This window comes from Brachycentrus maculatus, unplaced genomic scaffold, assembly GCF_059751285.1.
Source record: "Brachycentrus maculatus isolate JH-2025_06_01 unplaced genomic scaffold, ASM5975128v1 h1tg000139l, whole genome shotgun sequence".
Classification (NCBI taxonomy): domain Eukaryota; kingdom Metazoa; phylum Arthropoda; class Insecta; order Trichoptera; family Brachycentridae; genus Brachycentrus; species Brachycentrus maculatus.
In genome coordinates this window covers 2,137,666-2,240,817 of record NW_028280892.1, presented here as the reverse complement: position 1 = coordinate 2,240,817, position 103,152 = coordinate 2,137,666, and the positions used below count along the sequence as shown (strand labels likewise).

Genomic DNA, 103,152 nt, shown 5'->3' with positions numbered 1-103,152 from the left:
TTTTCAAACACTGGAGATTGAAAATGATGCAGAATGCATTGAAACACGTGTCACAGTAGATTTTAAGAAATAGTGGTATTGACTAAGTAAAACATTAATTAAAATGGATAGATTTTTACCACAAAGTGACTGCCGAATCAATTAATGAAGTTTTTTAATACCTATCTGGGGAAATATTGCTAGCTCAAAAGTAGCTATAAAGTTTTTTTTCGTAATACTTAATATTGAATAAGTAGACTATAAGTCTTACACGAGTACATTGGATTATTACAATTTTCCGAAGCTTTTTTACTCGATGTTACTATTTTTTCTAGCGGACAGAGTTCGATATTATATTATTTAGTATTTCATGTTTCATGATGGTAAGTTTCATCTTTGAGCTATATGGGGTTGGCTCTGATTCGAAAAGGAAGATATGTAAAGCTTATACTCATGGGTCGGCAAATTGTGGCTTCGGAGCCGCCAGCGGCTTTTAGACCTTTGGAAGGAGACCAAATATGAAAGGATCTTCGACTCTACGTATAATTTTTATTATTTTAAGTTAACTTATATTACATAATATTAACTATTTTATACACTTAATTTACTACATATACATTTATATATATATATATATATATATATATATATATATATATATATATATATATATATAAAGATATATATATATATATATATATATATATATATATATATATATATATATATATATATATATATATACATATATATATATATATATATATATATATATATATATATATATATATATATATATATATATATATATATATATATATATATATATATATATATATTTATATATATATATATATATATATATATATATATATATATATATATATATATATATATATATATATATGTATATATATATATATAAATATATATATATATATATATATATATATATATATATATATATATATATATATATATATATATATATATATATATATATATATACATATCCATTTCTTTACAGTAAACAAAACATTTATTTTTAAATTCTTTCATACTCTTTTCATTCTTCATACATTCAGGCATCTCATCATACATTTTCAAACCCTTATACATTAAACACTTTGGCGACTCTGTTTTTTATAATATATATAATATATATATATATATATATATATATATATATATATATATATATATATATATATATATATATATATATATATATATATATATATATATATATATATATATATATATATATATATATATAAATATATATATATATATATATATATATATATATATAAATATATATATATATATATATATATATATATATATATATATATATATATATATATATATAAATATATATATATATATATATATATATATATATATATATATATATATATATATATATATATATATATATATATATATATATATATAAATATATATATATATATATATTATATATATATATATATATATATATATATATATATATATATATATATATATATATATATATATATATATATATATATATATATATATATATATAAATATATATATATATATATATATATATATATATATATATATATATATATATATATATATATATAAATATATATTTATATATATATATATATATATATATATATATATATATATATATATATATATATATATATATATATATATATATATATGTATATATATATATATATATATATATAAATATATATATATATATATATGTATATATATATATATTTTATATATATTTATATATATATATATATATATATATATATATATATATATATATATATATATATATATATATATACATACACATTTCTTTACAGTAAACAAAATATTTATTTTTAAATTCTTTCATACTCTTTTCATTCTTCATACATTCAGGCATCTCATCATACATTTTCAAACCCTTATACATTAAACACTTTGGCGACTCTGTTTTTTTTCATAAATGGCAGTCTTATTTTATCATTTTTTTAGTTAAATGTTCATGATAATTTTTTTAAAACTATTTTATCCTTTAAATATTTTGGTAATTTGTCGAATCTTTTTTAAAGATAACAGTAAACAAAACATTTTTTTAAAATTCTTTCAAAAATATTTGCGTAATTTATCGTTTAAAAAATTATATATTTCATATATATCAACTTATTTAATTTTAGTCTCATTTTTATAGATAACCAGTTTAGTTCTTCTCTCATTTTTTCTACATTATTATATTTATTTTTCTTAAGAACTATTCTCATCGCTTTAATTTGTATAATTTCTAATTTATTATAATTTCCTTCATTTGCTAAATATTATTGAGCAGATATCAACATGTGGAATAACGATACTTTTATAGACAAGTTCTGCTGTATCTTTATTTAATTTATTCCTCAATCTACTAAGGAAAAAAAAATTAAAAAAATGTTCAAAATTTGCACTCAAGGTCAATTTTGAATCCAATATTATACCCAAATTCATTCTTCAAGGCAAACTGAAAAATTGTCTTATTGACGTGAACCTGGAAACGTGTTGAAAATAACGACATACCAACCTGACTTGATCACACTTTCAAAGATGATGAGAGGACATTATTCGCAATAAGTAATGTTCTTATGGATACCTTACTTTCAAAAGATTTTTTTAAACAATGAATAAAATCCTAATTATTTATATTTGAATCACTAACTTTGTGATTTTCCATTGTATAATTGAAATGTTACTTTGTTTTCAAATCACTATAAATATTTTATTATAACTTAATTATAATGTCTACCGGTTGCGAAGCTAACCGTTTGTTAAAGAAGCGGTTATCTGGTCAAATTTTAAGCTTAAATAATAAAAATGAAAATAATATTTTCTGGCGTTTCTCGTGTGTGTGATTATAATCCAGGATTCGGACCTCATATACTAATAAAAGAGTTTCTGCTCAGTAAAAAGCTTATTTTCATCTCACCAAATGATGTCTCTAGTGAAGTTTTACTGATTCAAGAACAATGTTTCAAAATTGGTTCATATAAATAGAACTTCCAAGAATTTGAGTAGTGTGGTTGTCAATAATGGGTAAAATTGGTGAATGTTACACGTGTGTAAAGTGATCACTTAAACCAGCCTATGACGGTTGTCAGCCCCGTAAATGCCCAGACTTCCTTATTCATCTTTGATGAGATGTCAAAAAATAATATTTTTTCGATCGCTGTAATGTATATTTGGAATATAAATATAAATAAATAACAATAAACCCATAATTAACAATATGACAATGACTAAAGCCTCCCCCCTTTTGTCTATGTTCCCTCTGATAAAAATAAAAAAATTAATTAATAAATAAAAATAAGAAACAGCTACTACCCCCTCTTCAACCTTCAACGTCCTAACTTGAATTAGCTTCACATACGGTGTTTGAAAATGATGCGGAATGCATCGAAACATGTGTCACAGTAGATTCTAAGAAATAGTGGTATTTACTGAGTAAAACTATTTATTAAAAATGGATAGATTTTATCACAAAGTGACTGCCGAATCAAAAAATGATATTATATTTGTCTCTTCGGCTAATAAGTTTGCCGACCACTGCAAGCCTTACAGCATCCTTTGATATCCTTTATGGATTTGGGTGTCCTTTATTCATTAGTAATGATTTGGATATAAAGCTGTCGAGAGGTTAAGGGGGCCCATCCGACCGTTTTGTGACCACAATTAGCCATCAGACAACGGTTAAACTAAAGGTAAACCTTTCATGTGACATAACGGAACTCGGGATGTACTCGTTGGCTTTGAATTTTATTAACTTTACCGACCAAATACGAATGTTGTATTTTAGTTTAGGATAAACGCCAAATTTGTCTGTTGTCCAGATTAAGAGGATTGTATTTTTTTTATATATAAAATTAATATTTAAATCATACAAAATAGTTGGTTAAAATACAAAACATTTCAAATATAACGTTTCTACCTCTCTAATAATGTAGATACTTGTGTTTAGAGAGGGAGTTCGTTTTACAATTATTTTTTTTATAAACAAAGCAAATTAAAACAAAATAAGTTAAAAACAAAAAAAAAGTTTATTAAAAACAAACAAAAATATTCCTTGGTATGGAGTTTAGCTAGGGGTGAGTCTTAAACGCTTTTTAAATTTAGTTTTAAAAGTTTGAAAAAAAAATTATAAATTCAGTTCATTAAAGTTTTTTTTACCTACAAACGTATAATGATTTAACGCTGCTGTTATTTTACATCTGTGCAATATTAAATTATTAGAAAATATAGAGTTTCGTGAAGTTTGCACTTCAGTTGTTTTTCCTTCTCAACTGTTACTTCTTAAATAATTAATACAAATTAATTTAAATGAATTTTATTAAAGAATTTCATTTATTTGTTAAGAATTACGTACTCGAATATACAAATTGTAGTCGTACATCAGAAAATGACCAACTTACAAAACGTAAAATGTTCAGGAGGGCCATTTAAGTCACTCTTGCTTGGCAATAAAATAAACATCAATGCAGTTAGTTATTTTTAACAAGTCAATACTTACATTATACTTCCAAGTTTAAAATCCTTTCGGATTTTTTTTTCAGAGCAATATTAAGCTAGTAAGATATCAAATAGTCAATAATCACGTTTTTGTAAAAAAAGTACTTGGTCACTTTTTCCTGTATGACTACGATATTTATTTAAGAATTTCATTTATTTCTTAAGAATTACGTACTCGCATGTACATTTATTTATAAACCCGACGTATCTTGTCGGTTGAGTTATTTTTACGTAATTAATTAATTATCCATTTTAAATTAATAAATAAAATTAAAAATAAAATTATCTATTTTAACAAAATATACACAAAAACCGCTACCGCTATGTTTAACAATACCTCATTGGATATGGATCTGTTCCATGTGTCTGAAGGAGTTTTTTGTCCATATTTTTGATTGACCTCTTACCTCCGCCGGGAACAAATTAAAAATTATTTAAACATCTCGCTCACTCCTTTCAAGAACGTCATAAATCAAAAATCGTCAATTTTCAGTTGTGCTTACTTTCGGAATGCCCAGAAAATGTACTATGTCCCAGCAAAAGAGGCATATTTTTAACTTAAAATTTACCCGCTACAGGGCAGAAAGTGTTGTTTTTGTATTTTAAAGAAATGGTATTGTTTAATTATTTTTTTAAATACACTAAATATTTTTCAAATGGAGAAAAAATATTCAGGTTTTACTTTAAAAGATCTGTTGCACAGTAAAAATTTCAATAAGTGGCTTGATATTTTCAATACATTGTATTATATTTTTTTAAACTTTAAAAACGTTCTTCTGAAAAATCTAATTTTTTGTTTTATGACGTTCTTGAAAGGAGTAAGCGATATATGTTTATTTATATTTTATAGTTATAAAATAATCAGCAATGATAAAACATAAGTCAATTTTTTATAGTTCTTATTACATTATTTTTAAGTTTTTTTGAATTTTTTTGTTTTTATTTTTTTTTTTCTTGCATTGACCGAATAACTAGAATGCGGACCGTTCCAAGTCATAGAAATAAAATTAATTTTAAAAGAAAAATCACTTCACATACATACATGGGTCAAAAAGTACATAAATTAATAAATAAATATTTAACCCGTATATTTTAATTATTATTAAACCCATATCCACTCCCTGGGTGGACCAAGTGGAGTCCACAAACTGTCTCCAGGCTTTTCTGTTGGCTGCCAGCACCTTTGCATCCTGCCATATTTTTGTTAATTTTTATCAAATTACCAAATCAAAATGGAACCAAATACCAACAAACTATTAGGATGACATAATCCCTTTTTATTTTTTTTATATATTTTTTTAAGGTTTGTTTCATGGTTTCAAGGTTTGTTTTAATTCGTTTCCTTTTGTGTTTGCGTTTGCGTTATTTTTTCCTACTTCCTTATCGATTTGACAGGTATAAATAATGTATGAAATAAATAAACCATATTTGCCACCATTCGTCACCATCAGGACTTTTTTACTATTTTAACGCGATCCTACCTGCCGCAATCTTCCCCAACGCTTTAGTCCAGGTGTCTTATATACGGTGTTATAACGTAGCAATAAACTAAATTACAGCGTCTGAGGACATAAACATAGAAATAATGAGAGAATCCCGTCTTCTTTTGTTATAACCGAGATTATAAGAAATGAACAGCTTATATTTTATTACCTCGAAATGGACACTGATAGTAAGTACTCTGAAATGTCACACGATCAAATAACAGGGAGTAATTTCTTTACTTGTTAAAAACAAAAACTTTTATTGAAATATAATACATTTTCTCTTAAAATATTTACTCAAACAATTTTATAACTTATTGTATTGTATGTATTTATTGATAATAACCATCCAATAAAACTTTCTAATTCCCGCCAATGCATTTATTATACTACGATTACTGCCATCTAGTGACAAATGTATAAGCGGAATTATGAAGTTCTTGTGTACGATGCCGTAGATATTATAATTTACTTTCTGTTTTCTTTCCATAATTTTTAAGAATGGTAAAAATTTTCAACGTTTTTGTTCCAAATGCTATCAGTTTTTTGGAACTATCTAGAAATAAGAAATAAATCATTTGCGTACTATCTAGAAATAAAACTATAGTCGAAATTTACTGGTCTAGTCATCCGAAAATCATGCACATGCATTAATATAATTTGAAAAGTCGTGTATTTTTTATACTCTTTAAGCTTTTAAAGCAATAAATAATTCCACGACTTCGATAAATTTGTCGTTTTAACAAATATCGCTAAGTATACGCGTCTCGTAATTGAATAAAACATATGCACGAACAATGACAGATACTTATAAACAGACCATGTACTTTGTACAACAATCTGTTTTACCGACTCAAGTGACGAACATGCCGCCGGAGGGCGCTGCATTACCGACATTAATCTACCCACAATGTTTTCGTACAAATGCTTAGAAAACGGACTTGTCAAAATTTTACAACAGACCTAACATGGCTGCCGATTGATAGTATCGGTTTCGGCTTAGTTTTATCGTCGATAATGTAGATAAAGTGCCCAGTCCTCGAAGAATTATAACGCGTAAAGTGCGCATTATCGACGAGTTAAATCGTACATTTTGTTCGCGAGTTGCAAGCGCCGCACGGCCGATCCGCGTTCGCCGCCTGTGTTTTGAGTTTTACCTGCATAATACTTTCGCTTTCCATCAAAGCGTGAGGATAATATCAAATGTGATATATTTACAAGTGTGTCCAGCAATAGGTAACAATGCTACTATTTTTTAAGGCTTAGAAACTTGATTTCTTTTGTCGCATCCGTATGCGCCTACCATGTTTTCGCGAACGTGTAAATGTCAGTTGGCTAAAGTAATTTATTGATACAACACTCAATTGCCAGATGTTATAGTCCAATTAATGAGCGCATAGTGATGACATACACTCGTTAGCTCGTTTTGCGACAATTCTTTTTGTTTCCCATTCCAATAAACTCTCATTTGGTTTAATCTTATCGCTATTTCGTCAAGTATTGATTGGTCTCGCGAGTCATTTTTTATTTACCTAACATGTAACTTCTATTATATATTAATTTATTAACTGATTTTTTTAAAATAAAACAACCTTGCATTGATTGGGTCGTTTTTATTCCCACTGGCATTTTTTTTTTGCTATAGAAAACCTGTTGGCCTTAATACAAATTCGCACACAACTTTTTACTTTCATATCTAGAAATACGCATACATCTTTTCAATACTTGATTATAGATTATTAAAAGAAATCGGAACAAAACGTTAATCTTTCATTACCTCTCATTTATACTGTAATATAAACAAACTGATTTACCTATTTATAATTTAATGTTAGATAATTTTTAATGTAAACAAACACGTAATTTACAGAATGAAATACCAGCTTTATGGTTTTTTCCACATAATTCTTATTTGACCAGCGACCGGGTTTCGTCGTAACCGACATCATCATTTTATTCTATACAATGCAGTTCCACCAAGAAATGTCAATACAAAATTTAAATATGTACATTTAATTTACGATTAAAATGCTATCTTTTACCAAATTTACTATTACATTGAATCTACAGTTATTTCACCTCTAGTTGTGATCTTGGCTAACTTAACATAAATCAGAGGTAAAATAAATATGAACATAAATAAAATAAAATAAATATAAATATATATAAATCACGATTGAATAAATATGAACGGACAGTAGGCATGGACTCGCTATTTCTGACATATCGCTCACTCCTTTCAAGAACGTCATAAATCAAAAATTGCCAATTTTCAGTTGTGCATGTTTTCGGAATGCCAAGAAAATGTACTATATCCCAGCAAAAGCGGTATATTTTTAACTTATTATTTACCCGCTACAGGGCAAAAAGGGTTGTTTTGCATTTTGATGAAAAGGTATTGTTTAATTTTTTTTTAAAATAAACTAGTTATTTTTCAAATGGAGGAAAAACCTTCAGGTTTAACCTATAAAGATCTGTTGCACAGTAAAAAGTTCAATAAGTGGCTTGATATTTATTTTTAATGCATGGTATTATATTTTTAAACTTTAAAAACGTTCTCCTGAAAAATCAAGTTTTTTGATTTATGACGTTCTTGAAAGGAGTGAGCGATATCTATAATGATTTTGCACAAACTGACCACATATTTTTGTCTTCCAAGACGGGATATATACCAATTTTTAAGTAAAAGTATGTATATTCAAGAAAATACGTATTTTTTCACAGTTTTTTTTTTGTATTTATAAAAAGAAAAGGAATGTTGATAAAGAAAATAAGAGGAAAAAATCATATAAATATGAAAAAAATATGCTGTATTATTATTTATATAAAGAGTCGGCGGTCTTATATTAGTTAGTTAGTTAGTCTTTGCACAGCGAGTGTTTTTGCCTAGAATTTTCACTCATGAATTACATGAAATTATAGTAACTTTTAACACAAAGAGTAAATCCACTCACAAGTAGGCATAGGCTATGAAACTTGAAGTTTGAAGCCTGAGTAGGGACATGATAAACGGTGTTGCATAAGACGTTAGGTAATTTAAAAAAAAAACACATGACTCACCAGCCACCTGCTGTAGCCATATGCACCGAAATCAAGCTAGGATTTGTTCAGCAAAGTTATATGAAACGGCTATACTACAAACTATCGTCGATTTTTTGCACTTTTTTTTCTAAAAATGTTACCGTGTGTTGCTCTTTTTTTGAAAACGGGACATTTTGACGTCCCGAAACTTTACTTGGGGACAACGGAACAGGCTATCTAAAAACGGGACGGTCCCGAGCAAAACGGGAAGTATGGTCACTTTAATTTTGCATAATTTTTTTGTTGGTATTCCAACATAGATGAAGAAGAAATAGAAGTCTTGATATTTACAGGACTTACGATATGTCTTCAACTGGTTTGATTGACCACTTTATACACGTATAACATTAAGAATTCTACCCATGATTGACAACTGCACTTCTCGAATTTATATTTATGCTTCACTTGAAAATTCTTCTAAAACCTCTTCGACGACATCTATGATTAAAATTAGTAAATTTTTTATATGCAAAGACCTGCATGAAATATAATTTAGCATCATATTATCACATTTTCCATGATAGGTAAGACAAATGTGGAAAATACATCGCAACACCCAAACCAATTGAAAATAAACCTTTCTTAAATTTATTTTGCAACTAACTGGAATCGAACCCGTGACGCCAGATTCGTAGCCGAGCGTCTACCCAACTAAAACATTTTTTTTTGTATTTTTTTACACAGTGCAATTACTTATTTTAATAAGATATGGTATGCGATTCTTTGTTATATATGTAAAATCCATAGATGGTTCAAATCTCAAATTGGTATGGATTTTAACAATAATTAATGTTTAACAATCTATACAGTGATCATAATCTAGGATATGACAGATTGTAAACCATGTAAACCCTCATTTGTTAACCATGTAAATGCTCGGTTGTGATCCATGTAAATGCTCGGTTGTGATCCATGTAAATGCTCGGTTGTGATCATGTAAATGCTCGGTTGTGAGCCATGTAAATGCTCAGACTTCCAAATTCTTTATTTAAAAATAATCATATATTTTCACTGTGTGACATTTATAATTAGGTACTCGATTTTTCTAAAGATGTCCAAAACAAATTAACGTTACTTACCGATAATTGTTGTAACGCATTACTTATCATTCAAATACATAAGTTAAATTGATAAGATTGCTGAGTCAAAAGGTGATACATAATATATACATAATATTGCTTGTATGTACATATTACTCAGATTCGAAAAATATGTATTGATCAGTCATCTGTCATATATTCATACATATAAGTACCTATCGCTCACTCCTTTCAACAACGTCATATATCAAAAAAAAAAATTTTCAGGAGATCGCTTTTAAAGTTTAGTATTAAATTATTTCGACTCAACACAGGCCATGCCTAAAGAGCCGTAATACATATAATAAAAAAATGTATGTATATGTGAAATAAATAAATAAACATAAAATAAATAAATAAATGAAATATTACTCTTATATTTGTATGTTAGATCCGAATCCTGGATTGTAATCACATACATGAGAAACGCCAGAAAATACATAACATTTTCATTTTATTATTTTAGCTTCTAATTTGACTAGATAATTTATTAACAACATTTTGAGTGTGTCCAAATACTTCACAAATCCGCATCTTGGATTGGAGATAATCCAGATTTGTGAACAAGTATTTGGACACACTCAAAACGTTGTTAAAAAAATATCTGTTCAAATTATAAGCTAAAATAAAAATAATTAAAATTATATTTTCTGATGTTTCTCATGTATGTGATTATAATCCAGGATTCGGACCTCACATACAAATATAAGAGTAATATTTGTATGTGAGGTCCGAATAATACTGTATCTTGGATTGGAGATGGTCCAGATTTGTGAACAAGTATTTGGACACACTCAAAATGTTGTTAATAAATTATCTAGTCAAATTAGAAGCTGAAATAATAAAATGAAAATGTTATGTATTCTCTGGCGTTTATCATGTATCGCTCACTCCTTTCAAGAACGTCATAAATCAAAAATCGTCAATTTTCAGTTGTGCGTGTTTTCGGAATGCCCAGAAAATGTACTATATCCCAGCAAAAGCGGCATATTTTTAATTTAATATTTACCCGCTACAGGGCAGAAAGTGTTGATTTTGCATTTTGAAGAAAAGGTATTGTTTAATTATTTTTTTTAATACAATAAATATTTTTCAAATGGAGAAAAAACCTTCAAGTTTTACCTAAAAAGATCTGTTGCACAGTAAAAAGTTCAGTAAGTGGCTTGATATCTAAATTAATGCATTATATTTTATTTTCAAACTTAAAAAACGTTCTCCTGAAAAATCAAGTTTTTTGATTTATGACGTTCTTGAAAGGAGTGAGCGGTATGTGATTACAATCCAGGATTCTGATCTCACATACAAATATAAGAGTAATATTTCATTCATTTATTTATTTTATTTTTATTTATTTATTTCATAGATACACACATTTTTTATTATTATATGTATTACGGCTCTTTAGGAAAAATCGCAACTTAAATCAGTTTTAGCAAATAAAAATCTATCAGCGTAAGCTAAACTGGCAGTACACAATGGAGTTCTGGTTCCAACCCTTATGTATGGAAGCGAAGCATGGAGTTGGCAAAAGAAGGATGAAAGCAGACTGAATGCAGTCGAAATGCGATCCCTCAGACGAATGTGTGGCAAAACGATGTTTGATAGATGTTCGAATGATGAAATAAGGAAAGAATGTAAGGCTGAGATAAGCATTATCGATAAAATTAAGAAAGGTGTGTTGAGATGGTTTGGACATGTGGAGCGTATGAGTGAAGAAAGAACGGTTAAACAAATTTATGGAGCGAATGTAGTTGGAAAAAGAAGCAGAGGACGACCGAGGAAAACTTGGCACAATCAGGTATGTCAAATACTTTAAAGCGGCCGGGTCAGGAGTCGTAATAATCGTCGGGTATGTATGAGGAGATGCATGAATGTAGAAGAGGCAAAGAATGTTTGCAAAGACAGAGTGGTGTGGCGTTCGATTCTCTCTGGGGAAGCGGCGTGATGGTTAGTTAGTTAGTTAGTTAGTTTTATCAAATACTGGGCCTTCATCTGTTAATGTCTATGATTCTCACTTCGGAATTTCTTTTTCTCTCCGTACATCTTTACCAATGTGTTCTTATCAATCGAAAACAATAACACAAGCATCTTTCTCATCTCATTGCTGTGCACAATAAAAATATAATAATAGTTGAGAAATGACCTTTAAATTGTCGGTATATCGGGGCGCTGATTGGGCCGCCTCGTTCTCACGGCTACCCCCTCCCCTTTCACTGTAACTGGATCAAGTTGTTACATCCGTCGGCTGCCCATAGGTGGCGGTAGTGTGAACAAATTCACCCTTTTAACCTTTTCATGGCCGCAAATAAATTACGCCGCAGTGCTCAACAGGCCAAGTATTTTTTTGAAAAAAAAAAGTTGTCTAAAGATTTTTTTTTTTGTTGTTTTTATTGAATTATAATTTACTTACCAAATATTATATCCCGCATCGATTGTTAGAGTTTTATTCTTGAAGTTAAACCAGTTTCAAATTTTCAGGGTTGTCACACTAAGTCGCACACGCAAGTTTTTATTAAATTTAATATTAACACACAACTATTATTTATCAATGGAATATTTTAAAATAATAAGAAAAACACAAAAAAATTGAGCAAAATAAAAACCCCTGGCGTTCAAAACAATCGATTAAAATAATCAATATTTCAAGTGGTTTGAGTGGTAGCCCTAATGACATCTGTCAACTGTCAGCTGAAAGTGATGCCGATAAATCACTTAAAAGTATTTAAAAACTTTATAAAATATTTTGTGACAACTTCAACTGATGGCAATGTATGTTCCGTTTTTGACAGATTGTCAATATGAGTTAAAACTGCGGAGTAATACGTCATCAAAAGTACTGACGAGATATCTCGTCTCTGGCCATACGGGCACTCCGCCATTTGCCGAGATATCTCGTCTCTGGCAACCATCGGGTTAAATGTGGTACATATATCGCTCACTCCTTTCAACAACGTCATATAAAAAACTTTATTTTTTAGGAGATCGTTTTTAAAGTTTAAAAATATAATAATATGTATTAAAAATAATTTATCTTTTTACTGTGCAACAGATATTTTTAGGTTTTTTCTCCTTTTGAAAAATATTTAGTATATTTCAAAAAAATAATTGAACAATACCTTTTCTCAAAATGCAAAAACAACACTTTCTGCACTGTAGTGGGTAAATATTAAATTAAAAATATGCCGCTTTTTCTGGGATATAGTACATTTTTTGGGCATTCCGAAAACATGCACAGCTAAAAAATTTACGATTTTCGATTTATGACTTTCTTGAAAGGAGTGAGCGGTATGCCACCTGCCCTTGAAATCGTTATTATTATTTTTTTTAATTATTTACACAAATACTTCAATTTTATACTTTTTCTGTTAGCTTAAGCAGCTCATTATTAGAAATAGGTATCAAATTGTGATAGAGTGGATTCGAACCGAGAAACTCTGACTCAAGAGTCCGCGACACTAACCACGAGACCACAATCCGACACTTCAACCCGAAACTTAAATAATTAATTGAATTTGCTTACCAAAAATAAAAATAAATTACATCAAATTTTGAGTGACTTATTATTTTAAACATCGCAAGGAAGGGGTACTTAGGTAGACCATTTAAAAGAAAATGGTTCCCATAAAGTATGAAAAAATAAAACGAATTAACTCTTCATTTCCCGTTTGAATCTGTCACTTAGTAATATTATTATTGGTAATAGAGTGATTCCTCGCCTAACGAACGCTGCGGACTACGAATTTTCTGTACGTCATCACGCGACTCGTACAAGGAATCTCGCTTACACATATTAAATTATTTTACATGTACATACATATCGATTTTTTAAAAGTATTTACGATTTATTCAAGGATTAAGATGCACTAAAAATGTGAAGAAATAATTAGTCTAGGTAGACTCTAGTAAAACTGAGACTGACTAAATTTTTTTTTAATCCGCCTCCGTACTGTCATGGTCAGCACGCTTGGCTACCGTTCTAGAGGTCCCGGGTTCTTTTTCCAAGGGGGGATCAAATAAATATAAGTGATTTTTTCACTCTAATATTTATTCAATTACCCTGGACTAGTACCTGAAGCGGAGGGCTGATCACCTTTCCATCATGTCTTAAAGATCAAGATAACACTGCGTTTACATGATGCATTGCCTCTTGAATCTTTTTTATGTTATCAGTACGATATTTTGTGCTACAAAACGAATAGAAAATCCTAAGAACGTTTCACCTAACGAACTTGCTCCTGTAACGAATGAAGTACGCTGATGCGAGGCATCACCGTACTCGTTTTCAGCACTGATCCAAGGTTGTTAATTATAATTTATCGTCTTCGCTTCTAATTTGCCAAGAATCAATGATAACGGTCCGCCTAATATATTCACACATCTGTTTGGAGCAAATATTGCACGTATTATATTATTTATGGATAAATGTAATATCAAATATGGCGTCTTATACTCGTCCATTAGTGGTGATAATTCCGCTACTTCGCTCGTACTGTAAAAAATAAATCTTTTGTTTCAACTGACAGTTGGGCAGAGGTGAACAAACTGTGGCGCGCAACACATATAATATTTTTAAACTAACTAACTAACCATCACGCCGCTTCTCCGCAGGGCTAGGCAGAGAGAATAGAACGCCACACCACTCTGTCTTTGCAAACATTCTTCTCCTCTTCCACGTTCTTGCATCTCCTCATACATACCCGCCGATTATTACGACTCCTAACCTGACCACATTCTAGTATTTGGCATACCTAATCGTGTCATGTTTTTCTAGGTCTTCCTCTGCTTCTTTTTCCAATTACATTCGCCTCCTAAATTTGTTTTACTGTTCTTTCCTCACTCATTCGTTCTACATGTCCAAACCATCTCAACACATCTTTCTTAATTTTATCGATATTGCTTATCTCAGCTTTGCATTCCTTCCTTATTTTACTATTCGAACATCTATCATACATCGTTTTGTCGCACATTCTTCTGAGAGATCGCATTTCGACTGCATTCAGTCTACTTTCATCCTTCTTTTGCCAACTCCACGTTTCACTTCCATACATTAGAGTTGGAACCAGAACTCCGTTGTGCACTGCCAGTTTAGCTTCCGCTGATAGGTTTTTATTTGCTATAACTGATTTCATCTAATATTTTTTAAATATGTTAAAAGTATTTTTGCGGTTTTAGTCAGGGCTTTTTTATTATGTAACGCGGTGGAACGGCGTTCCGGCACCTTTTTTCAAAAAGAAAATTAATTTTTATAATCAATTAGACGAAACAATGCTTGCGTTTACGTAATTACAATCTTTATTTATATTATTCATCAAAATGATAGAAAAAGTTGCCTTAAACTTTATTTAAATGATATTGGAATATAATTTGTTTTAGTAAAAAGTTTAACATGAGTTCCGGGGCCCATTTTGTAGCTTCCACCAATAGTCGTTATAAAATATAAAACTCAAGTGGTATAAACCCCTCTAGTAAAAATAAAATAAATAAATATAAATATTATATTTATTTATTTCGCGGTTCTGCAAATAAAGTGTTGCTTTAAAGGTATTTTTTAATGTTTGAGTACTTCTCTTTTTAAATTGAACTTTTTGTCACATACAAAAATATTGTGTCGGGTTGTGGTCCCGTGACTAGTGTCGCGGACTCTGGAGTCAGAGTTTCTCGGTTCGAACCCACTCTACCACAATTTAATACCTATCTCTAATAATGAGCCGCTTAGGCTCACAAAAATAGCATGAAAATAGTATTTTTGTAAATAATAAAAACACAAACGTTGATATTTATTTTTTAAAATCATTATTAGGGTAGACTGGGTACGGTTGAAACAATTTTGCTTATATTGTCCATAGAATTGTTCTTAACAAGTCAAGCGATGATGAAGATGCATTAAATACAAGAGTGTGTTTCTGTCTACTAATGGGAAGTATTATTTCAGTACCCGGTGTGTTATTTTTAGTGGCAGATCAAATTTAAAAAACATATCCGATTTGTTTCAACCGTCCCCATACCAGGGGAAGTTGAAACAGTGATTGGGGTCAGTTGAAACACACGCAAATAAATCAATATTTAATATTGTAAGACGTTTTAATCATTATTTATGTTTGTTTTATAAATAATTATGGCACCGCATGACAATATTAATCAGTCTACAGATATGTAATGAACAAAAACAACTAAAAACAATGGCATTTAAAAAAAAAACAAATCGAAGGAAAATAATCTGTGAATAAACTAAAAGGAAACACTTCTTTCATTTTGATTAGTCATAAATCAAGCGAAAATCTAGCTTTGGGATCATTCCGAGTCGCAATTGTGGCAAACATAGCTAAGACCACCTTTTGTGCAGTCTTCTTGAGTCCACAGTTTACAAGTGGTGCACTGTATCCACTTTTCACCGGATTCGCTCTCTGAATACAGTGACAGACAAACAAGACAATAGCACTCGTCCTCTTCTGATGATGATTCCTGTTGCGTATTATGATTATTTTTCCTTTAACGATCCTTCTACTTTTTCCTCCATCCAATCTTTTCTTGACTTATTTAGTTTTCATCCGTTTCAACCTTATTTCATGTTCCTTTCTTATCTCTTCTTTCTCTGTTTTTTTTTAGTAGCAAGTATTTTGCAAGCTCCTGCTCCTGCTCTTTATTAAAAACTTCGTTGTGGGGTTCATATCCCATTTTCTTCTTCACCAGATGCATCTCGCTTTCGTATATTTATAATGAGCAAACAGTGGTTTAATCCATGCTTCTCCGCCGCTTTTCGCAGTGAATCTCCTGCTTTAACCTCCTCATAAGCGTATGTGTACCTCGACAAGTCGACCTCCCCTCTCGAAGTCTTTCTTGCGCGTACTCTCGGCATCTAGAAAACAGGAAAACTGAAAAAATATGTTGTTTCAACCGTACCCACAAAAAATGTTTCAACCGTCCCCAACCCCTCCTTTAGGTGGAAAACAGAAAATAGTAATGTAAACAATAATGGCACATTAAAACTAATCACTATTTCGTGTTCTACAAGCTTTATTTCAAACATGAAATCATACTCAATAATATCGTTTCAATAGAAACCGTAATAAAAGGAAAATTCTCAGAACAAAAATACTTACTTTTGGTTATCAAAATACAATAAGACCTCCTACAAGCAACTGCACCGTGCGGCGAGCGATGCAACACTGATATTCGTGTTTGAACTTGTTGTCCGCTTTGTTCGTCCCTTGGACCCTTCACCCTACCGCATACGGTTTGCAAGATATTTGCTCTGTTTCAACCGTCCTTTGTTTCAACCGTACCCAGTCTACCCTACTTAAATGTTGAGAACTGCTTTCACTCGCGTTCTGGAAACGCAATTCAACAAGTGAACAACTAGTTGAGCGAAATAGCATTTCAAGTTTTCCTTATGCAGGTCAATCTCCTTTTTTCTTTAGTTTTTTGTTGTTATTATTATTTAAATATGTTCAATGACTAATAATAGAACAAGAAGTCTGGAAACATGATAATATACAATTACGAATACATTATCTTTGCATTATACAACTATTTTTTCCAAAGATGAATAGTAACATAGTCACGTAATATTTTTTGCGTTTTGTTCACTTTTTTTTTCTAAATTCTATTACTCTTTTTTTTTTAGAAAATATTCACATTCTTTCAATTAACTTTTTTTCAGATCTTTAACCCGTTCAACTAGCTGCAAATTACTCGTTAGTTAGGTAAATATTTTCATTAAAAAATATGTATTTTAAATAAATTGTTATAAAATCATATTTACGAAGTAAATTCCAACCCAAATGTATGTAAGTAAAGCGTGGAGTTAGCAATAGAAGTATGGAAGAAGACTAAATGCACTCGAAATGTGACCCCTCAGACGAGTATACGGCAAAACCATGTTCAATGTTCAAATAGGTGTTCGAATGGTGAAATGAGGATGGAACGCAAAGCTGAAATGAGCAATAAAACTAAGAAAGGTGTGTTGACATTGTTTGGACGTACGGAGCGATTGAGTGGGGTAAGAACGGTAAAACAAATTTATGATGCTAATGTAGTAAGAAAAAGCACCAGAAGAAGACCGAGGAAACTTGGGCTGATCACGTATGTCAAATAAATATAATAATATCAAAGCGGTCGGGTCAGGAGTCGAAATAATCGCCGGGTATGTATGAAGAGATGCTTGGATGTGAAAGAGGCGAAGAATATTTGCAAAGTAGACTGGTGTGGCGTTCTATTCTCTCTGACAGAAGAATATTTGCAAAGACAGACTGGTGTGTATTGCATAAACCTTTAGGCTACGGTCTACTGTGTATTCGGTACACGTTGTCGCTTCTAACGTTTAATTTATCGATGCTTTGGTGATAGTTACGACACATCCTTTCGTCGTAATTTCACTTTGTTGAATTACGTGGTAGGAATACCTCCTTACCTTCTGTTATCCGTATTCGATAACGATTTTTTTATTGTTTTACAGTTTTGGGGGTTATCGTAAGAGCTAGCCATATATCGCTCACTCCTTTCAACAACGTCATATATCAAAAATCGTTAATTTTCAGTTGTACCAACATATTTTCGGAATGCCAAGAAAAGGTACTATATTCGAGCAAAAGCGGCATATGTTTATCTTAATATTTACCCGCTACAGGGTAGAAAGTGTTGTTTTTTTTCATTTTGAAGAAATGGCATTGTTTAAATTTTTTTTAACATACTAAATATTTTTGGAATGGAGAAAAAACATTCAGGTTTTACCTAAAAAGATCTGTTGCACAGTAAAAAGTTCAATAAGTAGCTTGATATTTATTTTTAACACATTTTATAATATTCTTAAACTTTAAAATTGATCTCCTAAAAAATCTAGTTTTTTTATATATCGCTCACTCCTTTAAACAACGTCATATATCAAAAATCGTCAATTCACAGTTGTGCAAGTTTTCGGATGCCCAGAAAATGTACTATATCCCAACAAAAGATGCATATTTTTAACTTAATATTTACCCGCTACAGCGCAGAAAGAGTTGTTTTTGTATTTTGAAGAAATGGTATTGTTTTATAATTTTTTTTAAAAATACTAAATATTTTTCGAATGGAGAAAAAACCTTCAGGTTTTACCTAAAAAGATCTGTTGCACAGTAAAAAGTTAAATAAGTGGCTTGATATTTATTTTTATTACATTTTATTTTATTTTTACACTTTAAAAATCTCCTAAAAATCATGTTTTTTGATATACTTATGACGTTATTGAAAGGAGTGAGCGATATGTGAATTGCCAGTTTTGAAACATGACTGACTCTGTATAAGTATATTATTAATATTTTTGAAATACTAGTACATTTTCTATTGAATCGAAACAAACAGACTTCCCAGGTCCTTCGTTTATCGTGAGAATTTTTCGTTATCTTCATATAATATTATATTATTACGATTGTTCTGTGCAACTTTATATTAAGGCTGAGATCTAGTGATCAAATTCAGAAAGCGACCGGCCGCGTTAGGGGCTAGACATCTTTCCACGCACATTTTTTTTAAATACATATTGTAATTTAAATTTTTAATAATATGTATTGACACAATAATTTTATAATTGTTTACTCAAAACCATATATTTATTTCAAATAATAAAAAAAACAATCCAAATACGCTATTTTATGCAAAAAATATAATTACGTCATATGTTATCATATGTTATGAAACCAATTTATGTGGTGAATGTAGTTGGTAATAGAAGCAGAGAATGGCCGAGGAAAACTTGGCACGATCAAATATTTAAAAAAAAACTTGAATGTGGTCAAATCAGGAGTCGGAATAATCGCTGTATATGTGTGAGGAGATGCATGAATGTGAAAGAGGCGAAGATTGCATACTAAGTCAGATCGGTGTGGCGTTCTCGGCGTGATGGACAGAGTTATTAAGTTTTTAGTTTATCTTTCTAAGTACATATTTGAGTAAACTTTATAAAATGAAATAACTTTACATATTTGAGACCTAGATATACCGTATTTATTGATTTTGTAATAACTTTGTGGAATAAATGGCGAAAATACAAACTGTTTGTATTTTTGTATTATTGTATGACTTTGTGCACCATTCGATTATAAAGTTTTGTACTGACATTTCTCGTTAGAACTGCATTTTATGTAATAAAACAACGACTGTGCAATTTTTACTTCCCACTTTTATTATTAAAAGTGAAAAAGCTATAAAGTCGTTTTTTGTTTTCTTTATGTATAATTTAAATATAAAAAGAAAACACTTATGTATGAGATTAGTTTTAGACAGCTACATATATATTTTCTCAGCAACAGGTGAAGAGTTCGTATTTCCACCTGTTGATGGGAACATGTGTAATTTTCGAAACTAGTCGTGTTTTATTTATTTTTTTTATTTAGCTATTTTTTACTTTTTTTTCTTTTCGTCGTCGCGCAAAAAAATCTTCTAAATTATTATTTCTATTTTTTTTCGATATTTAAATGTATCATATTAGTTTGTTATGTCTCTAGCCTTGAATCTTGCATATCGAAGGTTTTTTTGCGCGATGTCGAATGATGTCGGTTATCTCCCTCGATAAGCTGCAGATACAGTAGTAGAGATGACGAGAACCGATACGTACATTTTTTACCGTTCGGGAATAATGAACTTCATTCCGAACTCGAAATATGTTTAATCGGCAGAGGAGCGCGGGGTCATAAACCGTTGTTGTGTGTGCAGGTCGGAGGCAGGCGGGGGGCGAGGCATGGAGGCGGGCGAGGAGGGGGTGCCGCAGTGGAAGAGGGAGCTGCTCCGCAGGAGGCGCGCGGGGCCCGCTCAGTCCGCCGCGCGCCGCGCTCCCGCCGACATGCTGCTGCAGGCGCCCGCGCACTACTGCCTGCCCGAGCCGCCCGACGCGCCCGAGGAGCTCACCTACGGGCCCGGCATCGTGAAGAAGCTCAAGTCGCGCTACCTGTCGCTGACGCTGCGCGAGGCGAGCGCGCGCGCGCGGCCCGCGCTGCCCGGCCTGCGCAGGGCCGCCAGCCTGGAGCACGGCCTGGACGAGCCGCCGCCGCCGCGCCGCCCCGCGCGCTACCGCCAGCCCGCGCGCGCGCCCGACGCCGTCAAGCGCGCGCGCTCCGTGGACGCGCTCGCGCGCCGCGAGGACCCGCCCTCGCCGCCCGCCTCGCCGCCCGCGTCCCCGCCCGCGTCCCCGCCGCCCGCGCCGCCCGCGTCACCGCCGCCCGCGCCACCCGCCACCCCGCCGCCCGCACCGCCCGCGCAGCGCCCCAGGCGCCCGCAGCCGCTGCTCAAGGAGGCGGAGCGCCCGCCGCCGGACCTCGTCAAGCACGCGCTCAAGATCTTCGAGGGCCACCCCGCCAAGCGGACCAAGACGCCCGCTCCGACCGGCCAGGTCGCCGACAAGGTCAAGAACTTCTCGGCCGGGAAGCCTCGCGTGGCTAACGGGGGCCCTCGTCCGGCGATACCCCCGCGGGGCCCGCTGCTGTCGCCCGACCGGCGCCCCGCCACCGCGGCCACGCAGACCACCCCGTCCCTGCTGGCGCGCCCGCCGCCCTCCCCCAAGAAGCTTCCCCTACAGAAGGACGCGGACCCGCGCGACCGGTCCCTGAGCCCGGTGTACGTCAGCCGGCACCCGGTCATCCTAGCTCAGATAAATACCGCGCCCGTCACGAATAAAGAATTCCACTTCATCCGGGAAACCGAGTTGTCCGCCTCTCGGTCTCCGGTCCCGTCTCCGCGCTCCAGTCCGCCGGAGTCCCCCGGCGCGGAGAGGCCCCCCGCCGAGAGGAACGGAGCGGTCGCGCCCTTCGCGCGCTCGTCCACCCCGGACCCCGAAACGGTGCACCCTCCCGCCGCCACCGAGATATCGCTCATAGCGCCCCCCACCCCGTACCGGGGCGCCGCGGTCCCCGCGAATCGACGCTCCGACTCCGAGTCGTCGAGCGCGGACGAACGAAACACGAGCGACTCCTCGTCGGAGGACGAAGCCGCGTTCGAAGTGAACGGAGAGGACCCGGCGCCGGCCGCCAAGGCCGTCGGCAAATCCGCGCTGGAGAACATATCGCGCGCGGGGACAACGACGCAGTACGCGTTCGGCGGCCACAACGGCGACAGCGGCTGCGACAAATCCTATTTGCCCGGCGCCAAATCAACCGAGAAAGTGCGACCCGCGGAGGTCGAGATCGGAGTGCCGGACATTCTTAGTCCTGGCTTCGTGTCACCCACGCCCGCCTTTGTCTCGCGTGCCGAGGCAACCGTGCTGTTCGCGCTGAGCAAGGAGAAGCTGGGCGTGAGCGCGCGCGTGGACCCGGAGAGCAGCCCGGCGCTGGTCCACTACGCGTCCCCGTCGCCGCCGCTGACCAGCCGGGAGATAGAGAAGAACCTGATCAACACGCGCAGGTCCCGGGCGAGCATGCCGGACAAGGAGGACGCGACGCGAGTGCGCGGCGCCATCCCGCCCGGCCGGGACGCGCTAGTGAGTGGTGGTGAAGTGAAGCGGGCGGCGAGCAACGGGCTCGCGGGCCCGCGGGGCGGCGGCGGCCGCAAGCCGCACTGGCAGCAGGAGAACACGATGGTGTTCAACTTCTCCAACAGGAAGGAAGTGCCCGACTACGTGGAGAACGACGGCATCATCCTGCGCAGCAGCAAGAGAGAGAAAACCAAGGTAGATACCGTCATTTCAGATTTTGCATATCTAAAGCACTAACTTTGTGGATCATTGTAATATATTATCTGGAGAAATAAAATAACTTTGTTCTTTGATGCACTCCCTTTTATTATTAAAAACCAATTAGTTTCGGCAACAACCTGTTGCCTTCCTCAGAGTTTGTTTCATAACTTGTTGGTTTTTAGGTATAAAAGTAAGTGGATCAAAAAACCATGTTATTTTATTTCTCCAAATAATATACTATCATTTCTCGACCCAGTAAATATTATTTATAGATTTGGCGTATAATTTGTAGAACTCCGTTTCAATTTATATATGAAATATTAAAATCAAACTCTCATTTTTAAGTAGTATGAAAATTCCATAACAAGGCGAAACAATTGTCATTTTTTATTTGTTTTTAAAATGGTAAATTACAGTTTAATAGACTCTAAACATCAGTGTTCGGTTTAAATATTCAATTTTACCAGTAAATATTATTCAAATCACAATATTCATACCGGAGTGTTGCGATGATGTCACGCGTAATTGCTCGAAACACTAGCGACTCCTTGAAGCAGACCGTCTATTTTTATGCGATAAGATAAGATTTTATAAAATAACACTAAATCAAATCGTAATTCCACGTAAATTCGTCATATTTTCACATTTCACCGTATTTTTTTAATTTCACTATCGTGTCATTGCCCAATATCGGCGAGAAATTGTCGAGATATTGCAACAATTGCCTGCCGGAATCCGTTTTGAATCGATTTGATAACGCGCGATACTTATCGCTTTTATCGCGACCACCTCGCATTCGGCCACATGTACACATTTGCCATCCATTTCTTCTGTCTGTGTCACGACTGTCACTTGAGAGTGATTGTCCTCGTCTTTGGCAGCTCTAAACAGAGCCTCGACGGTCCTGATCCCCGTCCTATCTCGTTTATTCCCGAGCAAGGAGACCTGTCTTCTATCGCCGACCTTCTTTTTTGCCTTTTATGATTATTACTCATTCATCTTCTTCATAAGCCCTCTGTCCTCCACTGCTGGGTATAGGCCTCTTCCGTATCTATCCATTTCTTTCGGTCGGTTGCTGCTTGCAGCCAGTTTCTACCGAGGAGTTTTACGTGGTTTCCTCCCAGCAATGAGCAAATACTAAGAAGTTCACGATTGGCCCACACTAGATTATCACTACTGTTTCCAACACAGATTCAAATAAAAACATATTTATTTACAACATTTTGAGTGTGTCCACTTGTTCACAAATCTGGATTATCTCCAATTAGGTACTTATAGGAGTATTTTTCATATGAAAGATGTCAACAAAAAAAATAATATGACATATTTATTTAGTTAGAAGAAACAAAAATCCACTTAATGATCTTTAAACCTTGTACTAATAAGCTACGAAATATTAAATGCAATTCCCATATAAAATAAAAAACAGTTTCTACTCCCCACAGCGACCATGTCGTCTGACTAACTCTTGGGGTCTTCCGACGCCTCTTTTGTTCTCCCAAGGTCTCTATACTAAAGAAAGTTGGGATCCATCTCGTGGGGTCCTGTCTTGCAATATGTCCTGCCCAGTGCCTTATGAGTCACGCCACGCGATCCACGATATCCTCTGTTTTGCTTCCGTTCCTGGTATCTTCATTTTTTCACATTCATCATCTTGCCAAGTAATAATTTAGCAAATCATTGATTTACCAATTGTGCCGGCGCGATCGCTTCGTACTTGGCTTTGTTTCTTGATATTTGGGTCAGCCGAAAGCGCGGAGGCAGAGAGAGAGACTAGAGAATTGATTGATCAAACAGATCAAGTATTTCGACTAGTCACCTTAGCGGTCAACCTTCGGGTAGCTGTGCCCAAGTGTTAGATTGCCATGAATCTGACGTATACACACTCTGTTGTGTACAGAGTGTTCTCTGTGGATTTGAAAGCCGATTTCCGTTAATAACGACCGTTTAACACTTTTGAACCGTAACCTTTTTTTAAATATAAAATAATGAAACCAACCCGTCGAATTCGCAATCCATTCACTAGATCTCTTTTAGACAATAAATTTTCAAGGAAACATACTGCATGATTTTTTTTATGACATTTTGAGTGTGTCCAAATACTCGGCTCATTACTAGAAATAGCCACACTACTCAAATTCTCGAAACTTCTAAATATATTTATCAAACTCGAAACAGTGTTCGCATGAAACTCGCGTTTTTCGTGACTACGGTTTTCGATCCCATCTTAATATGTGATTTTTAATATCTTTACTTTATACATACTTGAAACCTTCCAATATACCAAAAAACTAAATAATTGTAATTTTCTGTTTTTCAATCTTTTCCAATCAATTCAAAGAATTGATATTTTGTATGAGATTTTTTTATATAATATTTTAATGCGGATAGCAAGGGGTTAATATTTAATGTAGCATTTTATAGCGTACTAATGTTATGCATATCTATATGCCACTATGTAAATATTAGCTTTCCGTACAATCTCTACGCATAAATTGTAGATATCACGTGACACATTTCAGCCCGATCTTGCAGAATGTATTAAACTCATCGCGTTTTTTTTTGCTAAGAGAAGTGACGTAATTTTTTTGCCGAACAGAGTTTTTTTTTTTGAGAATAATATGTATTAAAAAGAAGTTATAAAAAGAGTGATATTCACGAACTCACGAAACCCGTTTTAGCTTTTTACATATACAGCATTAGAAAAATGAGTTGAGTCGAGCCCTAACATCTGTATCCTGCCCGCCCTGAACGGTCAGGACCCGTGTGGCAAAAAACCTAAAGCGAACGCAGCCTCGTTCGTAATGTTTTTTTTTCAATATTTTTTTAATGCACTCAAAACTCAAACTGTCAAGATAGTGTCTGAAACGACTGGAATTGCATTCTTTAATCCTGACGTAAGGGACCCTTTAAAATTCCATTCTCTTCTTCATCTATGTTGAGATGTCAAAATCCTTTATTCATTTTGAAGTGTGGAAAATAATCCAATGTCTACTTTTTTTGGTGAAAATTCTACTACGATCCCACTTTTAAATGTCGGCAGCTAAAATTAATAATAAAATAATAATAAACCGTTATTCGCACCCCAATGGTGAATAGGGCACTGCGTCATATAAAATGAAATGAAACCCTTATCCGCACCCAAATGGTGCATAGGGCACTGCTTCATATAAACACAGTGTTATCTTGATCGTTTACACATGAAGGAAAGGTGATCAGCCCTCCGCTTCAGGTACCAGTCCAGGGTATTATTGAATAAATATCAGAGTGAAAAAATTACTTATATTTGTTTGCCCCCCCCCCTGGGAATCGAACCCGGGACCTCCAGAACGGTAACCGAGCGTGCTGACCATTACACTACGGAGGCGGACAAAGAACTTATAAATGATTGAATTGATATTTTGGATAGATATGCGTCTGAAGATAATCATAAAAAAACGTTTTCTTTGTAGGTGTGTGTCTAAATACCATATTTATTCCAAATCGAAAACAGTTTATTATCATACGGAATGGGGTCCTGACACCATTGTCAAGATTGACAGTGTGTCTTATTCATTGACAGTTTTAATTAAAACGTGATCGCGGAACTTCAGCGATGACACTTCCGCTACCAGCGACACCTGATGATACGAGTCTTTTAAATTTATTATTAGATTAAAACCAATATTTTTAGCTTTTCCACTTTTTTTATTTGACCAGCGACCGGGTTTCGTCGTCACCGACATCATCAGACTGGTGAGAGGCTATACAAATTGTTATGTTATATATAAAAGAAGGCAGGAGTTGATAACCATGATTTGATATAATTTTATTAAGAAATTAATTTAATTTGAGTGAATTTAAGTATTGTATGATATTAAAAATATTTTTTATAAAGGTTTTTTTGTATTGAAAGCACGATTTTATATAAAGATCTTTATATAAAATCGTGCTTACAATACAAAAAAAAAAAAATTTTAATATCATACAATACTTTAATTCACTCAAATTAAATTAATTTCTCAATAAAATTATATCAAATCATGGTTATCAACTCCTGCCTTCTTTTATATATAACATAAGAATTTGTATAGCCTCTCACCAGTCTGATGATGTCGGTAACGACGAAACCCGGTCGCTGGTCAAATAAAAAAAGTGGAAAAGCTAAAAATATTGGTTTTAATCTAATAATAAATTAAAAATGCAATTCCATCACGAAGTGTCAGTGGATAATATAAATCTATTAAAGAGTCTTTTAAATAAATAACTCACGAGTGAAGTTCGTGTTTGCTTTGAAATTTACAAGATTTACACTATATTAATAAAACTAAAATCTTGGGAGTTTATTTTAATCTTTTTTGGAAGTACTAGTCGCCAACAATCGTTGAAGATCGTCAATCAGTAGTCTGTCTGCATGCCCAGACAATGGATATAGACGGATGTATAATACAACTCCTTTGAATAAGAATTTTCCATTGTTTCCATAGTTTATTATCATTACTGCGTTGAATCAGCCGTTCATATTGAGTTGTATTGATAAAACTATACAGTAGGTACATAATCTTGTATTATCCAATTACATAATGCTATGAATTATATTTATTTAATTAACGAAAAAAATATCATAATATTTTTTTTATATTAACGGCCGTAGAAAATTTGTACAAAATATACTACATAGTTTAAGTACTTATACAGTAGATTTATACTATCCACTGACACTTCGTGATGGAATTGCATTTTAATATATTATTAGATTAATAATAATAAATAAATCCCTTACCGCACCCCAATGGTGCATAGGGCACTGCTTCATATAAACGCAGTGTTATCTCGATCGATTACACATGAAGGAAAGGTGATCAGCCCTCCACTTCAGGTACCAGTCCAGTGTAATATTGAATAAATATTAGAGTGAAAAAAAAAACACTTTAATTTATTAAACCCAATTAGATTTAAACCAATATTTTTAGCCTTTCCACTTTATTTTTATTTGACCAGCGACCGGGTTTCGTCGTTACCGACATCATCACCAGTCTGATGATGTCGGTAACGACGAAACCCGGTCACTGGTCAAATAAAAATAAAGTGGAAAAGTTAAAAATATTGGTTTTAATTTAATAATATATACTTAGTATAACTTGTTAAGTTAGGATAGTTAATTAATGTTATTAAACTTTGGATAATAATAATAAACACATTAAATAAACGGAATATAAAGTTAAAACAGTGAATCATTATTAAAATATAATAAAATTATGTATTCATTTTTATAATATTTCAAACAAAGATTTTTTGAGTCTACTGAGTTGTATTTTATTAAAAAAAAACACATAAAAATTCATACTGTGATAATTGTTTCGCCTAGTTATGGCATTTTCAAACGAATGTGATGATTAAATGGACTGGCGGTCCTTATGTAGCATAATGATATAGAACGTACAATGATCACTGAATAATGAATGAACGTGTAATGATAATGTCCGCCTCCGTGGTGTAATGGTTAGCGTGTTTAGCTACCGTGCTGGAGGTCCCGGGTTCGATTCCCCGGGGGGGGGGGTGAAAATAAATATTAGTGATTTTACTTTGTAATATTTATTTAATATTACCCTGAAGCGCAAGAGTGATCACCTTGCCTTCGTGTAAGTAATGATCAAGATAACACTGCGTCAATTCGATGCAGTGCCCTATGCACCACTGGGTGCGGATAAGGGTTATAAGTAAGTAATGATCACTGAAAGAAAGACTTTGTGAGTCGGTTATGTCTCTCACCCTTCCCTGCGGCTGGTTGATTAGTTGACCAATACTCGGTCGATTATTACTCGGTCGAGTATTACCCGGTCGAGTATTACCCGGTCGATTATTACATTACGTATCGCCCGTAATAGCCGTACGGAGACGCCCTGCCGCCGCAGCTAGCAATAATACGGTCAGTTGGGTCTCCTCCTGCGAGCGCATTTCCGCCACACGCTCGTACCTCCCGAAGCGTTCGGAGAAAATGAGGAAATTGAAACTGTTTCCAGCTGCTCAATCAGCCGAGTCCTAACTGCTGCCTGCATACCGAACCGCGCGGGTATACTTCATTCACGCCCGGGCGGCACTGTGACGGCAAACGGCAACACACTCCATTACTAAATCACTAACTTTTTAATTTCACTAATTGATTCGGCAGTCACTTTGTGGTAAAATCTATCCATTTTAAATTAATGTTTTACTTGGTAAGTACCACTATTTCTTAAAATCTACTGTGACACGTGATTCGATGCATTCCGCATCATTTTCATTAGCACAAGGTATTTGAAAATGATGCGGAATGCATCGACACACGTCACAGTAGATTTTTAAGAAATAGTGGTATTTACTAAGTAAAACATTAATTAAAAACTGTCTTTTTAATTTAAACATCCTTCGTTACAGTTACATCGTGCCTTCATAAATTGACCTATAGTTTAAAACATAGTTTTAACATAGTTTGAATATGCCTTCATAAATGCGTTACCCTTAACTAAATCACAAAAAACGTAGTTTCAACGTGCCTTCATAAATGCACTATCCCTTTCTAAATCACGAACTTTTTAACTTAAAAAAAACAGTGTCATCGTGCCTGCATAAATGAATTCACCCTTTTTTATAAAAAAAACATTTTGAATATGCGCCTTCGCAAAGTCTTATTAAATTATAAACTTTTAATTAAAAAAAAACGTTGTTTATACACGCCTTCAAAAATGCATTAATCCTTACTAAATCACGACCTTTTTATTTAAAAAAAAAAACATAGTTTCAACACGCCTTCATACATACATTATACTTAAGTATATAGTTATTTGTATTTTAAAAGCATCGTTAACTTTGTGGTATGATTATATAACACTCTCCGTATCATTCATCGTTCACTTTGTGTAATACCACTTTAAGAATGTAGTTGACGACTGCTGATTTCGGAATAATCATTCCCTCATCAGGTAAACTGTAGACTTAAGTAAAATTTCTGTGGTCGCTTTTTTATGTAACAAAAATTATTATTTCATAAATTTAAACTAAAATTTTGTTTTTAACCATTCTTTTTTGGTACTTTCCTCCAGCCGGGTTTGACTAGAACCTTGTCATCTTTAGAGATGTACTCTATTATTATTACTGATAAATAATAATTACTTTTTCTATTTCTAATACTACTATATTTTCATATTTAAAAAAAAAACTATATCGTAGTTCACTATTGTCGCAGATGTAGAGTATTCTGAATGAAGTACTAAATACTAGTAGGCGAAACCACTATGGTTTAATGGACTTTGAAATAGCGAAAACGTTTATAATTTTCATCATCCCGCCTGACTTTCACGGCGACATCGATGCTCGCATATTTTGCAGAACTTAACTTGAGTATTATCATTTTATATTCATTTTAATTAGTCATTGAATTCATTTTTAGCTAAAAACAATTTATGAATAGGGTATTATCACTCGGGAAGAATATCTAATTTAACATACTCCACCTATAAAGGATTGTGTAAGACTCGTTTCGTGTTTATAACAGCCGATATACTCAATTTTTTCATTCATCATTTTCTTCTGCAAAATTGCCTTCGTAAAAACGTTGTTTTCGTATGTTGGTAACGAATGACATCACAGAGACGTATAGCGGTGTCCGTTTTTCGTTTTATTAAATATTTAAAGTTTAAACCTTAATTTCTTCCTTACTAAAGTAATTTATCTCTTCCGTACTTCCTACAGTTTATATTTTAGTAAAATATCAAATCAACAATATCAAACGCAGGATTCATACACTACGGATGATATGTCAGTATTGTAGGTGTATCAGTATTTGTGGTTTTATTATTTATAAAAATATTTCAATTTCATACTTTTTATGTGGGCCTATGCGGCTCATTATTAGAAATAGGTATCAAATTGTGGTAGAGTGGGTTCGAACCGAGAAACTCTGACTCAAGAGTGCGCGACACTAAACACGGGACCACAACCCGACACAAATAAAAAAAATGTTAAATAACACTTTTTTCTTATATACAAGTACATGTAAATAAATGTATATTGTATTTGTGTTTAAGAAACGGTAAATAAATAAATAAATTAATATTTATAAGATTTTTTTTTGACATCTCATCAAAGATGAAGAAGAATATGGAAGTCTGGGCATTTACGGGGCTGACGACCGTCATAGGCTGGTTTAAGTGATCACTTACACACATGTAACATTCACCAATTCTACCCATTATTGACAACCACACTACTCAAATTCTTGGAAGTTCCATATATATGAACCAATTTAGAAACCTTGTTCTTGAATCACTAAAACTTCACTAGAGACATATATTGGTGAGATGTAAAGAAGCTTTTTTATTAAGCAGAAACTCTTATATTAGTATGTGAGATCCGAATCCTGGATTATAATCACACACATGAGAAACGCCAGAAAATACCATTTTCATATGACGGTCGTCAGCCCCGTAAATGCCCAGACTTCCATATTCTTCTTCATCTTTGATGAGATGTCAAAAAATAATATGAAAATAACTCCTGTAATTGGAGATAATCCAGATTTTGTGAACAAGTATTTGGACACACTCAAAATGTTGTAAATATTTATAAGACCTCAAAAAACCCGATACTTTACTGATACAACTTTGGAAGGTCGTAAGCCCTGGGATTCTCAGATTTCCATTTTATTTCGTATAAAAACAATAGATGTTTCATCTCAAATTAATACATCTACAATGCAATACAAATAAAAAATATTTACCGCTACATTCTAATATAATACATAAAGATTTTTCGATATTTAGGTGATAATTACAGTATTCAATGCCTGTTCATAATTTACTTTGATAGATATCCAATTAAAAATGAATTTTATTAGAAATTTCTTAGATTTATTATGTTAGTAAACAGTTGTAGGCTAAAATATGTATAACAAAATTTGAAAAATTAAAAACGCCATATTTATTGTCTAACCGAGCGTAGAGAGAAGAAAAAGTAAACAATTTCACTCCAATAATATAATACTTATGTAAGAGTTTTTATATAATGCATGACGTCTTTCTTTTCTATTTGGTTTTTTATTGTTTTGCTATGCAAATTGCTAGAAAAATAAACATTTAAAAAAACAGCTCGGCGGTCATGCACGCTCGTACGATGTTGATATACATCACTTTATATACTGATATCTCAGCGTAGATGAATGAGAATATGGAAGTCTGGAAGTTTACAGGGCTAAAGATCTGAATGGGCTGGTTCAAATGATTACTTTATGCATGTGTAACATTCACCAAAAAAATTGGAACCCGTCTATATATCCCTAATCCCTTAGTTATTTCCTCTACCTCCTTCTCTAAATTCCCTTTTTCCTAAGCCTTCCTTCATCAATTTATCTTATATTATCAATTTGTTATTTATGTTTTTTTTAATGTTCATGTACTATCTACCCTCTGATTGCAAAGAGTTATGTATAGTATCAAACGTTTTGACCAATATCACTAGTCTGTTTTTGGTTGATCTTCTTCCTGGCCTTCCATCCCAATTTATCGTCTTTTTAGTCTGTTGGGATCAACTCTCCTCATCCTCAAGTTGTAGGTTCCTCTATCATACACAACGTCACGAAGGCCATACCTTCGACTCACATTATATTTCTGTAGCATCCATGAATTTTTGATCTTCCTCTAGATGTCTTTCTAGGAAAATCCACGACGATCGCCTGGTTCACAATATGTTCAGGTGCTCTGCGTCCTATGTGCCCAAACCATCTCAATTGCCTTTCCTCTGCCTTTCTATTGATGGCTTACACGAATGCGTGAACTCTTTATTTTGTCTCTAAGGAACACTACAGCTGATCATCTAAGCATTCGCATTTCAGCAGTTTCTATTTGCCTAGAGTATGTGTTATACATCGTTCGGCATTCGGAGCCATAGAGGAGTGCGAGTCTGACAGTTGTTTGGTAGACTTTTCTTCTAAGCTTGACTGGCATTTTTGGATCACAAAGGACTGCCTTCGCAGATATTTAAACTCTTTATTTTTTCTCTTCCAGCTGTCCACGTAAGCATTCGCGTTTCAGCCTAATGGAAAGAAAACGAAATTTTAAAAGCTTGACACACATTACAAATTATCAAGCACAAGAGTTACCTCGCGAAAAGCCAACATTCTGAGATCGACTTAATGATATCAAAAGAACACTTAATCGACACGTAGAAAGTTGAGTGCCATATTCTAGATTTTTTGCGAGCCTATGATATGAGAAATTATATACTGACATTCTCTAAATCATGTTTTTTAAATGGGCAAATTTTAATGATCTTTTATTAGCTATAAAACCTACCTCCGTCTTTTTGTGCAGCATGTATATTTCACGTTGTTTATTAACATCTCGACTCTAGTCTAGTCCAGACTTCCATATTCTTCTTCATCTATGTTGAGATGTCAAAAAATAATTAAAAAATAACTCCTAAGTTGAGATAATCCAGACTTATGATTAGTAGTAAGTATTTGGACACACTCAAAATGTTGTAAATAAATTAACTGGTCAAATTATAAACTAAAAGTAATATATATATATATATATATATATATATATATATATATATATATATATATATATATATATATATATATATATATATATATATATATATATATATATATATATATATATATATATATATATATATATATATATATATATATATATATATATATATATATATATATATATATATATATATATATATATATATATATATATATATATATATATATATATATATATATATATATATATATATATATATATATATATATATATATATATATATATATATATATATATATATATATATATATATATATATATATATATATATATATATATATATATATATATATATATATATATATATATATATATATATATATATATATATATATATATATATATATATATATATATATATATATATATATATATATATATATATATATATATATATATATATATATATATATATATATATATATATATATATATATATATATATATATATATATATATATATATATATATATATATATATATATATATATATATATATATATATATATATATATATATATATATATATATATATATATATATATATATATATATATATATATATATATATATATATATATATATATATATATATATATATATATATATATATATATATATATATATATATATATATATATATATATATATATATATATATATATATATATATATATATATATATATATATATATATATATATATATATATATATATATATATATATATATATATATATATATATATATATATATATATATATATATATATATATATATATATATATATATATATATATATATATATATATATATATATATATATATATATATATATATATATATATATATATATATATATATATATATATATATATATATATATATATATATATATATATATATATATATATATATATATATATATATATATATATATATATATATATATATATATATATATATATATATATATATATATATATACATACATATATTTAAAAAAAAAATTCCCATCATTTCTCGAGTGTGTGAATATAATCCAGCATTCGGACCTCGCATACAATGGATCGAGTTTCTGATTAATAAAAAGGTTCTCTCATCTCGCCATAGATGTCTAGTGAAATTCTATTGAATTCAAGCACTATGCTTGGTATTTGAACAATATACTTATTTACAAGTTCCAAAAATTTGAGTAGTGCGGTTTTCAATCATGGGTAGAATTGGTGAATGCCGCACGTGTGTAAAGCGATCGCTTAAACCAGCCAGTGACGGTCGTAAGCCCTAAAAATGCCCTGACTTCCATATTCTTATTTATCTATGTTGAGATGTCAAAAAATTATATTTACATTTTTATTCATGCAAATAGTTTGGTGTCATTCTTTGTTTGTATAAATGCAGTATTTCCTCTGTGCACATGAATGCATTTGATGTGTGTAACGATTTGTCATTTACAGTCATTTGAGGTCAAGTTAATAACTACTCACTGCAGGATTCAATCAGCTGTGTTTTACTCATTAATTTATCATTGAGTTGACTTAGTCGTCAGCAAAATTTGTTGCATTAACCAGTCCGGGAGTATGGACGTAAATGAACGTCGGTGCGAATTTTCCTTAAAAGAGTATGGACGTTAATGAACGTTGAAGTCTGTCTGTCAGTTAGTATTCTTCTTTTTAATGGCTTTTCACCCATCTTGGGTGTTATAGCCAGTGTCGAGTTATTTTTTATTTACACTTTTTACATTTGACTTTCAAGTGTTAGAATTCCCGTTAGTGGGGTTAGTTTTATTAGTAATGTTAGTTTGTGTAATGAGTTATTTTAGTGAGTTATCAGTATGATGTAACTTGTATAGCTATGACATCTGTGGATATTTATGTGTAATTTTGTCATAATTGAAAAATATTTCGAATAGGTGTTTTTGAAAAAAACATTTTTAAAATAATTTCCATCTTCATATTACATCATTTTAATGAAAATAAATTTTTTTCATGTAAAAATAACCCACTCCCCAGAGACAGTCAGACATCAATTTTTGTACTCCCGGAAAGGTTAAGAGTCCGCGACTCTAAACACGGAACCGCAACCCGACACTTTTATGTCGTTGTACCTGGATTTTTATTAATCCGTATAATGTTTTATATCTATAATTTATCCGTCCTTATCAATACCCAGCCCTGTCCCACGTTTCTATTCAGGATTGTGTTCCTTCGTACGCACGTTCGTGATTATCACGTGTTGGATATGGAGATATGTAAATACGTGTGTTATATTATTAGAATGTGTGCTACAAGTATTGTCACTGGCATTATGAATGTTCCACATACTAATTCATGTCCGCTACCATTGCGTGAATAACAATTGAGTCTGTTCGCTTGGAACGTGATCGAATGCGTCATTTCACTATTCATCTCTTCCTGAAGTTCATAACGAGCTAATCTGAAGGTGGAGACTGACCGAGCATCCGAAACTATGGATGGAGCGCACGGCTCGGTGTACTGACTGCCTGAATGTGCTGTATGATAGAGGGCAGTTCGGCTGTCCAAACTTAAAACACAGTAAGGGACATTTTTTTGTAGTACGTTTTTATTTGCATTTTTGGACTAAGTAGAATCTACTTCATCCAAAATGCAAAAAAAAGGTACTACAAAAAAATTGTCCCTTACTGTGTTTTGAATTTGGACAGCCGCGTTATAAGAATGCTTTGAGTCGTGTTACGACAAACAGCCGCAACTTGAGTTACGGCCAGTTGCCTTTACACATTAGATCAGGTCATTAAAATAAGATTACTACAATCTGACATTTGTATAAAAATACAATTTTGTAAGAGAGAAAGAAGACATTTTTTTAGTTGTGCAAATATTTAACTATATTTCTCTCGATAACTTGTAAAATTTCGGCCGTGTGAAGCCAAACGATTGCGGATAACGTTACGCTTATTATCTGCGTGTTAGGTCTTCAGATATTTAATGCCGTTATGCTGTATCGGTCCGAGAGTGGAACTTTTAATGGCGGCTGTTTACGTTTATCGGTTAGCACAATATTTGGCAAAGCTCTAAACCGGTTCACGCTAATTAAAGAAAAGAAAGAAGAATAAAAACAGGAATGTGCCAGAGTGACTTCGCATTCCACCGGTAGAGCCGTCTCATTTCGAATGATTCATAAAAATAATCTATATTTTTGACATCTCCACATAGATGAAGAAGAATATGGAAGTCTGGGCATTTTTAGGGCTTACAACCACCATACCATAGACTTGGTTAAGTGATCACTTTGTATGTATTTTTGTTATTTATAAAAAGAGTAATTTTTGTGTTTTTATTATTATTACATTCTTTTAATATGACGTCAAGGGATCTTGCATCCCTTATGTCACTGCGACTATATTAGGTATATTGTGACCTCCCTCTATATCAAAGCTCACTCTCAAGGACCTACATGAGTCATGTAACTCACGACCTACCTGGTGGTAAGAGCTTCACCTTCTCGGAGTCCAGTAGAGGTCCTCCAAGGATGTGACTTCGTTTGCGAGCGAGTGCGTCACTGTTATAGAGAATTTGGACTGGTGTTTCGTTCTCCTTTTTCATTATTTACAAAAATACTTCACTTTCAAAGTATTTTTGTGAGCCTAAGCGGCTCATTATTAGAAATATGTATCAAATTGTGGTAGAGTGGGTTCGAACCCAGAAACTCTGACTCAAGAGTCCGCGACAATAGCCACGGGAGCACAACCTGACACACGTCGTGTAACACGTGCATGTGAAGAATAATATCGGTGTCTGGGTATTTACAGGGCTTGCGATCTGTCTTAGGCTGGCCTAAGTGTAACCTTCACCATTAATTGACAAATTGACACCACTCAAATTTCGAATCTTGCGTGTATCCTTTAATTGACACGTTCTTTCAGATGTGAGTTCTCGGCGTATATGTATCCATGATATTTTTTACTCATTCTGATAAGTAATACTATTTACTCATTTTATGTAGTTCGTAGTCACGTATGTTCATATAATACAGGATATGACATTGTGTAAACTTGCGGGCAAAAATCCTTGACTGCACTTACTCGATATCATGTTCCTTGTTCACTTTAATTGCGTCTCGCAGTACTATCACAAAACATATTAATCGTGGAAGCTGAGGGCTTTATCTTGGAATCTCAACCTCGACGGGCGATACAATCAAGGAACGACTTCTTCAGAAAAAGTCGTTGGTCTTAGATTTGTTTAGATCATTTAGACACAACTCCAGATGTATGCGCAGTTGAATCTAGTCCTCACCAAAACGTTACATTTCCATTATAAATGGCTTTAAGTAATCAGGAATTCTAGCTTGTAATTTTTTTACGTTTTGGTGCGATTTAACGATTTCATATTAGTTTAACACAGGATTGGTCACGTTTTATCGCAACTTTAATTAAGATTTCGATAGAATACAGTAAACAGAGCAGATTTGCATTTAAAGGATTTTTTGTGCAATATTGAAAATGTTACCTTCTGGTGAGGACCTCCACATTTCGTCTATATCCGAATCCGTTGGGCCAACTGAAGAATACGCGCAGCGCGCGTACAATACACACATGGGTGTATAATTTTAGCCTTTTACGTGCGAGATTTGTTCGCCGGCGGAGTCAACACCCGTTACAGGCATACATGATGTATGCATTGTACACTACTATACACGGCACATACTCGAGTGTATTCAAATCCATTACACCGGAAAATATGATCATCGCGTTCTGGCCATTTTGGGTAATGACCGCGCTGGACAGTTGACGCGCTGCTTTCGCTTTGCTCTTTATCCATTATTTTTATTGAAGTGAAACTTCTTAGGCGGCGAATTGATTTTAAATATGAAAGATAGCGTGAATGTGAAAATATAAGTGTCCTTCAGTTAGTGTTTTAAGGAAATGGCGCTATGTAATTTTTTAAAAGTGTAATCCAAGGCGAGGATTCGATAATTGGACGAAATTTGATAATGAAATTTCAAGGACGCGTCACGTTTATTGGGCACATTTCGTTGCATGTGAAAAAAGAAAGATATAAAATGTTCACTTTGATATTTCATGAAATTGTAATTATTTAAAACATAAATAGTAAATCAACTCACAATTCGGCATAGGCTATAAAACTTATAAAGTTGAAGCTTATGTAGGTCCATGATAAGCGGTGTTGCATAAGCCGTAGCTAGATGTCAGAGTAACTTAGACGTTAGGTAATTCAAAAAAATCACAGCATCATGTTTTGATATCTGTTAATTGTAAAATTCTTGCTCTCTTCATTTTGCGAAATTTTGAGACTTAATCATAGATATTTATTTTTTGTAATTGGATATGGAACCGGCCAATACTGGAGCGTGTATGTTGAAAATATTGGGAATCAACGACCGCGGACAAGGTGGGTTAGTCTAAAGCTGACAGGTGCTAACCAAAGCTGAATATTTTCGATCGGCTACCATTACAAGACCATACCGCAAGCGAAAGTCGATATCCAGCTCGCGATTCCGATACGAAATCGGCAACCAGTTTCCTCGTACTTGATGAAACTGCATTTTGTAATTCGATCCCACAAGGTCTAATTACATTATCCCGACGGATTTTTTTTGTTCGTATATTGTCATAATTTGTATGCGCTTTTGTCGTGAGTTTGTTGTTTATTTTTCTGGGTGTGATTGTGCAAATGTTACTAGTTGAATTCACGTTTTAGGCCCATACTTTGTGGCACATTTTATAGTTTATAACTTTGTAAAAATAATAAAACAGCAACTTTTAACCAAACCACTTTTTAATACTATTTTTCCAACCGGTTACGACAAATAGTACGAAAAATAATGTGGTCAAAATCAATTTTTTGTAGTTGTTTTAAAATTGAACTCTTTGAGGCACAAATATTTGTAACAGTAAGGGGGAGATATCAATTTACAAATTCAAAAAACGCGACCGGTTGCGCGAGAAGCCAGACGTGTTGTCTGCACAATGCACATTTTTGAAACACTTATTGGAATTGGTTTTCGGTGAGATTATATCCCAGCATAAGCAGCATATTTTTAACTTAATATTTACCCGCTACAGGGCAGAAAGTGTTGTTTTAGAATTTTGAAGAAAAGGCATCGTTTAATTATTTTTTTAAAAATACTAAATATTTTTCAAATGGAGAAAAAACATTCAGGTTTTACCTAAAAAGTTCTGCCGCACAGTAAAAAAATTTAATAAGTGTCTTCATATTTATTTTTCATGCATTTATTTTACTTTTAAACTTTTAAAATGATCTCCTGAAAAATCAAGTTTTTTTATATATGGCGTTGTTGAAAGGAGTGAGCGATATGTCATCAGTAGGATGAATAAACCATTTTCTGGTAGAATAAATAAATTTAATGAAATGTACAGTGGAACCTTAATATATTGTGAGACCTGATTTTTTTCTCTTTTCTGCTTTAAAAAAAGTATTTTGCATATCTACCCTTCCATAACAAATTGCTTTGTTATTGTTATTTTTATAGTATACACTTTTTTTGAATATGACTTATTTTCCTTTCTTCACGTCTCGATTGAAAGATAAGCTAGAATAATCAAGAGGGGAGTGTACAAACACGCTACATCACAATTAGTTACTTAAAATGACAAACTGTTTTGAGCATACATGCACAAATTATACATAATTAGATAGAAGAGACTTGTTCACATTCTGCTGATTTTACGATGTTTTTTATCACGCCCATTTTTGCTTATTTTTACTCTACGATTGAGCTCTTTTTACGATTGTATACAAATTAATGCAATGATGAATAGGAAGAACATTTTTCTGTATTTTTAATAGCTATAAGATTTTTTTTCTTTTTACCCTTATTCGCACCCAATGGTGCATAGGCCACTGCATTGTAGCGATGCAGAGTTATCTTGATCGTTAACTGCATGAAGGCAAGATGATCAGCCATGCGCTTCTTGTCCAGAGTGATATAAAAAGTTCTCACTTCTTTAATTTAAGAGCCAAGAGAGTTGCAAATTCTCACTTAATTAAATTTAAGAACCAACGGACCAAAAGAGTTGGAAATTCTCACTTATTTATTTTAACACTTCGAAACGTGTTCATACAGTTAACCCATTTAATCGTTCACCTTGACAATTTATTAATTTATTCTAGTATTTTAAAACTATATTTTAATACAAAAGTACAAAACCGTATTCAGTTCTCGGCTCGACGCGCGTTCCTATACGAAATTCTCGCTCGTTCGCACTTTTTGTTTATATTCAAAGAGTGTGTGATTGCGTTTTTCTGCGGTAATTGTTTATAAATTAAAACACGTGAAAGTAATTGCTCAGTTAATTGGGTGTTTTGAATTGTAATTAATTATAGTTATTTACAGCCGAGCTCCACCCTAAAATGTAAAATGTTACTCTTGTTAAATATATAATGTGTACACATGTTTCTAAGATATCGCAATCGTTTGTGCATATGTGCAAATATGGTTTGTAGAATTTGTAGCGGAAGAGCATATCGTAAACTCCTTTCAAGAACGTCATAAAACAAAAAACTTGATTTTTCAGGAGAACGTTTTTAAAGTTTAAAAATATAATACAATGTATTAAAAATAAATATCAAGCCACTTATTGAACTTTTTAATGTGCAATAGATCTTTTTAGGTAAAACCTGAATGTTTTTTCTCCATTTGAAAAATATTTAGTATATTTAAAAAAATAATTAAACAAAACCTTTTTTTTCAAAATACAAAAACAACACTTTCTGCCCTGTAGCGGGTAAATATTAGGTTAAAAATATGCCACTTTTGCTGGGATATGGTACATTGTGGGCATTCCGAAAACATGCACAACTGAAAATTGACGATTTTTTATATGTGACGTTGTTGGAAGGAGTGAGCGATGTGTACTAGGCATTTAATTTTTTTTTTTTTTTTTCTTCGATCTTAAATATGTGTAGGAAGATTATTGAAATATTTGGTACCCAAATATTTTAATTTCTATTGGAATTGTTTGGTTTTGCATTTTGCTATTCGTTTATTCTCCGTTGTTTTATAGAATTATTATCACTGTTTATTTTTTTATTGGAAATTATTTTTTTAGACATATTATGTACCACATCATTGTGCATATCTTATCGTATGCATAGATTTGCATCGAAAGAAAACAATAATTGTCGAATTCACTAACAATTAAAAATTAAATTGTGCGCAATAAACGTCGATTATTCGCTATCGAAAGCGGAAAACCGACATGCCCTAGAATCAACGCGCTGATAATACTTTGGTCACCAAAGGATATGGTGACGATTAGATTAAATTTCGTATCGCGGTCAAGTCGGTGAAATCCTGTATGAATATCATATTAATATTTTATGTCTGGTAAAGTAAGACACACGAATGCATATTGCTGACCGATATTTTCAGAACTGCAACTTGGCAACCATGGATATATTGAGAATTGCCAACCTGGCGAAATTTCAGAAAGGTCTCTCACCCTGAGCCGCCTTGATCAATTCTTAGCGAAAATAATGATTACATATGAAAACGTGATATGTGACAGAGACATACTTATTTCCGTCGGTTTCATGTACACTGGCAGATATATGAATCTATATGGCTAACCAGTATTTTCAGAATTGCAACCTGGCAACCATGGATATAATTAGAATTGCCAATCTGGCGGAGAGGTCACTTCACCCTAGGCTGACATTATTAATTCTAAACATGCGACGGCATCACATATGAGAGGGAAAGACTGTTTTCTGCCACTTTGATATGCGACTAAAAAAACACTTTATTATTATAATACAGAATTAAACAGATCACCGTAAAATACTAATCCCTTTCACTGCCTACACCGGGGCACTTCTAGGAAATTTGGTGGTGAACTTATTTTTTTAAATTTATTTAGATTGGCAGTGGCAGGGATATTGAAAGCTTTTAAGTGTAAATTCACAGTAAAATCAGGATTCAATTTTGTTTCACATTTTCAATAAATATCCCGACTTAGTAAAAAAATTGCTTTGAAAGAAAAGGTCTGTCACGAAGCCTAGATGCTTCTGTATGAGATTTGGGAATGCGGTTGGACAGCTTTCAATATAGATCACCGCAAAATGCATAACTGACGAGACATTATGGACGATAATAATTACTCTCAGATATCACAAGAATGTCAGATGTCCGCCTCCGTAGTGTAATGGTCAGCACGCTCGGCTACCTTTCTGGAGGTCCTGGGTTCGATTCCCAAGGGGGTAGAATAAATATAAGTGATTTTTTCACTGTAATATTTATTCAATATTATAACCCTGGACTGGTACCTGAAGCAGAGGGCTGATCACCTTTCCTTCATGTGTAAACGATCAAGATAACACTGCGTTTATATGACGCAGTGCCTTATGCACCATTGGGGTGCGGATAAGGGTTTTATTATTATTATTATTATCACAAGAAAGCACATCCCAACAAAGCACATAAATTACAATAAACACACTTTATAGTAACGTACATAGAACCACAAGTTCCAAAACACAGAAACGCATCTAACAAAACTTAACACATACCTTTCTTGGTCAAAAGAAACATAGATTATTATGCAATAAAATTGTACTACCTGTTTCCATTATTCATAAAGACATCAAATAATGAAACTATGTATAAAAAGTCTATTCATAAATGGATAATAGTGGTGGGTAGATCTGAAATAGGTCGTATCATTCGCCTATGTCTTATTTGATTGCATGAATGAGAGTAGAACACTTCAATATATCGTTCCAAACATTTTTAATTTGTTGCCGACGGGGGGTAAGAGGTCAAAATAAAATATGAAACAAAGGCAAAATAAAGGAATGGTTACATGATCAAGAGTAAATTCTATGAAAATTGTAAAATTGTTTTTTTTTGTATGGTTTAAATAGATAAAATAATAATAATTATAAAACCCTTATCCGCACCCCAATGGTGCATAGGGCACTGCGTCATATAAACGCAGTGTTATCTTGATGGTTTACACATGAAGGAAAGGTGATCAGCCCTCTGCTTCAGGTACCAGTCCAGGGTAATATTGAATAAATATGACAGTGAAAAAATCACTTATATTTATTTTACCCCCCTTGGGAATCGAACCCGGGACCTCCAGAACGGTAGCCGAGCGTGCTGACCATTACTCTACGGAGGCGGACGTTTTTTTTTTGCATGGTTAAAATAGATAAAAAACAGTAAAAAAAACGTATGTGAAAAGAACTCCACCGACAAGACACACAAGGTGGCTTGGTGGGTCTCTGCAAAAAAATATATGTGAACTATGTTTATGAATTTTTAAAGAAATGTATTTGTATGTATGTATGTAGATAACAAATAAATTTTTCAATTTAAACAATTTTCTTTCATATAGTTTTATAAACAAATATCGAAGAAAATTCCTTTTTTCTCAAAACACGTACGTGGATGACGTTTGGATTAGCCAGCTGGCACTGTATTCGGATTTTCCTCGACTTCCTTCAAAGTCGCTCGAGTACTGTTTACATTCGATTTAACAGAACGTTTCCACATAAGACCGACACCATATCCGCATAAACACTGATTCACAATTCGCTTAGTCAACGACACATGTACGTATTTACTCCTAATTTACGAGTATAGGCACAGCCATATCTCTATCGTCAGAAGGATTGTGGTATTTACTTTGTCAATCCAAATCTGTAGCACTCCTTAAGGCCTTACTCGCAATAAAAATAATTAAGTTTGCGACCGGCAGCGCTGAGAGCCGCACGTCAGTTCACGTCCATTTTTTTTTAAAATATACATGTATTGTTTAAATAATAAAATCAAACACTGATTTTTAGAGTCGACTTAATCGTATTTTCGTTCGCCTCCATAGTGTAATGGTCAGCATGCTTGGCTACCGTACTGGAAGTCTTGGGTTCGATTCCCAGGGGGGTCAAATAAATATAAGTTATTTTTTCACTATTATATGTATTCAATATTACCTTGGACTGGTACCGGAAGCGGAGGGCTGATCACCTTTCCTTCATGTGTTAACGATCAAGATAACACTGCGTTTAATGATGCAGTGCCCTATGCACCATTGGAGTGCGGATAAGGGTTTGAATGAAATCGTATTTTATTATTAAAAACACAAGAATCCAATTTGTGGCTATTATTTCGCCTTTTTATGGCCGAAACAATTGTCACAATTTTTATTTTTATCTGTTTTTAATAATAAAATTCAATTTAGTAGACTCTAAAAAGCAGTGCTAATATTTTATATATAAATAACTATCATTTTGGTCACAGTCATCTTCAATAAATGTTTTGATATAATAAAATAACAACTAAGTATGTAGTTTTTTTCCATCAAACTGGGTTAGTTATTCAGTTAGTCAGATGTCGGTTACGACCAAACCCGGTTGCTGGTCAAATAAAATTCATGCGGAAAAAAACTACATAAGTATCTAGTTATTATTTTATTCTATAAAATGCAGTTCCACCAAAAAATGTCAGTACAAAACTTGAATATAATAAATGTTTTGATTTTTTCATACGAATCGAAATGATTATTACAAATTTATACAAAAAACAATTATTGAGTTATACAGGTGATAATTCATTGAAGGTTCTTCAGTAGCTTCGATTGTATTCATACGGGTATAAATCTGATAACGAAATAAATAAATACACATCCTAACACGCTATATTCACTTCCTTTACACCAGTAAGCCTCTCAGAAACACATTGTTCTACATATGTTGTTCCTGTATCCGATAAATAAAATTGATTTCATACATTTCACCTTCCGCTAGTTCTTACTCTTATTACATTTCATTTCATGTGTTACATGATATATTTTATGGTTGATTCTTCCTACAAAATTATTACATCATATATCATGAATGTACGTACAATATTCGTGAAAATCGCTTTGAATATAAATATTAATATGAACTTTAATGTTTGTATGTTTTATTATTACATATTTATTATTTCTTGGAAACAAGCTGTACCCGGCCATGGGTCGCTATGGCTCAGTCAAGTCTCAATGGAAAAAAATAATTTTTATTTATTTTTTAATCACAAAATTTCTTTAATTTCACAATGCTTGTGAAGAAATGAAAATATTTAAACGTTTTGCTTGTGTCCAAATACTTGTTCACAAATCTGGATTATCTCCAATTATAGGAATTATTTTTCATGTTATTTTTTTTTACATCTCAACATAGATAAAGAATAATATGTAAATCTGGGCATTTATAATGTCCAGACTTCCATCAAGACTTTCAAATAATCTTACATACATTTCATGAAGGTCTCTGTTAAATAAAATTTAAAAAAACAACTCAACCACAGATTGTGCTGAGAACTCGCGTGCGAAAGAATGAATCAATTGAAGGATAAATACAACTTCCGGTGCGGTTGTCAATCCTGGGTGTAATGGTGAATGTAACTCGTGTGTTAAGTGATCACTTACGACAGGTCGTTAGCCCTGTTCCGCATATGTTTTTAATTTAATATGGTAACAAAAGTTTTTTTTTCTAATTTTAATTCATTTTCTTGACATTTCTACTTTTACAATCCTAAACTTAATAATGCAGTTCTCTCCAATAAAGAGACTAAGCTCTTGTGCTTGGAGAGGGACTAACACTTATTATTTAATGTTTATGTTTGTTATTTTATTTATTGTTTTGGCATTAACTTTGTGGTAAGACATGTTACAATGATTAAGGAAAACACTTCGTTTTTTACCACTTGAGTTTTATTATAGACTACATGTTTCAGAAGTTAAACTTCCATCATTCAGGTCTGTATAATACAGATGCTACAGCTGCGTTAGAATAGATGATGTGTGCAGTGAACCATTTGAGGTCTCTACTGGGGTGAAGCAAGGCTGTGTACTAGCCCCATTTCTCTTCATCATCATGTTTGACTTCATCCTACGAATGTCAATTCCACCGGATCGAGGAATTGCAGTGAGTCCTGCTCAGAAATTATGCGATTTAGAATATGCGGACGATGCAGTTCTAATAGATACATCGATCGGAGCCCTGCAAGATATAATTGACTCCCTCCAAATAAACTCCGCTCGGTTAGGCCTAAGAGTGAACGCCAAAAAGACCAATGTCATGTGCAACTCAGCCTGTCCGGACCGAGATCAACATCTTACTTGTGAGGGACGAGCGCTCGTTCGAGTCGACACCTTCAGATACCTTGGAACACTCATGGTGGAGGATGGTAGTGTCCAGAAGGAACTGAATGTACGGCTCGGAATGGCAGGAGCTATATTCAATAAAATGCGCAATGTCTGGGACTCACTGCTTTATTCGACAAAAACCAAGTGTCGTCTCTTTAACGCCTGCATCCTAACAGTGTTGCTGTACGGATGTGAGTCGTGGCACCTCACCAAAGCTCAAAGCAAGAAACTAGCAAGTTTTGAAAATAGATGCCTGAGGCGAATACTGGGTATAAAGTGGTATGACTTCGTCAGGAATGACGATGTGAGGAGAAGAACTCAACAGCCCCTCATACTGGAAGTCCTGAAGAGAAGAAGGTGGACATGGTTGGGACATGTCCTTAGAATGCCACCTGAGGGCATCAACCCCTCATGTCTCTTCTTCCAACCCCGAGGATTCCGGCGCCCCGGAAGGCCGCTGACGACCATTCACCGACTATACTCAGCGGAACTTCGAGACGCCGGACTGACCTGGGAGGAAGCCAAGGAGATGGCGCGTGACAGAGTGACTTGGAGACGACTCGTGTTGGCCATATGCTCCACCTAGGGAGCGAACATGGAAAAAGAAGAAGAAGATAATACAGACCTGAATGATGGAAGTTTAACTTCTGAAACATGTAGTCTATAGTAAAACTCAAGTGGTAAAAAACGAAGTGTTTTCCTGAATCATTGTTTTATGTTTGTTGTTTAATTTATTTTTATTACAAATATTTTTTGTGTAATACTTCTTCATCTTTGTTGAGATATCAGTGTGTGTGAATTTAGTTATTAAGTGATCCTACCTGTAATTGAAGGCCGAGGTTTTGGTTTATAGTGAAACAAAGTACGTAATTCGTCGGTGAAGGTTATACAAAAAATGCCCTTGCATTGTAAATTTCGAAATAACTAGCGATTGTTTTATTCGATCAAAAACCGAACAATACGAGATCGGCTTCCTTCTTTTCCTCGTTATTTAAAAAAAATCAAAGATCGTCATAGGAGACGAGTTAATTAGTTTTTTCTGGTCTGGTTTTAATTGCTCAAATCATCAGCTACATAAAAAATATGTTTTCAGGCGTTTCCCAGTATGTAAAAATAATTCAATTAAAGAGTTCTGATTTTGTATAGTCCAACACAGATGGATGTTGTGAACTCATGTGCACTTGTGTCTAGATTGACCATATATCTAGGCATTTCAAAAAGTTGAGTAGTGTGGTTGTCAATCATGGGTAGAATGGTGAATATTTCACTTGTGTAAAGTGATCACTTAACCAGCCTATTAGAATTCCTAAATGTGTGAAAAAGTATTTGGACACACTCAAATGTTTTAAAACAACAACAACAGCGGCACAACCTCCCACCTTGATGGCCAAAATACACCGGAGTTATCGTCGGTATATCGACGATCAAGCCTTTGGCAAAGTATACCAAAGTCGCTATATCGATTCTCAGCACTCTAACGGTTAAAAAAATCAAGTAAAATTTTTAACTGGAATGAGGACACGATGCAGGGAATAATAATCGGTCTGAGCTCTTTTAGTATAGATTTTTCCTTATATGGTCAAATATTAGCGTGATTTCGGAAAATTAGTAATATTTATTATTATTATTTATATTTACGCGGTCGGGAATTGACGTCCGCGATTGTATCACGCGCCCGCTGCATTTATGCAAGTCGATGATGGGGAACACATTTTTCTCGGAAATAGTATGATGTACGCAGTTCGTGTTTGTTTACTTAAAGTAAGGCGAGGCATCACATTACTTGGGAGTATGTAAATACATGCAAGATAGTGATTCCTGTGGTTGAACCAACATATGTATGTGCACGTATATTCGAATCGAAAGTAAATACATTGAAACTAGGCATGGGCGATAGGATTAAATAACGAGTTTTTTATTAAGTTTTACTTGGTAAATACCACTTTTTGTTAAATTCGAAATCGTTTCGATGCATTCTGCTTCATTACTGGGTTTGAAAATGACGAAAAACGTGTGACAGTAGATTTTTAGAAATTGGTGTAATGACCAAGTATTGTGAAACTTAAAAATATATATTTAATTTGATCGTCCTTTGCCTTAGATCAATTAAGAATTGTATATTTACTCGTATTTACCAAGCAAAATTCAAATCAAGAGCGGATGGACACTGGTATTTACAAAGCAAAATTCAAATTAAGAACGAATGGTTACTCCTATTTACCAAGCAAAATTCAAACTAAGAACGGGTAGATACTCGTGTTTACCGAGCAAAATTCAAATTAAGAACGGATAGATACTCGATATTGGTAAATACCAAACAAAATTCAAACTAAGAACGGATAGATACTCTTATTTACCAAGCTCAATTCAAATTAAAAACGGATAGACACTCGTATTTACCAAGAAGTGAATGCCGAATCAATTAATGGCACAAAATCTCGACTGCCGAATCGATCGATGGAACAAGATCTCATTTGATTTTCGATCGACCGTCTTGTCCTTTCGACGGGTGAGTGTGAGTGAGGGGACCGTCTGGGCGAGGAAGGGGGGGGGGGCTGGAAGACCGGTTCGGCGGTGCATTCCGACAGCTCGGAAGGGCAGACAGACACGCACCGACACCGCCTTGCGCGCGTGTGTGCGCACATATGCGCACACTAGCGCACGTCGCCGTCACAGCGACAGGCCGCTTAGTGCGTAATTAATTCTGAAATTCTCTCCGATTCTTGACTGGTGGTCGTCCTCACAAAACTTGACGACAGTCTCTTGCGTATGATTCGACTCGTAGGGATGCGACTAATGGGTGACTGTTACTTTTTCGATTATTCGATTGGGATGGTAATCGCTACTTTCCTCGATTTATTTTATTTTATTTGGAAATTTTACTGGACAGTTACATATCAAGTCATTCACATAAACAAGTATGTATTACGAAATAAGTAATTGCACTTAAGACGGGATATACGATAGCCCACAACTTAATTTTCTTTTGACCCAGGTAACATTTAACATATTTTTTTGTTTATTTAAAACACCGTTTTAGTATTGAAAAAATAAGTTTTCCTTCGAAGTAAATATATGGTTTTGAAAAGAAAAGAGTTATTGAAAGGTAAGGAGTTTTTAAAAAAATGTAAAATTATTTTTTCAATATATATATATTTTTTAATAAATTCTAATGTATATTATAAAAAAATGTACGCGGAATCCACGTGTGACTTCTCGCGCAGCCGGTCGCTTCCTTAATGTATTTTTGAGAGTACACCTTTGATGTATTTTTTTGTGATTTGCAAAGAAATCAATTTTATTTAAATTTTCTATGGATATCTTTGTTTTGATTCAATTACAAAATTGTGAATGTAATAAAATTAAATGTGTATACATACAATGAAGAGTCATTTTCATAGCATTCTCAACGCCTCCTTGTATCCGATTACTTATACTCTATAACCGTGGGATTTTTAGTATAATTGCATTCAATCACAAACATCACAAATGTACTGGCTTAAGTATTTTATTCTTTATTTGAAACATTATCATTATTATTGTTATTTTTTTGTTATTTATAAAAATACTTCAATTTCATACTATTTCTGTGAGCCTAAGCGGCTCATTATTAGAAATAGGTATCAAATTGTGGTAGAGTGGGTTCGAATCGAGAAACATTGAAATAAGAGTCCGCGACACTAACCACGGGACTACAACCCGACTTAACATCCATTCCTTCCATTCGTTTCCGAAGGATGTATGTATGCACTGTTTTAGGGTTCCTTTTCTATGTTAGTTGTAATTTTGATGAGAGTTGAATTTTAGCAGAGAATTTGTGAAATTTACATAAACATCTACTATACGTAAATTGATATTTCAGCCGTATTGATATTTCATCCAGTGTCTGAAATAAATAATAATAAAATTGTCTCATTTTATTAATTGATTCGGCAGTCACTTTGTGGTAGTATACAGGTAAAATTTTATTCTGTTAATTTAAGTATATAAAGGAACTGAGTAAAAAAAAAAACATTAAAATAAAAATATTTTTTTATATTTTTATTTTTAAAAATCAATAAAATTGTCAAAAAGTATCCATTGTATCTCTGAACCTACATACATCCTAGTGTCATCGACTCTAAAAATTACACTCAATCAAAAACCTTAATATTTATTAACGATAATACTCGTAATTTTCTTCCTAAACAATGGGTCTTCTTCATAGTAATTTATTTATTTGATCCCACGTGTGATTTGATATAAAATTTTAACCGCTCTGCGCATTTGCGGTGTGAAATCTCCAGTTAGCGTCAGGGCGGCAACACGGGAAATGCTGACTAGACCCGCGTGTTAATGATCTATCTTGACATTGGCCTTTACATCACCAAACGTGTCAAGTATCCGCTTTTCTCACACACTCGTAGGCCTATTCAGATTCATATCCGTTGATTTTTATTTATTATTCGACATGTCAAGAATTCCAAGAATTGCAGTATTAAAAGACATACACCAATTCTTTAGGAAGTACCTAATACATATAACGTGGTGATATTTTTCTTCGTAAATTGGGTGTAAATAATATGTAAAGTGGGTGTATAATAATAAAATAAACAATGTGTTGCTTTGTAATTAAAGAAACGACAATAAAAGTTTATTCTTAATTAATCTTTACAATAATTTTCTATCTATCTGATTCTGACAGTTAACAATATTATATTTTTTCTATCAGATGTCTTTTGTTTTATTCAGTGCGACGCATGCGACATCTGGTGGTAGAACTGCTTTATGTTGGTACTATTTGTAAGTACTTAATATAATGTATAGGTAGGTACCTAGGTATTTTATTACATACATATGACCAGGGCTGTGTATATACGAGTATATAATTTATTTCATCATACACAAATTTTATCATCATCGTCATATTATTATGACTCATGATTAGCAAATTCACAATTAAGTATCCCATTTTACAACATATCGTTCACTCCTTTTAAGTACGTCATAAATCATTAAACTTGATATTTCAGGAGATCGTTTTTAAAGTATAAAAATATAATAAAATGTATTAAAAATAAATAAAAAGCCGCTTATTGAACTTTTTACTGTGCAACAGCTCTTTTTAGGTAAAACCTGAATGTTTTTTCTCCATTTGAAATGTGCGGTTTCCTATTTCGTATAGGGAAAGAATTTAATGATATACGCACCCTTAGAAATTTGTATTTTAAAATGTATAAAAAATAAATATAAAGCCACTTATTGAACTTTTTACTGTGCAACAGTTCTTTTTGGGTAAAACCAGAATGTTTTTTCTCAATTTGAAAAATATTTAGTAAATTAAAAAAAAAAATTAACGATACCTTTTCTTAAAAATGCAAAAACAATACTTTCTACCCTGCTGCGGGTAAATATTAAGTTAAAAATATACCGCATTTGCTGGGATATAGTACATTTTCTGGGCATTCCGAGAACACGCACAACTGAATATTTAAGATTTTTGATATAAGTATGACGTTGTGTAAAAGGAGTGAGGAGTTGAGTAAGGAGTTTTCAAAAAAAATATTTTTAAAGAATGTATATTCTATATTTTTTTGTTTTTTAGAATATGTATGTAATAAAATACCTAGGTACCTACCTATACATTTTATTAAGTACTTACATATAGTACCTACATAAAACAGATCTACTACCAGATGTCGCACTGAAGAAACAAAAGACATCAGATAGAAAAATATAATATTCTGAACTGTCAGAATCAGATAGATAGAAAAATATTGTAAAGATTAATTAAGAATAAACTTTTATTGTTGTTACCTTAATTACAAAGCAACACGTAAGATGTTACCTGGAATAAGAGAAAAATTAGTTGCGATGCAATTAACGAATATCGGGCCTTAATGCAAGTGTCTTCGTAATAATTTATAGATAGAAGCAGGACATTTGCTTTGAATTGAATATACAACATGTACGAATAATAATTGACACCCATTCATTTAAAATAACGACGCATGTGATTAATTTTAATTAATTTGTAGGCTGCCTGAAGTGACATTTATTGGATAATTATTATGATAATGCAACAGATTCCGTATAAATTATAGACAGCCAATCAGATAAGGCGTGTGGAAACGCATCTAATGTGCCCTGTAGATTTTTTTTATGTATTGGGTCATATTAAAAGTTTCTCGAATGTTTTTCGCAGATACTTTGTGACGGATTTTATAAACTTTATAAAATAAAACAACTTTGTTTTTAACACTTTTTATTGGTACAGTTTATCCAACCGGTTTCGACTAGAACTTTGTCATCATCAGGATTTATGTACTAAATTATAAAACATTGAAATACTCATAGTTAATTACCCTTCCCTTCCTTTCCTTCAAAAACTTCTTCGCACTCCGTACACCATATGAAATTGAAATCACTAGAATTTCACTAGAGACATCTATGGTGAAATGAAAGAAGCTTTTTTATCGAGCAGAGACTCTTTCATTTGTATGTACAAACAAATAATATTAAAAAATAATAAAAATTGTATTAACAAGTTAGTATTCGGCTCAACACAGGCCATGCCTAAAGAGCCGTAATACATATAGTAAATGTATATATGAAATAAATATGTATCTATGTATTTATGAAATAAATATAATAAATCAATAAATAAATAAATGTGGGGTCCGAATTCTGGATTATAATCACATATGTACATAAGAGACGCTAGAAAATATCCTTTTCATTTTATTATAATTTTAGCTTCTAATTTGACCAGTTAATTTATTTACAACATTCAGCGTGTCCAAATACTTGCTCACAAATCTGAATTATCTCCTATTAAGAGTTTTTTGACAAATAATTTAATTTTTTTAAATACTCTCAATTGGAGATAATCCACATTTGTGAACAAGTATTTGGACACACTCAAAATGTTGTAACTCCTTATAACATTCCCTAAGATGAAGAGGTACCTATCTCAACGTTGTAGGGGGGTTCGCTGGCTAGTTACTAAATGGTTTATCGCGTTTCGTAATACTTTCCATGTTTATCCACCGTTCCTTATTCGCGTTGATATTTCAAATCAGCAAATTGGTTCAGGTAAGCCTTTGAAGCGTAGTTATGCAATGTAATACCAAGCGGCCTTGCTAAAATCAGCATCGCCGGCACTAGTATCTGTAGAAAGTAATGGTCCGATCCAGTGGTCGCCCACTTTTTCGAGAAAAGGGCCGGATAGATTTTTTGATTGAATGAAAATAAATTTTGAAGTCGATTAAAATAATAATTTATGTATGCTCATTTTATTATATCGAAATATTTATTTTATTGTAGGAATATCTTATTCATCTTCTTCCTGGGTACGGCTCTCCTCGTCCTCAGGTTATGTCCTTCTGTCCTGGATAACGTCACCTAGGCCATGGCCTTATCTAATTCATATATACAGCATATATATAATTAAAAAAAAGAGATAGGTAATAATTGAGGCCTTTTGACTGTCAAATTTATTTATTTATACTGTATGTAGTTCTTGTATTTTACTTTTTCATAGATCTTGTTTTATCAATAAAAATTTATTTTTCATCATCCACATACTTACAATTATATATTTTTTAAACGGTCCTCGCTGGGGTTTCCAGAGATCGTTTTTAAAGTTTAAAAATATAATAAAATATATTAAAAATAAATATCAAGCCACTTATTGAACATTTTACTGTGCAACATTTCTTTTTAGGTAAAACTTGAATGTTTTTTTTCCATTTGAAAAATGTTTAGTATATTTAAAAACATAATAAAACAATGTCTTTTCTTCAAAATGCAAACACAACACTTTCTGCCCTGTAGCGGGTAAATATTAAGTTTAAAATATGCCGCTTTTGTTGGGATATAGTACATTTTCTGGGCATTCCGAAAACATGCACAACTGAAAATTGATGATTTTTGATATATGACGTTGTTTAAAGGAGTGAGCGATATACCCCATGTTTTTCATTTTGTATCCACTAGCTACTACTCATCAAATTCATCTTATACTTGGAGTAAGCCTTGTGGCCCTTTTTAATTTCATCAAATTCCGATTGATTAATTAAAATATAACTGCCGTGAATTCACAGCCAAATAACAAAATTGTATAAAATTAATATATTAATTATTTATACGCCAAAATCGGGAATTGAAAAAATGAATTTTATGAGCCGTATGAACTTTTTTCGGACCACATGTTGGTGACCACTGGTCTAATCAACCACTTAGCATTAATAAGAAATTGCATAATAAATTTGTTCCTTATCACGGCTTAGAAATCTGCACACTTTGGCAACACTGCACAATGAAAATACCTGCGCCGCACATGGAAAGTATCGCGACACTTTATAAAAACGACAAATTCACCTAATATCAATGTATAATCTTTCTTATACGAATGCTCGATCCTTTTTGCTACCGCGCGCCGTTTTCTTTGCCGCTCAAAACTGCGTCGAATCATTTCACCACCTGATCGCGAGATGCGAAAAAAATGGCCAGTGAAATTCTACCGCTTTGTAGAAATGTCGATTTGTCACCGGTGCAAATTGACGGGACGGTCGTTCCATTTCTTCCCTTTTGATTAAGTACCCCTCGCGCTTTCGCCCTTTCTCCCCGCGTTTCCGATCTCGTGGGAATGCATTTTCCAATGTCAAGTGAACGGCCGGCGAACCTAGAGGCGCGTTCTCACAGGGCCGCGTTTTTTTTTCTTTCGTTCATCGCGATTCAACGTTTCAACGATTCAACCGCGGGTGGAGAATCGACGCCAGACAATGGGAACAATGGTGTTATGTAAATTATGGAGGATATTATTTTTATGAGTTATGTGTTTTGTCCGACGCGTTGCGAATGCAAAGTTATGCTTCTTAGCATTGTACTAGACATTGAAACCTATCGTACAATATTTTGAGTGTATCCAAATAATTGTTCGCAAATCTGGATTATTCGGAGTTATTTTTTACTTTTTTTACATCTCAACGTAGATAAAGAAGAATAAGGCTTGGAGCCTATGATGGTCGTAAGCCCTGTAAATACCCAGATATTTATATTCTTCTTTATCTACCATAAGATGTAAAAAAAATAATATGAAACCTATCTTTTTTTAATGGTTTTGCTTTTTTGTGTCAATATTTTTTTAATAATATAATAGGTGAATACTGAGCACCCTTGAGGTAGTATTTTAAGAAAATATCTCTGTATTAATTATTTTTATTCTTAAACATAGAACGAATGCTTGTTTTAAAATCGCGTTATTGCCTATCGTTTTTCTTTTTTTTTACATGATAATAATGATACAATTATGACAAAGTGATAACTTAAACCGGCCTACGATCGATCGTGAAACTGTAAATGGCCAGACTCCCATTTTCCTCTTCATCTACGTTGTGATATCAACTTGATACATACTAAACCATCTCAACGCACACTTCTTCATTTTGTCGATAATGCTATCTTGGCCTTGCATTCTTTCCTTATTTCACTGTTCGAACATCTATCGTACATGGTTTTGCCGCACTGAGACTGCATTTCGACTGCATTCAGTCTACTTTCATCCTTCTTCTGCCAAATCCACGCTTCACCTCAATACATTAGAATTGAAACCAGGATTCCGTTGTGTACTGCAAGTTTAGTTTTCGGTGATAGGTTTTTTTGCCGTTGAATTGTCAGGTCTGAAACGGCATTTCCATGGGAAAAATCAAACAAAATACATACATGCTACACGGTATGGGCGTGTCTCTCTATGGCTCTGCATTATGTACGTAATAAAACAGCAAATAATATAATACACCTACCTACCTACATATGTTTACGGTCGCACGAACATATTAACATAAAGGTCATGTAACATGTGCTATTTAAAAAAAAAATCAGTGCAGAATTGTCCGATAGGCACCGCTCAGTTATTGATTGCTTTACAACATTTTGAGTGTGTCCAAACACTTGTTTACAAATCTGGACTATCATCAATTATAGTAGTTATATTTTATTTTAATATTTTTTGTATAACCCTTATCCGCACCTAATGGTGCATAGGGCACTGCATAAAATTGACGCAGTGTTATCTTGATCATTACTTACATGAAGGCAAGGTGATTACTCTTGCGCTTCAGGAACCAGTCCAGAGTAATAATAAATAAATATTACCGTGTTAAATCACTAATATTTATTTTCACCCTCCCCCCCTGGGAATCGAACCCGGGACCTCCAGCACGGTAGCTAAACACGCTGACCATTACACCACAGAGGCGGGCAATGGGAATATTTTAATATGAAAAAATAGAAAGTATTTGGAATATTAACACTCAAAATGGTGTAAATAAATTAACTGGTCAAAATATAAGCTAAACCAAAAAAAACCGAAAAGGATATTTTCTAGCGTTTCTTATATATCGCTCACTCCTTTCAAGAACGTCGTAAATTTAAAAAAAAACTTGATTTTTCAGGAGATCGTTTTTTAAGTTTAGATATATAATACAATGTATTAAAAATAAAGATCAAGCCACTACATATATAATACAATGTATTAAAAATAAAGATCAAGCCACTTATTGAACTTTTTACTGTGCAACAGATCTTTTTAGGTAAAACCTGAATGTTTTTTCTCCATTTTAAATAAATAAGTATAGTTTATTAAAAAAAAAATGAACAATACATTTTCTTCAAAATGCATTTTGATATCTGTTGCACAGTAAAAAGTTCAATAAGTGGCTTTATTTTTAATTTTTTACATAGTATTATATTTTTAAACTTTAAAAACGATCTTATGAAAAATCAAGTTATTATGATGTGTGACGTTGAAAGGAGTGAGCGATATGTGAAATTTTGTAAATGAAATGTTACAAATACCTGTTTTTTGTTACACATTATTGTAAACGTATTTTTGTAACTGTTGCGTAAAATTTCCAAATAAATAAAATAACGCTTTCTTTACTTCTTCCAGTCCACTGGTGACGTCATCCTGATTCCCGGTCTGGGCGGGGAGTCCTGTACGGACAGCAGCAACGGGAACGCAGACAGCGGCGACGAGGACTGGACGGGTCGACCGCCATCTCCCTGCGACGTCGCATTCGAGAACGACAACATACTCATCAACGGCAGGAGCAACATCGCCGCCGGGAGAACGAAAGCGAAGGTAATTTTTTTTATCATATTCGTGGTCTCCGCCATCTGACTGCGGACGTATCGTTTCTTGTTTTTTTTTTTTATTTGTATTGATTGTTATTTCATCATTTTTAATTAATGTAACTAACTAATTAACTAAATAACCATCTTGCTACTTCCCCGTCGGGGTAGGCAGAGAGAATCGAACGCCTCTTCTACATTCATGCATCTCCTCATACATACCCGACGATTATAACGACTCCTGACCCGGCCGCTTTCAAGTATTTGACATACCTGATTGTGCCAGGTTTTGCTGGGTCTTCCTCTGCTTCTTTTTCCTACCACTTTTTTCATGCCACTTTTTCTTAAAAATCTATTGTGACACGTGTTTCGATGCATTCCGCATCATTTTCAAACACCGAAACGAATACGACCGTTCTTTTTTAAAATTTAAAACGCTCTTATTCTCTTATACGAGTGTTCCTTTTTTTATTTGAATCATTTCGTTATACTACAAAGTTAATGCCAAATCAATGAACAATGCGTTTCTTTCCGCAATATTATGACGCACGAAATCGCAAATACGGTTGCATTATACGATGACTTATCACTGCATTTAATTGCTAGCGAGTATTTTGATAGTAAACGCACTAATCCACAATGTTTTATTGCACTAAGTTATTTCCCACACCTCTTATCTGGATCCAAATATTGAATTTGCTTATTTAAGGCATCAATTCAATACGTCTTAAATTAGATGTTTACCAAGAATTTCAACAACGAATAAACTATGTAATAGATTTATATTATCCACTGACACTTCGTGATGGAATTGCATTTTTAATATATTATTAGATTAAAACCAATATTTTTAGCTTTTCCACTTTATTTTTATTTGACCAGCGACCGGGTTTCGTCGTTACCGACATCATCAGACTGGTGGGAGGCTAAACAAATTGTTGTTATATATAAAATTATACCAATTAAATTAAAATTATATCAATTATATCAAATCGTGGTTATCAACTCCTGCCTTGTTTTATATATAACATAACAATTTGTATAGCCTCCCACCAGTCTGATGATGTCGGTAACGACGAAACCCGGTCGCTGGTCAAATAAAAATAAAGTGGAAAAGCTAAAAATATTGGTTTTAATCTAATAATATTATAAACTATGCTTACTAGTGAGTTTACTTTATGTTAGCTCTTTTCCATCTAACATTATTTATCGATTTATTGATTAATTTATTTTTTTTATTCACAACACATATTATATAATGCACGTCGTTTTCATGTGTGAGCTCTCGGCAGCATCAATGGTTGATTTGAGTAAGCTTTTTATTTAGCAGACGAAAGAGAAATTTTAGACGCTAACTGGTCAAATTATAAGATTCATTAAAATTGAAAATCATATTTTCAGGCGTCCTCAGTATGTGAAATTGAAAAAAAACTAACAAAGATATTCATATCATTATTATAACACTAGATAACACACTCATATTTTTATTATTGACATATCGCTCACTTCTTTCAACAATGTCATAAATAAAAAAATCATCAATTTTCGCCCAGAATGCCCAGAAAATGTACTATATCCCAGCAAAAGCGGCCTATTTTAAACTTAATATTTACCCGCTACAGGGCAGAAAGTGTTGTTTTTGCATTTCGAAGAAAAGGTATTGTTTAATTCATTTTTTAAATATACTAAAATATTTTTCAAACGGAGAAAAAACATTCAGGTTTTACCTAAAAAGATCTGTTGCACAGCAAACAGTTCAATAAACGGCTTGACATTTATTTTTGATACATTGTATTATATTTTTAAACTTTAACGATCTCCTGAAAATCAAGTTTTTGGTATATGACTTTGTTGAAAGGAGTGAGTGACATGTCAAATAATAAATAAAAATCAACGGATATGAATATTTATTTTTGATACTTTTTTATATTTTTAAACTTTAAAAACGATCTCCTGAAAATCAAGTTTTTTGATAGATGACGTTTATGTATTAATTTTAAATCAAACACAGATTTTTTGAGTCTACTAAGTTACTAAACTTAGTAGACTCAAAAAATCTGTGTTTGATTTAAAATTAATACATAAATTAAAATGGAGTTCTTCAAATTAAACGCCAAATCAATAAATATATATGACGTTGTTGAAAGGAGTGAGCGATATATGTATATATACATAAACGTGCAAACATTAAAATAGTGCATTTAACCCACGGTATGTGGTACTTATGCCGTCGTCATCAGACGGAGTTTCATTTATATTGAAAGTGGATAATCTTGTCTAGGGAAAATGACCTTATAATATAACTGGTAGTCGATAACGATAGTAAATGCTACTAATAGACCGTTTCTACAAACTAACAGCTAGAACTCTAACGTGAATACAGGATACGTTTGGAAATCAACAATTTCGCTTTTACAATTTATATTCTCGATCTTGCTTTCTAGGTTGATTCAAACATGGGTTGTAATAGTTTGGATCTTGTATACATCTAAATGAAAGGGTCGCTGCCAAATTAAAAGCTTTCTCAATCCGACATAGATGGCTGTAGTGAACTCATATGTACCTACTTGTCATGAAATTAATGATATGTCTAGTATTAATTGATTTGGCGTTTAATTTGAAGAACTCCATTTCAATTTATGTATTAATTTTAAATCAAACACAGATTTTTTGGGTCTACTAAGTTATAACGAGGATGACGGGACGGACTGGAATTGCTCGTTATAACCGTTACTCGTTATATCCGAGTACATGTATTTTTTCTTAAACATACCTATCATGTGAATACATAAAGTATCTGGAATCAGATCGTCCACCTCCGTAGTGTAATGGTCAGCACGCTCGGCTACCGTTCTGGAGGTCCCGGGTTCGATTCCCAAGGGGGGTAAAATAAATATAAGTGATTTTTTCACAGTAATATTTATTCAATATTACCATGGACTGGTACCCGAAGCGGAGGGCTGATCACCTTTCCTTAATGCGTAAACGATCAAGATAACACTGAGTTAATATGACACAGTGCCCTATGCACCATTGGGGTGCGGATAAGGGTTTTTTTTTTAAATTATTATTAATATTTATTCAGTATTACCCTGGACTGGTTGGTACCTGAAGCGGAGGAATGATCACCTTTCCTTCATGTGTTTACGATCAAGATAACACTGCGTTTATATGATGCAGTGCCCTATGCACCATTGGGGTGCGGACAAGGGTTAGAGAGATCTGTAATCAGAATAAGTATTTTTGTAAATAATAAAAACATAAATATATATTTTTTTATTTAAAAAAAATATATGTAGATGTAATTATTATTTATCTAGATGGACGTCTCATTGTGAAGTAGGTGTGTTTGGCAGAATGTGTCTAGAATCCAAAAGTAGTGAAGTGTTTTGCAAATAGATAAATTTACTAGCAAGTGATTTATTATCTTTCGATTAGGAATGCGGAAGGTCGAATCATTCGATGTATTTATATAATCGTAATTTATAATTATCATACGATGATTATTTTAATTAAACGCTCAAAGTGGTTGATTATTCATAATTATAGGTGACACTAGCGGGCCCACTGAGTACCTACCTAGGAGTATCCTAAGTAGGTACTCAGTGACCAAATCGATACAAATATAAATTTAATATTACGTATATTATAAAAATAAAAATTTTAAAAATTGTCCGCCTCCGTAGTGTAATGGTCAGCACGCTCGGCTACCGTTCTGGAGGTCCCGGGTTCGATTCCCAGGGATGTCAAATAAATATAAGTGATTTTTGTACTGTAATATTTATTCAATATTACCCTGGACTGGCACCTGTAGCGGAGGGCTGATCACCTTTGCTTCATGTGTAAACGATCAAGATAACACTGCATTTATATGAAACAGTGCGCTATGCACCATTAGGGTGCGGGTAAGGTTTTTATTATTATTATTATTATTATTATTATATTATAAAATAATAAAATATTAAAGAAAAACGTCATCAATCTACTGAATCTAAGGGGGGAAAGTGCACGGCTGTCCAAACTCAAAACACAGTAAGAGACATTTTTTTGTAGTACGTTTTTTTTGCATTTTTGGACTAAGTTGATGCTACTCAGTCCAAAAATGCAAAAAAAAACATATTACAAAAAAAATGTCCCTTTCTGTGTTTTAAGTTTGGACAGCCGTGCAGCCGCTGTATTATTGCGCCTTCTTCTCGGTCTTCTTGGGCTGGAGTCTGGTCAAGATGTTGGGCAGGACGCCTCCCTGAGCGACGGTAACGCCGGAGAGTAGCTTTTGAGCTCCCGTCATTGTGGATAGTCAACTGCAGATGGCGGGGGGTGATGCTGGTCTGCTGATATTACCATAAAGTGACTACCGAATCAATCAATGAATCTAAAAAATGCATTTAAATTGTTTATTAAGACCGGCACAGAAACAAGAGCTGACACCGCTAGAACGAAAGGCCTCCTTAGAACATCCGAATTGAAGACTCTACGACCCATTGCAGGCCTAACACTTCGCGACAGTGTAAGAAACTCTTGAATAAGAAAAATCTGCGATGTTGAAGACGTTGTGCGATGGGGAAGAGAAAGAAGACGTTTCTGGAGAAATCATGTGGGAAGAGCAAGTTCGGATCGAGTGTTGAATAGCGACGGACAGCAGCATAAGAAGCAGCAGACACACAGGAAGACCACCTAAACGATGGAGAGATATCTCTGTAGTGTCAAGGCAAAGGTGTACCATATATCTGTCTCAGACCAAATTTTACAGTTAGAGCAAAAACAAACTTGTGAAATTAAATAACTCATTTGTTTTATGCATTTTTATATGAACACATTTTTATTTTTATTTATTTAATATATTTACATTTTTATTTATAACATAATACATTTGAAACATTTATACAAATGGAAAACTTTTATATTTCGATTCGCTGTGCCTCTCCAAAAAAGAGACTGACCTCTTGTGCTTGGAGAGAAACCTACACTCGTGGTTTAATGTTATATAATAAAAGATAAAAAAAAAAAATTGTACATTTTTTCAAGATTTAAATGTAATAAGCTTTAATTTTTTTCAAGTATTTTTTAAGTATTTTTATATCATCTATTTTTTTTTCTTTAGGGAGTTTATTGAAATGTTTCAGTTTATTGAAATATCTCAGTAAACAAAATTTTGAGTGTGTCCAAATACTTGTTCACAAAATCTGGATTATCTCCAATTACAGGAGTTATTTTCATATTATTTATTTATTTATAATAATACAAATTTATTTATTTATAATAATATGAAAATAACTCCTGTAATTGGAGATAATCCAGATTTTGTGAACAAGTATTTGGACACACTCAAAATGTTGTAAATAAATTATCTGGTCAAATTATAAGCTTAAAAATAAAAATGAAAAATGGTATTTTCTGGCGTTTCTCATGTGTGTGATTATAATCCAGGATTCGGATCTCACATACTAATATAAGAGTTTCTGCTTAATAAAAAAGCTTCTTTACATCTCACCAATAGATGTCTCTAGTGAAGTTCTAGTGATTCAAGAACAAAGTTTCTAAATTGGTTCATATATATAGAACTTCCGAGAATTTGAGTAGTGTGGTTGTCAATAATGGGTAGAATTGGTGAATGTTACACGTGTGTAAAGTGATCACTTAAACCAGCCTATGACGGTCGTAAACCCCGTAAATGCCCAGACTTCCATATTCTTCTTCATCTTTGATGAGATGTCAAAAAATAATATCTCAGTAAAACTTAAGTATTGCAACTACAGCTATATCCTTTTTCCAGATTATGGAATACACTATTTTAGACATTTTGTGGAACAAACTTATAAAAAGAAAAAATTGACAGATACACCCCTTTGCCTTTACACTACCGATCTGGTCTTCCACTTCCCAGGAGCGGAATGGAGAATGACAGGATATAGTCCTAATAAGAAAGAGGAAAAAGAAGAAGAAATTATATTTATGATTTAATTTGATACAAAGTCGATAGATTTCCGCGAGAAACGTCTGAGTTTTCGATCGGCCGACGAAATTTGAGCGTCTCGGTTCGGCCGATCGCGTTTCGGCGAGGCGCTCCAGCGCGCGTTTTCACACTTGTAATTTCGAGCAATTAGGCCGGACTGGCCGCCGCTAAACGGAGCGTAGCGGGCCGCGGAATCCGACAGCGCGGCGGCGCCCAACCCGCGGGCCGCGAGGCCTTGCTTGAAAATCGGGAAACGACATTATATTTATATATTTTTTACAATATTTTTTTATATTAACAACATTTTTTATATTAAAACTTTATTCTAGTTCTACTTATAAAACCTATACCCTTATACCCTTGACTATGACTAAATTAAATTGTATACCCACACACAGGCCATGCCTTTGTGGGATCTTTTTTTTGTATTCATTTTTATATTTTATTCATATTTTTTTTGTATTTGAGTTTATGTTATGTAATGCAAAAGAATTTAAAATAAAGAAGAAGAAAAAACTAGCCAAAGAATGAATAATTTACTAGAAATAGCTACTAGCTCCAAAACGATTTAAAATGTTGCTTAAATTATTTATTAAAAAAACCGATCTAAGTACCTTTTTCTTTTATACGTATAACTCATATAGTACATACTTATTTGCTAACTTTTTTCATTTTCATCTTTTTTTTATAAAATCAAATACTTGTGATTTAAATTAGCACCTTTCATCTATTGTGTTCTCGCACTGCCCTTTATTATAACTTCAAATGAAAATGTATACCCACACACAGGCCATGCCTTTGCGGGAAGAATTTAAAATAAAGAAGAAGAAAAAAATTACTTGGCTTCACATATAGTGTTGCGCAAATGATGCCGAATATATAGCTTCCGAAACTACTCGTTATAATACAATAAACTCAAGTGGTAAAAACAATTGTTTTTCTTTTACAATTTTAGTTATACTTATGTAGTCTACAGTTTTTTTCAGACTTTTATTATTATTTGTTATTTTTGCAATTATTCTGTTGGGTTTCTAACAAATAAATAAATAAAATCTAAAATATAGACAATCAACGTCCCGTCCCTCCTCTTAGCGGTCTTCGATAAAATTATCAAACGTTGACACGTTCGCGGCGATGAAAAGTTTGAGGACCACTGCTAAAGCGCACTACGCGCCGGAAACACTTCTCGATCGCCTCTCGGACGTCGATACAAACAAGAAAACACTGCCCTAACGAGCGTAAAATGTATTCGTCAAAAATACTGACGAATGACACCGATGCGGGTCTGTTTTCCAGTCACATTCGCCGGTATTCGGTAATGCTGTTAAAATTTGACCTTAAATTCTTTATTTTTATCTTATTTGGGAATTTTATAGTAAAGTCATATCAAGACATTCCCATAAATGAGTTACACAAAATAAGTACTTGTACTATTCCAATCACAAAATTCCACATTTCGCTCACTCCTTTCAAGAACGTCATAAATCGAAAAGCTTGATTTTTCAGGAGAACGTTTTTAAAGTTTAATAATATAATGCAATGTATTTAAAAATAAATATCAAACCACTTATGTTTTATTATTTTTTTATTATTTTATTTTAAAAAAATCCTCCCTTAAAACATCGAACATTTACAGGCATCACATGACACAAGAAGAAAAAAAAACATGATTTAATTCTCTCAATACATCGAGCATTTATAGGCATCATATAACACAAGAAAAAATATTGTTTCATTTTCTAAATACATCGAACACTTACAGGCTGATTGATGTGTTCGATGTATTAAGAAAATTTTTTAAAAAAAATATTTTTATTCAAATTTTTCTGTTATTCACATAACACAATAAAAATATATTTTTGTTATTGCAGTACACCGTACATTAACAGAATTCACATAACATATCGCTCACTCCTTTCAAGAACGTCATTAATCAAAAATCGTCAATTTTCAGTTGTGCATGTTTTCGGAATGCCCAAAAAATGTACTCTATCCCAGCAAAAGAGGCATATTTTTAACTTAATATTTACCCGCTACAGGGCAGAAAGTGTTGTTTTTGCATTTTGAAGAAAAGGTATGGTTTAATTATTTTTTGAAATATACTTATTATTTTTCAAATGGAGAAAAAACCTTCAAGTTTTACCTTAAAAGATCTGTTGCACAGTAAAAAGTTCAATGAGTGGCGTGATATTTATTTTTAATACATTGTGCTATATTTTTAAACTTTAAAAACGTTCTCCTGAAAAATCAAGTTTTTATTTTATATGTGAGCGATATGTTAAACTTACTTTTTACCCGCTACAGGACATAAAGTTTTGTTTTTGCATTTTGAAGAAATGGTATTGTTTAATTATTTTTTAAAAATATTACTAAATATTTGAATGGAGAAAAAACCTGTTGCACTGTAAAAAGTTCAATAAGTGACTTGATGTTTATTTTTAATATATTGTATTTTATTTTGAAACTTTTTTTTTTATTATTATTTTTTTTTTTTTGCCCAGACTTCTATATTCTTCTTCAACTTTGATGAGATGTCAAAAAATAATATGAAAATAACTCCTGTAATTGGAGATAATCCAGATTTTGTGAACAAGTATTTGGACACACTGAAAATGTTGTTTTTAAACTTTAAAAACATTCTCCTGAAAAATCAATTTTTTTTATTTATGACGTTCTTGAAAGGAGTGTGCGATATGAAAAATATCATTTTCCCCTTTTAATACACCTAACATTGACAGGCATCACATAACACAAGAAAAATGACAGTTCTACAGCTGACCATACAGAATGATCGCGTACGCGTCGGAAAGAATTCCGCAGTTTGAAAAATCTGCCCTCAAACGCGATTTGAGAATACGAGCCGTTAATATTGCAAAATCAAGACCAGCGTCAGCCCGTTCGAGTGACCGTGCTTTCACCGGCGTTTCGGAACGCGTCACACGGTCCATCAACATCGTCCGCTGCACTCCGTGACGTCACCGGCGCTCTGTGCGAAAGCGATGAGATGAAAATCGAAAAGCCGAACCGACCGATGCTGGGTTCTTCGGCATTACCAGGGCTCAATGGAGCGGTACGAATCGAAGAGCCGAGATGATTCAGAATATGAACTAGTTACCCGAATTAAGGGCCCAGTATTTGATAAAACGAAAGTCAATTTTCTTAAAACCCATATAACATTAAACGTAATACGTTTAACGTTACACATTTCTTTAAAAACGTTTTTGTAAATCTAAACAAAGTTCCTATAGTTATCGTTCATCTAAATTGGTTATCGATAAATTTGGGGATTTTCTGAGATCACCTACATTGTAACTCGACATTGATATAGTGGCGTGTCTCTAGTTTCATAAAATTCGCCTTTGTCCTGAACTTTCATCTTTCTCTTTTCGTTTTGTTCCTTCTACCGTCCCTCTTCCAGGTATTTTTACAAATCGCTCACTCCTTTCAAAAACGTCATAAATCAAAAATCGACAATTTTCAGTTGTGTTTTTTTTCGTTCGCCATGCCTTTGCGGGAAGAATTTAAAATAAAGAAGAAGAAAAAAATTACTTGGCTTCACATATAGTGTTGCGCAAATGATGCCGAATATATAGCTTCCGAAACTACTCGTTATAATACAATAAACTCAAGTGGTAAAAACAATTGTTTTTCTTTTACAATTTTAGTTATACTTATGTAGTCGACAGTTTTTTTCAGACTTTTATTATTATTTGTTATTTTTGCAATTATTCTGTTGGGTTTCTAACAAATAAATAAATAAAATCTAAAATATAGACAATCAACGTCCCGTCCCTCCTCTTAGCGGTCTTCGATAAAATTATCAAACGTTGACACGTTCGCGGCGATGAAAAGTTTGAGGACCACTGCTAAAGCGCACTACGCGCCGGAAACACTTCTCGATCGCCTCTCGGACGTCGATACAAACAAGAAAACACTGCCCTAACGAGCGTAAAATGTATTCGTCAAAAATACTGACGAATGACACCGATGCGGGTCTGTTTTCCAGTCACATTCGCCGGTATTCGGTAATGCTGTTAAAATTTGACCTTAAATTCTTTATTTTTATCTTATTTGGGAATTTTATAGTAAAGTCATATCAAGACATTCCCATAAATGAGTTACACAAAATAAGTACTTGTACTATTCCAATCACAAAATTCCACATTTCGCTCACTCCTTTCAAGAACGTCATAAATCGAAAAGCTTGATTTTTCAGGAGAACGTTTTTAAAGTTTAATAATATAATGCAATGTATTTAAAAATAAATATCAAACCACTTATGTTTTATTATTTTTTTATTATTTTATTTTAAAAAAATCCTCCCTTAAAACATCGAACATTTACAGGCATCACATGACACAAGAAGAAAAAAAAACATGATTTAATTCTCTCAATACATCGAGCATTTATAGGCATCATATAACACAAGAAAAAATATTGTTTCATTTTCTAAATACATCGAACACTTACAGGCTGATTGATGTGTTCGATGTATTAAGAAAATTTTTTAAAAAAAATATTTTTATTCAAATTTTTCTGTTATTCACATAACACAATAAAAATATATTTTTGTTATTGCAGTACACCGTACATTAACAGAATTCACATAACATATCGCTCACTCCTTTCAAGAACGTCATTAATCAAAAATCGTCAATTTTCAGTTGTGCATGTTTTCGGAATGCCCAAAAAATGTACTCTATCCCAGCAAAAGAGGCATATTTTTAACTTAATATTTACCCGCTACAGGGCAGAAAGTGTTGTTTTTGCATTTTGAAGAAAAGGTATGGTTTAATTATTTTTTGAAATATACTTATTATTTTTCAAATGGAGAAAAAACCTTCAAGTTTTACCTTAAAAGATCTGTTGCACAGTAAAAAGTTCAATGAGTGGCGTGATATTTATTTTTAATACATTGTGCTATATTTTTAAACTTTAAAAACGTTCTCCTGAAAAATCAAGTTTTTATTTTATATGTGAGCGATATGTTAAACTTACTATTTACCCGCTACAGGACATAAAGTTTTGTTTTTGCATTTTGAAGAAATGGTATTGTTTAATTATTTTTTAAAAATATTACTAAATATTTGAATGGAGAAAAAACCTGTTGCACTGTAAAAAGTTCAATAAGTGACTTGATGTTTATTTTTAATATATTGTATTTTATTTTGAAACTTTTTTTTTTATTATTATTTTTTTTTTTTGCCCAGACTTCTATATTCTTCTTCAACTTTGATGAGATGTCAAAAAATAATATGAAAATAACTCCTGTAATTGGAGATAATCCAGATTTTGTGAACAAGTATTTGGACACACTGAAAATGTTGTTTTTAAACTTTAAAAACATTCTCCTGAAAAATCAATTTTTTTTATTTATGACGTTCTTGAAAGGAGTGTGCGATATGAAAAATATCATTTTCCCCTTTTAATACACCTAACATTGACAGGCATCACATAACACAAGAAAAATGACAGTTCTACAGCTGACCATACAGAATGATCGCGTACGCGTCGGAAAGAATTCCGCAGTTTGAAAAATCTGCCCTCAAACGCGATTTGAGAATACGAGCCGTTAATATTGCAAAATCAAGACCAGCGTCAGCCCGTTCGAGTGACCGTGCTTTCACCGGCGTTTCGGAACGCGTCACACGGTCCATCAACATCGTCCGCTGCACTCCGTGACGTCACCGGCGCTCTGTGCGAAAGCGATGAGATGAAAATCGAAAAGCCGAACCGACCGATGCTGGGTTCTTCGGCATTACCAGGGCTCAATGGAGCGGTACGAATCGAAGAGCCGAGATGATTCAGAATATGAACTACAGTATCTACTCAATGAATTAGGGCCACGCGGAATTTCGCGCAATTTCTCAATTCAAACAGGAATAACTCAGAGAAAACCTTGAATAAAACAACATTGAATTTTATTTACACATGAACACTTTATTAGGCTTAAATTATGCATATATTTTCATATAAATATAGTAAGTATTTAGTATTTCCACCTTTGGCAGAAATAACTGCCTCAATTCTTTTTGGCATACTTAAAATGCACTGTTTTATCATGTTTTTTATTTCTTCGTCTTCTGACCAAATTTTTTGAATATTTTTTTTAGACAGTCTACTGTCAGATTTGGAAATGAGTAAACCTTATTTTTTAACATGCTCCATACGTTTTCTATAGGATTAAGGTCCGGAGAATTTCCAGGCCAGGAGAGTAAAGGCAGTTTTTTGTTAGACAAAAATTTTATTATTGATTTAGCCCGGTGGCAAGGTGCCCCATCCTGTATGAAGGTGTATGGACCTTCTGTTGGGTCGAGTGTATGGTAGAAGGGCAATAAAATTCGTTCAAGGACCTGCTTATAGGAATTTTGGTTCATTGTTCCTTCCACGAAAAACAACGGCCCAGGTAAATTGTTAATAATACATGACCATATCATTGTTGCAGGGGGGTGTTTGATAACTTTTACCACACAGGCCTCATTGTAACGTTCCATTGGTGTTCTCCTGACGAATCGACGGCTCTCTGTCACGGCTTCTAACCGGCACTCATCACTAAAGATGACCTGAAAAATAATGATAATTTAAGTTTAATTCAAATATATAAGTTTATTTACTAAAATGATATGTTGAAAATTCAATTTAAATAAATACCTTTTTCCAATCATCTACCGAGTAATTTCGATGTAGCCTGGCCCATTTGAATCGATCCGCTTTCATTCGTGGTGTCAATTTTGGTACTTTTACAGGGCGCCTGCATTTCAGATTTACTTCGTAAAGACGTCGCCTCAGTGTTGATACCGATATATTTATACCCTCTTCTTCCAATTTTATTTTTAATGTTTTTGCTGATGCACTACGGTTTTCTTAGGCACTTTGAACGATTTTTCGATCAGTCCTCGGTGTTGTTTTTCTAATCCTACGACAGTTCTTTCGCCGATTGCTGGTGGCGGGTGACTGATTTTTTATTTATTTTGAAATTCTGTCCACTGTTTGACGAGAAACGTTTTCTTTTTTTGAAATTTCTCTATTAGATAGTATTTCTAATTTCAGTAGCACTATAACACTAGACTTTTTTTCCTCAGAAATGGCTTTACTTTTTCCCATTTTGTCCTTTTCAAAAAAAACACTTGTGTTTACAAAAAAAAAAAAACTTTATTAACTAAAATTAAAAATTAAGTTTTTTTCACAAGACACGATAACTATATAACCTCTCTGAACAAAACAACAACCAGAACTCAAGAAACTTCACTAATAAATGAGATAGGACTATTTTTTGAACTTTCAACCATCTGTCTACCTGTGCTAATTAGGGACCTTTCTCAGAAAAAGGGTTTGAAATTTTGTAAAGGCTTAAATAATCCAGGTATATTTTACATATTATTGAAGGTAATATACATGATATTAGATGTCAATAGAAAACTTAAAGTATTTATGTAAAATAAATATAATAATCCAAAAGATTTCAGAGTATTCTAAAAAATAATGGGCGGCCCTAATTCATTGAGTAGATACTGTAGTTACCCGAATTAAGGGCCCAGTATTTGATAAAACGAAAGTCAATTTTCTTAAAACCCATATAACATTAAACGTAATACGTTTAACGTTACACATTTCTTTAAAAACGTTTTTGTAAATCTAAACAAAGTTCCTATAGTTATCGTTCATCTAAATTGGTTATCGATAAATTTGGGGATTTTCTGAGATCACCTACATTGTAACTCGACATTGATATAGTGGCGTGTCTCTAGTTTCATAAAATTCGCCTTTGTCCTGAACTTTCATCTTTCTCTTTTCGTTTTGTTCCTTCTACCGTCCCTCTTCCAGGTATTTTTACAAATCGCTCACTCCTTTCAAAAACGTCATAAATCAAAAATCGACAATTTTCAGTTGTGTTTTTTTTCGGAATGCCCAGAAAATGTACTATATCCCAGCAAAAGCGGCATATTTTTTACTTAATATTTACCCGATACAGGGCAGAATGTGTTGTTTTTGCATTTTGAAGAAAAGGTATTGTTTAATTGTTTGTTTAAATATACTAAATATTTTTCAAATGGAGAAAAAACCTTCAGGTTTTACTTTAAATGATCTGTTGCAAAGTAAAAAGTTTAATAAGTGGCTTGATATTTATTTTTAATACATTGCATTATATTTTTAAACTTTAAAAACGTTCTCCTGAAAAATCAAGTTTCTTGATTTATGACGTTCTTGAAAGGAGTGAGCGATATTCAAACATACACAATACATGCACATATTCACATTATAATCAATATTAAAATAAAACAGTAAGTTCAGAGAGCTACCTATGATATAAATACATTAATTTCTTACAATATTACAAAAAAATCCTTCACCGCGTCGTTGGATCAAAACATAACGCATGTTTTTGTATATTTTTTACCGTCTGCATTCTTCGTACATCGTCACAAAGACGAACCCTTAATTTCCGTCTGCATATTCTCTCATTGTATGTGACAACATTATGTAAAACTTAACACAAAGACTGTCTTGTAGCCACGTCCTCGGAGCCCTGAATCACACTCGGCCAAGAAATACTTCTTTTCATTTCAAAAGCACGTACTATAATGCGTTATCCTTTCACGACAGCTGTTGAAATTCCTGTTTTCCTGGTAGACACTTTGAGTCTGCTCTCTCTCGGCTTTATATTTAAAGAACTGATGATGTGGCTCCAAGATATGGCTGCGTATTTTTAACCCTTTCCACACTGACCATTTTTTCTCATAACTGATCAGCTACTCCGATCAAAAAAATGCGACGTTTTTCTACCATTAAAATAAATATTTTTGCTCCCTAATTTTAGGACAGACTGTCTGGAAATTCGTATGACCATGTTAATTAAAATTATCTGTATTTTCCTGAAATATTTTTTGGTAGAATATACTTGGGTGATGGAGAAATCAGTGATTAAAGTTATACCTGCGCCGGGCCAGACATTGTGGCCCACGGAGCTGCCTACTAGAATCGTACGGGCCAGAATGTCTGGCCTACAGAGTGGTAAGAGTTAATACGTCTAGTATTTGCAACATTTTAAGTGTGTCCAAATACTGGTTCACAAATCTGGATTATCTCCAATTGTTTTTTGACATTCCCAACAAAGATGATAATTGTTTTCTTTTTTTAAATTGAATATCCATCTTTTAACAAGGTTAACTAATATACCATCATGCCTCTTCCCCGCGGAGAGAATAGAACGCCACACCATTCTGTCTTTGCAAACATTATTCGCCTCTTCCAATATTCACGGGAAGTGCATTCCTGGTTGGAAATACCGAATGTTTAGTTTTATATTCACCAAAAAGAATGACTAAACAATTATACATTAGCCACATGCTGAAATCGTCGAGGATGTAACGAGTATTTTAAGCGGTGATTCAGGCGACATACGTCGTATTTATGTTTGAATTTTTGCTATACAATGTCCGGGAGGGATATTTTCTGTCACCTAAAATGATGACAAAAAAACTGGATCACGTTTCAATAATTTTAATTGATAAATATACATAATTAAAATGTAACTTTATTTTTTGACATCTCATCAATGATGAAGAAGAATATGGAAGTCTGGGCATTTACGGGGCTGACGACCGTCATAGGCTGGTTTAAGTGATCACTTTACACACGCGTAACATTCACCAATTCTACCCATTATTGACAACCACACTACTCAAATTCTTGGAAGTTCTATATATATGAACCAATTTAGAAACCTTGTTCATGAATCACTAGAACTTCACTAGAGACATCTATTGGTGAGATGTAAAGAAGCTTTTTACTAAGCAGAAACTCTTATATTAGTATGTGAGGTCCGAATCCTGGATTATAATCACACACATGAGAAACGCCAGAAAATACCATTTTCATTTTTATTATTTAAGCTTATAATTTGACCAGATAATTAATTTACAACATTTTGAGTGTGTCCAAATACTTGTTCACAAAATCTGGATTATCTCCAATTACAGGAGTTATTTTCATATTATTTAAATAATATGAAAATAACTCCTGTAATTGGAGATAATCCAGATTTTGTGAACAAGTATTTGGACACACTCAAAATGTTGTAAAATGTAACTTTGTTTTAAAATCACTATAAATATCTTATTATAACTTAATTATAATGTCTACCGGTTTCGAAGCTAACCGCTTCTTTATCTAGACTGATTAATACTAAAACTCTATCTACTAAACAATATAAAAAATATTTTGACAGTTAGTTAATGTCCTAAGAAGACGAAACGCGTCACGTATTAAAAATATACATAAGTAAATGTAGAATTCAATCCAACAAAAACCGTGTTATATTTTGGATATATTACCCAACAGTTGCAATACTTATTTAGTTTTATTAAGATATTACATATGCCATCCGAACAAAATATTCAATTTCACAAGTTTGTTTTTGCTCTACTGTAAAATTTGGTCTGAGACAGATATACCCCTTTGCCTTGACACTACCGAAATTTGGAACCGATCCCATTGGATTTGTACGAATTCGTATTAGAATAATTGATTCCTAATACGACTTTTCGCTGTGCGGCCAAGTTTCGTGGAACGCATCTTGGCCGTAAAGCGACGTATGGGTGTAATTTGTACTTAAATGTATCTGTGTATTTACACATAAATAATTGAGTCAGTATCTGATTAAATAATAACTTTTAAAAATTATAATGTTTCATTAAATAAATACATGTACATCAATTCTGTTTTTACATCCTTTCAACAACGTCATATATAAAAAAATAACTTGATTTTTCAGGAGATCGTTTTTAAAGTTTAAGAATAAAATGAAATGTATTCAAAATAAATATCAAGCCACTTGTTGAACTTTTTACTGTGCAACAGATCTTTTTTGGTAAAACCTGAATGTTTTTTCTCCTTCCAAAAAATATTTAGTATATTTAAAAAAATAATTAAACAAAACCGTTTCTTCATAATGCAAAAACAACACTTTCTGCCCTGTAGCGGGTAAATATTAAGTTAAAAATATGCCGCTTTTGCAAGGGATATAGTAAATACATTTTCTGGGCATTCTGAAAACATGCACAACTGAAAATTGACGATTTTTTATATATGACGTTGTTGAAAGGATATTTACTTATATCCTTTAAAACTAGCGCATGTGATTAAATGCCATGTATAAAAATAAAACACAATGATTTTTTTCGACTTATTTATATATATTTCGACTTACACGAAAACATTTGGAACGAATTAATCTTGTAAGTAGAGGACTTACGGTATTTCACATCCGTATACCACGTTCATTTCTTTCAAAAGCGTTCGTAGGTACTCATTACTAGAAATTGAGTCGCGACACTCTAACGGCCTTGTTTCCATCCTAGAAGGATGTCCGCTGTCCGAATTGTGTCACCCATCAATCATAATGATATCAGGCGTGCATTTCGTCTGTCATTATCGCAGTACGTGCGCTCTGCATGCAGTCACGGACCTCTAGCGAGTGACAGGACAAACACTGCGTCTGACGTCATGTCGAATGGCGAAAATCCTACGCGACCTAACGCCGAACGATAAGAAAAGATTGCTTACTGATCACCGAATTTTACTTGTTCACTTGAAGCTTTAGGACGCTTGTGGACTACACGGAATTTCACTGTCCGGCAGTCCGTTTTTTTTTCAAATAAAACCGACTACGACAGTTAAGCTTGATTGAGTTCACGCGCACCGTGATCACGCACCAATCCGGAGAAAGGCGGACGTTTTTTCGTGCTAACCGGACTGCCGGACAGTAAAATTTAGTGTAATGCACAAGCGCTCTTACTCGCAATAATAAAATTCATAAGGCGTCCGGCTGCACAGAGGTATTTTTTTTGTTTTTGATAATATATATATATATATATATATATATATATATATATATATATATATATATATATATATATATATATATATATATATATATATATATATATATATATATATATATATATATATATATATATATATATATATATATATATATATATATTACTATTAGAATATATACTGGGCCTTAAGGCCCAATATAGGTTAAAACAATACAATGCGTTTTTGGTTAACCCAAATACCAACATGCACTAAGGACGAGATATAATATACACTTAGTGCATGTTGTCCCGCAATCCTTAGTGCATGTTAATCCATGAGTTAACCAAAAACGCATGTGATTAATATTTTGTGCAATTGTACGTGTGTGAATGGCTGCTATGGTAGTAACGTGTAATGTGACGTGTAAAATCTGTTTGTATATTAGTGTAGTAATTGCCCTGACGAAGAGACGGGTACGTTTCGAAACCGGTAGACTAAAATCTCTATTAGTGGTTATTTACTAAAATTTCAAACATGTTTGTGAAAAAAATCAATGAAGGTGCGGTCGAATGGTCATAATACCGAATTGGGACACAATTCGCGCATGGTAACCTCCCCTACAGCACGACCCGTGTTATTATTGTGAATTATATTTTCGTTGTTGATTCGATACAGTGACCGTATTAATAATAAAATGATGTCAGAGCGTTGTTCATCGCGAGATTTATCATCATCGCGGTGTCACTATGAGTCCAGCAACCAACAAGTCACAGTTCACGGTTATCATTTCGCTCACTCCTTTCAAGAACGTCATAAATCAAAAATCGACAATTTTCAGTTGCGCATGTTTTCAGAATGCCCAGAAAATGTACTATATCCCAGCAAAAGCGGCATATTTTTAACTTAAAATTTACCCGCTACAGGGCAGACAGTGTTATTTTTGCATTTCGAAGAAAGGGTATTGTTTAATTATAATTTTTAAATTATACTAAATATTTTTCAAATGGAGAAAAAACATTCAGGTTTTACCTAAAATGATCTGTTGGACAGTAAAAAGTTCAATAAGTGGCTTGATATTTATTTTTTATATACTTATTGTATTATATTTTTAAACTTTAAAAACGTTCTCCTGAAAAATCACGTTTTTTGATATATGACGTTGTTGAAAGGAGTGAGCGATTTGTGATATGTAATTAACGGATCTTTCATAAATAAAATATTTGTATGTATACATACATATATTTTTTTAATGACTTTAATCTGAAGACGATGAAGACATGGTAACCTGAAGATCACTGTCGTCATCATTTTTCGCTGGTAAGGATGGGCATGGCTTATAAAAATTGTCCAACGTTGTTTGTCTTAGTGCCTTCTTGTCTATTTCGTTCTTCAGTGATCTGGCAAAAAAGTTTTCTTTGCCGTTATAGCGAAACATTTTACGCCGTAAATCGAAATCGCGCCTTAATTGAAGAGGGCCGTTATGGCGAAATGCCGTATAAAGAGCGGCCGTATAGCGAGGCATGGTGCATAAAAAATATTTCGCTCACTCCTTTCAAGAACGTCATAAATCAAAAATCGTCAATTTTCAGTTGTGCATGTTTTCGGAATGCCCAGAAAATGTACTATATCCCAGCCAAAGCGGCATATTTTTAACTTAATATTTACCCGCTACAGGGCAGAAAGTGTTGTTTTTGCATTTTGAAGAAAAGGTCTTGTTTAATTATTTTTTTAAATATACTAAATATTTTTCAAATGGAGAAAAAACCTTCAGGTTTTACCTAAAAAGATCTGTGGCACAGTAAAAAGTTCAATAAGTGGCTTGATATTTATTATTAATACATTGTATAATATTTAAAAACGTTCTCCTGAAAAATCAAGTTTTTTGATTTATGACGTTCTTGAAAGGAGTGAGCGATATGTCGAACATATTACGTTGCGATGCCCCATAATTTAATGTATCAATTTCTACAAAATAAACAATTCGATCAATATTTAATGTTTGATCTACAAACCCGACATGGGCTCCATAAAATAACGAAGACCGCACGACTTTCTCTATTGTTATTCTTATTCCATTTGAAATTATAACTGTGAACAATTTAATGTGATTATGTTCGCGGTGACATTATTCTAAATCGAATTGTCACATCGAAATAGGAAGAGAAACAATTACGCTGTGTAAACTGTGACAAGAGGACGGCTTCATTGTGACTAGTAACAGCCGACACAACTTTCTCTCGGCATTCTTCGACTTAGAACTTCCCACGAAATCGCTACCGATTTTATCTCATTTTTCTCGTCTAATCGCCAAAGTAACACTCCATCGCGGCTGTCCAAACTTAAAACACAGTAAGGGACATTTTTTTTGTAGTACGTTTTTTTGCATTTTTGAACTAAGTAGAGTCTACTTAGTCCAAAAATGCAAAAAAACGTACTACAAAAAAGTGTCCTTTACTCTGTTTTGAGTTTTAGACAGCCGATCAGTGTTTGAGTCTTTTAAGTCTAAGAAATCTTTAAGGGGGTACTCGCAAATGTACAATTCACTATGCAACCGGCTTAGTTACGAGCCGCACGTGTCTCCGCGCACATTTTTTTTTTCAGAATACATATTTTTTTAAATTAAAATATTTGTGTTTTTTTATTTACAAAAATACTTCAATTTCATACTATTTCTTTGAGCCTAAGCGGCTCATTATTAGAAATAGGTATCAAATTGTGGTAGAGGGGGTTCGAACCCAGAAACTCTGACTCAAGAGTCCGCGACACTAACCGGGGACCACAACCCGACACACAAATATTTAAAAAATATTTTTATTAAATTTTCAACTCCTTACCTTTCAATAAAATCTCTTTTTTTCAAAACCATATATTTATTCCGAAGAAAAGCTTATTTTTTCTAAACAAAAACGCTGTTTTAAGCAAAAAAATCAATATCATTAAATGTTATCTGCGTTTAAAGTTAAGTTGCGTACTATGGATTATCCCGCCTTAATTAATACCTTACATTGCTTAGATAATACCTATCAGCGAAAGCTAAACTGGCAGTACACACGGAGTTCATGTTCCAACCCTTGTGTATGGATGTAGAGCGTGGAGTTAGCAATAGAAGGATAAAAGTAGACAGAATGCAGTCGAAATGCGATCTCTCAGTTCGTCATGATGTATGATAGATGTTCGAATGGGTGATATTAGAAAAGAATTCGAGGTTGAGAAAAGCATTATCGATAAAATTAAGAATGATTGACAACCACACTACTGAAATATTTGGAACTCATACATATATCCATCATATTGTTCTCACGTCGCTCCATGTTTGAGTTCGCGGCAGTATCTACTGTCGATTTGAGAAAAAAATATTTAGCAGAGACCCTTTCATTCAAACGTACCCAAGATTCTTGTACCAGCCGATGACATGTCTTACACACTGTAAATACCCAGGCTTTCATATTTTTCTTCATCTATGTCGAGATGTCGAAATGTAAAAATAACTCCCAAGTGGAGAAAACCCTTAATTGTGAACAAGGCTTTGGACACACCAAAAATGTTGTAATTCTTTGTTTTTTTGGGACACAATGAATTTCATAAAATTCAATATTTCGATTTACAACATTTTGAGTGTGTCCAAATACTTGTTCAAAAAATCTGGATTATCCCCAATTATAGGAGTTATTTTCATATTATTTTTTGACATCTCATCAAATATGAAGAATAATATGGAATATACGAAGAATTTACTCACCACGTGTGTAAAGTGATAACTTAAACCAGCCTATGACGGTCGTCAGCCCCGTAAATGCCCAGACTTTCATATTCTTCTTCATCTTTGATTAATATTTCGAGTTTGAAAGAGATCTCAGGTTCAGGTTCAGTGCTGCAGAACAGCGTTTATTATTTAATATAATTTTGTACTTAAGTTATAGATATTTATATATAAACATATATATATTTTTTTTTTTTATTGGACACTGTCTATCCTCACTAGGTATTTGGAGATACCTGTTCTGAGGTAGGCAGGGTATGCTTATTCTTTTTATAATACAGCTTTATATATATTTTAATGATAATATAAAGGTGGTAAGACTGAAATAATATGAAATAATAATTATAAAAAGAAAGCAAATAGAGAGTTGAACTAAAAGAAAAGTAAAATCTAAAGGAGTAATATTATAAAATTAGAAAATAGGATTATATAATTATAAAACACTGACACATAGATTAATCACACACTATTGTGATTCATTGTGATTCATCGCGATTGTTTGTTCCCGAAAATTGCCGGCCATATCTCTTAAACCCAAGTAGCTTGTCTTGTCGGGAGTTGATGTTGAAACGCTCTAATTCTTTTGGAGACGCTAAACAATTCATTCACCTGCGGTTTGGCAATTGGGAACCGAACACAGCAGGCGCGGGCGGCGCGCGCCGGTTACCGGCTTTGCTCATCGACGTTTAACCCTCTGCCAGATTTGCGCGTACCACATACGCGCACAAAAAATGGGCCTTTGCGAATTTGGCCGTATCTTGTACGAACACTTCGGCGAAAAATAGCTCAAATTAGTTTTTACCGTAGTAATGGCGGTTTTAGTAGATTATAATGGAGTTCTGAGTTCTGTTCTAGAAATACTTGATGGAAAACCTTTGTGTATCTAAGATCTTGTCCGCCTCCGTAGTATAATGGCCAGCACGCTCGGCTACTGTACTGAAGGTCTCGTGTTCGATTTCCAGGGGGGGATCAAATAAATATAAGTGATTTTTCACTTCAATATTACCATGGGCTTGGTACCTAAAACAGAGGGCTGATCACCCTTCCTTCGTGTGTTAACCATCAAGATAACACTGCGTTTATATGATGCAGTGCCCTATGCACCATCGTGGTGCGGATAAAGGGTTAGAAGAAGAATATTATATTTCAGGATAATGTAATAACAATAACTCCCGGGCAGACCACCAAAGAGATGGATTGACAGTTGGGAATCGACATCACAGGAGGCTAATCCCTCTTAAAGACATGCCACAAGGCCTACACCATGCAGAAAAAGAAGAAGAAGAAGAGTAATAACAATCTCATGCTGCTGAAATAATTCACATTTCTCGTGCGGATACCGCAAAGCCTCTCTTCTTCCTCATTTCAGGCCCGACGACAGTACGTCGCTGAATGTTTGCCTACCCACGTGTGTTTTTTTGCTGTCGTCTGTCCGACGTTTTGGTGACGTTTAGGAGGACCGGACAAAACATATCGCGTATATTTGAGCTTTTCGCGATTCCGGTTCGTCGCTCCGAAGATGAGCGATGCCGGGGGCAGCCGAAGCGTGACCCGACCGCGGCCGAACTCCAACGAACCGCGCCGACAATGACAACACACACGTTCAATATATAGCGAACAGTCAAGAGCCGCTGACAAACGCGGAAAAATATAAGTCTGGGTATATACAGGACTTACGACCGGTCAAGAGATCATTTTACACGCGAATATCATTCACCATTCTTCTCCATGATTTTGATAACCAAATTTACATTTACAGTCGAACTCGCTTATAACGAGGATGACGGGATTTGCTCGTTATAACCATTACTCGTTATATCCGAGTTTAGTTTTTTTTTTCATAAACATACCTATCACACGAAGACATGAAGTATCTGGAATCAGAAAAAGTTGCAATTCAAACAAAATTCACAATGAACCCTTATATCATATTTTTCTGTCAATCGACTTTTCATACAAAATTTGGAATTCAAACCTTTTAAAAGTTTTAAATCCATATAAAAAAAACATTAAGGCTGATATCTCGAACATTCATATGAACGGGCTAGACGTCTTTCCGCGCTCATTTTTATTTCGAGTTTTTTTTAGAATATACGAGCACATGTATTGAAAAAATATATTCCAAAAATATAAAATGCAATAAAAGGCACAGTAAATAGGCATATAGAAAAAATAAGGTAAGAAACATGTTTAAAGGAAATAAATCTTTCCATAAAGTATTTTTTTTAGTTCATTTATTTAGTATCCCTGACTGGGTTCTATTTTATATAATACATGTCAGACAACTGGTTTATTTGGGTATAGGCAATGTATTGTAAGGACCTCATTCCAAACTTAGTTGACTAAAGGTTGTGAGTTTCTGACCACCGTGCACAGCAATATTTGTGATATAGTACCCATGTTGGGTACACTAATACGGACTCTACACTAATTGAGTACTTCCGTAATGCAACGAACCCGCGACCTTGTCGACTTCCTGAACTCTATGACTTCCGCTGACCTGATACCGCGAACGCGGACCGGCAAACTAGTTTTTAAAAGCACCCTCAATCCGTCTTTTTAATTAGTTTTAAAATTAACCAACCAACTAAACATCAGGACGCTTCCCCGCGAGGGTAGCAGAGAGAATAAAACGCCATATCAATCTGTCGTTTATTTATTGTTTCGGCATTCACTTTGTGGTAAGACTACTACTACTACTACCATCACGCCGTTTCCTCGCAGGGGTAGGCAGAGAGGATGGAACGCCACACTTTTCTGTCCTGACATACACTCCTCGCATCCTTCACATCCATACATCTAGTCATACATGCCCTCCGATTACGCAGACTTTTGACACCGCCAGATTTTAGGTTCTGATTGATCTGATCGTGCCAAGTCTTTTTCGGTCGTCCTCGTTCTGTTTTCCCTCTCACATTTGCCACATATATTTTCTTAGTCATTCTCTCCCTATCCATTCGCTCCACGTGTCCATACCACCGTAAAGAACTCTTCCTTATCTTTTCAATTATTTCTCGTTCAGCCTTACATTCCTTTCTTACATCTTCGTTTTTAATTCTGTCATACAATAATTTGTGGTAAGACATGATGAAATTATGTATTAAAGAAAAACATTTATTTTTTTACCATTCGAGTTCATTTTATGACGACTAGTTTCGGAAGCTATGCTTCCATCTTCACGTCTAAATGTTCAGTTTACATTTAGACCTGAAGATGGAAGCATAGCTTCCGAAACTAGTCGTCATAAAAGAAACTCGAGTGGTAAAAAAACAAATGTTTTATAATTTTAATCTGTCTTTGCAAACAATCTTTGCCTCTTCCGCATTAGTGCATCTCCTCATACATACACGCCGATTGTTCCCACTCCAGACCTGACCACTTTAATTTTTTTTAATATTAGATCATCTCAAGTTTTTAATCTTTGTTCATACAAAAAAAAATGCTGGACTTTAAAATTGAAACATGGGGCATTGGTACTATAGACCAAGCTAGGACACAAAATACCGTTCCCTCTTCTAGTGGAACGGAAAGCCTGTTGACGACAGTCAGCAGTCCGGCTTCTCCTAGGGAGTTTTACGTGGTTTCCTCCCAGCAATGAGCAAATGCTGACAAGTTCCCGTTTGGCCCACACTAGATTATCCCTCCTGTTCCCAACACAGGGTAAAATGAATAAAAAATAAATTACAACAATTTACAACATTTTGAGTGTGTCCAAATACTTGTTCACAAAATCTGGATTATCTCCAATTACAGGAGTTATTCTCATATTATTTTTTGACATCTAGGGACATATAGGGAGAAGGCGGGGGTCAGTCTAGCGATACTTGCCACACACAGATACGAAATCAATGCTGAATATGGTTTAAGGTTTTACTATAGCAACATTTTGAGTGTGTCCAAATACTTGTTCACAAAATCTGGATAATCTCCAATTACAGGAGTTATTTTCATATTATTTTTTGACATCTCATCAAAGATGAAGAAGAATATGGAAGTCTGGGCATTTAACCAGCCTATGACGGTCGTCAGCCCCGTAAATGCCCAGACTTCCATATTCTTCTTCATCTTTGATGAGATGTCAAAAAATAATATGAAAATAACTCCTGTAATTGGAGATAATCCAGATTTTGTGAACAACTATTTGGACACACTCAAAATGTTGTAAATAAACTGTCTGGTCAAATTATAAGCTTAATAATAAAAATGAAAATGGTATTTTCTGGCGTTTCTCATGTGTGTGATTATAATCCAGGATTCGGATCTCACATACTAATATAAGAGTTTCTGCTTAATAAAAAGCTTCTTTACATCTCACCAATAGATGTCTCTAGTGAAGTTCTAGCGATTCAAGAACAAGGTTTCTAAATTGGTTCATATATATAGAACTTCCAAGAATTTGAGTAGTGTGGTTGTCAATAATGGGTAGAATTGGTGAATGTTACACGTGTGTAAAGTGATCACTTAAACCAGCCTATGACGGTCGTCAGCCCCGTAAATGCCCAGACTTCCATATTCTTCTTCATCTTTGATGAGATGTCAAAAAATAACATACAACAATTTGATTGTGTCCAAATACATACTTGTTCACAAATCTGGATTATCTCCAATCAGGAGTTATTTTTTACATGTGTTTTTGACATCTCAACATAGATGAAGAAGAATATGAGTCTGGGCATTTAAAGGGCTTACGACCGTCATAGGCTCGGTTGAGTGATTACTTTACACACGTGTAAAATTCACCAATTCTACCCGTGATTGACAACCACACTTCAAAATTTTTAAACTACTGGATATATTTATCAAACTCTTTATATAAAATATGATTATTCCGATACCGGTAGTCACGAATTAGTGTTTATTAAAGTGGTATTACACAAAGTTAACAATGCTTTTAATATACAAAAAAATGCAACTCCCATCTGAAATAAAAAAATAATTAAAATAAAAACTGAAACACAGATATAGGTCAATTGAATGGTGCGGGACATGAAGTGCATATCGCTCACTTCTTTCAACAACGTCATAAATCAAAAATCGTCAATTTTCAGTTGTGCATGTTTTCGGAATGCCCAGAAAATGTAATATATCCCAGCAAAAGCGGCATATTTTTAACTTAATATTTACCCGCTACAGGGCAGAAAGTGTTGTTTTTGCATTTTGAAGAAAACGTATTGTTTAAGAATTTTTTTTTAAATACTAAATATTTTTCAAATTGAGAAAAAACCTTCAGGTTTTACCTAAAAAGATCTGTTGCACGGTAAAAAGTTCAATAAGTGGCTTGATATTTATTTTTAATACATTGTATTATATTTTTAAACTTTAAAAACGTTCTCCTCAAAAATCAAGTTTTTTTTATTTATGACGTTCTTGAAAGGAGTGAGCGATATGCACACATGCATGTACTAAGAAACCACGTGTGCTTGCTTCTCTCAGATTGTCAGCCCGTATTGTAAGTTCACCCCGTTTCCTACAAGTTTTCTTCGTTAGTACTTTTCCGGGTACCTACCAGAACAATGCCTAATGTATGACGATGATAATTATTGCGGCTGTTGTTACTATTTATATCCAGCGATAAAGACATGTCGTTTGCCCGCTAACAATGCGTGGCTAATGGGCAAATTCCACTCTGATAAGCGCCCGATCGAAACGCACGGAAAAAAACAAGCTAAATGCATCAAAATATTTCCTGTTGATTATGAATTATTATACTGAAGCATTGTCGAGTTTGATCTAGGGATGTGACTGACGACTGGCGCATAACTGTCAGTCTTCGGTTACACGATCGGAATAATAATCGTATTATTTTTTGACATCTCAACATAGATGAAGAAGAATATTTACTTATATTTGGTATTACGCATTACATCACGCATTAGGGTTGAAATTTCCCGAAGCGTCTAGGTCGGTTGCGATATATTTTTTTCTGTCGTATGACGCGTGTCCGTGACTTCGCATAGGTGATAGATGGTATAAACGTCACGCGCGGAAAATAGCACTTAGGATCTTTTCGGAGTAGGGTGAAAGTGTCGTGTAGTGAGGGTTGATTGGTGGTTGATTCGATGCCGGACACCGTCTGCGAGGGGTGACAGCCCTTCCGTAGTCTGCATTATGTCTGAGTCATCGTGACACGTAAGTACACCTATAATCGTAAAACGGACGACTCCAGGATATCAGTCCACTCAACGAAATATTTAACGCCCAATATATGATAAATCGGAACTTAATTTCCTTTAAGGCCTAGGTCTCAAACGTTCTAATCACAACGTACTCGGCCGCGTTGAAAGCTGGACGTCTGTTCACGTTTTTTTTTTTAGAAAAAATTCGAATTTAATTTTTTTATACATATTTTTTAAAAATAACTCTTCACTATGTATATATATATATATATATATATATATATATACATATATATATATATATATATATATATATATATATATATATATATATATATATATATATATATATATATATATATATATATATATATATATATATATATATATATATATATATATATATATATATATATATATATATATATATATATAATATAAATATAAAACCCTTATCCGCACCCAATGGTGCATAGGGTACTGTGTCATAAACGCAGTGTTATTTTGATCGTTTACGCATGAAGGAAAGTTGATCAGCCCTCCGCTTCAGGTACCAGTCCAGGGTAATATTAAATAAATATTACAGTGAAAAAAACACTTATATTTATTTTACCCCCCTTGGGAATCGAACCCGGGACCTCCAGAACGGTAGCCGAGCGTGCTGACCATTACACTACGGAGGCGGACATAAATATATATATATATATATATATATATATATATATATATATATATATATATATATATATATATATATATATATATATATATATTTATTTTATAATAAATAATATATTTATTACGAAGATAAATTTATTTTTCAAAACAAAAACGGTGTTTTAAGAAAAGAAAAATATGTCAAATGTTACCTGGGTTTAAAGAAAATTATGTTGAATTTGTCATACATTTGGGCCTTGAGGCCTTTTTATTTGTATGCTCTGGATTATTTTACAAACTGGAAAACGCTTGAAAACCCTGATTTTCTATTTTTACGCAGCTTTATTATAAATATATTAATGTATGTATCGTAAAATATATGAACTTATGAATATGTAAACAAAAATAAAATAATAAAAAAACAATATAAATATTTCTTCCCTCTTTTTCTATGAGGGGATTTATGGGCAATTTTTTCCCCCTTTGAGAGTTTCCCCCTTTGATACTGTTTTATTATTGATTTTACGATTTGATTTTTTTTTAACTGTCATAATTAATTCCACGAAGACTATAATATGTCATATTATAATAGGCACTAATTATATAAATTTGTTTCAATTTTAAATTTTGCTCAAATTATTTATGTGAAAAAAACAGATCTAAATAGTTTATTCTTAAACTTATTTGTTAACTTTTTTGATTTTTTGTTTTCTGTCTAAATCAAATATTTGCATTTTATATCAGCACTTTTAATCTATTTATATTTCTGATATCCAGTGACCTTACTATAACCTAAAATAAAATGTTTACCCACACACAGGCCATGCCTTTGCTAGTTCTGTTTTTGTATTAATATATTTTGTAATTATAATATATTGTGTAATGCAAAAAAAAAAATTGAATATGAAAAAAAATAGTCCACTTCCCCCAAATGGTTGTGGTAATATAATTATAATAAATAAATAAAATACCTGACTAAAAATATTTGAGAACCTGTGATTAAAAAATTGTCACGCCATATACATTGATGCATGTACAGAGTTTCGAAATTATCAACATATCTTTATTCTCCTTTCAGCACCTGAAGATCCAGTTTGACGAGTCATTAACGAGGACCTTCGAATACCCCTCAGAGGCATCTCTGGGTGAGGAACTCCTCAGTCCCGGGTCTGCGGCACCTACATCCCCTCATGGTAATTATTTCAACATCATACACATACTTTTACTATTCAACTGTCGATGAAAACAGCTGTAGCATTCCAAACTGGTCATCATGAAATAAAACTATAATTTATAACACTCCTATCATTCATCGTTTACTTTGTGTAATGCCACTTTTTTAAACGCTTATTCGTGACTACCGGTTACGGAAAATCATTCCATCGTCAGGTCATTAAAATAAAATTATTACGATTTGACATTTCGCTCACTCCTTTCAACAACATCATGTATATAAAAAAAAACTTAATTTTTCAGGAGAGCGTTTTTAAAGTTTAAAAATATAATAAAATGTATTCAAAATAAATATCAAGCCACTTATCGAACTTTTTACTTTGCAACATGTCTTTTTAGTTAAAACCTAATGGTTTTTTCTCCATTTGAAAAATATTTAGTATATTTAAAAAATAATTAAACAGTAATTTTTTTCAAAATGCAAAAACAACACTTTCTGCCCTGTAGCGGGTAAATATTAAGCTTAAAATATGCCACTTTTGCTTGGATATAGTATATTTTCTGGGCATTCCGAAAACATGCACAACTGAAAATTGACGATTTTTGATAGATGACATTGTTGAAAGGAGTGAGCGATTTGTATAAAAATAAAATTTTGAAAGAGAGAAAGAAGACTTCTTCTTCTTGTACAGCTGGATTCAGTAATATTCAATGACCAATTAAAACATTGGTCATCGAAAAATAATAAAATTACCATGAAAGGTATGGAGTCAGTAAATAATAATTTTTGATTAGTAGGCTTTAATAGATTGCGTTATCAAATTCAATTATGATATCACTCTAACATTCCCATTTAAGGTTCAAAATATTTTCCATACTTTAGACCGTGATTCAGAAATAATTTAGTATTGTGTCACATCAACTCGTTAAAAAAATTTTTAGACATGGTCTGATTTCGCAGTGTGCTGGTATTGGTTATTATATTTATGGTTATGTATGGTTATTAAAGCTGTACCCGATCACGCTTTGCTGTAGCTCAGCCTGGTTAAACGGAAATAAAAGAACAGGGATATAAAAACATGCGCGTATTCAAATACAACTTTGTGTCAAAATTTCAAAGCAATCGATGAATTACTTTAATGCCGTAACGTTATAACGTAACAGGCTCGCCGCGAGCGATGTTAGGACGTTACGTTGCGTCGAAATGCTCCGGTCAGTCTGCACCCTAATATTATGTAACATTTTATACATTTCAGTATACCAGAAGACTAGAAAAAATATATGTATTACCTTATCTATTTCTAGCGCTAGATATCCGCTTGACTCAGAATCTATAGTTTGACGATGAAAAAATTCAAAGTAAATCTTTAGATACTTAAAAAATGATTATAATTATCACCTAATTTGTGTTAGGATAAAAGTCTGGATAAAATTGTAATCCACGCCTTAATATTTACTGTAGTGCTTTATCTTTTTAGTTTTCATATCGCTTTAAGTTGTAAATTGTAATCTATACATAATAGTTCTCCAAGAATTTTATCTGACATACCAGTTCAAATATTTATCTATTTTTTCCTTGTGCGTGTTATATATCTATCAACTTTGGTTATCAATATAAATTCTTAATCAATCCTTTTTTTGCGTTATAAATATTTGAATTTAATACTATTTTCATAGGCCTAAAAATAGATCTTAAGTTGTGGTAGAGTGGGTTCAAACCTGGAAACTCTGAATCAGATTTTGCAACGCTAACCACAGGACCACAACTCGGCTTATTCATCATGCTTTTTTTAAATACATAAAATATGTAGGTATACATATCGCTCACTCCTTTCAAAAACGTCATAAATCAAAAACTTGTTTTTAATGTTTAAGAATATAATGAAATGTATTCAAAATAAATATCAAGCCACTTATTGAACTTTTTACTGTGCAACAGGTTTTTTCTCCATTCAAATATTTAGTCAAATTTAAAAAAAAATTAAACAATACCATTTCTTCAAAATGCAAAAACAACACTTTATGTCCTGTAGCGGGTAAATATTAAGTTTAACATATCGCTCACATATAAAATAAAAACTTGATTTTTCAGGAGAACGTTTTTAAAGTTTAAAAATATAACACAATGTATTAAAAATAAATATCAAGCCACTTATTGAACTTTTTACTGTGCAACAGATCTTTTTAGGTAAAACCTGAAGGTTTTTTCTCCATTTGAAAAATATTTAGTATATTTAAAAAAATAATTAAACAATACCTTTTCTTCAAAATGCACAAACAACACTTTCTGCCCTGTAACGGGTAAATATTAAGTTAAAAATATGCCGCTTTTGCTGGGATATAGAACATTTTCTGGGCATTCCGAAAACGTGCTCAATGGAAAATCGCCATTTTTTTTTTTTTGACATTCTTGAAAGGAGTGAGCAATATATCGTCCTCATACAGGAGAAAATGACCAAGTGCATTTTTTTTACATTTAATGGACTATTTGACATCTTACTAGCTTAATGTTGACCTGGAAAAAGTCCCAAAGCGATTTTAAACTTGGGAGTGTGACATATTGACTTGTTAAAAATGACTAACTGCATTGATAACAAAAGTGTAAAAATGGTTAAATGGCCCCTCTGAACAATTTACATTTTGTTAGCTGGTCACTTTCTCCTGTACGACTACGATTGCATTCTATTCTCTCTGCCTACCCCTGTGGCAAGCAGCGTGATGGTTAATTAGTTAGTCTTATACGCTGTGTTACACCTCAAGCATATCCGACATTAAAGTAAAACCTTTAACCGTATTCAGCATTGATTCCGTATCTGTGTGCGCCAAGTATCGCTAGACTGACCCCCGCCTTCTCCCTCTAGCCGCGAGCGGCTCCCTGTCCAACTACACCCCCTCCAAGGTGTCCCTGCAGGCCGACAGCTTCCAGCTCGGGGTCACCCGGACGCAGTCGCACCCCGGAGCGGAGGGCGCCAGGAACGGGAACGGGAACGCCAGCATCGCCTCTTCAAACGGAGGTAAACTTGAACATTTCATCTCGATTATTCACCACGCCAGAGAGTGTTCATTCCGGGCATTTACGCCTTTAATCTTTCAGCTTTCAATTCGATCCCGACATTATTGACGTTTATTTTTCATACATAAGCAGAAACCTTCTTGAATTGCAGAAGAGACTTCTTTACCTATGGTAACAAAATTGTTTGCTGGAAATGCCTTATGGTGGGGACTGACCGGAGCCATTTCATCATTCGTATAGTCAGTATAGTAACCCGAGCGCTCCATCCATAGTCGAAGCGCTTGCCGCAAGCGATGTTACGACGAAATGCTCCGGACAGTCCCCACCTTTAATGCGTCTTTTACATTCTGTTAGTAGAGAGAGGGAGACGCTTATAAGCTTTCTATTTGCTTACTTTTGATGTCAAAAAATATTGTATAGATCGGAGTTGAGTTTGCGGTTACTTGTGATTAATATACGACCCTAATTAATATACTAATTAGGATCGAGGTTCATGTAAAAACCACCCGACAACAATGTCTTCATATAATGGAGATATTCAACTATGAATGTGATCACTTATAACAGCCAATGCAATGGCCGTAAACCCTTTAAATATCCATATCTTCATATAACAAAATACTTATTTAGGATAACTTATACAGCTACATTTTCATAAAATACTACTTTAGGGGCAAAACTTTCTCAAAACATTTTGTCTCCGTTAATATATCGATGTTGTCTTACGATATTCCATTTCGTCTTACGACCTTCCCCGTTATTCCAGACGCGGCCCACAGTTCCGAGGACACGTCGAGCGACCTCGCGTCGCTGGAGGTCACCGACCTGACGGAGGATCACCTAGTGCCATGCGACGAGGTCGGCTCGCACAACTGGAGCCACGAGACACACAAGGGCGACGGCGACCTGCTCTTCTGAGCCGGCGCGACCTGCTCTCCTGAGCTGACGCGACCTGCTCTCCTGAGCCAACGAGACCTGCCGCGCGCCCCAACACGCTAGATTATTACAAACAATACCGTAATGAGACTTAAGTTTGGATTCTGATTTGCAAAAACGCATCCAACATGCCGTAATCGATTTTTTAATGTTTTTTTTCTTAACTTAACTTAAGTAAAACCGCCATTACCAAGACCAATTCAGTATAGACATCGGCTGTCAAAACTCAAAACACACTAAGGGACATTTTTTTTGTTGTACGTTTTTTATGCATTTTTGGACTAAGTAGATTCTACGTAATCCAAAAATTTAAAAAAAAAGTACTATAATAAAATAACCCTTACTTTGTTATAAGTTTGGGCAGCCGACATGGTTCTGATAATGAAAATTGTGTAAAATTCTTCTTTTTCTTCTAACAATTATCCGCAGCCATTAGTGCATGGGACTCTTCAAAACTTGTTCATATGGAATTGATAAATTAGTAAGCTGAGCCAACAATACCTATTGTATAATTTATATTTGAAGCACTTACTTTGTGATTTTCCATTTTATAATTAAAATGTAGCTTTTGTTTGAAAATCACAATAAATATTTTATTTTAACTTTAAGTTCTAATAAAATTTTTATAGCGATTTTAAAACATAGTTACATTCTAATTATAATGTCTAATGTATTTAATTTTCTCGTATTTAAATTATCTGAGGATTGAAAACAAAAATTCACATCATTTTACATGTGTATATATATAATTTTTTAAACTCATCACATCAGTTAGTATGAAGGACTTATTCCTACTTATTTTTTTTTTAATAAGTATCTACTAAAAGATTTAAAATAAATTTAAGGGTGCATTGGAGAGAAGATAATTTTTAGGCTTTAACGATTTAAAAAAAAAGAGAAATTGAGTTTTTTTAAATTTAAATAGAATTACCATACCAAATTGACATATATGTACCTCACTGACCCTTATCTGCACCCAATGGTGCATAGGGCACTGCATCAAATTTATACAAATTAAATTTGACTGGTTATTATACGAAGGCGAGGTGATCGGTCCTGCGCTTCAGATACCATTCCAGGGTAATATTAGAATGAAAACTCATACGTAATTTTTTTTAACCCCCCCTGGGAATTGAACCCGGGACCCGTGGTAGCCAAATGTGCTTACCACTAGACTATGAAGATGGACATATACATTGATATGTTTAATAGCACCCTTGAATTTATACCAATTTAAAAAAAAAAGGAATTGTAAGACTGAAAATCATGATAATTTTTTAATAGTGATTTAATTCCAATTTTTTTTTTTCGAAATGAATTTCCAAATATCACAGTTTTATTGCATGAGTGTGTATATAGAAGGGATTGAATTTATAAAATCCGGAGACTAATTCCAAGCAAGCATAAACTAAATATTTAATATTAACGTGTAACATTTCTTCACAATTTTTTAAAATTTATGTTTACAAATTATACTTATATAAAAAAATATATATATATATATATAAATTTACCAAACTTCCATAATTCCACTGTCTGAAAACACCAAAATAAAATGTGTCAAAACTGTAAACTAAAAAAAAATAATTTGTATAAATGTATTTCCACTAATAATATTATTTTTTTACATCTCATCAAAGATGAAGAAGAATATGGAAGTCCGCATTTACGGGGCTAACGATGTAAAAAAAATAACTCCTATAATTGGAGATAAGTATTTGGACAAACTCAAAATCTTGTGAATCCATTTTTAATCATGTTTAACGTTCCCTTCCCGGTGTTGTGTACCTTGTACACATTGCTTCTAATAACCATCAATATCTCTATAAATGTAATAAATACAAGGCTAAGATTTAGGTATTCCTCCATAACATATTTACGCATTGATTAAAAAAATAATATTAACTATAATCAGAATTTAACGGGTACATCGGAGGTATTTTGTGAATATCGGAAACAAATTCTCGTATAAACAGCGCGTGAAGAGTGTGTGGGAACCGCAACACTATATTCGCATCTCACTCTTGCATACTTGCACTGTGCAAGCATCAGGAGCTCAAAGCTCAATGTTCTCTGGCTAGCGGCTAGCAAGTAGCAGGCTAGCAGCAGTAGCTTTTGGGCTTCCGACAAGAGTGGACCTATGCTTGTTCCGTGAGCGTTGCCAGATGGTTTTGTAATGTTTTCAACAAATAAATCTAGATTATTATAATTTTTTACTTCACTTATTAAGGGGATTAGCTATGAATGTCCATATTTTTCCGATTTAAAAATGCAAATTTTCTATTGTGAAGTTCTTTTTATTTTAGCACCGGAAGGGAAAGGTTAATGTATCATCTGTGTGACATACTTCAGCTAAGAATTATTTTATAAAATTGCCTGGTGCAATTAAAATATATGGTTTTTAGACATGCTTCTAATTCGGGCACGTTTCATCACTGTCAAAAGCCTTTGCTGGATTTCCATAATTTTTCATAAACCCAATTTCGTGGTTATGATCAGAATAAAGTATTTTTATTTCTATAAGAAAAATTATTCTGATTTTAAAGTAACTATCCGTATCGTGCAATTATTAAAACCCTCACTTATAAACTAATAAAAAATGTGTGAATTATCTACATATCTTATGACATTACTTCTTATTACTAATACTTCGAATTACTGAATTTTTATCAATGATTTTATGATATACAGTTGAAATTGGATCTAAAAGTCTTGGATTCAATAAAATGCAATACTTAATTCAGAAAATTAAGCGAAATAGATTGTTTTCTATTATATCAAATAGGAAACTAGCCTGATGCTATCGGAGATTTTCGTAATCTGTAATTTTTTATGTGAATTTGAGCTGTCACCTTACCTAATTTAAAGTAATGTGATATCATATATTATTAGATTAAAACCAATATTTTTAGCTTTTCCACTTTTTTTATTTGACCAGCGACCGGGTTTCGTCGTTACCGTCATCATCAGACCAGTCTGAAGATGTCGGTAACGACGAAACCCGGTCGCTGGTCAAATAAAAAAAGTGGAAAAGCTAAAAATATTGGTTTTAATCTTATAATATATTAAAAATGCAATTCCATCACGAAGTGTCTGTAGATAATATAAATCTATTAATGTGATATCGCTTTTTCCGCAGTAATGACATAATTCAAAATATGAACTTTTTCATTTATTGTTTCGGCATTAACTTTGTGGTAAGACATGTTACAATAATTAAAGAAAACACTTCGTTTATACAGACCTATGATTGATTGTTTATGTTATTATACAGACCTGAATGATGGAAGTTTAACTTCTGAAACATGTAGTCTATAATAAAACTCAAGTGGTAAAAAACAAAGTGTTTTCTTTGATTAATGCACTTTTTCAGGAAAGGCGATTGAGGTTGGTACACAATACAAAGCAACCATTATGAAACCAATGCTCTCTTGTCGGAAGCTTTAATTGTAATAGTGTCACTTTTGCATTTAAAATTACACATAATTTCCAATTTTTCTAAAGTGATAAGTAATTCAATGTAGATCCGTGACTAATGAATAATCATTCCTTTTACCTCATTAAGATAATATGTTACTTTTTCCCGGATTATATTTTTTCCAGCTTAACACATTGTTTGCGGAAAATGCATAACCCTTACTGGTCCAATATCGAATCTCATTATACATCGATTTTTCCTGTATGACATTTTTTTCATTATTTGTATTATACAGTTTAAATACTAGCTTACATTTTTTTCACTCGGATCTATTACGACAGTATGTGCAGAAGAGGCAAATGATTTTTTTCCCATTAGAGTGTGTAACAGTCTCTTGCGTTTTTAAAATATTTTTTGGAGACCGTAAATGGTTAAAAGTATCTTTTACGTACTGTTGGTATAGAGCGGGAGACGCTTATAAGCGTTCTATATCCTTACTTTTAGTATATTATTAGATTAAAACCAATATTTTTAGCTTTTCCACTTTATTTATATTTGACCAGCGACCGGGTTTTGTCGTTATCGACATCATCAGACTGGTGGGAGGCTATACAAATTGTTATGTTATATATAAAACAAGGCAGGAGTTGATAACCATGCCTTGTTTTATATATAACATAACAATTTGTATAGCCTCCCACCAGTCTGATGATGTCGGTAACGACGAAACCCGGTCGCTGGTCAAATAAAAATAAAGTGGAAAAGCTAAAAATATTGGTTTTAATCTAATAATATATTAAAATGCAATTCCATCACGAAGAGTCAGTGGATAAATCTATTACTTTTAGTAGACGGCAAAAAACATTGTAGAGATGGGAATTGGGTTTGCAGTTACTTTTGATTACTTTTGATTACTCTTATTACTTTATTTTGATACTTTTGATTAGTATACGACCCTAATTAGGGTCGGGGTTGATGAAATAACCGTCTGAAAGCAATGTGTTAAGTTGATGTCAAATTGTCAAATACTTGAGAAGCTAGAAATACGCAATACGCAACCGAATTTGTGTACGGATTGGCGTGATTAGGTTTTAACAATCGAATCCGAACACCAAATTAAACAACAACTTGTTTTAAGGAAGTCGTTATTAGATTCGATTTTTTATTGCTCATTCCAATTCAATATCATTCTGTCAATTAGGTCGTTGTTGCAGAAAATCATGTTACGACATAATCACAAAGGAATTGTGACTTAGTAATAAATTGGACTGTTTTTTCTAAGGTTTATATATGCACTAGTGCAAAGCGAAAATTATGTATGAGGAATTTGTATTTATTACGGAATAAAATTTTATACTGAAATTTGTAAATGCTTTGCGGTAAAATTTAACTAATAAGGTACAAATATCTAATTAAAAATATGAAAATGTAGTATCCCTCTTCATACAGCCTTTTATGTATAGTATTATTTTTACATATCGCTCACTCCTTTCAAGTTAAATATTATGAAATGTATTAAAACTAAATATCAAGCCACTTATTGAACTTTTTATTCTGCAACAGATCTTTTTAGGTAAAACCTGAATGTTTTAAAAAATATTTAGTTTATTTAAAAAAATATTTAAACAATACCTTTTCTTCAAAATGCTAAAACAACACTTTCTGCCCTGTAGCAGGTAAATATTTAGTTAAAAATATGCCGCTTTTGCTGGGATGTAGTACATTTTCTGGGCATTCCGAAAACATACACAACTGAAAATTGATGATTTTTGAATTATGACGTTGAAATGAGTGAGCGATATATGAAACATTTTATTTATGCTACAAAAAATCACATGATTTGTATTTTTTTAAAGGTCTCATACGGCGCATTAGCTTGTACTTCTTTCCTCTTAAAACATGTCCCAGATAGAACACCTTCTAGACTTCGATATCAGTCAGCAACTGTCTTTCTACTCTTGCTCTTTGGAGCACATTCACGCTGCTGACCATATCGGTCCATGGATTGCGTAACACTCTACAATATAACTGAGCCGTTCATTAAAAACTTCAAAATGGCCAACGTATGCAAGGCTACCTATTTTTTTTATTATCGGAACAGTCAAATATTACACATTTCTTAGAAGGCTTAGCTTCTATCTAGATTAATTCGGTAATATAAATTAATTGATTTTCCAATCTATGCGTTTTTGCTCTCAATCCGTTATATGTCAATCTTTTTTTTAGTTTTATTTTAGTTTAAGCTATAATAAATACAAGTCATTTACGTAGCTATTACATAATATTAATGACATCCCTAAATGTATTCCATTTTTTTTAAACATATGTCTTTAACTTAGTGTATATGATGGCTTTAATGTTGTAATTTTTAAGTTTTGCTCAGCGCATATTAATGCATTATTTATTTGGGGAAATAGGAACCTTATCCTCGCAGTTAGTATCCGATCATGTAAATATTACGTTAGTAAAATTGTTTTTAGGCTTGTAATTATAATTTTTAGTACATGTCGTTTACATCGTGTGCCTTTGTAACTTGTCAACACATTGTTTACGGCGTCCACACATTTGTGCGTCACAGAAACCTTATGAGCTTGTCACCTTCAACTTCATATTTGAAAAAAACACATTTTAACACATTGTTTGCGTAAAACGCTTTAAAGCGTATTTTACATACTGTTAGTAGAGAGCGGGAGACGCTTATAAGCGTTCTATTTGCTTGCTTTTAGTAGAGCGCAAGAGGTGCTTTAAAACATTGTACAGATCGTAATTGGGTGTGTTATGTTGCTTGTAGTATCGACTATGATATAAAATTACAAAAACAAATGAAAACTCCCCTGATACAGTTTTGTCCGCAGAAACTCACTCACGGTCAAGTTGAACGTCTTTCTCATCTTGTTTGCTTTGCTGTGTAGCAGATAGGTGCTACTATAAATGTCGATGTGTAGGGTTGTGGTCCCGTGGTTAGTGTCGCGGACTCTTAAGTCAGAGTTTCTCGGTTCGAACCCACTCTACCACAACTTGATACCTTTTTCTAATAATGAGCCGCTTAGGCTCACAGAAATAGTATGAAATATTTTTGTATTATTAAAAAAAAAGTCCTTTGTCCGCCTCCGTAGTGTAATGGTCAGCACGCTCGGCTACCGTTCTGGAGGTCCCGGGTTCGATTCCCAGGGGGGGTCAAATAAATATAAGTGATTTTTTCACTCTAATATTTATTTAATAATACCCTGGACTGGTACATGAAGCGGGGGGCTGATCACCTTTCCTTCATATGTAAACGATCAAGATAACACTGCGTTTATATGAAGCAGTGCCCTATGCACCATTGGGGTGCGGATAAGGGTTTTATATATATATATATATATATATATATATATATATATATATATATATATATATATATAATCTAAAATATTATTGATTCTCTTCTAGTTTCAAAATATGGCTAAAAGTCATTGTTCTACTATCGCCCGTGTCAAATTACATTTCTTTAACAAACTTCGCCGTAACCAATGTGTTGATTGGCATTCAATAGTCTTAAATATTATAACTAATATTTCCCCGTATTATTTAGTAGTCTATTAATAACATACTTTGTTTACTGTTACTCATCGCTTCCATTCAAATTGTTGTCTTTTTCACTTACGTTTACTGCCATTTTTTATAGATGATTTGCAATATTTAGTTTTTTATTTTTATTTTATTATTTTAGTACATATCATTATCATAAATAGCAGTTATATTTTAGTAAAGTCATGTTTGTAATTGTGCCCACTAAGAAATGCAAATTCTTCTTCTTCTAACCCGTCATGTTTATTAGGCACATTTGGTTACATGAGAGAGAAGATAGATATAACGTAGAGAGAAGGAGAAAGAGAGCGACGTTGATACAACGATACAAGGCGATAGAATTAGATAGCTTACTGAAGATTTTCGATCAGACGCTATTTATGAACAGCTGAGGTACCACGCGTTGTGTATGTAATATTTATCGTTGTTATTTAACAAACCCAACAAATCAGCAACAAAAGTCGGGGACTACAATGAATGCAATTTTTTATTATTTGTATCTCGAAAATATTGAATCACAGACACATTTTAACTATCACAAACCATTAAGGCGGGATATTCGATAGCCCGCAACTTAATTTTCTTTAAACCCAGGTAACATTTAACTGAATAGTTTTTTTTTTTCTTAAAACACTGTTTTTGTATTGAAAAAATTAGTTTTTCTTCTAAATAAATAATGGTTTTGAAAAGAAAATTTTAAAAGAAAATTTGAGTATTTGAGTTAAAAAAATTATATATGTATATAAATAATTCAATATATATTCTTTAAAACAATCAAATTCCAACAAAAATTATTCAAAAATAATGTGCGTCTGGCTTTTTGCGCAGCCGTTTGCGTTCTGAATCTGTACGTTTGTGATCTCAGCCTTGATATCAGTATTACCAATCGAAGCACTAATCAATGACAGTGTAAATATCAAATAAATAGAATATTTTAAATGGTTGTATTTTTTTTAGTTGCTCTCTCTCTCTCTCTCTCTCTCTCTCTCTCTCTCTCTCTCTCTCTCTCTCTCTCTCTCTCTCTCTCTCTCTTTGTCTCTTTTATTCTTTATAAATCTCCTTATTTCTTTAAGAAGCCTCACTTCTTTCGCGTGTACAGTGCTCCAAGCGTATTTTTCGCATCCATTGGATGTAAATTTCATTCCTATTTCTTTTTGGGCACAATTCCAATGCAAACATAGTGTTTTAGATTTATTTCACATTATAATTAGCGTGTAAATTGTAATACGTAACTGCCTCGTGATAACGTATCATAATTTGTTAGCATTTAAAAGCATTTTATCAATGAGAACCAAAATGTATTGCCTTTTCATTAGTCAAACGATTAGAATAGGAAACATATAAAATACATTATCAATATTCAGCCTTTGATCACTTTTGTAACATTAACAGAATCTGTAACAAGTTACCTTAAAACTAAAAAAAAACATCCATTTCAAACGGTAGAGCTTTGAAAAACTTAACCATATTTAACACAAGTGTGCCAGGGTATTTTCCTGCCAGATTTCATAATAACGCAGGCAATTATTTGATTTTTATTAGCGAAATTAGATTTGGCGGTACGTAAAAAAGGTTTTTTGTATTTTCATCTGTTGATGGGAACATCTATAGTTCTCGAAACTAGTCGTGTTTCCATTAATAAACTCAAAAGTGGTCTTGCACAAGTGTTTAACCCTTTGAACCCTAGAGGCCAGTAAACCGGCCTTATTTAGTAACACATATACCCTAAAGGCCGGAATAGCCTCAACATCTATCCTCATTACCCTACGGCCTGGAATACCGGTCTGCGAAGAAGAAACCCATACGATATTTTCGACTCATTACGACGTCATCGTCATCAAATCGAAAATAAGTTTTCTGTCCGAACATTAATTTTGGATCAAAATGTCATTTTTAGTCAAATATAATTTTTTGGACAAAAATTCTCACGAGCTCAGTGTTAGGGTACTTGTACAATGAGCGCTTCAGGGTTCAAAGGGTTAATTTTTGTATTCAAAGGTTTCATTATGCTCCCTCAAAAATTTTAAGTGTCTGCAAACATATTGCAGTTTATATATATAGTAATACCTTGCATAACATACTTGATTTGTTCCAAATAAGTTCTTTATGTGAAATACGTTTTGCCATACATAATAATACATGTTTTTAAAAATCATTCTCTAGCATAAAATATGGTAATTTAACATATTTAAAAAAAAAAAATATATATATATATATATATATATATATATATATATATATATATATATATATATATATATATATATATATATATCTGGTTGTTTACTTCAATTTCCATCTCCGTCGTATCTTTGATTAAGTACACTGGAATTTGCATTTATAAAAACTGATTTTTGTAAAATTAATATTTAAAGCACTAATTATGTGATTTTTCATATGATGGCTATAAAATTACTATATATCTTATTATGACTTTTAAATTAACTTGTAATATCAAGATTTTTTTATTGATTTGTTAACACGCTTCATGGACGGGTGTTTTATACGCCTGCGGACCGCTGGCGACGCGATTTGATAACTGTGCACATATAGTTTAGACCTTAACAAAGAGATTGGTACATAATATTTATCTACGGGTAGAAATACCTTTCCCGTCCTTAGTGTGTATACATATAGAAGAATATGGAAGTCTGGGCATTTACAGGGCTTACCATTGAGTGGTTTAAATGATTCCATTATATATTTGACACATGATTGACTTTAATATGTTGAGATATCAATAAAAAATTATATGTATATATATATATATATATATATATATATATATATATATATATATATATATATATATATATATATATATATATACATACATATATATATATATATATATATATATATATATATATATATATATATATATATATATATATATATATATATATATATATATATATATAAATATATATCTCTAAGCGGAGCAAACCCACAAAATATGTATTGTGAGTATAAAAAAAAGGATAACAAGATATGTAGTGATTGTATAACAAAGTTATTTTTTAAGTTACAGCCTTTTGTATATTATTTTCTTCAACTGACATTGTAGATTAGACTTGTTATGTTATTTTATAAGTTACGAGTGTGTTTTATAAATTTAAATAATGGTTTAAATTGCAGAAAAATAAGCATCACTCGCTCAGTTATTGGTTCCACGCATTAATGACATTCGCCAATGATCTCCGGACCAAATTTGCATTAAAAACAACCGCTTTTCTCTCAACTATATGCCATTTCAGTTAGCGTTATGATCACGTATTTCAAATCATGAATTTTAACCTTTCCGGGAGTATGGACGTTAATGAACGTCGGTGCGAATTTTACTCAAAGGAGTATCGACGTTAATGAACGTCGTAGTCCGTCTGTCAGTTAGTAAGATGTAACGTGTATAGCAATGACATCTTGTATGTAATTTTGTCATAAAATAAAACCGAGAGATGGTGATTTCTATTTTTACATAATTTCTATCTTCATAATACATTTTTTTTTAAATGGGAATTGCATTTATTATTTACCTTGCTTATTATATACAAGGTTTATATATCATTAAGTGGATTTTTGTTTCTTCTACACAGATTTAATTTTGTTTATATATTTAATTCTGTGTTGGGAACAGGAGGGATAATCTAGTGTGGGACAATCAGGAACTTTTCAGCATTTGCTCATTGCTGGGAGGAAACCACGTAAGACTCCTCAGGAGAAGGCGGACTGTTGACTGTCATCAGCAGACCTTCGGCATTTTATGTCTTAGCTTGGTTTATGTTACCAATGTCCTTCACTATTTTTATCATGTATGATAAATAAAATAATAAAACCCTTATCCGCACCCCAATGGTGCATAGGGCACTGCTTCATGTGAACACAGTGTTATCTTGATCGTTTACACACGAAGGAAAGGTGATCAGCCCTCCGCTTCAGGTACCAGTCCAGGGTAATATTCAATAAATATAACAGTGAAAAAATCACTTATATTTATTCGACCCCCCTGGGAATCGAACCCGGGACCTCCAGAACGGTAGCCGAGCGTGCTGACTGGTGTAATGCACTATGGAGGCAGACAAAATGATATTATATGGTATCATGTATGATACCATATAATACATAGATTTCAAGAAAAGAAAATGTTAATGTAAAAAAACCCACTCCCCAGAGAAAGTTGGACATCAATTATTGTACTCCCGGAAAGGTTAAATGACTCGTACGTAATAATGTTATGAAAATCTCTTTCGAATGTAAACCGCTGATAATCGATAGCAATATTTTATATCTTTGTAAATACTATTTTTAAGATTCATTATACTTACTGACATTGTAATAAAGTATTGTGTATCCATTGGAGATGATAAGTTGAGTTTGCCGTAATCGCTTGTATTATAATGTAAGGGGTCCAGTGACATGCCATTGGCCGGAAGGCGAATGTAAGGTTAAGTAGTTTTACTCTGTAAAACTTTTGATATTGTCTGCCTCCCCATACTTCTATAAGTGATGAACTATTTATAACGTGATATAATTAATAAATTAATTAAAAATGAGAACATGTCTTTTATTGTAAACTAGGTGTACCTACCCGATCACGCGTTACTGTGGCCCAGTCTGGTTAAATGGAAAATAAATTAAATACAAAGATTACCAATAAATATTACCAGTAAAAAATGTCTAATACATATTTATTTTGACCCAACTTTCCGTGTCTGTCTGCTGTGCTGGTCGGGGTTGTGGGCGTCTGTGTACCGGCCAACGTCGGGTCGGAATCGGATCTAGCTGACTAATTGAACTAAATACTAAAACCTTTCACTGCCTACACTGGGGTACTTCTAGAAAATTTGGTGACGGATTTTCAAACTTGTATTTATGTAGATTGGCAGTGACAGGTATATTGAAAGCTTTAAAATGTTAATTCACAGTAAAATTGGGACACAATTTTATCTAGTTTCACGTTTTCAATGAATTTCGCAATTTAATAAAAAATTGCTTTGCAGGAGCAGATCTGTCAGGAAGCCTAGATGCTTCTGTATCAGATCTGGGCATCCGGC

The 103,152-nt window shown here is 33.3% G+C and overlaps 1 protein-coding gene across 1 annotated transcript; it reads left to right on the top strand.

The window, feature by feature from the left end:
• The first annotated feature begins 17,887 nt into the window (after window positions 1-17,887).
• On the top strand, window positions 17,888-92,008 carry LOC148309138 (uncharacterized). Its single transcript, XM_088260589.1, has 6 exons — window positions 17,888-17,901; window positions 20,885-22,829; window positions 57,501-57,692; window positions 87,070-87,184; window positions 90,026-90,178; window positions 90,944-92,008. The coding sequence occupies exons 2-6, from the start codon at window positions 20,910-20,912 to the stop codon at window positions 91,093-91,095; spliced, it is 2,532 nt and encodes an 843-aa protein (XP_088116715.1). The 5' UTR covers window positions 17,888-17,901; window positions 20,885-20,909; the 3' UTR covers window positions 91,096-92,008.
• The last annotated feature ends 11,144 nt before the right edge of the window (window positions 92,009-103,152 follow it).

Excerpts from the sequence above, each read along its gene's own strand:
- LOC148309138 (XM_088260589.1), top strand. The coding sequence starts at position 20,910 with ATGGAGGCGGGCGAGGAGGGGGTGCCGCAGTGGAAGAGGGAGCTGCTC. Across the intron at positions 22,830-57,500 it reads GCAAGAGAGAGAAAACCAAG|TCCACTGGTGACGTCATCCT; the intron begins GTAGATACCGTC and ends TACTTCTTCCAG. Across the intron at positions 57,693-87,069 it reads CCGGGAGAACGAAAGCGAAG|CACCTGAAGATCCAGTTTGA; the intron begins GTAATTTTTTTT and ends TTCTCCTTTCAG.